Below are 139965 nucleotides of genomic sequence, written 5' to 3'. Positions count from 1 at the left end.
CATTAGTCTGAGAGCAGAGCCAGTGACAAATGGTTTTGTGGTCCTCCTCCAGCAGCAAAATGTCCTGGGCCCGCACTGGCTGTGCAAGTGTGTGTCCTGGTTGCCTGTTGTGCCAGTGTGGGTCAGTCAGTGGCTCTTTCTCGACTGTGTATGTGTGCATGACAGAGTGAGAGAGCGCTTTGATTTATATTTTCTGTAGGCCTGTGCACAGACCTAACGCTTCACTTCGGATGCTGCTTCAGACCTTCCGAAGCAGCTCCACTTCAGACCGATTCGGACCGAATAAACCGAATCACTCATTTTTGAAGTTTTCCCATTGACTTGCATTGGAAAACAGAAACGGCCATATTTTTTTTCCAGTTTTCATGATAAACTCATAACATTTGGGGACCTTCCAGCCCCAAATTTCAGACAATTTGACCCAGTAGTTTTTGCACTAGGCAGAGTTACAATTTCATTTTTTCAACAAAAACTCTCAAACCAAAGAGCTATAACTTTTCACTGTTTCCACAGAAGTGCTTGAAATCTGGGCATCTCACAGCCCCCATGGAGGGAATCCCACCTGCCAAATTTCAGACGGTTTGGCTCAGCAGTTTATGTGCTAGGCACAGGTGAAATGTGCTGTTCTCAGAAACTCAGACCAAACTCAGAAGGGATAATCAGGAAGTTAGGTGTTCAACCGGAAGAGGTCACTATCCCTAATCTCTGCTGTAGGTTTCTTTGAAGTGCAAATAACCACTCTCCCCTAGTGCTACTTTTTATTTGTTTATTAAATTAGCTCAGATAATCATTTAAAATTCATTTAAACTCATAAATCATCAGCTGAAGCCAGAACAAGGGCACAGCAAAAGCAGGTAAATCCCAGAAGGATAACCATTTAGAAACTTAAAATTGGAAGCTAAATCCCAGGGGGGAAATCCAGCACGAACTTGGCATTCTTGCAGCCATGCTCGAACAGAGGAACCTGAATGGTTGAAGAGAACCTCAGCCACATAGTTAAATTAAACTCACATTTGGAAAGGGGCAATAAAAGCAACTCATACCTCCATATTGATGAGGGCCACTGTGCAGGCCTAGCTAGGGGGAAAGTCCTTAAAAAGTGTAGGCAACCTTCAGTTTGGGCTCAGTGTAAACTCAGGTTTTAGATCTTAGAAAGCAACTCACAAACTGAAGTTCAGAAATAGAGTCATCCCAAGTTTGAGAGTTCACCTTTTCGTTTAAAGTAAACAAAAAAGGGACTCAGCCCCTTGCAAACCACATGCCTTCCTAAATCACCTACCCATTGTCTGTTGTTCCCTCCAATGACCCATTGATTATTGTCCTCTCCCCTGAATAGATGTCCACTCAAGGGGGCTCAACTGACCTAGATTCCCACTTACTGGGAGCTAGTGCAGACCAGCAGTTGAGCTACACACCGCCTTGCTTTTTGAATTAGGCCCTCTAATCTGATTGGCTGCAGCTGCAGTTGGGGAAAGTTAGCTAGAGCTATGTAAGGAGGCAGACTTGTTGGAAGGCCCAGCTCTCTGAGCGTGCGGAGGCCCAGTGACAAAGCTGCTCTGCCCTGGGGCCAAGCATCAGCATACAAGAGAGTTAAGCACCTGTGCGAGTTCAGTAACAGAGTCAGGATGCCAGATATTGGCAGTCTTATTTTGGATTCCTTTCCAAATTATGCCTAACATGGAGTTTGCTTTTTTCACAGCTGCCACACACCGGGTCAACATTTTCATCGAGCTGCCCATCATAACCAGAAGATCTGTTTCTTGATCAGTCACCTCTAGCTCAGGTCTCACCAGCATATATGAAAAGTTGGGATTTTTTGCCCTAACATACAACACTTTACACTTGGTTTTTTTTTTTCTTTTATAATTTTTTTTTTCCCTTTCTCAACACACCAACAACAGCAACAACAACAAAAAAGGAGGGGAAATCATACCATAAACATATCAATATACAGTACAGCTGTGCACGGAACCCCTCACTTTCCTTGGATGCGAATTCAGACCTTCCAAAGTGGCCCTGCTCCGCTTTGGACCAATTCAGACCCCATCTGCTTCTACTCAGATCTGAATCTGAAGTGGGATTCAGATATCTGAATCACTCGTTTTTGACATTTTCCCATTGACTTGCATGAGAAAACACAAATGGTCATAACTTTTTCAGTTTTCATGATCCATACATGAAATTTGGGGACCTTTCAGTCCCCTGGAGGGGATCCCACCTGCCAAATTTCACATAGTTTGGCCCAGTAGGTTTTCTGCTAAGCACAGGTAAAATTTGATTTCTTCAACAAAAACTCTCAAAGGAAAGAGCTATAACTTTTCACTGATTGCACAGAAGTGCATGACATCTGGAAAACTCTCAGCCCCCCTGGAGGGGATCCCACCTGCCAAATTTCAGACAGTTTGGCCCAGTAGTTTTTGTGCTAGGCATAGGGATGTTAGAGAATTCCACCACAGATCCCAGGGGGGCCGAATTCCAGTGAATTCGGCCCCCCGGAATCCGTGGCGGAACGGAGCCCCCCGCCCCACCACCCTGCGAAAGCCCTGCGAAACAGAGCCTACTTGGCTGCAGCTCCGGCTCCGTTTGCGTCCCTACACCGGCCCGTGATAGGCTACGTAAATATTTACGTAGCCTATCATGGGCTTGTGTAGGGACGCAAATGGTGTCCCCTAGGCAGGATGCCATTTGTGTCCGCACCAGCCTGGCAGTGGCTGGAGGCCCTGCTGTGGGTTGGCTCGGCTGGCAGCTCCATGGCCTGGCCACGGAGCGGAGCTGGCCGGGCAGGATTCTGGGGGGGAGGAACGGATCGCCTCCCCCCAGCTGCGGAACCCGGCAGAGCCAGGTAAGCGGGGTTTCGTACACCCCTAGCTAGGCACAGGTAAAATATGCTGTTCGCAGAAAGTCAAAACAAACTCAGAGGGGATAATATAATCAGAGAAGTTTGAAGCGGAGGAAGTCACTATCCTTAAGCGTTGCTGTAGGTTTCTCTAAAGTGCAAACAAACTCTTTACCCATATTAGTTACCTATTCAGAATCACAGTCATGACCACAGTCTCTCAGTTGTCCTGTCTGACAGAAGCAGCAAGTAGGGATGGCAGAGAATTCCGCCACGGACTCCAGTGAGGCCAGATTCCGCCGCCCCCCCGAGTCCGTGGTGGAACGGAGCACTTACCTCCGCCTCCCTGCGGAATCCTCTTTGGCCGGATACTCCGACTGCAGATTCCAGTGATATGGCCACCATGCTGTATTGCTGGTTGAAGGTAGGGATGTCAGAGAATTCCGCCACGGACTGAAATGGGATCGAATTCCCTTCAGTCCGTGCCACGGAATCCTCTGCGGAACGGCACCACGAGGTCCTGCGGAGCCAGCAGTCATGTGGCTTTTTTTTGTTCATCCGCACAGAGTTGCGAAATTTTCGTAAATAAAAATGCACGGTAGTATATTCCGATAATAAATACATAAGGTTTGCTTTTTTAAAAAATGAATTGTGCTCACCGCCTTGTTTGTGGGTGTTCTTTTTTCATTGAAATCCTCCGTCTCCATTTACTTTCAGCCAAAACACTTCCTCCTCCCCGGGGCTTCCCAAAACAAGGCTGCCCTGGGTGTGCCTGAGCGATGCACTCTTGGTTCAAAGCAACGCTGTGAAAGAAAGAAAGAAAGAAAGAAAGAAAAAGAAAGAAAGAAAGAAAGAAAGAAAGACTTTTAAAATGACCATGCCGGTCTGGAGCCCTGCACGAGGTATTATTCCCCCTGCTAGGCTTTCTATTTCCACATCCAGCCTTGTTGGTGATGCTGTGAGGCAAAAATGGAGAGGAGAACAAACTCTGTGCATGTCTACTCAGAAGTAAGTCTTACTGAGTTCGATGTGACTTACTCCTACACATGTCAGCACCCCACTTGCTCCCAGCTCAGCTTTGTATTTCCACATCCAGCTCATTAGCAAACCTGTTAGTTATCTCACTGGGTGACTTTGGGCTGGACTCTAACCACTAGATCATACTTCTGTTATGAAACTCATGAAGAAAAAGAGACAGTATAACAGAAAGTTCTTTCTGAAGCAGTCACACTTCACTTGTACAAATGCAGCCTGAAGGGAAAGATCAGCAACCTTCTCTTTGTTTGAATAAAATGCACACTCTGCACATATTCAGGGAATGGACAAAATGCAGAATAAACATACCAGGGAATATGAAGAACTATATTCTTCTATTGTGTGTGTGTGTGATCTCCCTCCATCCAGCTGTTCCCTGGAGCCCCCCCCCCCCATTCACCCAAGGGTCTTGTGAGATAACTAACAGGAGGTTTGCTAATGAGCTGGATGTGGAAATACAAAGCTGAGCTGGGGGCAAGTGGGTGCTGACATGTGTAGGAGTAAGTTGCATTGAGCTCAGTAAGACTTAAGACTTCTCTCCATTTTAGCCGCACAGCGTCACCAACAAGGCTGGATGGTAGAAAGCCTAGCAGGGGGAATAATACCGCGTGCAGGGCTCCAGACCGGCATGGTCATTTTAAAAGGTCCTTCCTTCCTTCCTTCCTTCCTTCCTTCCTTCCTTTCTCTCTTTCTCTCTTTCTCTTTTTCTTTCCAACAGCGTTGCTTTGAACCAAGAGTGCATCGCTCAGGCACACCTAGGGCAGCCTTCTTTTGGGAAGCCCCGAGGAGGAGGAAGTGTTTTGGCTGAAAGTAATTACTGCACGTCTCAGGGCAGGGGAAAAAATACGAAAATATCTACGAAAAATAGCCTTTCTTACGGAAGTTATGCAGAATTACGGCTGTCAGTACAGACTTATCTTCGTAATTTTCGGAGCGGAACAAAAAGAGGAGAATTCCGAGGGCTTGCGAACAACGGTACGGAGCACTGGCCGCAAACTGCGGAAGTCAAGCCGCACGGAAGGTACACAGTTCGTACATCCCTAGTTGAAGGGGACTGTCTGTGGACGCAAATGGCATCCAGGACGCCATTTGCAGCCGTAAAGGCCTTAGTTTAATGTAAATGCAGCCATAAATGGCTGCATTTACATTAAACTAAGGCCTTTACGGCTGCAAATGGCGTCCTGGATGCCATTTGCGTCTGTGCTTTTCATTCACGCGATAGGCTACGCAAATATTTGCGTAGTCTATCACGTAAAATTTGCAGCCTGTTTTTTCATGCATTAGGCTACGCGAATATTTGTGTAGTCTATCTAGGGATGGTGGAGAATTTCTCCCCGAAACTTCGGGGGGCCGAGCACCAACGTGTTCGGCCCCCCGAACAAGTTTCGGGGAGAAATTCTCCGCCCCCCCGGGACGGGACTTACCTTTGCCGAATGTCCCTCCCGGCGGCGGGTCTGGCCGGCGGTTCGGCGGGTGTTCGTGCGAGGCGAGAGCGGCAGCCGGTCTTTCGACCGGCTGCCGCCGCCGCCATTCCAAGAAAAGAAAAAAAAAAAAACGCCCCCGTGATAGGCTACGTGACGATTAATGTAGCCTATCACGGCTAGATTTGCAAAGTCAGCCGTGATAGGCTACGTAAATCGTCACGTAGCCTATCACGGGTGACTTTAAAAAAAAAAAGCGCGTACGGATAATGGCGGCCCCCATAGGGAGCCGCCATTCCCGTTCCTTATTTGGTCGCTGTAGTCTACGTAAAGATTTACGTAGACTACAGCGACCAAATAAGGAACGCGAATGGCGGCTCCCTATGGGGGCCGCCATTTGCGTACGCGCTTTTTTTTTTTTTAAGTCACCCATGATAGGCTACGTGACGATTTACGTAGCCTATCACAGCTGACTTTGCAGATCTAGCCGTGATAGGCTACGTTAATCGTCACGTAGCCTATCACGGGGGCGTTTTTAAAAAAAAAAAAAAAACTTTGGAGTTCGCGGCCGGGCGAGGCGAGGCGCCTCCTCCCCGGCCTGAATTTCGGCCAGGCGAGGCGGGAAGCCACCCCTGCTGGCCTGAACTTCGTGGGGGGAGCAGCGAAGTGCCTCCCCCCCACCGCAAACAAGCTTCGAGGACAGGTAAGTGACTTTCGTCCACCCCTAAGGCTATCTCATGAATGAAAAGCACAGACGCAAATGGCGTCCAGGACGCCATTTGTGGCTGTAAAGGTCTTAGTTTAAGTTAAATGCAGCCATTTATGGCTGCTTGGGGAAGACAGCAGGGCAAACAGAAGACTAGTAGTGCTGGTCACCCCCAACAGGCGTAGGCAGGCCACCATGCAGGAGATGGGGTGGGGCAAGTCTGGGTCCACAAACTGGAGGTTCTCATACTTCGACTTGATGTGCCTGGCCTGGGGCAAAGGGCCGAGGAGCCTCTAGATTACAAACAATTCCAGGTGGTTCCATCCGACGTGACAGCCTGACCCGATCTTGTGGCGGGAAGCAGGCCGCTGTCCATCGTTCTGCCCAGTCGTTCTGTGGGGAGGGCGACTGCGGCCCCCTTTTGGTGTGTTTAGTCAGTGTGGGGATGTTGGAGAATTCCGCCACAGACCCCAGTGAGGCTGGATTCCAAGAGTCCGGCCCCATCGGGGTCCATGGCAGAATGGAGCACTCACCTCCGCGCCCCTCCGGAATCCGTCCGGGCTGGTTCCTCCGCCCGGTGATCTGTAGCTGGCAATACAGCCACCCGCCATCGCCGTGCCATATCGCTGTGCTCAGTCTGGACGCAAATGGCGTAGTGGGCGCCGTTTGTGGCCATAAAGCTGTTAGATTGCCCTAAATGCAGCCATTTACAGCTGCATTTAGGTTAATCTAACAGCTTTATGGCTGCAAATGGCGCCCACTACTCCATTTGCGTCCCTGCTTTTTCACGCAATAGGCTATGCAAATATCTGCGTACGTATAATTTGCATAGCCTATCACGTGAAAACAGGGACGCAAATGGCGTAGTGGACGCCATTTGCATCCGGACTGAGCACAGCGATACGGCACAGCAATGGCAGCTGGCTGTATCGCCAGCAGTGCAGAGCCAGCGGCCAGCTCCACAGGATCACCGCGGAGCGGAGCCGGCCCGGACAGATTCCAGGGGGAGGGACGGATCGCCTCCCCTCCCGTGGACCCCCCCAACTGGAACGGGGGTAAGTGATCCGCCCATCCCTAAGTCAGTGAGTGAAGCTGCAGCTGTGATCGACATTTGGCCATAGAGAGAAGTACGAAGGCTTGTCTGCAGACGGGGATTTCCTGGATCATTTTGGCCCACCCCCCCTTTTGGGGGTCTATCCTCACGCACTTGTAACCACTAAAAAACACGCCTGCCAGTGCAAGTGAAGTCTGACTGCCGCTACCCCCGTATGGTGTGTGTGTGTGTGGGCGGGGGCTGTGGCTGACGTTGGGTTCCGTCAGCACGGCAAGGGAGTCCACGGCTGCTGCTTTACCCCTCTTGCCGGAAGGGAGAGCAGCGTATGACCGGGGGGGCGGGGGGGCGGGGACTTCTGGTGGATTTCTAGGACTCTGCAATGGTCCAGCAAGAGTTTCTGCTCCTCATTGCCTAACAGCAGCAGCAAGGAAGGGCTCCCTCGTCTCCTCATTCGAGATGAGTGGCTGAAATGGGAAGAGGGCGTGGGTCGAAAAGCAGGAGCGGAGTTCTGTGTGACAGGTCTGCGAGCTCAGTTCTGGTAGTGAAAACAGTTCCAGAACTGGGATGAGCATGCGCTGGGGCACTCTTGTCGTCAGTTCTAAGGGGGTATCCCTCACCCCCATTCCAAGCCACCCTTTTGCACCTCTCTCCAGCTGGTGGATCTGGCCCGTCAGGGTCTAGTGCCAAAACCAAGTAGATCCCGCAAGCCCGAAGGGTGCCCATCCCTGGTGCATGACAGCCTTGCAGGGTAGTCCACAGTTGTTATCTAGTCTGCTAGTGAGTCGGGTGTTGGGTGTTGGGGGGTGCAGTGGGGGGAGGGGGGCTGCGAGGAATTTAATGAAAAGAAGGGTGCTTCCCGCAATTCCCTTTGTTAAAGGATTTCTGCATGCGACTCCCTTCTGGCCTCACGGGTTACAACTTGCGCCCCACCACCATACGTAGCAGACGGCTACCAATGGCCACCGGTCCTGATGGCTACGTGCCACCCCCAGTACCAGAGGCAGTATGCCTGTGCACACCAGTTGCTGGGGAACGTGGGCGGGAGGGGGCTGACGCACTTGGGCCCTGCTTGTGGGCTTCCCGTGGGCAGCTGGCTGGCCACGTGTGAACGGAATGCTGGACTAGAGGGACCTGGGTCTGATCCAGCATCAGGGCTCTTCCCTTGTTAGTATGTTCATTTAGCTTAAACTAAGCGTTTTACGACCACAAATGGCGTAGTGGATGCCATTTGCATCTCTGGTTTTTCACGCGATGGGCTAGCCTTGGTCTGATCCAGCAGGGCTCTTCTTATGTTCTTATGTCAATACGTGGCTGGAGTGGGCTCCCCTTCCCGCTCATTGAGCTGAGCTTCCTTCGAGCCAGACTTACTTTCATGGCCCTGGCTAACTTTCCCCAAGTGTGGTGCAGACGTGTGACCCAGCCTGTCTGCCATCGAAATGCATCTGTTTCTCCCTAGCCACACTGGAGGCACGAAGTGGGAATAGCTGCAGCAGCAGTGACAGCTGGAGACTCCTGCCCAGTGCTGGAATTGATTTGCATCTAGGGATGGTGGAGAATTCCGCCGTGGACCCAAATGAGGCCAGATTCAAAAGAATTCGGCCTCCAGGTTCCGCAGCGGAACGGATCACTTACCTCTGCCTCCCCCCCGGAATCCTCTGGAGCCAACTCCTCTTTGCGGTGATTCTGCAGAGCCACACGCCAGCTCCATTTATGGCTGCATTTAGGTTAAACTAAGCACTTTACGGCCGCAAGTGGCCTCCACTATGCCATTTGAGGCTGCAGTCATTCCTCACAGTGATACGGAGTCGGCATGCGCCTCTGCGGAATTGCCGTGGAGAGGAGCTGGCTCTGGAGGATTCCGGGGGGAGGAACGGATTGCCCCCCCGAACGGATTCCCCACATACCGGAAGGTAGGGAATCTGCCCATCCCTATTTGCAGCTGCTGTTTCTATTCACTCCCTCCATCTCTGCCATTATCACTTCTCCTGCAGTGACGTACCTCCAGGACAGTATGAGACTGGACAATGAAAAGATTTATAGCAAATCGAAATTGATCTTTATTCAGAACTAAACATCATCACAAATTGGCCCTGGAAAAATACGGGAGGGCAACTCAGAAAACACGGCAATGCAATGGGCTGGCAATTCTGTCATCTAGATTTCCCATAAAACATGCATGAACAAAAATGGAAATTCCAGGGAAAAGGGTTAGCGGGGCTGCAGCCTGGGTCCTTGGATTTATGCTTGACTATTCCATGCGACTTAACCAAACCAGTGCAAGCTGAAAGCAAGAGAAACGGGCCTTAAACCCTCTGAGGTCATTATAGTTGAAAGCCCAGTTGGAATGGGAGCCAAAAACTGTGGAGGGGGGGCGGAATGTAAAAGTAAAAGGAGCCTTTCTGGGAAATGTGGTGCCTTGCTAGAAACCCTTTTGTGACAGGAGTGGCTTGCAGCCCAACACTTGCTGGCATTTGCCAGAGAGTCAAGGCCACTGGGCTTTCTTTTTTAAAGATGCTTATTTTCATATCATGTATTTATTTTTTATTGTTTTAAATTTTGTTTGCTGCTGCAATTGGAGATTGATTTCTCAAAATGATAGATTTTAATAAATCTATCTAAAATTATTTCTAAATTAACTAAATACACTAAAATCATAGAATCATAGAATAGTAGGGTTAGAAGGGGCCTACAAGGCCATCGAGTCCAACCCCCAATGCATGTTGATATCATGCATATGCCTCCAGTGTGGCTAGGGAGAAACAGATGCGTTTCGATGACAGATAGGCTGGGTCATGTCTGCACCACACTTGGGGCAGAGAGCCCTCGGAGGACCTTAAGTGGCAGACTGGGACGCAGGGGAGGAGGCGCTCCCTAAGGGACTTTGGACCTAGGCCACGTAAGGCCTTAAGGTCAGAACCAACACTTTCTATTTTGCTTGGAAACAAATTCTGGATGTACTGGATACTTTGAATACATTTCTGCCCAGAATGGAGTTTCCTGTTGAACTCTTCCCAGATCCTGGTTTGCCAGTGAGGACAATGCTCAGTTCTGTTTGGGTGGCGTGTGAGAGAGATTACGCCATGCCAGTAAAGCTCACTTGGCCACATGAAATGTTCACCTACAAAACAAATCACTGCAGTGTCTCTTAGTATTTATTTCTTTATTTAAACAATTTCTACACCTCCCTATATCACATAAAATTCCAGGCTGGGGTGCAATATAAATAATAAATTATTTTTAATACCTAATATGGTAAATATTTAATTTAAGTTTAATTTAAGTTTAATTTCTGGGGTGTTCGGTTGTGTTTTTAGGGGTGGGTAGCCTGCCTGATAGGCGGGAGCAGGGGGCATGTGTCCACCTGATGGAGGCAGTGGGGGAGTGCTGGGGGCCAGAACATACCGAGGCTGGGCGGCAGGCGCTGGCGGAGCGCTAGGGGCAGGCCGTGCCAGGTAAGGGGAACAAGAGGGAGATGTGTAGTATCTGTCCCCTGCTCCGGGCCTGTCCAGAGCCAAAGGATGGCTGGGGGAGGCATGACTCCATCTTCTGGCCTTCGTTTGCTGCTCTGCAATGCCAGGTCTGTTACCCAGAAAACCTCCCTCATCCATGACATGATCCTAGATGAGGGTGCAGACCTGGCATGTATTACGGAGACCTGGCTGGCCGAGGCTGCTGCTCCAACCCTTGCAGCCATGTGTCCAGCTGGATTTTCGTATGCACAGCAGCCGAGGGCTGGGGATCGGGGAGGGGGAGTGGCTGTTATCAACCGAGAGTCCTTGGTCTTCACCAGGCCCCCTCTCCGGGAGACCAAGGTTGCTGAGTGCATGTACTGGAGGTTGGGCCCAAAGGGCAGTCTGGGGATTCTGCTCGTGTACCGTCCACCCCGCTGCACGACTGACTCCCTGGCCGAGGTGCTTGAGGTGGTCTCTGATGTGCGTGTACAGTCCCCTAACTTATTGGTGTTGGGGGACTTCAACGTACATTCGGAGGCTGTCCTCAGAGGAGCACCTCAGGACTTCATGGAGACCATGGCTTCCTGAGAGATGCACCATATTCTAACTGGTCCCACCCATGTAGCCGGTCATACACTAGACCTTGTGTTTGTTTCTGGAGAAGCGGGGAGTGATCTGGAAGTCGGGGGTATATCCACCACCCCCTTGTCATGGTCAGATCACTATCTGGTGATGCTGGACTTCTCGGTTCCACAACCCCTCCGCAGGGGTGGAGGACCCATTAAAATGGTCCGCCCCAGGCGTCTTATGGATCCAAATGGATTCCTGAATGCACTTGGGGATTCTATGGAGCACGCCAATGGCCACTTAGTCGAGACCCTGGTGGGTGGCTGGAATGCCGCAATCACTGGGGCATTAGATCGGGTGGCTCTGAAACGCCCTCTCCCCCTGAACAGGGCTCGGACTGCACCATGGTTCAATCCGCGGTTACGAGCTCTGAAACAGGAGGTGAGACGGCTAGAGCACCGGTGGCGGAAGTCTCGCTCCAAAGACGATCAGACACGGGCTAGAGCTGTATCTTCAGCCTATCACGTGGCGGTGAAGGCAGCAAGAAAGGAATATTATGCTGCCTCCATCGCGTCTGCAGAGTGCTGTCCCAGGAAGCTGTTCCAAATGGTCCAGAGCCTGGTCGGTCCTGTGGCTCCGTAACCACTGGAGCATTCCAAGGCCTCCTGTGAGGCCTTGGCAAGGCACTTTGCAGATAAAATTGATCGGATTTGGTGTGTTACTCTGCACACTGTGGATACAGTTAGTGAGCAAGAGGCGGCCTGTGGCAAACCGGTTTTGTGGGATCGGCTCCAGCTTCTTCCTTCTGATGAAGTGGACAAGGTGCTTTCATCTGTAAGGCCGACCACCTGCTTACTCGATCCTTGCCCATCTTGGCTCATTATGGGCTGCAGACAGAGACTGGGTGAGGGGATCAGGGCGGTGGTGAACGCCTCCCTTGAGGAGGGAGTGATGCCATGAGCCCTCAAGGAGGCAATGATAAGACCGCTCTTAAAGAAACCCTCCTTGGATCCCTAAGTTCTGAACAACTTTCGCCCAGTCTCGAATCTGCCATTTTGGGGCAAGGTGATTGAGCGGGTGGTGGCGGTGCAGTTGAAGGCACACTTGGAAGAAACTAATTATCTAGACCCATTTCAGTCGGGCTTCAGGCCTGGGTATGGGACAGAAACAGCCTTGGTCACCTTGGTGGATGATATGAGGAGGGCTCTGGATAGGGGTGAATGCTCCTTCCTTGTCCTCTTCGACCTCTCAGCGGCTTTTGATACCGTTGACCACGGTATCCTCCTGGACCGCCTAGAGGGGTTGGGCATTGGAGACACCATATTGCGGTGGTTCCGATCCTTCCTCTTTGGCAGGTACCAGAGGGTAGCACTGGGAGAGGAGGTTTCGGACCCGTGGCCACTCACTTGTGGGGTGCCACAGGGTTCCATCCTCTCCCCGATGCTATTTAATATCTATGTGAAGCCGCTGGGGGCTATCATCAGGAGGTTTGGGGTGCAGTGTCATCAGTATGCGGATGACACACAGCTCTACCTCTCGTTCAAATCTTCACCAAGGTTGGCTGTAGAATCCCTGCCCAAATGTCTGGAGATGGTGAGTGGCTGGATGGGGAGGAATAAGCTGAAGCTGAACCCTGACAAGATCGAGATATTTTTGGTGGGAGACAAGAGGAGGCTGGGGGATGTTGACCTGGTGTCAAATGGGGTACGGTTACCCTTGAAAGACCAGGTCCGCAGCCTGGGGGTCATTTTGGACTCCCAGCTGTCCATGGAGGCTCAGGTGTCAGCTGTGAGCCGGACAGCGCTGTATCAACTCCATCTGATACGGCGGCTGCACCCCTTCCTTCCCGACCATCTGCTCCCATCGGTAGTACATGCCCTGGTCTCCTCTTCTTTAGACTACTGTAATGGGCTCTACGTGGGGTTACCCTTGAAGACGGTTCGGAAGCTGCAGCCGGTACAGAATGCGGCGGCTTGCCTGATTAAAGGCAGCCGCCGGTGAGATCACATCACTCCAGTGCTGAAGGAGTTGCACTGGTTACCAGGTGTTTTCCGGGCCAAATTCAAGGTGTTGGTTTTGACCTTTAAAACCCTATATGGTTCTGGCCCAGCCTATCTTAAGGAGCGCCTCCAGCAACACCAGACAGGCCGCTTAACAAGATCAGCCTCGGATGGCCTTCTCTCTGTCCCATCAGCCAGGACAGCTAGACTGGTGGGGACGAGGGAGAGGGCCTTTTCTGTGGCGGCCCCCACTCTGTGGAACTCCCTCCCTAGGGAACTCCGCTGTGCCCCCTCTTTAATGAGCTTCTGCCATGCATTAAAAACGTGGTTGTTCAGGCAGGCATTTGGGGTGGGTTAGGGTATTTTAGAAAATGTTTTTATTGTAGAATTTTATTGTTTTAAACTGTTTTATTATATGTTGTACATCGCCCAGAGTGGCTGGGTGACCAGCCAGATGGGCGATTAATAAATTTAATAAATAAATAAATAAATAAATAAATGTAATACTCAATGGACATAGCAAAAGGTAGCAATAAAACATTCAATTACACAGGCAGACAGAAGGGTTATACAGATTAAGATGTCTGGGTAAAAAGATATCTCTTTACCTGATGCTGAAAAGATTGGAAAGTAAGTGCCAGGCAAAGCTCTTTGAGAACGGGTGCACAGAGCTCAGGCCACCATCACTGAGAAGGCCCTGTTGCTTGTTATTTCACAGGGTACCTGAAGTTAGGAAGTCACTTAATGTAGGGCCTCAGCAGAAGAGGTTAAGACATGAGAAGGCTGGTATGAGAAGAGGTCCTCTTTCAGGTCTTTGGGTCCCAAGCTATTCAGAACTTTACAAGTAAGTACCAGATGTGCATAGACAACCAGTAGAGCTCTTTTAAGAATCGAGTGATGTGAACCAACCTTGCAGTGCTATTCAAAATTCTGGCAGCCAAATTCTGCACTATTTGGCGCTTCCAAGTCATCTTCAAGGGCAGCCCCACATTTCAGGCATTACAGTAATCCAACCAGGAGGTTAACAGGGTGTGAAACACTAGGGCCAGGCGGAAGCTGGTGAACGAGCCAAAGCTGATGAAAGGTACTCCATCCATAACACCTGGGCCTTTAGTGACAATGGTTGATCTAGGAGCACCCCTAAGCTGCAAACGTCTTCTTGCAAAGGGAGTGCAACTCCTTTCAAACTAGGTTGAACACCATTTCCCTGGACCCCAAAATAAACCACCTACACTGCCTCCATCTGGTCAGGATTCAGCTTCAGTATATTGGTCCTCATCCAGCCCGTTACCGAATCCAGGAACTGGGTCTGCACCTGCACAGCCTCTCCTCACTCCAACAGCAAAGAAAAATAGAGCACAGTCATCTGAGTACTGGCACCTTACTCCAGACCCTCAGAAGGCCTCATCCAACGCTTCACATAGCTACTGAAGAGTATGAGGAATACAATGGAGGGATGCAGGATGCCATGACATAAATTCCATGGGGTCGAGGTGACCTTCCCCTATGTCACTTTTTGGAAACAGTCCTTCAGGTAGGAGTGGAACCAACATGTCACTGGGCCCCCTGCACCCAACATATATTGCACAGGAACACAAAGAAAGACCTCCTCTGATGATAGGCAGTGTGGTGTAGTGTTTGGTGTGTTAGACTAGGATTGAGAAGACCCAGGTTCAAATCTCCACTCAGCCATGAGGTTCACTAGGTGAACTAGGGCCAGTCACCATCTCTCAGCCTAGCCTACCCCACAGGGTAAAATGGTGGAAGGGGAAGCACTGTGAACTCCTTGGAGGAAAAACAGATATAAATGCAAGAAATGCAATTAAATCAAGAAGATGAACCTACAGGAAGAAGCATCCCTTCTGATAATCTGGACCAAAGCTTTCTCTGTAATGGCCCCTGAGCTGTGGAGCAGTTTCTTTCCTGGCCTTTAATGGCTTGAGTAAAGGTTGATGAGAATCCAGTACCGAAAACTGATGGAATCTGGATCCGGGCTTCAGTGGCTGATCTGAAATCTTGTGTGTGTGGGGGGGGGGGGTGTAGGGGGGGGGAGTCATAAGTAAGAGGGTACACTCTTAAATACTTAGGGTCCAGAGCATGTAGAGTTGAAACCGCCATCTTGAATTACACCAGAAACAATCTGGAAGCCAATAAAGTGGTCTCAAAATGGCCATAATATGTCATATCTGTTAACGCACTTAGTATTCTGAACCCAGCTGAGGTTTCCAGGGCACCTTTGAGGGGAACCCCACACAGACCACATGTGGTTCATGTACAATATAATTGCTGAGGCTGTGATAACTATCAGGAGACTCACCTCCAGCCATGCTGTCCTCCAAGGCTGAGGAATAATCCAGCATTCAAGGTCCTCCAAAATTCCTCGATGAAGACACCAAAATCCGTTTGTAAAGGGCCTGAGAGACACAGCTTAACTTGGCCTGAACACTTTCACTTTTGTACCCTGGTTCTAGACATGCCTACCTGTCAGGCCCAGATCCTGTGCAGATCCCCTGGTTACTCAGACCAGTGAGAAGGCCCCACCTAGCCTTGATATGAGGCCACGGAGCATCACCTTAGCCATCCTGGCTTATTGGTGCAAGGAGGCATCCTTAGGTGGCATGACTCCAGCAATTCCTTTCTCTGAGCAGAGGTAAGCAGTGGTATACCCAGGTAAGGTCCCACCTGACTCAGGTCATCAGTTCAAGAACTGCTTTGGGCTCAGTTCACAGCAATGCTCAGCCTCTGACTGTGCTCAAGAGACTCCCTGCTTGCAGTGATCTTAGTTTTTTGTATTTATTTATTTGTGATATGTATATACAGCTAAATGTAATAAAATCCCTAAGTGGTTCCCATATAAATATTAAAATCACATATATCTTGGTCAGTTTAATTCGGGAATTCACAGGCTGGGCTCTGGTTCAGTTTCCTTTCCTAACATTCCTCCTCAGTTTGGACAACAGCCTGATACACACATTCAGGAGGGGAAGACCTTCTTGACATGGGTTGGATCCAGACAGTCATATTTTGAGTAGACCCGTTGAAATCAATAGGACTTGAGTTAGCCATGATGAACTGAAATCCCATTGATTTCAATGGGCCTGCTTGAACTGTGACTAAGTCTGGCTCAAACCCATGAATCCAACATCAAACGTGGCACTCAACCTCACTGCCACTGAGCCCCAGAAATTCAGGAGAAAGAGGTGCGTTACTGTACTGGTGAAAGGTTTTTAATCCCCCTTCATTTTTATTTTTGTACTTACGAATACTTTTTGCCTCCCTCTCCAGAGTATTGATTTCCTCCCGCCAAGAGGAATGTTCGGCTCGAGAACTGACCTTGCTCCCTTTTTCTTTTTTATTGCAGGAAACTTCCTGCACTCTGGCCATCCGTCCCTCCCCAACTTCTGACAGCTGCCAAGTTCTCCCCATCTGGCCCAGCCTTGAGTCTCCAACCATGTTGTTATGCACTTTAATAGCTGAACTCTCAACAACCTAAGTAAGTTTCACTTTTACTCAGAAGCTCAAACTGTAAACATGCTTCGCCCACAGAAGAACAGAGCCTCTGGTCAGAGTGTTCTTAAATGTTCTGCAAGTACCCCCATGTTGAAAGGGCCCCCCTTTGCACTTATGGCACAGATTCCCCAATGGTCAGCATTCTTGCCTTTCTAATCTCAGCTCTAGGCAACCACTATGGGCTGTGCGTGAGGCTCCCCTTGAATATTATTCACCAGCAAATGGAACTGGCTTTGCATGGGTTAGACTACGCTCAGTTTGATACAGTGAAGCCTTCAAACAAATTACACAGCTGTCAGAATCGGAGACAGTGTGCCTTCCCCATCTGAGGGCCTGTCAAAGGTGAAGTACAGGCTGAAGCGGCAGGATTGCAGCTTGAGATCGATAGGCGTATGGTCAAGGAACACCTAATGACTTGGAATGAGTTCAAATCTCCAGGGCCAGATGAACTGCATCCTAGAGTAATAAAGGAACTGGCAGAAGAACTCTCAGAACCGCTGTCTATTCTCTTTGAGAAATCATGGAAGACGGGGGAAGTGCCAGATGACTGGAGGAGGGCAAATGATGTCCCTATCTTCAAAAAGGGTAAAAAGGAGGAACCTGGGAACTGCAGACCAGTCAGGCTGACATCAATCCCTGGGAAAATTCTGGAGCAGATGATAAAGCAATCCATCTGGAAGCACCTTGAAAACAATGCAGTGATTATTAGAAGCCAACATGGGTTTGTCAAGAACAAATCCTGCCAGACGAATCTGATCTCATTTGACGGTGACTGTAGCCATGAAATTAAAAGACGCTTGCTCCTTGGGAGGAAAGCTATGGCAAACCTAGACAGCATAGTAAGAAGCAGAGACATTTTATTTATTTATTTATTCATTCATTCATTCATTCATTCATTTCATTTCTATACCGCCCAATAGCCGAAGCTCTCTTGCCAACAAAGGTCCGTCTAATCAAAGCTATGGTTTTCCCAGTAGTAACATATGGCTGTGAGAGCTGGACTATCAGGAAGGCTGAGCGCCGAAGAATCGATGCTTTCGAACTGTGGTGCTGGAGAAGACTCTTACAAGTCCCCTGGACTGCAAGGAGGTCAAATCAGTCCATCCTAAAGGAAATCAACCCTGACTGCTCATTGGAAGGACAGATACTGAAGCTGAAGCTCAAATATTTTGGCCACCTAATGCGAAGAGAAAACTCCCTGGAAAAGACCCTGATGCTGGGAAAGACTGAAGGCAAAAGGAGAAGGGGACGGCAGAGGATGAGATGGCTAGATAGCATCACGGATGCAATGAATATGAACTTTAGCACGCTCCGGGAGAGAGCGCAGGACAGGAAGGCCTGGCGTGCTATGGTCCGTGGGGTCACGAAGAGTCGGACACGACTGAACGACTGAACAACAACAACTTTGGAGCTAGGAGTCTTTCCCCTCCATCAGGTTTTTTTCATGCAATTCAGTCTGCATTTGTCTCTCATTTTTTTGTGAAATAGTCTGAGATGCTCTCCCTCACTTGTGTGCTTCTCTTCTTGTGGCGATGCCATCTTTTAAAATGACTACTGTGTATATGTGATGGATTTGCAGATTGACGGCTGTATAAAACTAACATATGATATTCTTAAAATTATTTCAGAGTAAGATGAACTGGGCCAGGTGAGGTAAGGGAGAGTTCCCCCACACACACCAAGGTGCACCCCCCCCCGAAGATGCAAATTCATCCGCCTACCCTGTTCAGGGGCCTAAATTCCCTCCCCCCACGCAAATGAGGGTCACTTGAATGCTACATTTTGGCAATCCCCATCTCAGCAGCTGTACAAAATAATGGCCAGTCACAGAGATGCAGGTATGTGAGAGCTTTTATGCACACACCTCTTCTGCAGTGAGCAGCAGCAAAGGGGCATCCGAGCGCTTCCTGTGCCATTATCAGTGGTATAGAAGAAAGAAGGGTAGCTGGGGGGGGGCATCCTCCTTTTGAATCCCCCCATACACTGCGTGGTAAGTATTATGCATAGATTGACTATAAGGGAGGTGTCTTGCATCCTGCTAGAAAGTCTGCTTTGCATCTTGTGTAACCAGAAATAGAACACTGTCAGCCACAGGAAGCTCATGTTCTGTGGCTGGAAACTCTGTTAGGTTGGGGTTGGTTTTTTTTTAACTCTCCGCAATTTGGCAAGAAGCTCTTGTTGGCTGAAAAGCCACTGGTTAGAAGATATGACAAAACAGAACCTGACTTCACCATTCTCAGAAAGGTAGAGCACTGGGTTTTTTTTTACTTCCACAGCTAAGACTTTCTCCCCCACAGCAAATGTTTCTCCCACTCCTGCACTTTTCACAAGGCTTCACTACTGGTTTTCTTATAAGCTTTTAAAACTTTGAGTATGGTCTCATTGGGCAATGGAAGGTAACCCAGAAGAGCATCTAAACAAAAGAACCACTGTAATAAATTCGTTAGTCTGAAAGCATTCCTGAAGAATGTGACTGGATTTCAGAATCATCAGTGGCTTTGAGATGGGATCCTCTCAAAAAAGTGTGAAAACAAACTTTATTAAGCATTCTTTGTGCATATGCACCTCGACTCGAATGCAAAATTGCTTTGGAAGATGTGTGGGGATGGTGCTTTCATGGCTGGAACTGAGGCACAGGATGTTCTGCATAGGGTAGGGAATCCATGTACGGTAATCCAGTAAGAAGAGAGCACTGTTGCTAGGATGAGAGTGGTCCACTCTATAGCTGGCTCGCTGCTGGAGTGGATGGGGAGCAGGGATCTGGTTGTGGTCATGATGGAGATACACTTTTAAGTCTGTCAACAGGGAGAAGCTGTGGGAGAAGCCACGGTTTGGGGACATTTCTGGGAGCATCACCTGAAAAGGCACAGTTATACTGGGGACAGTAGCTGGCCAAGGAGGAGATTCCAAGTCCAGGGAGGGCAAGATGGCATTGCTTATTCTTATCTCATGATATGCTGGTTCATAGGACTTTTGCCAAATCTTGAAGTTCCCCAGCTGGTGTAATTTGAGCACAGTTTGGGAAACGCCGGACTATCTCTTGAAAGGAGCATCTTCTGCATATAAATACCCAGGAATAAGATGCCTCCAAGAGAAATTGATCAATGAATGAGTGGATTTTTCACAAAGGCCCAGGCAATTTGCTATCTCCCTCCTGGTTCAGATGCTTTTATAATCCCCAGGTAGGGTTGGATGTATCTGTCAATTTTGGTTTTTCTGCATCATTTTGAGAGTTTTGCTTTTAAAAGTGTGTATGAAAATTGATATACAATTTTCTGGGTAACTCTCCTAATTTAGGCATATTTGTACCAATTTTGCTTAATATATGCATATTGGTTCAAAAGTGTGACATTCAGTAGGTTCACATTAAGATTCAGTGGATTTCTCATTTCTTCCTATCTACAGGACAGTGTTATTTGGCAAAGCCACTGACAAACTCAGTGATACATCATCACTTGTGGAACTGGACATTGGTATTTTGATGCACTTTCATGTATGGTCAGAGGTGTAGTCCTGGCGGGTCTCACTGGGTCGTAAACCCGGTACGTTTTCTGGAGCCAGGTCCCAGCTGGGTCCCATCCTCCTGCTGTGGGGCAGGAGGCTGTAGTGAGCCCTGGAGTGGATGTTGCTGCTGCTGCTATTGCAGGCTGCAGTAGCAGCTGCTCTCGCCACTGTTTTCGAGAAGTGCTGGGTGTGGAGCAGGAAGAGTAGCGAATTCCTCCTCCCCTCCCCTCCCCTCCCCCCCCAGAGAGCCCACCTGGGCAAGGCAGCCTCAGCCCAGCCAGCAAAGGGTTGCCTTACCGCCTTGCAGACTCCCCACCCTCCGAACTGGAGGAGGCGCCTCCCCAGCCAGCAGACTCCTTGGCCTGTTGCCACTGCGGCGCCTGTGCCTGCATCTGAGATTGTCCGGTGTCAGGGAAGCAGCCATGTGGGCTCGGTGGCTGCCTTCTTGAAGCTGCCGCTGGAGACGCTGACACTGACCCTGAGCTCGCGAGCGGCGCTCTCCTGCCTGCTGATGGGCGGCCTCTTCAGGCTCCGCCTGCCCCTGCCCCTTCAGCACGCCTAGGCAGCTCTGGAGCTGCACAGCAACCGAGGACACACTGACCACCGTCAGACTCAGATGAGTTAGCAGCCCAGTCAGCTTGGTGGTGGCAGCAGCCAAAAAAGGCAGGTGGGGGGGGGGGCTGGGGGGACAGAGAGAAGAAGGAGGGGGTCTATCAGTGAAAAACAAATTAAAAGAAAGCTTAAAATTATGTCAAAATGATAAAAATACCTAGAATGAATACCTGAGAAGACGTGTGCGTGAGGATATATTGGGAGACCTGATGCAGAAGCCACCTCACCCGCCTCTGCACAGGCCTGGGCACAGAACGTCTGCATCACGTCTCTCAGCCAGCCTTTCCCAACCTCCCTGTGTTGGACTGCAAATCCTATCATCGCCCCGCCCAAGCCTGCATGGCCAGTATGCTGCCTGGAGCCAATGGGAGTTGTCCATCAAATCTGGAGGGCACCAGGTTGGGGAAGGCTGCAGCCTGCTGCATTTCTTTTCGCTGTTCCTGCAGAGGGTGAGGGCCTAAAGTACACATTACCAGCAACTCCGATGGTCTTTAAATTATAGTGTTAAGTAAAGCAGCTTTTCTCTTGTTCTCCCCCCCCAACATACACACACACACTTCTCCCATATAAACAGCTTTACCCTTACTTGAGAGTAAGCCCCTGTACTTCAGAATAAGCCCCATGGAGCTTTCTTCTATCCATATGATATCTGACGTAGAAAAAAACTGCATCATTATTGTTGTCCATATTTGATGTATTGCTTATTTAATTAATTGATTGGATGTATAGTGTTTGTTTCCCGCCTCCCAGCTGAGCAGAGCAGAGCAGAGGAAGCTGCTCCAGCTGGTCCAGGGACTATAGAAGCAAGCAAGCTCCCAGAGAGCGAGCGAACAGGGGGAGCAAACAGGGGGAGCAAACAGGAGTTGGCCAGGGGAGGTCAAAGGGGAGGCCCCTAACATTTTTTCTCCTTTTTTAACAAACTTTTTTTTTTCATTTATTTGTCTTGTAACACACACTTCCACACCAGTGGGACTCTGCTTTTAACCTCTACTTAGCAGAGGAGCAGGCACAGGCTAGTCTAGAACAATCACAAAGCTAGACACAAAAAGGGAAAAGAGGCAATGGAAGGACAAGACTCTCCAGTGGTGGTGACCTGCAAGGTGTGTGCCATGTTTGTTTTCTTGCCTGAGAACCACATGGCCTACACCTGCAACAAGTGCAAGTTGATCACGCTGCTGGAGGAAAAAGTGAGAGGACTGGAGCAGCGACTGTCGACCCTACGGGGAATAATAGAACATGAAGAGTTCTGGGACAGAATGGGGGATCTACAGCAGCAAAGTGAAGACCAGAAGCTGGAAGAGCAAAAGCAAGATGAGGCAGTGGGAAATGCTGAGGTGAAGAAAAATAGAGTAGAGGATACTCCTTGGAAAAGGGTGACAGTGAGGAGAAGAAGAACTAGACGCCACTCTGCACCAGTGGAAGCCGTGGAGCTGTGGAACCGATTCCAGGTACTTGCGGATGAGACTGGAGGACAGCCTGCAGAGGAAGAATCACAGGGGAACCTGCATGAGAGTGAGCAAGAGGCTGAAGGTCAGTCAAACAGGCGATGAAACCCAGGCCTACAACAAGAAGAAGAGAAGAGTGGTAGTAGTGGGAGACTCCTTGTGGGTGGGATCGAGACCCAAGTATGTCGCGAAGACCCGTGGATTTGCCAGGTATGTTATCTCCCGGGAGGACGTATTACAGACGTGACTGAAAGGTTGCCCACACTCAGAAACCCACTGACAGGGATCCCTTTCTTCTCATCAATGTGGGAACAAATGATACCACCAAGCGGAGCTACGAAGAGATCCCGTCAGACTTTGAAGCTTTGGGAAGGAAACTCAAGAACTTTGGGGCCCAGATAGTTTTCTCATCCATCCTTCCAGTAGTTAGATGAGGGCTAGAAAGGGAACGAAAAATACTCCGGGTGAATGACTGGCTGCGAAGGTGGTGCCGACACGAGAGATTTGGATTCTGGGACCACGGGCTATACTTCCTGGAAGATGGGCTGTTGGCAAGGGACGGGTTGCACCTCACAAAGGCTGGGAAGAATGTGTTTGGCCACAGCATGAAGAACTTCATCAGGAGGGCTTTAAATTGAATCCTACGGGGAAGGGAGATGTAATGTTGGGGGTAACAATGGACATAGGCGCATGCACTGCAACGGAGAGAACAGCTCTGATAGCGCCCAATAATAGTCTTCAGACGCATGTAGGAAGAAAGCCAGACTATGAAGCACATGGTCTTCGATGTCTATATACTAATGCCCAGAGTATAGGAAACAAACAGAACGAACTTGAATTCTTAATACAGGAGGGAAATTATGGCTTGATAAGTATAACTGAGACTTGGTGGGCTGACTCTTATGACTGGAATACAGCAATTGAAGGATATAACTTGTTCAAAAAGAACAGGAGGAACAGAAAGGGAGGTGGGATTGCACTGTATGTGAAAAAGACATATCTCTGCACAGAAATACAAGAGGATGAGCTTGGTAGCCCCATCGAGAGCATCTGGATCAAAATAAATGGAGCAAAGAATAAAAGGAACCTGGTGGTCGGAGTCTACTACCGGCCACCCAATCAAGGAAAGGACAAGGATGAAACTTTTGAAAAGCTAATAGCCAATGTTTCAAGGAAGCATGATGTAGTAGTAATGGGGGACTTCAATTTCCCCGATATTTGTTGGGAGACAAATTCTGCAAAACATGGCCCCTCCAGGAAATTCCTGACTTGTGTGGCGGATAACTTCCTCCTACAGAAAGTAGACGAAGGAACTAGAGGATCGGCTATCCTTGACTTGATCCTAACCAACAGAGATGACTTAGTGGATAAAGTAGCAGTTACAGGAACTCTGGGGGAAAGCGACCATGTTGTACTTGAGTTCTTGGTCCTAAGGGAAGCAAAAGCCCAGTGTAGTCAAACGCGTACCCTGAATTTTAGGAAAGCTGATTTTCATAAACTCAGAACAATGATCAGGAAGGTCCCATGGCAAGCGACGCTAACGAGAAAAGGAGTCCAAGATGGGTGGGAGCTTTTAAAAAAGGAAATTCTCAAGGCACAATCACAAGCAATTCCAACAAGAAGAAAAGGTGGAAGACAACAGAAGAAGCCAATGTGGCTTCACAAAAAGCTTAGGGATGACCTGCAAAACAAAAAAGGACACATATAGGCAGTGGAAAGAAGGCCAAGTAACAAGGGAAGAGTACGGGCAGGTAGCACAGAATTGCAGGGATGGCGTCAGGAAGGCTAAAGCTGAGAACGAGCTGAGGTTAGCGAGGGATGCTAAAAGCAACAAAAAGGCTTCCTTCAGCTACGTGCAAAGTAAAAGACAGAGGAAAGAAATGGTGGCTCAGCTATTAAATAAGGATGGCAAAATGATAACAGAGGACAAAGAAAAGGCAGAGGTGCTCAATTCCTACTTCGGCTCAGTCTTCTCCCAAAAGGCGAAGTACAGGCTGAAGGGGCAGGATTGCAGCTTGAGATTGATAGGCATATGGTCAAGGAACACCTAATGACTTGGAATGAGTTCACATCTCCAGGGCCAGATGAACTGCATCCTAGAGTAATAAAGGAACTGACAGAAGAACTCTCAGAACCGCTGTCTATTCTCTTTGAGAAATCATGGAGGATGGGGGAAGTGCCAGAGGACTGGAGGAGGGCTAATGTGGTCCCTATCTTCAAAAAGGGCCAAAAGGAGGAACCTGGGAACTACAGACCAGTCAGTCTGACATCAGTCCCTAGGAAAATCCTGGAGCAGATGATAAAGCAATCCATCTGGAAGCACCTTGAAAACAATGCAGTGATTATTCAAAGCCAACATGGATTTGTCAAGAACAAATCCTGCCAGACGAATCTGATCTCATTTTTTGGTCAAGTCACCTCCCTTGTGGACCGTGGGAATGCTGTAGACATCATATACCTCAACTTCAGCAAAGCTTTCGACAAAGTGCCCCATGATATCCTGATGAGCAAACTAGCTCAAAGTGGGCTAAATGAAACAACTCTCAGGTGGCTCCACAGTTGGCTACAAAATCGGACTCAAAGAGTGCTTCTCAATGGGACCTTCTCAAACTGGGGAGAGGTAACGAGTGGGGTACCGCAGGGGTCAGTCCTGGGCCCAGTACTCAGCCACATTTTTATGAATGACTTGGACGAGGAGGTGCAGGGAATGCTGATCAAATTTGCAGATGACACAAAATTGGGCGGGATAGCTAATACTTTGGAAGACAGAAACAAAATTCAAAGTGATCTGGATAGACTGGAGCGCTGGGCAGAAAACAACAGAATGACATTGAATAGGGATAAATGCCAAGTTCTGCACCTAGGAAAAAGAAACCAAATGCACAGTTACAAGATGGGGGATACGTGGCTCAACCACACTACAAGCGAGAAGGATCTTGGAATTGTTGTCGATCACAAGCTGAATATGAGCCAACAATGTGATGTGGCTGCAAAAAAGGCAACTGCCCTTTTGGGCTGCATTAATAGAAGCATAGCTTCCAAATCCAGGGAAGTACTAGTTCCCCTCTACTCGGCACTGGTGAGGCCTCATCTGGAGTACTGTGTCCAGTTCTGGGCACTGCACATTAAGAAGGATGCAGACAAGCTGGAGAGGGTTCAGAGGAGGGCAACAAAGATGATCAGGGGACTGGAAACAAAGCCCTTTGAAGAGAGACTGAATGAGCTGGGCATGTTTGGCCTTGAGAAGAGAAGACTGAGGGGAGAGATGATAGCACTCTTCAAGTACTTGAAAGGTTGTCACAGAGAAGAAGGCCAGGATCTCTTCTTGATCATCCCAGAGTGCAGGACACGGAATAATGGGCTCAAGTAACAGGAAGCCAGATTCCGGCTGAACATCAGGAAAAGCTTCCTGACTGTTAGAGCAATACGACAATGGCACCAATTCCCTAGGGAGGTGGTGGGCTCTCCCACACTGGAGGCATCAAGAAGAGTTTGGACAGCCACCTGCCAGGGATGCTCTGACTTTGATTCCTGCACTGAGCAGGGGGTTGGGCTCGATGGCCTTGTAGGCCCCTCCGAACCCTACTATTCTATGATTCTATACTGCATCTTTCTCTCTTGCTGGCAACCAAAAGACAGTTTGGATAAAATATGTCTTCACTTGCTTCTGGAAGATGCACAGATTTGGTCTTTACAATAAATGTGGTACTTTACAGAGAATCATAAGCAAAAAAGTCAGGTCTCTGCTCCTAGAAGATTACAATCTAAATTTAAATGTAATGTGTAATCTGAAGTTACATAGCTGTTTGAAACTTAATTTTTATTATATAACTATTATTATTATGTTCTGCTTTTGCCTCACACCTTTTAGATGTAATGTACCTTTAGGAAATAAGGATGTGGAGATGTGAATGGCCTAGACCCTTATCCTCCTCTTGAAAATGTGCCCCCCATTGTTTAGAACCTTTTATGAAAAGAACACAGAAGCTGATTTAATGAGCTTCCACCACGGATTAAAAAGGTGGTTGTTCAGGCAGGCATTTGGGGGGGGGGGGTTTAGGGTAATTTTAGAAATGTGATGTTTTTAATGTTGAATTTTATTGTTTGAACTGCTTTTATTGTTGTACGTCGCCCAGAGTGGCTGGGTGACCAGCCAGATGGGCGATTAATAAATTTAATAATAATAAAAAAATAAAATAAATGATTTACATACTCTGAACTGAGGTCTGTTTGTGGCGGGGGATCTCATCACCCAAAAAACTCCTGATGCTTAAACTTGTTCTTAGTAATTCTCCAAACTATACTCCCACACCAACAGCTGGAGCCAGCTAGAGCACGCTTTGATCCCCCTCCCACAATTCCAGGGCAGGGAAGGAGAACAGGGCCACAGTAACACCCCAGCTCCCTTAGCAAGTGTGTTTAGGATTGGTGCCTTTTTGTGCTTTACAGTGCAGTGGCGGTGGCGGTGGTGGCAGGGGGGATTTTATAGCAAAGTTTCTTTCAGATCTTGATGATCATGACAAAGATGGAGGGAGATGGGTGGTGCAAAGGAGAAGCAAGACAATGTCTTGTTCTACTGAATTACTGAATTATCAATATTCATTGTAAGAGCTGGCTTGAGCCATTTTATTTTAGGATTTAGCACACAATCCTATGCATGTTTACTCAGAAGTCAATTGCCAATTGGGCTTTCTCCCAGGTAAGTGAGCATGAAGGGACCCTGCACTTCTGAATTTGCCACCACGCTACTCTGTATAGTACTTGAATTATGGTATTTTCTTTCATGCTTTTGTGATGACCTACAGCTGATGTGAAAAAGTGAACTAAACTCAATCTGCCTCACTCTCCAAGTTCGGCCAGATTCACATGGTATGTGGATGAACAGACTCTGCTTCTCATTGCTCATGTGGGGCCCACGCTCATGGATAACATGAAGGGCAGCCCATGGCCTTGTACAAATTCAGGCCTAATCAAGCCCGGAGAGACTTTTCATGTGAGCATGGCTCATGACAGAATTAATCTACAAAGGAAAGAAGAGACAAAATCTCAGGATATTGGAAAATACATGCCAAGAAGTAGATCTACACGTTTTGGCCCTGATAATGGACTTTCAGGGGCCAGTTCTAATATGTATAAATGGCTGCAGAGATCTCTGGAAAAGATTAATCCTGCAGCCGTCTCTTTATTCCATTATTCCTCTGGATCTTGTTGAATGTTCTCCAGTTTTGTTTTACCCTAATAGTAATCTACAACTTGTGGTTTGGCCTACAGCTCCCATGATCCCTCACCATTGGCTATGCTGGCCAGGGCTGATGGGAGTTGTGAGCCAAAACATCCAGAGCCCTACAAGTTGCCCACCCCGGAATTGCACAGTTCCCAGATGAGTGCATCTGTTGCTGCTGCTGCTGCTGCTGCTGGTGATCATTACATTTCTATACCGCCCACAGCCGAAGCTCTCTGGGCCATCCACAAAGATTAAAAACTATTACAATATACTGTACAGGTGTAAAACCATTTACATAAAAACATATAAACAGACAACACGCCCACAGACAACATATATCTAAAAACCATTTACCTGTTGATCCACACGTTTGTAAACATGGGCTTGTTGAGTTCACATTTACCTTTTCTAGGTGTATGTGAAAAATATGTTACGACGTGAACACCTAATCTTGCTGAGTTCCAAGTAGTCTCTTCCCCTTTCTAACTTAGTACCAGGGCAATGCTCAAAGGAAGAATGAGTGCTACTCATCCGTCCAAGTCCTGCAGTAGGGAGCTAGAGAAGATGAGGCAGAAAATGGCTGCCCTGCTCCTTCTCCCTCTTGGCGTCTGCCCGTAACCTCTCCCACCCGGTACTTCTCATCCTGCCCGCCTTTTGGGAAAACTTCCCAGATGGACTGATCTATTAAGGAACAACTCCTGGCCAGGTGTTGGACCTCAGCGTCACCCTGTGTGAACTGAGAGTGTGACCAAGAAGATGCCCAAAGCTCTCCCGCAGCTGCACATTGCAATGGAAGATGGGTAGCGGAGGCAAACCGGGCCTTCAGGGAAGCTCGTCTTCTGTCAAGGCCAGCATTCGCAGTTGGCATCTGTCATGACCCACACCCCTGCAGGGGGCAAGTTCCAGCCCCTGACCTTTCTGGGCATGTTGCTCCTCTTCTTTGCTGTCAGTGCTTGTACACTTTGCCTTGCACTCTCCTGGGTGGTTGTGTGAATTGGGCCCAGAGGGAGGGGGCAAGAGAATGGGCAACGATGGTGGTGATGAGGAAGCCCCCCCTGGCTCTGTCTCATTCAGGACCCCCCCCCATAAGCTACAAAGGAGGAACCAAGTTTGAAAACAATTGTCCCCAGCCTCTCACAAAGCAGGCGAGGCCAGGAAGAGCAGTGGAGCAGGCAACCCAGGTGAGGGAAGTGAAACCTGAATTCTCTGCTGGGTGGTTTTGTACAGTGCAGGGGAATGGAGGTTGTCTCCTTCCCACGGAAGCAGCACCAACCTAGGTCAGTCGGAGAAGCTCTCTTATGATGTAAATGCATGTCAACAAAACAACTTTCTCGTGCCAGGTGAAAGGTTATTTCTGATCGTAACAATTCTCAGAAGCGCTTCAAAGCAGAGAGATCCCCTTTTGCATGTTCTGCTTCTTTCTCTTCTGCTGTTTCTGGCAGCCCTAAAACCAGGACTCTGGCTACTCAGCCCGCCTCGTGTGGTCATCTTTCTGGTCCTTTTCAGGTAATAATAATAATAATTTCCTTCCACAGCATCATTGAATATTTCACTTCAATCCAAATATTTGTGGGTATTTTCTTCCATTTCCACTTTATGTGCTTTTTAAAACTTTCTTCTTGTATGGCCTCATGAATGCCAACATTTGCTTTAATATTCACACTGGCTTCAGCTTGTTTTTAAGAAGTATGCTTCATTTTACATATGCTGTCCTCACACTAGTCAGTTTGTTTTCCTAAACCATTACATTCCTTATTTGCCTTTTGATCTCCTTTTTTCTGTTCCTTCTTACATTTTTTTTATTGTAAGGTCTTTTCTAAGGATGGGTTTAACTTCTTCAATTTTCATTTGTTTTCTCTCTGGATAATCTGTATCCTTGAGCCTCTAATATTATTCAGCTTTGTTTAAGAAGCACACTATTGTTTTCATCCATTCTATACATTGCCTGCTTGAAATTCATTGCAGGTCTGCCCATATAAGTCACTGTTGCTCAGACTTTAACTACAATCGAAATTGAAGGAAGCCAGCCAGAGGGGTGTGTGTGTGTGTGTGTGTGTGTGTGTATAGATATGGGGGACAGTTTTGTGGGGTCCACAGCTCTGCAAACGGAAGAGCACCCCAACAGCAAAGTGTCAATAACATCCTCAGCAACAAATCCTTGAGAGAGAGAAAGGCGAGGAGCCAGGCAAGTTACGGTTCTCTGAGAGTTTAGAAAAGTGTCACCGAGGCCAGGGAAGTATCCCCCCTTCCTCTCCCACAATTAGCTTAAAAACAAACCCCACAAGATGGGACATAACGTTATAAGCCTAAAAACAGCCACGAGGGGGCAAAGCCAGCAGGGGCCTCAGGGTCCGCAACTTAGTGCTGTGTGTAGTGTATGTTTGTGCCCTGCTGCTCGACTCCTGGCTCTTAGAGAAGAAGTGTGATGCTTTGAGGCCGAGATGGCTGTCCTGGAGAAGCTGAGGGGTACGTAGATGAAACATGAAGAGATGTAGTAGGAGTCATTTATTCGTTCAGTTTTTTTACCCTGCTCTGCTTCGAATGATCTCAGAGTATCAGAGATGATTTCCTGGCCATTTTATCCTCAAAACAGCCCTGTGAGGTAGGCTAGGCTGGAAGGGAGTGACTGATGCAAGGGATTTGAACTTGGGTCTCCCAGTCCTAGTCCACCACACCGACTAAAACACCACACCATCTCTCATGCTGACAGCTTCTCTGGTGTCACGGAGAAGGAGGGTCTGTGTGCAGGAGGGGGTCATTCTGAGAAAGATGAAAATGGACCTATTCCTTGGAGGATGAACTGATAGCTTCTCATGCTAAGGATATGGCTTTGGGGACTGGGGGCTCTTGGCATGGGACATCTGATCATTAGGAATAGAGCGAGATGGCTTTGTGACAGGGGTGTTGGCTGCAAGGTGACTTGCCCGCCTGGTGCAATGGCTGGGGATATCACGTACCACATAGACAAGCTGGTAGAGCGTATGGGCACAAGGGAGTATCTGGTCATTGAGAAATATAGTCATGAGATCCAGGAAGAAGAAATAAATCGATTTCTGGGGGGAAGCTGACTGAAGTTGGAGAGGATCTACATCATAATGATGTACATGTTACAGTAATCTAAAATGGGTTGGGGTCAAATCTGGCAATAAGCACAGCAAAGGACATGACAGCTGTATTAAAAGATGCAAAAGGGTTGCATTGAAAGGCATACAGAAAGAACATTGGTAGAAGGGTCCCACATGCTGCAGTTGTCCTTAAGCAAATGCGTATAAACATCCAGGCCATAAGGCAGATGCTTGGTGCTGTATCTGGATACAGAGGAGGCACAGTGGAATCCTGGAGCCTGCGGGTGCATGGAAACACAGTGCGGACGTATTAGAAATCAAGGAGGTGGGGCACTGGTCTTTGCTTGCCAGAAAAATGCATTATGTATGAAAATATACAGAGGTGTTTACTAAAATTTTGCACAAAAGATCCAGATTATTGTCTTCTTCTTTGAAATAATTTCTAAGGAAATTAAACTGTTCAAAGCGTTTTCTTGATTGCCCCTTTTTTCTCATCCAAAAATAGTCTAACCAGTTATTTCTAAAATACATGACTAACGTTGCTACCTAGTTGTGTGCCGGTGCACACTCTCTCCTTGGGACAGTGAGACCCCGAGGCAAACTAGCTTTGGAGCACGCCCGCGAGGCAGTGCGTGCCGTGCGGCAGGGATTCCACGCCACAAGACATAGAAGCGGTCTCCTGATCCTACAGCAGCGTTGCACGGAAACACAGACCCCAGACCGGTGCCCCACAAGAGGTGGCAGCTCTAATTAATTACTCAAGTTGTTGAATTCATGGGGATTCAAACCTGGACTTTTATGAGCACTCAAAGCCCTGGAGTTAGACAGATGAAACAGTCGGTTTTGGTTTCTCCCACATGTCAGTTTTTAAAAATCCCCCCCCACCACCACCACGTGCACACACGCACACACAGAACTTGGCAAATTTTGGATTTTTTTATTTTTTAAAAAATCAAAATCAAATTGAAATGAAATGAAATGAAATTCCCATCCATCCCTGCTATGGAATTCACTACCACAAAATGTAATGATGGCCACCAATTTGGACAGTTTTAAACGGGGACAAATTAATGGAGGATCTTAAGGTTATCAGTGGCTATCGTCATGGTGGGCATACACCACATCCAGTATCAAGGGCAGCATGCCTCAAAATACTGGGAATATGAGAGCGGGATATTCTTGTGCTCATGTCCTGCTTGTGGCCTTCCCATCAGCATCCGGTTGGCCACTGCAGGATCAAATCTGAATCTGAACACCTCTGAAGATTCAGGATTTGGAAAGATGTAGAGACATAGTTAGTGTATCTCTAAAATTTGATCCAATTCCCCCCAAGCTGTCAATAAGAAAACACCAGTATGGGGAGAGGGGGAAGAGAGAGGAGGGGGTGTAGTTTTGTGACTGGCAGTACAAGCTTCTAATCACAGTGCATGCTTTTGCCAGGGCTCTCCAATCCCAGTGCGGTGGGGAAGGGATGCTGAAGTAAGGTATCACAGGACTGATCCAGTGGTGTTTAGTGCTGTTTGCTCTTTCTCTCTCCCAGGAGCAAGAACATTAACAGAGGCTTGGTGGAGCCTGTGGGGCCTGAGAGGGTGCAGCATTGGGTGTTTGCTTGGACAATGGTGGATGTTCACATCCTTCTGCCTCTGCCACTATATGCTCTGCATCCGTTATCCACCTGCATCCTCTGGCACTTTCTTTGGCTCTGGAGCCAACCAGGGAGGTTGGAAAAATCCTCAATGGAACAAAACGAGTTCAGATTCATCCGAATGGTGGATTCTGTCGCGGGGGCTCTTCCCTGTAGGGTGGATTTTGTGGACTTGCGGACTGTTTTTTCTAGCTTTCCTGATTTTGCGCAAAAAAAAAATGGCCAAAAATGCACATTTCCCCATAGGCTAAAGTGTGGAAATGCACCTTTGGGGGGGATTTTGCACCTTTTGGAGGGAATTTGCGCATTTACACACATGCAAATTTGCACACATGCGCATTTGCACAAATGTGGAAACTAAAAAAATCCGGTTCTGTTGATGGGTGGCTGACAGAATGAAAGGCTCCAGACAATCCTCAAAACACAGATGGAATGGATTCCACACAATCTGTCCACCCCTAGCACCAACTCCGCAGGCTTCTTTGCGAGTCCCATCTCTATGTTGCTCGTCACTTTTACTAACACGTGTTCCCACAAAAAACATGGGGGGGGGGTGAGCATCCCTTTTTGGAAATCCCCTAAACTGTAAAGGCTGCTCTTGAATAAAAACCTCTGCACCAATTCAACTGAACCTTGGCAGGCATAATCCCTTCAGGAGGGGCAACTATCCCTGCAAATTTCATCTGATTCTACAAAGAAATAAAAACATTATCAGCAGTACCTTTAGAAACACACCCCAAGCTTTATGCCTAGCACAAAAACCCCAGTGCTACTTTGCAGGCTTCATCCCCATAGAGTTCTACTGGATATGAAAATCACATCCAATTCTGTTAAACAGGAAAACGCTAATAGCCATTTTGTGATTTCCAGTGATAATCAATTTGAGGCATGAAGCTTTAAAGTTCTGAACTGAGATCTGGATTCAGCCCCTGTCAAACTAGGCAGGCTTCAGATCAGTCCAAGGTGAACTGGGCTGTTTTTGCAAATTACCAAATCAGGGCCCAAAACATATCTTGCCCATCCCTATTCAAAATGGACTCTTTCCTCACCTGGAACATTGACCTAGATACTTTGTCAGTAGGAAAAGCCCAGAACATTGCAGCCAGCATTAACAATCCAATTAACAAAATGTTAGTCTCATTATTTGGATCTTGGGGATTTTGTTTCTAGCTTTTGTTTTCCTTTCATGCAAGTCAAGGGGACATTTCAGCCGCAGCCCACATATTCTTCACTCCCAACAGAGAGAACCCAACAATGGACCATGTGGGCTATAAATGGAAAGACAAGGGTTTGTGCTTTGTTTGTTAGGAGTGAATAATGACGCCCCTGCTTCTCCAGATGGTCCTGGTGCTGCAGCTGATGGGACTGTTCACAGGATATCATCAGGTACGCAGGGAATGCAAAAGGTGAGGGAGGGGGCACGAGTGGGATGGAATCGCTCTCGCTCAGGGTTCCTATATATTGTGGGAAACAGCGGACGCAAGCAGGGCGGCAATGTGGCCTGGACTGCAGAGCTGGGAGCTGAAGAGCCTTGCTTTGGATCCAGGATCTACCTTGCATGAGAAGAAGGGATCTTCCACGAGAGGAAGGGCTCTGCTCATGGAAGGTCCCTCCCTCCGAATTCGGGGATTCCCCTCCCCCCCACACCACAGCTCACCCCATTCAGAAGGGTCTCCTGACCCACTGGGCCAGTTCGCACATCATGATAAGCCATGCTGGAAATGAGCCACTGTGGACTGGGTGTTCAATTGCTAACCCACGTTACACCTGACTGATGATCAGGCGTGCCGCGGCTTGCAGTAGCTTATTTCCCCCTTAGTCGTGCTGCCCATTCCCGGCATGTACCCCGTGGGCCTTTGCGGCGCCGCTTCAGCAGCCTGGTCCGCTAATGAGAGCAAATGCGCTCGTTAACGAAGCAGGGGATTTGGGGGTACTTTTTTTTTCACTGTCAGGGAAATTTCTGCATATTTAAGTTTTTTTCACCTTTGGCAAGATCTGCAGACATTTAACTTCTTGTTTTTCCACCTTCAGGGAGATTTGCGCAAATTCGCTAAAGCACAGTAGTTACTGAGAGTTCATGCAAATCTCTCCAAAAGTTTTTTTGAAAAGGAAGTTAAATGTGCACAGATCTCCTCGAAGATGAAAAACAGTAATGATAAATTTGCGCAAATCTCCCCAAAGTTTTTTTTTTTAAAACAACAACAACAACAACAACAGTGTCACTTGTGAAGGACCAAAAAATACTATATATTTTTTTAAGGTTACAAATGCATCAAGGAAATTTTCAAGTGACATTTGTTATCAGTGTATTGGAGGAGGGGAGGATGGCGAGGGAGGTGTGAGACAGCACTAGTGAGATGACACGGAGCGACTGGGTTTTTTACTGCCCTTATCCAGCGTTAGTGTAGCCGTTTCTGACAAGCGATGCATATGCCATTCCACTGGGTTCACACATCATGACAAACCACTTTGAAAACAAGCCACCTTGAACAACCTGACAACCAGCCACGGGTTCTCGGGGTGGCTTGTGCAAACCACGCTGAGGAAAGCATGCCAGGTTCGGACATTATGATAAGCCACCCAGCAACAAACAAGGACAACCGTGGGTTGTCGTGTCGTGTGAAGCAGGTCTCTGTATAACAGGGGGCTGGGGGTGTTGCTATGGGGAGGAGGGGGAGGGGAAGTCCACTTCCAAAGTGCAGGTGATCCAGCTTAAATCTGATCCTAGCACACCATATGGACCGGCGTAACTTTTCATTTGCTACTTTGCACAAGTGTGAGCACTTTTACAGACTCATTGGATGCGCTTCAGCTGCTCTTCACGGTACATGGTCGCACACTGGCAATTAGCCATGATCATCCCTAAGTGAGACCTCCATGTTCAGAGGCAGTATACACCTGAACACTAGTTCCGACAGGGGTGGGGTGGGGGGACCATGGCAGGGGGCACTGCCTTCATGACCAACTTGCAAAGTTCCCAGAAGTATCTGTCTGGCCACTGTAGGAAGCAGCAGGATGAACTAGATGGCCTCTCTAGCCACACTCAGACACACCCTGCCTGGGCGTCCCTCAGCCACACCCTGAAGCATTTGCCCACGGGAAATACACCTCCGTTTTCATCATCACATGCACGCAGGTGTCAAAGTATGGTAGTGAGAAAGCCAAATGAGAAAGCCGCCCTCTACAGAGGTCTGCTGGGTTGCCCACCTACAAAACCAGATAAGAAAAGCCCATTTCAAATTGCACGTGTCCCTGGAATCCAGATTCACTTTTTAAAAAACATCCCTCACATTACAGATGCTGATGTTTTTGTCTGGCCCTCAAAATATGAACTTTTTTAGCATTCCAAAATTCAGCACGTAACAGCAAAATTGTGAGATCCAGTCCCAGAGAAACCTCAGTTCTCAAATCACCTGGCCATCCAGGAATCCTGTTTCCTAGCCCTTCTCCCTCCTGTAATTCACCCTCCTGCTGAGGGATCCTGACATTCCACACTCTTTTGCTTGGAACATTTTTAGGGAGGAAAAAGCATGGGGGTGGGAGAAAAACATGCTGGGGATGGGCTCTATGGTTCCTGCCATAGAAGCCCCATTCCTAGAGCATCCTAGAAAGCAGGCAGGAGCCTTTGAGCCCTGCTTCTGAGGATGCTCTGGGGAAGCTTTAGGGATAGGGCTTCTATGGCAGGTACCATACAGCCCATTCCTAGAGAGTTTTCCCTTTTTCTTCTGTCCCCCCCCCGGGGGTGGGTCTGGGGGCCACCAGACATGGAGGAACCACCTGTTAGGCTACACGTTTTACACCCCTGGTTTACACAGTCATCCCATTATTGTCTCAGTTCACATGGGCTCTTTTTGGGGGGTGGGGGTGGGATAGAGCTTCAAACCCTTGGTTTGACCAGGGATGACTGTGGGACAAAATAAATCATTATGTGCATGACAGGCAGTGACACCTCTGGCATACGACTGGTTATGTCCAGCTTTGGTGGTTAAAAATTTCATATCTATATCAAACCAGTTTGGTTTTCAGTCTTCCACATGGAAGCTTAATCTCCTGCTACCAATTCTATCTGGTAACTACACAACGATGACAGAAGCCCAGACAAGTCTTTGCCCTACCAGCCTCCCTCTGCTCTAGCCTTTGTCCCATGTAGTCTTTTTTCCCATCAGGTTTTCTGTCTCAGGAATGTTCCACTCAACATGTTCCCAAACTCTTTCGATGACCAGTACAAGGGCTGTGTGTCTGCAGTGGAGACAGAGCTGGAGGACCCAGCCCAGACCGACTTTGCTTCCAAAACAGACTACGCCGAGATCTGGAAAACGGCCACCTCCAGATGGGAGGAGGAGAAGTCCTCCCTCTTAAAGTTGCCAAGCAACTTTGCACCAGAGCATGGCAGGGCAATAATGGCTTATTCTTGCAAAAGCAGCTTGTACAGCGATTTCAATGCAGCTGTAAGAGAAGGTGGAAAATCTAGCAAGGGTTACCGCAACTATTTCCATTTCAAGAGCTTCCACTTTCTCCTGACAAAAGCACTGCAGGCCTTAAGGACCCCCCAAACCTGCTGCTACAATGTGTATCGCGGGATAAGAGGCATCAACTTCACGGTGTCTGATCTCCAAAAGCCCGTCCGTTTTGGACAATTTGCTTCCTCATCACTGAATAAGACAGTTGCACAAGCGTATGGCGAGGACACTTTCTTCACCATTAAGACCTGTCTTGGAGTCAACATCACAGGCCTCTCCTTCCACCCAGAAGAGAAGGAAATTCTGATCCCACCCTATGAGACTTTCAAGGTTGTGAGTTTGAGAAAGGAGAAAAGCACAACCTGCATCAGACTCCAGTCTAATGGCAACTACAGCAACTTCAACTGCGGACATAAGAGTGGTAAGAGCCAGTGCACATGGCATCGGCACATGGTGTGCTCTCATTGGACCTGTGCGCAAACTCGTGCATGTTCCAATGAGACCCACACCCACTTCTAAGGAATCCTTGGACATTGGCAAATAGAGCGCCTATGGCTGAGAAGGCAATTCCGACCCAAAGAGATCCGCACTCGGGCACTATTCTATGATTCTAGGGTAATACTGCAATGGCATATTTATTGAGGTTTATACCGAGATGCAAACGCACCACCTGATTTTCCTGGCTCTGCACTTTCCTCTTGCACAACTGCTTTTTCTGCAATAACCTGCAATGCAGATTATCATGTCATCCAAACCTGGCAAGGTGAACGGCTGGGGTGGCTTCTGAACACACCCCACAAGCTGCACACCTCACCAGGTTTGGATGACACAATAACCTGCTCCACGTCTCGTGTATTGGGGAATGTGCAGTCATGCAAGCAGCCCATGTGGGGAGAGGAAAAGAAGCCATACTGGCTTCTTTCCCCCCATAACCATCTGAACCTGGCCAGTGAAAGAGGGCGGGGGGAGATGGGGGGGAGGCTATAATTTGTGTAAGATCTTCCAGGAGTGATATCTCTTTCCCTGGGCTGAAGCCCTTTCCTGCAGACAGGAACCAGCAAGTACTGCAACTCCTGATTTCAGGTGAAGAGGAAGGAAAGCGGGAAGCCTTGACTGTGGAAGGCACCCAGTGATGGCACCCTGCTGTGGCAAGCAAGGTGGCCAGTGATTTCAGTGGGAAGTCCTCCAGTGATTGCAGCTGGCGCCTTTCCTCTGAGCGGAGAGACTCTGAGTGATTTCAGCAGCAGCATGGCACCGTGGCCCGGGGGGGGGGGGCGAGGCACCTAGTGATTTCAGCAGCATGCATTCCCCCATGCCTCTGAGTAGAGGGGGAGGAGGGCTCTTGCTGCCCCAAACCTGGGGGCAATTGCAGTTCAGGGAAAGGCTGTGACATCACAACGTTGATGACCCAGACAACACTCAGAAGCACTGGAAATGGTGCTACTGGCTATGGCACAAAGACTGAGCTGGCCCTTCGGCCTGTATGGAAGAGGATGCTGGGGGCAATGGCTGTAATTGCTGGAAGCAAAAGTCCCACAGGGCCCTTCCTGCCACCCCCCTCCTCTTAGCAAGAGGCAACTTTCCGCGTGAGCGACTGTCTTAGCAACACGTGTCAGCACTGGAGCGCAACCATAGCGGCACAGTGCAGGTCGCTGACCTGGTACCTTGCCAGATATCACTCTTGGTATGCGGCACATTCATGTTCTGCTCTTCGGGCAGGTTCCAACGGGGCCTGGCCTGTGTGCCTGCCCTGTGTGCACATGGACCCTGCCACTGGCATCTGTGATGTGGTGCTTCTGGGGGCAAGACCCGAAGTGAGTGGAAATGCTTGTTTCTGGAAGGGGTGTGACCTGCCCCTTCCGGAAGGGAGCTTTTCTGCTCATTTCAGGGGCCCCAGAAGCACTAGACTGTGGTCACCAGGGGCAGGGGCTGTGCACACACCAGGACTGGTGGGGCTGGCTGTACAGGGGAGTCCCCCATTCAGTCCTGCCCAGCCGTTGCCTTTCAGGCACGCATTTGAGGAAGCGAATTAGAAGGTGAGTTGCTTGATCTCGTCTTATACGATCACTCTCAACTCCATTCCTGTGCCTTTTTCTCACGTTTGCTGATGAAGCCTGGCTTATTAGAGGTGTCTCAAAATGGAGTCAGTGTTGTTCACTCAAAATAGAGCTGCTTCGTAACCATGTGGCTCCTGATGCTGGAGAACAGTAGAGTGAGAAGCTTTCCTGCAGTATCTGCGCAGTCCCGTCTAACAATCGTGGGTACTTGGGGACGGACGATGGCTGTAATTGCTGGCAACAAAAGACATACTGGGTCCTTCCTGCTACCCCTTCCTGCTAACAAAAGATGACCTTTCGTGCGAAGGACTGTCTTAACCACATGTGTCAAAGCTGGAGTGCAACCATAAGAGCACGATGCAGGTCACTGACAGGGAACCTTGCCAGATATCACTCTTGGTATTTGCCACATTCATGTTCTGCTCAGTTTTTGCCCCCACCTTTGCCTTTGGGGCAAGCATTTTAAGAACCCAGTTAGAAACTGAATTGCTTGATCTGCAGTAGTCTTGCATGGTGGCTCTAGTCTCCACCCCATTCCTGTGCCTTTCCCCACCTTTGGTGAAGCTGCAGTCCCTGCTGTTCACTCAAAAGACAGCTACTTCGTACAGGGGAGGCTGGTCGCTCCAATGCCAGTGGGGTGGTGAATCTGCTCTGGGTTTCATTCAGAACCAGTCAGAACTCTCCACACCTTGGATAACTCCTTTAGAGTTCTGACTGGTTCTGACTGAAACCCGGAGCAGGTTTACCACCCCACTGACATTGGAGCCAGCAGCCTCCACTGACTTTGTAACCACGTGGCTCCCGATGTCAGAGACTAGTAGAGTCAGAAGCGCTCCTGCAGCATCTGCACAGCCTCGCTTCCTGCCTGGTGTGCTGCAGTCCAGCAGGGATGGACAAATCAGTCTATATCCAGTCTGTGCCAGTTTCACAGGGGATCAGTCTTAAGCCCATTCAATCCAATTTTTGCATGCGTCTGTGAACTTTAAAAAAAAAGATTGCATGAGAATTTGCATTTATTTTCATATGCAACTGTCTCTGATACACACATTTTGTATGCAGCTTTCCCCAATATCCTCTTTTTTGTATGCAGCTTTTCAGCTGACTGCATTGCAAAATTCAGAGCAGTGAGCGATCCACAAGAGACTTGTGTTCCAATCCACCCGTTAGACCAGGAAGTGTGACGTGGCTTGATCTGCTCAGGGGCAGGTCAAGTGACATTCTCTCCAGTCCAGACAGCGGCAGAGAAAAGCCGGGCGGTGAAGTCAGGTGCTGCTGTGGAGCAAATACGTTCCAACGAGCCAAGTCCAAGCCGCACGAAGCAAGCTGGGCAAACCCCCAGGTGCCCACTCCAGCCGCCCCCGGGTCGCTCAGCATCTGAGCGGGGGAAGAGTCCCTCCTCAGAGCTACTGCAGCTGTGGGGAAGGTCCCAAATGTGAGCCACGCCCGTCCAAGTTGTCCCAGCAAGACTGCGGAGGGGCAGCCATAACTCACTGGCCCCTGCAGGGACCCCCGCTCCGAGGCAGAGCCCCTGCTTTCTGTGCAGAAGGCCCCAGGCTCAGCCTCCGGCATCTCTGGGCAGGGCAAGGAGGGAGCCCTGCTTTGAACCGTGGAGACTTGCTGTCAGTCAGTGTCAACAATACCGGCCCAGATGGACGCAGTATAATGCAGCTTCCATCAGAACGTCAGAAGAGCCCTGCTGGATCAGACCCAGGGTCCATCTAGTCCAGCATTCTGTTCACACCGTGCCAGCCAGCTGTCGACTGGGAACCCACACGCAGGGCAGGAGCGCAACAGCACCCTCCCCCCCACGTCCCCCAGCAACTGGGGTACAGAGGTTCACCGCCTCTGGCGCTGGAGGGAGCGCCTAGCCATCCTGGCTGGTAGCCACTGACAGCCTTCCGATGTTCCTACCTACTGTGATACTGTGGAGGAATTGGATGATGAGGCAAGGCATGGATCTGTCCTCAGTCATCCATGCCTCAGCAGCCTCCCAAATGGACTACTGCCGTATGCTGCATGTGGGGGTGGACTTCGACGTGGGGGCTGCAGTTGCTGCAGAATGCTGTGCTTATCTGTGATGGGAGCAAGTTGCAGAGGGTGCATTACTCTGGTCTTGGCTCATCTAAGCCACGCCTCTGAGGTGGCTTGTAGGGATGTACGAAAGTCCCTTACCTTTCACGAAACTTGATTCGCGGTGGGGGGGGAGGCGCCCTGTCCCTCCCGCCGTGAATCCTGGCCGTCTGGAACGCAAATGGCGGCGGCCATAGCCGCCACTGTTTGCATCCCTGCAGTCAGCCATGATAGGCTACGTAAATGTTTACGTGGCCTATCACGGCTGAGTGAAGAAAAAAAAAAACCTGCGTGTACGCAAATGGCGGCGCCCATGGGTGCCACCATTTGCATTCCTTATTTTGGCACGTGTAGTCTACGTAAACATTTATGTAGCCTATCATGGTGTTTTTTAAAAATCTAGCCGTGATAGGCTACGTAAATCTTTACGTAGCCTATCACGTGTTTTTTTTTTTTTAACTTGGAAATGGCGGTGGTGGCAGCTGGTCAGAAGACCGGCCGCCGCAGCCGCCGCAGCTGCCGAACCGCCGCTGAACCGCCTCTGGAGCTGCTGCCGCCAGGGACATTCGCACAAGGTAAGTCCCATCCCGGGGGTGGGGGTGGGGGGGCAGACCGTTTCGCCACCAATTTCGGGGGGCCAAATGCGCTGGCATTCGGCCTCCCCGAGATTCGTGGCAAAATTCTCTGACATTCCTAGTGGCTTGCCTGTTCGCTTGCAAGCCCACATGGGGTGGGGATGGTCTCTCAAGCCCTGAAGGGTATATGGCTGTCATGCCTTAAGTGCCACCCCCAACATGTACCTCCCAGTCCCTTGCGTCAGGGGGGAGACTGAGCTCTGTGTCCTGCCCTTTACATGGGGCAGGGCTGTGAAGGCTTTCTCCATAGCAAGGATGAGTGAGAATTTTGTTCAATCTATTTTTGAAATTAGAACTTAACACAAGTTCCAAATTCCTTTATATACAAGATGGAAATAATTGGAAATTTTAAAAATGTGAATGTGGGAGAAAGCAAAACTGACCATTTGACCGTCTGAGTAGATGGTTTTCAGTGCTTCGCTCGTAACTGAGTTTGAAACCCTGTGTAGGCAGCCATGTCAGGGTGTCCCCCCCTCTTTTTTCAGACAGGCTCCTCATCTTTAACAGCTATATTGGCAGGCAGGCAGGCAGGCAGGCAGGCATGGCCCTCTCCATGCTGGGAATAGCTGTACCTATTGAATTTGGGTGGCAATAATTTATTTCAGCTTACTTTGTTTTACAAGTACTGACCAAAAATTGCAAACATCTTCAGAAATAGGATGGGGGAAAACTCGAGATTCATTTTTTAAAATGTTTGATAAACTGAAATGGACAGTGTTGTCCACCCCACTCCAGAGTAGCATCCATATCATGGAATGCTCTCCTGAGGGGGTGCATCAGACCGCCGCTGCTGATGAGTTTCCTCTTCATTGCTTGGTAAAAAAAAAACCTGAATGAGTGCCTGACTTTGGCCTCATTTGGAATGTGGTAAATGTACAAAAGTTACCCTGAAATGCCTCTTTTTTTGCCCTGTATCGCCTGGCCTAGATATTTTGAAAGTGGTGAAAACGTGAAATATGTCAACGAGAATTTAGAATCTAAATTAATTTAATTATATTCATGTTTGGTGGATTAGAACTTGTTTTCTAATTCTAGTTGACTTTGGTGTAGTGCCTGGATTAATTCCATTTGTACCTCATCAGTTCTTAGCTCTGAAAGCCTTTTTCAGCGACATCACTTGGTCTGTCTGTCTATCTATCTATCTATCTATCATCTATCTATCATCTATCTATCTATATCAATCATCTATCTATCTATCTATCTATCTATCTATCTATCTATCTATCTATCTATCTATCTATTTATTTATTTCATTTCTATACCACCCAATAGCTGAAGCTCTCTGGGTGGTTCACAAAAATTAAAACCACAGAGTGCAGCATAAAACAATATAAAATATGAAAGCTTAAAACCACAAGATAGCAGAACAACCAGAATAAAATCTAGCAGCAATGCACAGATTTAAATCCTGGAACATGCAGGTTGGAAATAAAGAAACTGAGTTGAGGAATGGGTTAGGTGTGGACAATGGATATGTCACTTCCTTGAATGGTCCAGGTGCTGCACCTGATGGGCATATTCCCAGGGGACTCTCAGAGAATAAGGGCACACAAAAGGTACAGGAGGGGAGAGAAGGGCCGAGCGCGCTGGAATTCAAATTACACCAGGCTTCCTTTACACGTGGCCAAGGGAAAGACCAGATGTGGGCACAACAAAAAGTAGCCTTGTGGCCAAGAGTAGCACCCCCCCCCCAACTCAGCCTCATGGACCAGAGGACCATCACCAAGCATTCGCCATGGTAACTAAGTAAAACCTCCCTGCTCAGACACAGCATGCTTTTGAGCACCAGGCCAATCTAGTGGCCAATGTCGAAGCAGTGACTGTTTCCACTACCCAGTGAGCCCACATTCTTTACCCAAGATGGAGACATTTGTGAGTGAACAGATGGATTTTATATATTTCTTAATAGTGGAGGATCAAACGTATTTGATTTCTTCCTACCAGCAACCTTAGGGGCAGCTTCAGGTGAAACCTGAAACCATCTCGTCACCTGCTAGAGCCTTGTTTGCAAGTTCCTCCTCCATTCCATCTCAAGGCTGTGTTTCTGCAGACACCATGATTTCAATGTCAAGCCAGGGTTTTCTTTCCCCACACCCTTGCTGGCCTGCATTTTGTAACATTTTGGCTGATGAAGTGGTCTAGAGATCTTGGGATTTGGGGATGTTGAAAAGGACGTCTTTACATTTAGGGATGGGCAGATTACTTATCCCGTTCTGGATGGGGGCATCCGCTGGGGGGGGAGGCAATCCGTCCCTCCCCCCGGAATCCTCCCTGGCTGGCTCTGCTCCGCAGCAAGTCTGCGGAGCCACCGGCCGGGCCTGTCTGCAGCCGGACTTCTGTCTGCTGCCAGGCTGTGGCCGCAAATGGCGTCTGGCGTAGCGGCCGCCATTTGCGTCCCTGCTCTTTGCTGTGATAGGCTATGTAAATACTTACATAGCCTATCACGGCTAAAGTAGGGAAGCAAATGGCAGCTGCAGACTGGAGCAGCCATTTGTGGCCGCAGACCGGGGCAGCTGACAGACTGGGCCGGCTGACGCCAGGTAAGGTCTGTCCTGGGAAAATTCCGCGGGGTGGCGGGGGGAGTGCTCCGTTCCACCATGGACTCCACGGGGCCGGATTCTAAAGAATCCAGCCTCATTGGAGGCCATGGAGGAATTCTCTAACATCCCTATTTAAATTAGACAATTTTCTTGAGACCTCAAGACACTGTTCTCTAAGGGCCCACACAGATATCCCCCTCCCATGCACATACAGAACTCCATTCTCAGACTTCCCTGTGGAGAGGGAAGGGCTGTCAAGCCAGTGTAGGTCTGTACTGTAGATCCGCTCTCAGAGCACCATCGACGTGTCTTAAAATGCCCACAACCCCCAGAATCCTGTCCATGACTGAGGTGAGCGTGGGCACGGCTTTCGTCGCTTTGTCAGGCAGAGGAGCCTCTTCCAGTTCTAAGGTGTCTAAGATGCCCAGGCCTAATTCTATTCTGAGCGTGGGTTGTACTCAAGCACTGCAAAGAATCCTGGGTTGCATCTTTCGGGAACCTTCTAAATATTTTCCACCCAGTGATCATGTGGGTTGCTTGGGCAGTTGTGTCTCCACTGCAGGGATGTCAGAGAATTCCGCCACGGATCTCGGTGAGGCCGAATGCCAGTGCATTCGGCTCCCCGAAATCCGTGGCGGAATGAAGCCCCCCCCCCCGTAATAGCCTTTTTTTTTTTTGCCGTAATAGCCTACATAAATATTTACGTAGGCTAAAACGGCAAAAAAAAGGGAACGCAAATGGCGGCCGCTGTAGCCACCGCCATTTGTGTCCGCTGGTTTGTTTGTTTTTTGCCGTGATAGGCTACGTAAATATTTACATAGCCTATCATGGCAAAATACAGGGACGCAAATGGCGGCAGCTACGGCTGCTGCCATTTGCGTCCCTGCAGGCTGCCCAGTCGCCAGATGTCGGGCTGCAGGCGGCCCTGGCTGGCGGCTCCGCGGAATGTCCACGGAGCAGAGCTGGCCAGGGAGAATTTCGGGGGGAGGGATGGAGCGCCTCCCCCTCACTGCGAATGTCACCCTTCGAAAAGGCAAGTGACTTTCATACATCCCTACTCCATTGCTGGATCAGTCCTTCGCAACGCTCAGCAGCTGGTCTTTAAAGAGGGAAGGTCAAAAAGAGGGAAGGCCCATTTTGACATATGCAGACAAAAAAGTCAAGACCCAGACATAGCATTTCAGTGGAGGAAAGGAAGCTCCTCATTGATGGCTCAGTTTCTTCACCATTCCCATCTTTAACCTTTCCTTTCCTTTTTATCGTAGCAGCCGCAGGTCTGACCCATTTCTCTCCTAATCTACCAACGCCTTTCCTCCTGTGGGGATTCCTTCTCACTGCTAGCATCGTTGGATCACCAGCCATCCTCTGATTTCAGCCTCAAAACAGTGTTCTCTAAATGTCTTATGGAACTTCCTAATGGGAAAGAAAAAGGCAGAAATATTGTGGAAAAATAGAGAAAAACTGCATTATTTGCTTTAGCTACAGCTCCCAGGGCCAACTGCAAATTAGCCATTTCCCAACTTAGATTGTGCAGCTGGAAGGAGCATCATTATTTCTTACTTTTTAGTAGTAGCAGCAGTAGTAATAGCAGCAGCAATAGTATCATTAGTATTCATAGTAGTATCGATGTGCTGTTTGTTGCATTTGTAATATAAATGGTGCTACTTTTGATCAGGCAATATGTGAGTGAAAACTGCATGCAGTTGATCAATTGATGGAATAATAAGTTTCATGTCCAGTAACGTTCAACAGAAATTTGTCCTTATTCCTGCACTGCTTCATATTTTTTCATACGTGAAGTGAAGAAAAGAGTGAGGCCTACCAGAATTCCTGGTGACACAACACTGGGAAGACATTTCAAATTACAGGACTGGAATTCAAAATGACATCGATAAATTGCAGAGGGGAATAGGAAGGAATAACTTTATGAAGGACAAATGTAAGGCAATAGCATTATTAAAAAATTAAACCAAAATGAAGAACTGAAATCAGGGCCAAGGAGATGGGGAATAGCTCTACTGTGAATGAGACTGAAGTCCTATTCCAGAAAAAAGAATATGACCAACTAGCGTGAGCTTCTTATTTCTTTATGCATTGCTACCTCAGAGCCCGATGGTTCCTTAGGGTGGCTTACAAGGTACCACAAGAATAACAAAATAATTAAACACAGTAATACAACTCGAGAGACACGTTTGGCTTTTCTTTTTGTTATTCTGTTCTTGTGTTTTTTCTTGTTTAAATACCTTGCCTTGTCAAATTACTCAAGGCTAATACTTATGAGAAACGTACAATAAAAGGAAAGGTTCTTTTAAAGAAATAATTATAGGAGTGAGTACCCCCCACACACACACACATTGAAGTCCCATTCACTGCTGGAAAATGGGGGCAGGGGTTCACCATTTTGGGGGGGGCACAAGGTTATTCAAACATTTATGGGGGTTGGGGTTATTATAGTGGTAGAGGCAGTAGACCTTATTTAAAACACACACTCACACACATTTTAGCTTTGCTGCCACAAATTGTGTCAGAAGACCTCTTCTTGACAGCGATAGGTGCCATCCCCCCCTCCCCCAAATGCCCTAGAGGTAGCATAATTCCTGAGAATTGTCTGTGTGTGGGGGGGATGGCAGCCACTACAAAAAAATGGCAGTCCCATCAGTGGACACCATTTTTGTGGCAGCCACAATCCCCTACCTTACCCCAGAATGTCCTGGACCATTGCACTAGCTGAAGGGTGCCACCTTCAAAGGCAGGGAGAGCAATTTAGCTAGTTTTATAAGGTGAGAACTGGCTGGAGAGGTTTCCTAGGAAGGGCATTTCGAAGTCAAGGAGCCAGTACTAAGAAGACCCTGCTTCTTATTCCTCCCAGCCAACATCAGTCAAAGAGGGATTTAGAACAGGCCCTGTCCTGAGGACCTCAGTGCTGACCATGCCTGTGATATAGATATATCCTGGTACAGAGGGTTGTGGGCTGTAAAGCACTTGCCCCCCTTTGCCTCAATTGGGCAAAGGTTTGATGGTGAGGTGCAGAAAGCCCTGGTATGGTGGGGTGTGGCAGTGGGCACAGGACCAGGCACTCTGTACTTCGGACTAGTGAGAGACTGGTGAGAGAAGAGAACTGGGAGGAGAGATTTGTTCCACCTGTTCCAGCTCCTTGCAATTACTTGCAACAGCTCCCCCCCCCCGCCACCTCCCAGTAACTTTGCCTTTTTTCAGCCTGACATGGATTGTGGAGTGAAGTCACCTGTTGAAGATCTCCAGCCCATCAGAACAGAGCGCTCTCTCAGCCCTTTTGAGAACTTCAGCATCACAAAGATTTAAGCCACCCTCCTACAAAGTGGTGAGTCACCTCAGTAGGGGTGTCCTCGAAGGGGGCGACCCCAAAGGGGGCACGCCCCTTGGGTTTGCCTCTTTGGGATGCCACGAGGGCGAGGGTGCCTCTTACTTCCTCCTTCTTCCTTAGTTTTCTTTTTATTCTCTGCTTGTCCACTACCTGTTTTGTGTGAGTGGGGTGTCCCTGAGTGAGAGCAGGGGTCCCCCGGCAACAGTTATACTTGCATCTCATTGTTTGCCCACCCTGGGGGAGAGACAGGGATCAGGGCTTCATGTGCCAGAGTTGCTTCTTCTGCCCAGGGTGGGAGCCTGGGGTAGCTAGAAGCGGGGCCTCCCCTGGGTGAGAACTGCTTGCCACACTCCAGGTGACGGATGGAATGAGCATGAACTGATGGAAGTAGGTTGAATGGCTGGGAAAGAAGCACCTTCTTGTTCTTTATATTGCTTGGTTGGTTGGCAACCTGATGTCTTAGATGTGACCAGTGGCTGCTTATAACCACAAGCTTCAAACTATGATTGTGTTGTTTGGTTGGGAGTGACTGCTGGATGATTGGACTGTAGGTGTTGAATGGTTGTGGGTGCGTTTGAAAGGTGACGGGTGCTGAGAGTGCATGGGTAGTTATGGTGTGGTAAGGATGTGCTTGGGAAACTTTGATACAGCGACCCAAGGAGGGGTACCACTATTCCAGTGACCTGGGGCAGAAGGAGATATGGCAAGAGGAGGGGACTGGGACTTCGGCCACAGGCGTTTATACACCGTTCCCCTTCTACCTCCCTCCTCTAGCTCTCATGTGCCTGGTGGCTCTTCCACTGTGCTCTCCTGTCTTGCGGTGCTGCTATTTAATGCCAGGTCGGTCCGCAATAAGCCCGCACTCATTCATGGTTTAATCATGGATGAGACGGCTGACCTGGCGTGTATCACTGAAACTTGGGTGGGTGAGCTGGGTGGGGCCAACCTGACTCAGCTCTGCCCACCTGGGTACTCGGTGCAGCACCAACATAGGTTGGAGAGCTGGGGGGGCGGAGTTGCCGTGGTTCATAGGACCTCCATCTCCATCACCAAGGCACCACTCCGCCTTGGAGCAGGGCTTGAGGGCCTGTGCCTGGTGTTGGGCCACAGAGACAGATCGGGGATGCTGCTGGCGTACCGCCCACCCTGCCACCCAGCATCCTCCCTGACTGAGCTGGCAGAGGCAGTTGCAAGTGTGGTGCTGGAGGAACCCAGGACGGTGGTTCTGGGTGACTGCAACTTCCATGCTGAGGCTGTCTCTGGAGTTCCAGCTCAGGACTTCATGGCCTCCATGACGACCCTGGGGCTGTCTCAGTTTGTCCTCGGCCCGACACATGAAGTGGGGCACACCCTTGATTTGGTTTTTGCTCCAAGTTGTGAGTTGGGTGGTCTGAATATTGGGGGGTCCATGTAAGCCCATTGTCACGGTCAGACCATCTCCTGGGGAGGTTTGAACTCACAGTGCTACTCCCCTCCTGCAGGGGTGGGGGACCCATTTGGATGGTCCGCCCCAGGAGACTGATGGAATCAAATGGATTTCTGAAGGCTCTTGGGGATTTTCCAGTGGCGAGAGCTGGTGATTCATCTGAGGCCCTAGTCTCACTGTGAATGGTGAGATGCAGAGGGCCATCGACTTGATCGCACCTGAGTGCCCTCTCCAGCACTGTAGAGCCCACTCTGCTCCTTGGTATGCTGGGGAGCTGTGGTCAATGAAACAGGCTGGATGTCAACTACAGCGCAAATGGCATAAGACTCGAAGCGAAGATGACCGAGCACGCTCCAGAGCGCATGATCGTGCCTATTGCGTGGTGGTGTGGGCAGCAAAGAAGGCTTATTTTGCTGCCGCCATTGCATCCTCAAGTAGCCATCCGGTGGAACTCTTCCAGGTGGTCCGGGGGTTGTTAATGGCCTCCCCAGCAAATTGGGCCCTGGCCCTGTCAAGGACCCGCTGTGTCCTTTTTGCATCGCAAAATCGCTTGTCTCTGCAGTGAACTTGACACTGTTGTTATCACAATTTCAGTCGAGGTGTCTGATGCCACCATATTATCTAGACCCATTCCAGTCCGGATTTCAATCTGGGTATGGGACTGAATCAGTGTTGGCCATCCTGATGGATGAACTTTATCAAGAGAGGGACGGGGGAGTGCAACCCTGTTAATTCTGCTCCACCTCTCATCAGCTTTTGTTACCATCGACTATGGTATCCTCCTGGATCGACTCAGTGGGATGGAATTGGAGGCACTGGGCTACAGAGGTTCCAGTCCTACCTACGGGGCCAATTTCAGAGAGTAACATTGGGTGACCATTCCTCGGCCCCTTGGCAATTGAGCTATGGGGTGCCGCAGGGTACCATCTTGTCCCCAATGTTGTTTTAACATCTAAATGAAGCCACTGCGAGCAGTCATCAGGGGATTTGGAGCAAAATGCCATCAGTATGCTGATGACACACAGCTCTATCTCCCTGTGACATTTGAATCAGGAGAGGCTGTGCGAGTCCTGGATCAGTGCCTAAACTCAGTAATGGGCTGGATGAGGGCCAATAAGCTGAAACTGAATCCTGGCAAGAGGGCAGCCCTGTGGGTGAGTGGTTCCCGAGTCCAGGAGATAGGTGCATTGCCTGTTCTGGATGGGGTTGCACTCCCTTTGAAAGATCAGGTTCATAGTCTGGGGGTACTCCGAGATCCATCCTTGTCTCTGGAAACCCAAGCAGCCGCTGCGGCTCAGAGTGCCTTTTACCAGCTTCGGCTAATTCACCAGCTATGGCCTCTCTTGGACAGGGACAGCTTGGCCACAGTGGTCCAGGCATTAGTAACCTCAAGACTGGATTACTGCAATGTGCTCTATGTGGGGCTGCCCTTGCGGCTGGTCCGGAAGCTGGAGCTAGTGCAGAATGCAGCAGCTCGGCCACTTTCAGCATGAAACTCCTTTGCTGAGGGACCTGCACTGGCTGCCTATTTGCTATCGGGCCGGGTTGCAGGGAATTAGTTATTGTTGTTCAGTCATTAAGCCCTAAACAACTTGGGAGCAGGATACCTGAGAGAGCACCTCCTTCTTTACCAACCTGCCCCGTCACTGAGGTCATCGGAGGGCTTGCTCCTGGCAGTTCCACATGGACCCATGGCCCGGCTAGAGTCCACCAGGAAGAGAGCCTTCAGCGTAGTGGCCCCCTTCCTGTGGAACTCCCTTCCTTTGGAGGTCGGGCAGGCGCCAACGTTGTGTTGCTTTTGACACCTCCTGAAGTTGCTGTTATTCTGAGAGGCTTTCCCTGAGTGACCAGCTGCGGTTTACTATGTTCAGTATCTCTTCTTTTACAATGTTTTAATTGTTTTAATTATGGGATTTTATTATTTTATCTTGCTGTCCTGCTCTCCAAAATCTTTGATGTGGAGTGGTATATAAACATTGTAAATAAATAAATAAAACTAAATAAACCCCACAGCTTCTCCATCATCTCTGAGAGGCCCCTCCTGGAGACAGCTGGCGGGAGGAGCAAGTGCAGGCCCCCACCTGCTAAATGTCAGCAAGAGCGGCTGAATAACTGAGCCCATGAAGTGAAGGCTTGGCAAAGAAAGCTTTACTTGCTTGCAAAAGGCTCACATAAACACTGACACAACAACTGGATTTCTTTTCTGTACAAGAAGCAGCTCTGCTTAAAGTAGCAAACGCACCTCTGGCTCTGCCTTGCTAGTAGGCAGCATTCTTGGCTTGTATCCAGGGGCGCAGAATTAGCTCTGCACCCTGGGTGGCCCCTGCTCTGACGTCTCGAGCGCCCCAAGAGCAGATCAACCCACTGGTGAAATGTTCTATTGGCGTCATCTCCTGTTGCCATCACTTTTTCAACACTAACTCCCATTAACACAGACAGTGAACACCTGTAATTTGGTAAAAGCTTTTACAGAGCATCATCAGTTATGAAGTGAGGCTGAAAAAGCATGACAAAAGAACAGGGCTGCTCCCGGGATTTCCTGAGTGTTGCCATTTTAAATGTCTGACAAAGGTACAGAGGCTCACTGCCTTTCCCTGAGCCAGTCTGGTTCGCTAGCTAAAGGCCTGGATTTGAGTCTGAGTTCAAGCCCCGACTGAGCCAGGGTTTTTCTGGCTGTCCCTGGAAAGTTTCCCATCGCTCATTAACTGAAAAGAAAGTGTTGACCCATCTCGTAAGAGTGCAGCTGCATAGGCAAAGGGGATGAAGATAATAAAATATGCTGTGTGTGAACAGTGCTATACAGAGAGCATGCAGTAATGATGTGCATAGTTAAATGATCAAAAAGTAGTTCAATGATTCTGCTGTGGTGCTGCTTTCACTTATATGGGAGTGTCTTTCTGCCCCTTGCTGAACTCCATCTTCTTCATCTTCCTTGGGAGCTCATCAGAACACTGGACCTCTAGAGAGAAAGAGAGAGAACTCAGTGTTGCAAATGCCTGTTGTAAATAAATAAGTGCCTGGTGGGAAGAAGATTAGAGATGGATGAGAATTTGTTTCACTGCGATCTCGATAAGAACTTACCAAATTCGCAAAGTTCTTCATAATCAGGACAAAAAGAACTTGGGATTTTTTAAAAAACCAAATGTGGGAGAAACCAAAACTGACAAGATTCATCCATTCAGGCCCAGGTCTGTGAGTGCCTTGCCCTTAACAGTCTGGGTCGGAATCCCTGTATATTCAACCATGTTAGTGTTGAATTAGGGTTGTCGTGTCTTTTTTCTGAGAGGCACCTTGTCTTGAACAACTATATTGGAGGCAGGTAGAACATGGTCCCCGCCCCCGCCCCACGCAAACAGGTGAGAATTTCGTTTCAGTTGGGTTTTGAGAAGAATTTAATATTCAGGAGGAAAAGAACTTGAGGTTCAAAAAATGTGAATAATGGGAGGGAGCAAAACTGACAGGTTCACCCATCCCTAAGACGGGTGCCAAGAGGGGAGGGGAAGGAGGGAGTTTTGGACTGAGCAAGGCTCTGATGGTGGAAAGCAATGGAAGACTGGAAGTGGGGACTTCTAGATTTCTTTCACAAACAACCTTCCTCTAATGACTGCACACATCTTTAAGACTGGCCGAGAAGACCTGGGTTAAACTAACAGGAATGCCAGAAGTAAGTGCATGTTTGACTTCTCCACAAAATTCGCGGCTGTGTGCGACCTATAACGCCGGAAGCACAGATTTTGGAAGATGGTGCACAATCTGGCTTCCTGGGAACCTCAACATTTAAGATGTTTTTAGAAAACTTTCTAATCTTCAAGGCTGCCAAGAAAGGCCAGAGGTGTGTGGGTGCCGATGCCTTGTGACATCTCAAGTGGCAGATCAGGTGCAAGGGGTCCAGTCTGCACTGGGACTGCAGTATGTGTGTGGGGGGGAAGGGCTAAAGCCCCCTACTAGACTCCCACACCAGGGACCTTATTTGGATTAGGCTCCCTGTGCTTACTCTAGAGTAAAAATGAAAAATGTCTGCTTTGGGTCTCAGATAGGGGAAATACTGGCCTGCTGCACGACCCAAATAATGGCCCAAAAGCTACAACTCATCAGTCAGCAACTAATAGAAGCCCAGTTCGTGAACCTTCTATAACTGCTGCTCCAGTCTGAGCAAACTGACAGAAGAAGTGGCTGCTCTAGAGACGCCCTTGCCTTTGGAACCTGGCCACCTGCCTGCCTGTACCAGATTATGTCAGCTACGCCTGGCCCTTTGGACCTCCAGTTGCTGTCTGTAGATCTGATTGCCTTGGGCTACCCTCTCTGACTTGGTGCCTCCCACTGACCACCACTGTTCCCCTTGACCCGATAACAGATTCCATGCAGGCCTGACCACACAAGGCCATGACAGACAGCAAGATGGGCAAACAGCCTGTGCATAGGAAAATAAATACTGCAGCCAAAGGAAAGCAGAAACACCTTCCTGTGACCAATGAGTGGGGGTGGGGGAAGAAGTTGTCTGTTCACCCCTTGGCACAAAAAAATGTAAATGATCAACACATTTAAAAAAAACCATGAGGCAAAGAAATCTTTTCTGTAGTTTACCTCCTTCATCTGATCTCTCCATGCCTTTGGGACCCTTCTCCCAGCATCCTCTAGGCCCTTCTTCTGAATCCATTTTATCCACCTGTGGTTTCCCTTCCACTATTTTCTCTGAAGGCTTCCCAAGAGGCAGCATGTCCCAATTCTCCTGCACCATCTCCTCAATTGTGGAGAGCAGCTCCTCAGCCTGGAAGGCCTTTTCCTCTCCCGTCACATTGTTGTTGAAAGCACAGCAGCGGTTCCCACACTTCCGGACCAGATCCTGCAGGGCTTTGTTGCCTGACTGCCGTATGTACTCCTCCAGGCTTCCTGTGTCTATGTCTTCCTTGCGGGTGAACAAGACAACCATCTTCTCGGTGGCTTCCTCACCAAAGATCTCCTCCACCCTCTTCACAGCCATGTTGTCTTCCTTGGTGAAACGACCTACCTGTGTGACAAACACAAGAGCATGGGGGCCTGTCCCAAACAGAGAGAGGCATTTCTTTGTCTCCTGAGAATCCCGGGGCTCTTTCATGCTGGAGTCAAAAATCGCTGGAGTGTCAATGACAAGAATGCGCTTCCCCTTCCACTTCGCTGCCCGGACTTCACTACAGCAAGTTTTGGTCACTGGCTTTTGGGAAAGTTTGGACTCAAACTTATTTTCACCCAGAATGGTGTTTCCTGTGGCACTTTTCCCTCCTCCAGTCTTCCCGACAAGGACAATCCGTATTTCTGGATCCTCATGGAAGCAGCTGCTGTTCCCAGGCTCTGTTGGGAAGAAATCAGATCTTTTTCGCATGGTTGGAATGGCACTGTAGTTTTGTCCACACAGTCTTTTAAAATATATCCCTGCAGCATTTCCCCCTTTTGGCTGCTCCTTCCACAAGCCCACATAATGTTATATCCAATCCTTAAGATTAAAAGCAGGCAAATGCCTTGCAGCAGGGCCTTGACCAATTTCACACACTACAAGGAGGGAGAAGGGAAGCTGACAAAGATTATTTAAATATCTATAGAAGACAACAGGGTTAGGTCTTCAGGGAAGAAGCAAAAATGTTTTGCATTTATATAAATAATAAAACAGGACAGGTCATAAATTGGTGGGGGCATTGCTGTGCAGGGGCTTCCTGGTTTGGGCTCCTTTTTTCTGTTATTTTTAAAGAGGACAGACTAGCATAAGACACTTGAGCAATACAGCTGGAGAGTACCCATTCTCCTTTTTTAAAAAAAGGCAGACAAAATTTTCCCGACATGTGGGAAGCAGCTGGGTTAATCTTCATCCACAGTGTCACAAGCACTGTCCAGTGGGTGCCCGGAACGTTTACATCAGTCTAGTCTATGTAGCTCTCATGAACGTCATGGAATAGGGTGGGCTTGTCTTCATTTCCAGAGGATTTGGCCAAGATGCCAGTGGTAAGTATAGATAAGCCAAGCTGACTGTGAGGGTGGCAGACCCAAGCTGTCGGTAATTGTAGTACTGTAGTCAGGAAGAGATGCCCGAGCCACCTCCCTGCGCACTAGCCCTTTCCCAAAGAGCAAACAGGAGGAAGTGGGGTGCACAAAGTGCTGCCCATTGGAGCGAATGTATTTGGGCCGTAGGTCGCCTCCTTCTCCCTTCCCCGTTTGTTACTGTGATGTGCACCAGGACTAGCCTGAGTGCACCACCAGCCTCCCCAATTTTTTTTCTTTCCTCCCCACTCTGTCAAGCTCACCTCAAACCTTCCTTTTTCTTTCCCAAAAAGTCTTAAGGACTCTGATTTACTAAATCCCCACCACTTGACATCTTCACATTCGCAAGCCCATCCCAGGTCAGTCCAGACTGTTTCATGAATTCCCCTGTTCTTGAAGAAGCCAGGGTCTGTGTGTAGGGCTGTCGGAGAAAATGCAGCGGATACAAATGAGTTCAGATTTCTATGAACCCACGCTGCAGATTCTACAGCAGACCAGCTTTTTCTGAGTCACGTGGATTCCATGGACTTGCAGACCGGTTTTTCACTTGGGGGGGGGGGATTTGTGCTGATTTGCATTAACTAATCCACATACGCATATTTGTACATCTGAGCAAGTGTATATTCTTACTAATGCATATTCACGCTCAGGCACACTTGCGCTAATGCACACTTGCGCTAATGCGAATTAACACGAATGCAAATTAACACTAATGTGCATTAGTGCAAGTAGAACAACATTCTGGGGTGGGGGGATCCGATTCTGTCAATGAGTGGACAACGAAACGAAAAATGTCTGACAATCCATGAAACACAGATGGAATGGATTTAACAAAATCTGTACATCCCTGTCTATGTGTGAGTCATTGGATTCTTCCATTGCTGAAGTCAAAAGGTCCCTGAACAAATACGTATCTTGAGAACATGCACAAGTTTGTACATGGGTCTAGAGGAGCACATTCACTAATATTCCTTACACTTTGCTTATTGTCATGAGGAGCAGAAACAGAAGAGAGAATGCAAAATAGGCCACTATATCCACATTTCCTTCAAGGAAGATTTCATGCATGTTTACTCAGCAGGAAGCCCCACTAAATGCAATGGGATTTACTCCCAAAAAAGTGTGGATAGGATTACAGCCTTCATTATACAATAGGGACATGCCCCAGAAAGGCTTCTTTGGGATTATCCTTCTGCGTGAAAACAAAGGGACTGGTGTAACTTGGTGGGTCTCCTTAGGTATTGGGTATATGTGAGGTTAGCAGGAGGCAGACCCAACATATCCTAGAAATCTTAATTGTATTCTATCTGGAGTGATCATCTCCTGTTCTTCTTCATTACCTTCAGTTACTTTTTTAGGATGCTTCTTTTCACATTCCCCCAGAGATTCTTCTGTGCCCATTTTATCTTCCTCTAATGCCTCTTGTGACGTCTTACTCTTACTCTCCCTGGGAAGCTCCTTGAGATGTGGCTTGTCCTGATTCTCCTGCACCATCTTCTCAATAGTGGAGAGCAGCTCTTCCACTTGGATGATCATCTCCTTTCCTGTTGCTTTGTTGTTGAAAGCACAGCAACGTTTCTGACACTTCCTGACCAAATCCTGGAGGGCTTTGTTGCCTGACTGATAGACATACTCATCCAAGCTTTCCGTGTCTATGTCTTCTTTGCGGGTGAATACGACAGTCATGTACTTCGTGGCCCCATGGCCAAAGACCTCCTCCACCCTCTTCACAGCCACACTGTCTTCTTTAGTGAAGCGACCTGCCTGCGTTACAAACACCAGAGCATGGGGACCTGGCTCACACAGAGAGAAACACTTCTGGATCTCCTGGGAATGCCACGGTTCTTGAACATGGGTGTCAAACAGTGCTGGAGTGTCAACAACAAGAATTTGCTTCCCCATCCATTTTTTGGTCCGTTCCTCTCTGCTACAAGTCTGGCTCACTGGCTTTTGGGAAAGGATTGACTCAAATCTATTTTCACCCAGAATGGTGTTCCCAGTGGCACTTTTGCCTCCCCCAGTCTTCCCAACAAGGACAATCCGTAGTTCTGGGTCCTTATTGATGTAGCTGATGCCGCTCTCCTGTGCTTTGGGGGTTTCTGGCTCTGTTGGAAATAAATTAGGAAGATCCATCACTTTTGACTGGGGCATCAAGGACATAAAATCTCTGAAATGTTTTCAGTAGCAGCTCATGTATAGCACGTTGCAATAAGAAAATGAGGAGTGTCCTGGATTTTAGAAAATAGCTAATTTTACTTTATTGGACTTTCTGGGAAGACCATTGAAAAAACGGTAACCCTCCTGTCATTAAACACTATAGGATGTCTTATTGTGAAATGCAGGTGACAAATGTTAATGATAAATAATTAAGAATTTGAAAATGTAAATAAGTAAAAAGAATAGTAATTATATTAAAGGGAAGATACATAAAGTCACAAGCAGGCCCACAATGAATTCTGGGTTACTGGCATAAAAATAATAGTCAAGGTTGACCTGGATAAGAGAATTTGCTGATTTAAAGCCCTGTCATTTGGGCCAAAAAGTTATTTGAGTAATGAACATGTGAGAGACCATATTATTCCAGGTTAAAACTGTACTTACAGTTTTTCCTTATCTATTAATGAGCAAAAAAAATATTGTGTAAGGTATACACATAAAAAAGCTTGATATAGAGTTGTCTAGAAAAATGTATAGACTTAAGTTTAACTGGCAAATTTTGAGTAGGGAGTTATCTTCTCAAAGCTATAATTCAAAATAATCTTATCTAGCCTGAAAGGTGCGTGTGTGGGCCTTTTTTGTATGTTCTAATTATTAAAGAATGTTTAAAACAATGAGATAATTAAGACTGTGAGCCCTAATTTATGGGACAGTAGATAATATTAGTTTCGATTGTCACCCTGCTTATTTAACTTATATGCAGAGTACATCATGAGAAATGCCGGGTTGGATGAATCAGAGGTCGGAATTAAGATTGCTGGGAGAATTATCAACAACTTCCGATATGCAGATGATACCACCCTAATGGCAGAAAGCGAAGAGGATCTAAAGAGCCTCTTGTTGAGGGTGAAAGAGGAGAGTGCAAAAGCTGGTTTGAAACTCAACATTAAGAAAACCAAGATCATGGCATCTGGCCCCATCACTTCCTGCCATATAGAAGGGGAAGAAATGGAAGCTGTGACAGATTGTATTTTCTTGGGCTCCAAGATCACCGCAGACGGTGACTGTAGCCATGAAATTGAAAGACGCTTGCTCCTGGGGAGGAAAGCTATGGCCAACCTAGACAGCATAGTAAGAAGCAGAGACATCACCTTGCCGACAAAGGTCCGTCTAATCAAAGCTATGGTTTTCCCAGTAGTAATGTATGGCTGTGAGAGCTGGACTATAAGGAAGGCTGAGCGCCGAAGAATTGATGCTTTTGAACTGTGGTGCTGGAGAAGACTCTTACGAGTCCCCTGGACTGCAAGGAGGTCAAATCAGTCCATCCTAAAGGAAATCAACCCTGAGTGCTCATTGGAAGGACAGATACTGAAGCTGAAGCTCAAATATTTTGGCCACCTAATGCGAAGAGAAAGCTCTGTGGAAAAGACCCTGATGCTGGGAAAGACTGAAGGCAAAAGGAGAAGGGGACGGCAGAGGATGAGATGGCTAGATAGCATCACGGATGCAATGAATATGAACTTGAGCACGCTCCGGGAGAGAGCGCAGGACGGGAAGGCCTGGTGTGCTATGGTCCATGGGGTCACGAAGAGTCGGACACGACTGAACGACTGAACAACAACAACAATTACTACACAAAAACTTATCAAGATGTGCTGATTTTAGTGGGGCTGTGCACCACTTCGGCCCGAGGCCCAAACCCCAAGTTGAAACAGGCTGCTCTGGGCCATTTTGGGCCCCTTCCGAGGCGAAGCAGAGGGGGCATGAAGCCACCCGAGTGAATCAGGGGCTCTCTGAAGTGCTTCATGCTCCTCAGAGCTGCGGCACCCTGGCCCAGCCGCGCCAGCACCTCCAACTCCATTCCTGAGGTGACTCACAGGAGTCGCTGCCGCCCCCTCCACCGCTGTCACTGCCGCCACTGTCCTCGCTGCCCGCCACCACCAGCTCCTGAGCCCTGGGGCAGGAGTCGCCATTTTAAAAATGGTGACTCCCCGCAACAAGCACTGGTGTGCGCCCAGGGCTCAGGAGCTGGCGGCGGTGGGCAGCGAGGACAGTGGCAGCGACATTGGAGGCAGCAGAGGCAGCAGAGGCAGCGACAGCGGCCCAGACGGGGAGCTGGGGGTTTGCGTGGGGGAGTCAGGGCCCCCCTGAAGCGCCCCCCTGAGTCAGCCTGAAGGAAGTTGGGCCCACCTTGGAAGCCTTGATGCGGCTTCCGAGTCGGTTCGGGGGTCCCTGCACAGCCCTAAATTTTAGGATGCAGGAGCTTCTTATTGGAAGCTCACTGGGCTTGTGTACCTGTCAGCTGAGCAGCCTATTTGGCACTGGATGGGGAACTTGGTACTTGGAATGAGATCCCTCCTTTTTAAGCTATTAAGACCAGAAGTTTAAGAACAAAAAATGTGTTAATATCATTTTATGTACATTATATTTTAATATGATGCTACAAGTATATTTCTAATAAAAAATGGATCAAAAAGCTTTCCTTTTACTGATTCTTGTTAGTACAAAACCAAAATTGGATCCACCTAAAACAGTTTTGGTGTACACTTTGAAGAGTTTTGAAGAGCTATGGGTAGTTAATTGGAAGCCAAAGGCTTCCTAGATACTGGAAGTATAGACTGAAAACTCTCAGGAAAAGGCAAATCTGTAACAAGGTTAGGCAAGCATGCAGCACAGAGTCCCGGTTCTTATTTTCCAGTAAAGGCATGGCTGGTTTATAAGCCAATTATGAAAAAATATAAACCTGGAGATTCTGAAGCAACAGTAGATACACCCACCCTCCCACAAATCCTGCTTCTGAAGTTGGAGTGTTACTCTGCCCCCTGCTCCAGAACAGAGCATGTCCTCCAGATCCAGATCCAAGCTCCCACCTATTGCCAGAGCTTAACTGAGAGCTTCATGGCAGAGGCAGGAAAAGTTTCTTTCTTGTTTCCTACCCAAACAAAGATGCTGGTCTTAAGTGGCCTTCAGTCATTATGTGGTGTTACTGCATAGGCCAAGCCTACAGAAGTGTGAGCTTCTGTGTAGAGTAGACCCCTGGTGATCTGCGCATTTTATTAGCTTTTCCCCCATGAATCCCATCTTTCTTGCCTACAGTTCCCCAGATGTCCAGGCAGGGTTGAAGCATGGGGGGCGGGGGGGAGGGTGCACTTTACCTCGGTCCAGGGCCAGATCTACGTGGAAAAAGAATGAGAAGCGCTTTCTGGTTACATCCAGGTTTTCATGAAATCACTTTGGTCCATCAGGGGCACACGAAGCAAGAAAAGCAGAGTATACACTACCTAAACCCCCACTTTCACGGGTCACAGAGCACCTGAAAAAACCCATACTTCCGGGTTGGGTGGGTAGAGCAGAACTGAATGTCATCAACCTGGTGGGTGCTGCTCAGCGAATGAGAGAAGCTTGTTCCCTGCCGCTGCCCAGGCTCACCTGCTCAGGGGAAGTTTGCTGGAAGGGCTGAATTAAGCCCCTGTAGTTCACCCCACACCTCTCCCCTCTCACCCACCAGAGGAATAGTGTAAAAGATTAAGATTAAAACTGGGTTTATATGAATGGGAAAACAGGCTCCATTCTGTGAATTGGTAAAGCTGCTACTGTGGTATTCTAACCGATCGGAACAGCCAAACTGTGTTTTTTTGCTATGTGATCTCAATGTGTAAAGCAGCTTGTGAATGCTTGTGAATGGGAAGCAGTGCTAAGGGGGGAGAAGCCTGTGCCCAAAAGCACGACTGCAAATGTAAAGGAGCTACTTCACTATTCTGAATTATGGAAACAGGGCTACTCTGATACCATGAATGGGAAAAAGAGGCTATTCTGAATGTCTGAAATTGCCAAGAGGCGTTACTGCCTTTCATAGCTCCATAACAGCAGAGCTTTGAAGCAACAAGCTTGCCTACCCCCCCACCCCTTATGCTTGAGGACCTCTCAACAATGAAGGGAGGAAACTGCCAAGAGGCAGGGAGGCGAGAGGAGGGGGAAAGAGGAGAGGGTGCAGCATTCACATCCCCACCCCTAGCCAAATTATTAGCCAACTGTTCAGGACGAGGGTCTTCCAATCCCCGCCCTCTGTCGGTGGTGTAAATGCTGGAAACAAAGGCAGCCAGGAGGTCTGAATGCTCCTAGGGGAACCCCGGCTGTGCTCCCCAAAGCAGCCGCCGCCGCCGCCACAACAACGAAACTGGCAGCGGAGGAGAGGCGGAGCTGGTGGAGACTTCTGCACACATTTGCTGATCTGGAAATTTAGATTTCCCTGCCCCCTCTCTGCTCCCGTACTCAGCAAAGCACAAGTCAAGGCAGTGAGTTACTTCAGAGCAGCCATAGCCTCGTGCCCACCCTCCCAAGATGCAAATGGGGGAAGACCTGCGTCCCTGAAGCGCAGGAAATAAGGAAATGTGGGGGATGCTCCACCCCTTGACCAAAGGTCACCGCCAGGCACAGGCACACCCTAGGCACGCCCAGCATGCAGGACTGAATTTGGGTGAATGGGGCACACTGCAGCTGAAGTGCGCAGCAGCCACATTGAAGGGAAAATACGCACTGACACGACTTTCAGAAAATGCGCATGTCCGAGGGGGAAGCTGCGGGGTGGCGATGACATCATGTGTCGCGAACGACCCTAAAGTGCTCTCCCTCCACACTAAATGACACATGTAGATGACCCCAGAGATGCTGGGGGACCCAACCCAAAGGGAAAAAATGGGGCCACACTCTAGATCTGGGTAGGCTACTTGTGGGCGTGCAAATATTTTGGCTTATAACTCCCATCAGCCTTAGCCAGCATCAATTGTGAGGGATGAAGGGAGTTGCAGCAGGTCAAAACATCTGGAGGACCAGAAGCTGCCGACACGGCTCTCTATCTGTGTACCGAGGGCCCAGATCTTGTGAAATGTATGGGGCAAAATCAGAAGCAGGGTTGCTACTGCTCAGGCTGGGCGCTGGGTCTCATCTGTTGTTCTGGCTGAGAAAAGAGGGATTACGCAGACTGCAACTCAACAAAAATAGCACATCTAGCATCAGATGCTATGTCTCTGTGTATTTTAAAATATGCGTACCGTAACTCTTAAAAATAAAATTAGAAATTACTTCCACTTAAAGACTCATTAATCACCTGTATTAGAGATGGGGGGGAAATGCCTCCCCACCCCCACCCCACCCAGTCCGAGGTCTCCTGCAACACGTAGCTCTGTTCTCTTGCTACAGCCATCTCAGAAGTGCTGTTCTCTCTGCAATAGACCTTCTGGGCTAAGGAAGGATTTTTGATCTGGAGGGTGGTGGGTCGAAAGCCCTGCCATTGGGCAATGGACTGGAGCGCCAAGGCCCTTCCGATGCTGTGCTCCTCTGCCTGGACATGTCTTGGCAATGCAGATGCTTTCACTTGGCCAAGGAACAGAGCAGAGGCGAGCAGCACCACTGTTTCACACTTCCACGCTCTTCTCTCCAACGGAAAGGGACACAAAGCAAAATGGGTTTACTCCATGTACATCAGGAGTAGGGCAAGTGGGTGTCCTCCTCATGTTGGGACTACCACTCCCACAATCCCTGACCATCAGCAATGCTGGGGCTAATGGGAGTTGTAGTCCAGAACCTCTGGAGAGCACCAAGCTACCTTGCCCTGGTGTATGTCATGTTTTGCATACAAGCCAGTGTTTACACTGAAACAATTCAAGCAGATTCATGGGGTCACCCTGCCCTTCTCACCTATGGGCCAGGCATGATACAGCCGCCTTCACCCTTGTCACGTGATTCCTTTAAGGAGAGGGTCTGGAGGAGGCGCTTACCTTTCTTTTTGGAGGAAGCCGTTTTCTCTTTCTGTTTCTTCATGACCCAGAAAAATGGCAGAACTGGAAAAGAATCAGAAAATGAAGTGAGGTGGCTCTCGTCTTACCACGTGAATGGGCAAGGCCATAGCTGGGTTAGTGTCACACCAGGAAACTGTATCTGAGGTGTTTCTACCTGCGGTGGTCCCATAAAATGAAAGATAAAGTCAGATCGGCTACTGAACTTTCAAGCTCAGCAGTCCTATGTCTGCGCTCAGGGCTCGGAGTGAGTGTGACATGGATTCTTCTCAACGGCCAGGCTGGGGGCTCCTGGAGGGGGCGGGGGGCAGAGGCGTCGACAGAGCTGGAGGCTGTCCAGCGAGTGATCTCAGACTTCAGCCGTGTTTCCTCAGTGCTGAAGAAAATGCGCCCAGAAGAACATACCCAGAGGCGCTGCGTCCATTCCAAGACTGGCTCCTGCGGGCCGGACTTTGTCACTCGAGCCAGGCGGGGCGCCGGGCCTCTTTCAGCCTGAGGGCCAAATTCCAGTTCTGGGAGGCTCCCTGGGGCACATTCTGGAGGTGGGCGGGGCCCAAACACCCAAAATGCCAGCACATTCCCGCGGAAAGCGCCCCTGCCAGCCCCCGACACTTAAAAGAGGCCTTCCAGCCCCTCTGAATGGGGGGACCACATCAAAGCCAGGCAACCATCAACTGATCAGTGGCTGGGGAAGGGCCAAGCCTTCCCTGGGAAACCCCCAAAGGCAAGGCCGGGGCCTCGGGTGTTGCACCCCTGCCCTACCGAGGCAGGAAGTCATCATGCGCGCCCCCTGCCCAGGAGGAACCAGTGGCAAGCCTCGGTGCGCAGAGCCAGAAAGTCCTTTCTTGGAAAGCAGCAGTTCCACCGCTTGCCACATGGGGCAGAAGCAGCAGCCCGTGGCCACCGGGGAGTGCGCGCCCCGCGCCCCATCCTGCTCCCTGTCCGACGGACGGCGGCTCGGCCTGCTTTTTGCCCTGAAGAGGACATGCAAGGCAGCAGCCTGTCAGGAACCCGGGCTCCCTGGCCGGCTCCTTACCCCCAGCCCCAGGTTTCATGACAGAAGGGGAGACATCTACAGGGCTGAGGGGAAGGTGGTCAGGAAGACACGCACAAAGGCGTTTCTGGCAGTAACAAGGCTCCTCTCTTGCGCAGTTTTGACAGGATTATGGTCTTTCCTGCCCCTTCAGCCTCGGGCCCTGCCTGCCTTGCCCCTCTTAGCCTCCACTCCACCCCGGGCTTGGCAATCCATCACTTCCCGCCCTCTTTCCAACCAGATAACCGTCCATGAAGACAGCTCAAGACCCCAACATTTGACAAAGTGGGAATAATCCAAATCAAACTTTTGGAAAGAGGGCAAGAGACCTTGGCCCTGAAAGGAGAGACTAGGAAGCAATGGTACCTTCTCTACGTCTTCTTGGGTGCTGGAAGGACACAGCAGCGTTTGACGATCCCCTCTGCTTCGGGTGTTTATGTATCCCCCTTATGTGGAGAGCTGGCGTCTCCACTGTGCAGATGAAAATAGACTGGGGGTGGGGGATCAGCTCCAACTCTACTCCCCCGCCACCTGCCCCTGCATCTCTCTCTTGCTGGCAAGCCACCAGAGCACCATCCGAGAGTCCAGAACGGTTCCTCGGACGTGTTTTGTATTTCTATTGGCTAGAGGGGAGCTGCCCCGTCAAAATGAAACTGTCGTATGGCTGTTAAATTCAGCCGCATTTGATCTCCCCCTGCACTTGGAGAAGCACCCGAGAGCCTCAGACAGCGCCTGGACAGGCAGACAAGGAGCCCCACGCAGCAGGTTGGTGCTTGGCTGGCGGGCTTCTTCTGCACTCGTGTGGCAGGGCAGAACGTGGCCTCATTGAAGCGACTGGGCTTCAAGGATGCCCAACCCTGAGGTGGCCTATGGCCAAGAGCCTGACCCTAATTGGCTTTCTGGGGGGGCTGGCACCTTTTTTTTTTAAAGTATGCTCAGGATGAAAAAGGCAGAGAACAAAAGATTGCAGACTGTACTTTATTTATTTGTATTTATTTACAACATTTGTATCCCACTTCCATATCTAAAACAGATTATGGTGAACATAAGAAGTAAAAAATGAAAAAGATAAAAATCAAAACACCATTTTTAAAATTGTTCTTTTAAAAACAGAATGCCAATAAAAACTGTGCCTGGTTAGTTAAGGAAGGCTTCCTGGAAAAGAGCTGTTTTCAGGAGGCGCTGAAAACAGGACAGTCTTGGTGCCCGCCTAACCTCCAGGGGCAGGGAGTTCCAAAGAAAGGGGGATGCCACGCTGAAGCCTCTTCTCCTGGTGGACTCCAATAGGGCCATGGCCCATGTGGAACCAGCAGGAGCAGGCCCTCGGATGACCTCAGCGACCAGGCAGGTTGGTAAGGGAGGAGGCGCTCTCTCAGCTCTCCTGGTCCCAAGTGGTTTAGGGCTTTGTACACTAGCACCGCAACCTTCAACCTGGCTGGTAGCAAATAGGAAGCTATTGGCAGGAACTTGGACTTTCTTCACCATCATCACAATGATACCAGCAGCAGTTTAGCAGCAACGTCTGTGGGGGTTCCAGCCAAGGAACAGGTAACCCGAGAGGTGCACACCAGGATCCCTTGCAGAGCCTCAGATCCTGAAGGGAGGGGCGTGTCTAATGAAGCGCTCCTGTCAAGGTGCACCAAAAAGGAGACCTTAAACAGAAAATTCAGCACCAGAGAATCTCAGCTTTCCTTTTCTTTTTTTCTTTAAAAAATGATAAGCAAGTAAAATTTTAATCCCTCAAAATGTAAATATAGGCTTGAAAAGTGTATGGAAAATGCCTGGTAATGCCTCATGGTCAGAATAGGGATGTACGAAAATCACTTACCTTTCGGGGATTATGCTGATGGGGGGGGAGGCGTTCCGTCCCTCCCCCCGGAATCCTCGCCGGGGGGGGAGGCGCTCCATTCCTCCCCCCCCGGAATCCTGGCCAGCTGGCTGTGCTCCGCAGTGCTTCTGCGGAGCCACCGGCTGGCTCCGCCAGCAGCCGGACATCTGGCCGCTGGCTAGCAGGGACGCAAATGGCGGCGGCCGTAGCCACCGCCGTTTGCGTCCCTGCAGTCAGCCGTGATAGGCTACGTAAATGTTTACGTAGCCTATCACAGCTGACTTAAAAAACAAACAAACACCGCCTACGCAAATGGGTGTTGTTGTTTTTTTTAAAGTCAGCCATGATAGGCTACGTAAACATTTACGTAGCCTATCACGGTGTTTTTTAAAAATCTAGCCGCGATAGGCTACGTAAATCTTTACGTAGCCTATCACGTTTTTTTGTTTTTGTTTTAACCTGGAAATGGCGGTGGCGGCAGCTGGTCGGAAGACCGGCTGCTGCCGCCGCTACCACCAAACCGCTGCCAGAGCCGCCGCCGCCAGGAAGATCCGCCCAAGGTAAGTCCCGTCCCGGGGGGGGCGGGCTGTTCTGCCACCGATTTCGGGGGGCCGAATGCCAGCGCATTCACGGATCTCCCCGAGATCCGTGGTGGAACTTTCGTACATCTCTAGGTCAGAACAGCTTGAATTGCAGTTGTGGGTGGGGGCAGCTTCTTCCTCGCCCTCCATAGATCTTTGACCCTCTATATACATAGCACAAACCAAAGACATATGCAAAATAAGCGCAGATGTAAAATGTGACCCACGTATATTTTTTGTATTTATATATAAAAATTATAACTTGCATTTTCCTCTCCAAATGTAAAACACATAACAAAAACACACAGAAACAAAATAATCAAATAAATTAAAATACAATAAATGCAATGGAATAATAAATGCACCAAAGCTAAACAGCCTGAAAGCTTACCAAGAGAGTCAGAAATATATATATATTTTAAAATCACAATCTAATCAGTAATAAAATCAAAAGCTAGTTGGCTTAGCAAATGGTGGTGGAACACAGACACAGAGAACAATAATCTAACAGGGAGTTACACACACAGGGATAACTCACACAAGTACTATGTTGTTTCTTATAACCAAATGTTAATGTCTTTATACACCGCCCTCGTCTTGCGTCTTGTTGAGCATGTGGCAATACGTTTGTGAGTGTGGGGTTCTGCATATTTTAACCATGGGTTACAACAGCTGGATGTCAAGAATGACAAACTCTGGACCAGTGTCCCTTCCCAAAAAGCCGATATTGAAGTTTGGGAAGAGAAGGCTTGACACTCTTTTCCCTTCTAAGGAAGAGAGATTTCTCAGTTACATATGTTGTGTGTTAAAATAGATCTGCATTCCATCTCCATGCCAGAACTCCTCAGTGAATGATGTGGATTTACTTTGCTGTCTGCTCCACACTGACACAGCAATTAGTATTCCACTCTGTGACGCAGCACCCTCTCCCCAAACGTCCTTCAGAGCACTGTGTGTTTAATCTGCTCTCGCATAAATCTTTCTAACTTTTTTTAGGCTAAAATATCAGCATTATATCAGCACTATTACCCAACAATACCAGATTTTCCCTGGACCGTCTTGTGATCCAAATCTCTCACTTCAATCTCCTGTAGTTTGTAAGACTCCCTTGGTTATCCTGAGATGATAACCCATATACTGGTTTCAATCTCTGGTGTTTATGTGATCAAAGAGAAGCCGAAGTTTGGGGGAGGCCTGTGGGGTAATGGCTGGGAGATGTTGACTTTTGACTGTCATCTCCGGCTGAACATCAGGAAAAACTACCTGACTGTTAGAGCAATACGACAATGGGACCAATTCCCTAGGGAGGTGGTGGGCTCTCCCACGCTGGAGGCATTCAAGACGAGGCTGGACAGCCATCTGCCAGGGATGCTCTGACTTGGATTCCTGCATTGAGCGGGGGGTTGGACTCGATGGCCTTGTAGGCCCCTCCGAACCCTACTATTCTATTCTATGATCTGCTGGGTGGTCCTTAGATCAGGATTGAAAATGCACTCTAAATGGGAATATCTTTATCTGGACTACATCCTCTGTAAATTGTAGGATGTACACTTTCAGCAGACACAGGACTCTTCTCTAAGCTAGATGTTAAGACAAAAAGAAAGGGGAAGTAAACAATTCATAATAATACTTAGTATAGTACAGTCCTATCCTCAACTTACACCAGATGGACAATATAAGGGTATCTACTAAATCATCTACAGTGGTGCAATGCCTTGTTATGATGATGTAGTGAAGTTATACGATAAGGAAAGTTCAGACAACGGCCTCCCTCCAGTAAATTCAGTGAACATGTGGGGGGGCAAGACTGTGCCTGCGACCCATATCCCCAAGACAGACTGCCTGCTGCCCACACACCCCAGCAGACATGTTCAGTGGGAGCGTGAAAGGGGGCAAGGCATGCCCAGACGTACGTGCAGACGGCTCCTCCACACGAACAGGGCCCCACTTGCACAGGGTTCTCTCTGGCACAGAGGAGCCCTGGGTAAGTGCCTCTGTATGGGCGTAGCCCCCCTTCTGCGCCAATGCCAAGTGTGAAAGCACTAGCAGCCCGTGGGCACATTGGCACCAGGGCGCACGGCTGGGCCCTCTCCCCAGCCTGGCAGTAACTGGAGGGGAGGGGTAGATGTGGCCTCTGAGAGATCAGTTCTTGTCAAAAATGAACAGAAACACATTTCTCACCCATCCTTAGCAGCAGGCCCTCCTTTTACTCCCCCCCCCGCTTCCTTCTAAAAAGGTTTTTCTCGGTGCTGACAGCTCTGGGAGCAGTAGAGTCCTTGGTCCACCATCCCCCGCCCTGCCCTGAAGGCCCCTGGAATTCTGCTGCGTTGTGACCAAGCGTCATGCTGAATCTGAAGGGGCTTCTGGGAAATAAGAAGAGGCCTCCAGCTGTGGGGAGAAGCTCCCACCCCCACCGCTGCTGCTGCTACTGGTTATTTTTTAAGGGGGAGAAGGAAATGGAAGAGCTGCTGCCGGAGGGCACAAAACTTCGGGGGTATTCTGCTGGGCTCTCCCCAAAATGGATGAAATGCCCTCCCCATCTTCCCCAATTTTGGAGGGCAGGATTTCTGCTCAGGACCAGGGAGAGGGAGAAATTGAACCAGCTCACACATTAATGCGAACACACCTAATTTTGCACTTTCAAACCAACATGCGCACTGAAATTCAGTTATACTTCAAAATTCACACGCCTCTAAAGTTTGCAGTGATGTTCTCCAATCAAAAATGTGTACAAAGGAAAGGCAAAAGTCCATACGTTCACGAAAATAATGTTACAAAAGGAAAATTGCTTCCAAAAATGTTTATATTTGGCAAAATTCCATATAAAGATGCACGTATTTTGAGACAAGTGCACAAAAAATGCTTAGGAATTTTCATGCAAGCTGTCAAAGTTTGGGACAAACTAAACCTAAGTTTGGAATACTGAAAGATGGACAGGAGGGAGAGTGCTGCCCTGGCTCATTCTTCTGGACCTCTCAGTGACCTTTGATACCATTGGCTCTGGTTTCCTTCTGGCTAGTAAGCAGAGGGCCTTTTCAGTGGTGGCACCCTGTTTGAGGAATGTTCTCCCCAGAGAGTCTCACTTGGTGCCCACGTTGTGGTCTTTCCAGCACTTGGTGGAGACCTTTTTATTTTCTCGGGCAATTTATGCACTGTTTTTAGTGTCTTTATTCTGCTGGCAGTTTTAATTTGGTTTTATGATGCTATAACGGTTTTATTCTCCACTGCTGTTTTTATCTTGGTTTTATTCTGCATTGTTTTACTGTTTGTATCTTGTTTTTAATGCATACCACCCAGAGAACTTTGGTTATTGGGTCATGTAAAAGAACAATAAATAAAGATGTTGTTGCAAGGGCTGGATGCACGCGGTCTCGTCTGATCTCGGAAGCTAAGCAGGGTCAGCCCTGGTACTTGGATGGGAGACAGCCTGGGAATCAGCCTTCCTATATGGAGCAGGGGGTTGGGCTCGATGGTCTTGTAGGCCCCTTCCAACCCTACTATTCTGATTCCTGACTGAAAAACTTCCTGACTGTCAGAGCAATACGACAATGGAACCAATTCCCCAGGGAGGTGGTGGGCTCTCCCCCACTGGAGGCGTTCAAGACGAGGCTGGACAGAGATGCTCTGACCTGGATTCCTGCACTGAGCAGGGGGTTGGACTCGATGGCCTTGTAGGCCCCTTCCAACCCTACTATTCTATGATTCTATGAATACATTCTCTGTGCAATGGGAATGGGAGTTATTGTGTTGGGGTAGTTCCATTCCTCTCAATGGAGGGAAGGAAATAGTGGGTTCCCCGAAACCTCTGTTTGGGGCTGGTTGCTTTTAACTTGTTCAGAAATGCTCTGGAGCTAGGAGTATGGACTGGATTGCCCAGGTTTGTGGTTGACCCTAACTTATCCAGGTTGGTGAAAAGTCAAGCGAACTGCAAAGAGCTTGAAAAGAACGTCTGGACTTGGTGAATGAGCAACAAAACGGGGAGCGTAATTCAGTGGGTGTAACTGGAAAGTGATGCATGCTGGGGTAACATACCCTAACTTTACATGTACATTTGCCCTACTCTGGCACTACTATAAGTGGGGAAACTCACCATGTGAGCTGGGATGGGGCCCCGCCCGCCGCCATCACATTCTCATGCAGCCCCGCCCATAGACTTCAATGTGTGCTGTGCGAAGCCTGCAGTGGGGAGGGCTTTGCGCATGCAGCTGAATGCGCAGCGGCTCCACGCAGTTTGGAACCCTGTGCAATCTGTCCCAGCTCACTTGGTGAGTTTCACCACTCATTGTGATGCCTGTATGGGCCACACCAATGGGATCTGATCTGGTGATGACTACGCAGGAAGGAGACCTGGGAGAGCTCAATGCAAGCATCAAATCAGTGTTGAAAGGGAAATTTTATTCTTGGGATAATTCGGAAAGAGATTGGAAACAGACCTGCTACTATCTTAATGCCCTTGTTGTTGCTGTTGTTGCTGTTGTTGAAAACTTGTTTTGGATCAAGCTGGTGGCTGCGTTACAGAAGGCGAGGGCTGTGGCCTTCGTGGGGACTGGCTGTGCACGGCCCGTGCTGAAGCTCAGTGGAGGGCTGAGCTGGGCTCCTAGTGATCAGGGGAGTCCTGCTGATTGCGGGCCGACTTGCATGGCTACCGCTCTCCCCCAATCTTCACACCACTTCCCCCCCCCGCCTCTTCTCTGCTACTTGCTAGTTGTCAGAGAACTTTTGGCCTGAATTTGTGGGAGAGGAGCAGAGTCGAAATGAGCCCCTGAAACTGGGGGCAATATTTTGAAGGGTCCATCGGGGGTGGGCTTATCATTGGCAGCAAGGTGCTAGCAGGGTCTTAGGGAGTGCGCCTTCCCTTCGATCGAAGAGGGATGGACGGACTCGCCTGCATCTGGGTCATGGGTCGCTGGCCGAGCTGCCGCCACCGCCCGCTTGCTGCGCCGTGCAAGGCCCTTGATGGCTCGGGGAGTGACCGGCAAGCGCAGCAGGGCACCTGATCCTTCCCTGAGCTGCAGGTTGCATAGGAATGGCGACTCTGGTCTTTCTGGAACAGCAGTGTTACACAGGTTGCAGCTGTAAAGGGGAGATCTACGCAACTTTACAGACGTGAATGGCCCAACGAGTGCTGTGGGGTCCGTGAATGGGGGCCAGGGGGCTGGGGGGGGGAGTCCATTGGAGTCCACTCCTGTAGCATGTGCCTGTGACCTTCCTATGATCAAAGCAGGAATCCAAAGCAAGTGGCCCACCTCAGAAACATCTAGAATCCAAAATGACTCGGGTCTGAGGCAGGGAGGTGCTAAAGCACTGGAACCAGTTTGGAGCTCTGAAGGGGTGTTTTTGCTTTTTCGGGCCCATTTGGAACAGTTGTGACACTTCCCTCAAGCTGTCCATAACTGGAAGACGCCCGGCACAGAGGAGGAAATGGCAGAGGAGTTTTGGTCATTCTGTGACTGACAGCAGCAGCTGAATGCCTTTCCCTGGGGGCCTCCTGTCCAGTCTCAGTCACAGTGCCTCTGGGAGGGATGTGAAGGGAGCTGATATCTGTTCTTGGTGCCTGTGTCTGCCTGGCAGCCATGCTCAGGGCTTTCAATAATGTCTGTTTAATTCAGGCGTGGGCAGCTTTAGGCATTCCCGGGACCAATTTCCACCTTCTGGGGGACACCGCTGAAATTTGGTGGCGTGGCAGCAGCAGCTACAAACCAATCAATGGTTTGCCACTGAATTTCAGCACCGTGATATGATAGAGGCTGAAAAGGGTCAAATTTAGCTTGTTTTAAAGCTACATTTGGTCCTTTTCGGCCACTGTCGTGTCATCATGCCACCCAAATTTGTCAGCAAACCACAAACTGTATTTTTGCTACCACCATCATGCCATCAGATTTTAGCAGCTGTGGCAGGGCAGTGGGGCTGCATTGAAGACTGGGCGGGGGGGACACCGCCCACATGCGGTCCATTCCTGCTTTAAGAGAACCACCACTAACTGGGATATGGCATCCCACTGTGGCATACTGCATGCTCACTAGGGGCTCCACCACATGAGGCTAAAATTCTGCACCCTTACTGGGGCTTCTGCTTCCAGATTCTTTGCGGGATTAAGCTCAACTCCTTTAGACAGGCTGACACATGCTGTTTTTTTGGGATTTTCTTTCTTGGCAAGTTCTATATGTTTCATTTTACAGCCACTAGATGGTGCTGTGGTATAGCACAATTACAGAAGTACCCAGCCAGAAAAGCACTTCCTAGCATTTCCTAGAGAAAAATCACACTTTCCCCAAGCTTTATAAAGCCAGGATAAAGGTCATAAAGCACAGGAGGGGCCCTGGAGGTTGACAATGTCATGTAAAGGACCCGCAAACTTCCATGAGTACCCAATCTTGATCGCAGGATATATGCCCTGTGTGGACAAGCCCTTTGTGGCTGGCAGTAAACTCTCCTCTGGTATGTAAAGTTCCACCGAGTCCCAACTACCTTAGTCAAGCTCCCCCAGCACTTTCTTAGTGGCTGCCCAATACAGCAGTGAGTAGGGTACCACGCGTGTGGCCTTCCTGCTAAAGCTGGCAGCTTAAAATGGGGAGGGGGGGCATGAGCAACATCAGGGCACCAGGTACTGTACCACCTCTACTGCCTCATCTGTCTCTGCTCCTTCCCAGTGCCCACAGGGCTGGACGTGACTGGGCTTCTCAGCTCTGGGTTTCTCTGCTCTCAAGCACAGAGTGAGTAGGATGCCATCCCCATCTCTGCCTGAAAAAAGAGGGGTGTTCTAAGGGCTTTACAGGCAGGAACAGTTTTTATGTTATGCACCAAGCACTACTATTCTTGAACCCTGTGTGTGTGAGTCACATAACAACACACACAACAAAGAACTCAGTAAATTGTCCACAGATTAAATATAAAAGGTTTCCTGCACATGAAATCCTGTTCCTGCGTGTCTGAAACTTGGCAGATGTCATCTCCCAAGAAGGGACTACTGTGCTTGCAGATCCAATCCAATTCTGCCAAGAAATAAAAATGTCACAGGCATTTGTTGAATTGTCCATTCTAGTCAATGGGGTCATCATGCAAAGCTTTGGGTGGAAATCCTGAAGAAAAGCTCCACTTTGGATCCAAACTGATGCACTATATCAGTCCAAAGCACACACCTATTTTTTGCTCTCTATTTCACCTTTCAAACACAGTGATGATGGAGCTCTTCTTGGTGGCCACAGTTTTCCCCCACCCCCACCCCCAGATGGCCCTGGACTTTCAAGGCATTGTAACAGAAAATGACAGTGACCACACACAAAAAGGCAGCTGTCAATGCAGACCATTACATAAGAACATAACATAAGAACATAAGAAGAGCCCTGCTGGGTCAGACCCAGGGACCAGGTTCCATCTAGTCCAGCATTCTGTTCACACAGTGGCCAACCAGCTGTCGACTGGGAACCCACAAGCAGGACACGAGTGCGACAGCACCCTCCTGCCCATGCTCCCCAGCTATTGGTGCACATAGGTGTACTGCCTCTGGCACTGGAGGTAGCCCATAGCCATCAGGACTAGGAGCCATTGATCGCCTTTGCCTCCAGGAATTTGTCCAACCCCCTTTTAAAGCCATCCAAATTGGTGGCCTCCACTATATCTTGTGGTAGGAAGTTCGATAGTTTAACTATGCACTGTGTGAAGAAGTCCTTCCTTTTACATTTTTGTGGGAGCTGCCATTTTCTCCCAGAATGCCCTGGACTTCCCTGTTGCCTCTCAGTTTTTCTGCAACCCTCACAGTAGCTGGGAGGTTACAAATTTTCCCCGTTACAGTATATTGTTCCCTGTTGTGATGCAAAGCATTTGGGGGTGGTTTGGTCTTGATCGGGCAATTAAGACCCATTTGCTTTAGAAAAGACCTGCTCGTGCTGGGGATGAAAACTGCTGGATTGGCTTGTGGATATGGATCAAGACCTTCAGCAATGTTGGACTCTCCTCAGGGGCGTGGCTATGGGGACTGTCACGAGGAACTCCTGTGCTTCGAGATTTACCACAACACCACTGTTCATTACCAAATATTCATTGGTGCAGGGCAGGGGAGGAGATCCTGAGGACAATCCCTCCATAAACCAGAACTCCTGCTTTTTCTCATCTGTGTAAAATAAATTCTGTGCGGTAAAATTTTATGGGACATATTTTCATACCTAGTCAGACAAGCTTCCCATTAGCTGATCGTCTCTTTTGTTCTGTTGTGTTTTAACTCTAGAAATCCTGACTCCTGCCTTGTGGCTTCTAGCACTTGTGTGACTATGTCTGAAAGCGGCAGAGGTAAGGCCTTTAACCAGCAGACTTTATATTGTTCTCAGTCTTAGCAAGATCTGAAGTGCTGTGAAAAATCAAATAAGTCTTCACTGCATTGCAAAAATGTTGCACTGCATATACACTGTTGTATCTTATTTACTCACTCTCCAATTCTTGTGGGATACCCATTACTATACTGGACGTATGTGGGAGGGAGGGATTCTGGGATGTTGCTGGGAAATTCTGGAGGGGTGTAACAAGGCCCTGTGCTCTCTGAGCCATGGCTTCTGCATGATGGAGATTAACAACAGGGAAAGGACACAGCCCTTTTCTCACTTCTCCCCCTGACACCTGCCTGACCATCTTCAGGAGACAGATTCCCATCACCAGATTTACCTTCCATGGCAAATACTTACATTCTTTCACTTACTTGTCACAGCAACTGAACTGAGGATCGCTCTTGTCGGTAAAACTGGAGCTGGGAAAAGTGCCACAGGAAACACCATCCTGGGGACGAACAGATTAAGGTCTACCACGTCACCCTCCTCTATCACAACGCAATGTGAAAGATGGGACACTGAAATCGATGGAAGGAAAATTGTGGTTGTTGATACTCCTGGTTTCTTCGACACGAATGTTCCAGAAGACCAGACTTGCCGAGAAATCAAAACGTGTGTGAAGTACGGCTACCCAGGACCGCATGCCATCATACAAGTCATTCAGCTGGGTCGTTTCAGCCAGGAGGAGAAGGACGTTGCCCGGTTAATCCAGCAGATTTTCAGCTTCAAAGCAAAGGCGTACATGATCATCTTGTTCACCCGGAAAGAGGATCTGGAAGGCAGGCCTCTCAGGGAGTTCTTGGCGGAGGGAGATCAAGACCTTCAGCGTCAGATTGCTCAGTGTGGCGGCCGGTGCCTCGCCTTCAACAACAGGGCTAAAGGCGAGGAAAGGGCGAATCAGGTTGCTGAGCTGCTTCGGATGATAGATGGCCTGGTGGGGAAGAACGCCAGACAGCCATATTATACTGAAGACATGCTAGAGAAGGACAAAGCGGCAATGTGTGACGAGTGCAGACATGTGCATGTACGGTTCTGTAACATACTCTAACAGATATAGCAAAGACCCTCCCATTAAAGACCAGAAAATGTGGGTAACACTGTAGCTGGGCAGTTGGGTCTGCTTTGATTTGAGACCTACAGCCGGAAGTTTAGCTGACGTAGAGCTTTTCTAGATGAAGCTTTCATTGTGAATTTGCCATTCCTTGCTCACAGTTGATTTTGGGCATTTCACAGTGTACATATTGTCATCACCGTTCAATTTTGCTTCTGCTTTTAAAAGCAATTTCACGGGGGTTTTGGAGTGCAGAAAATCCAGTATTTTTTTGCATCATGAAACAAAGCACCAGTCCCCACCAGTAGAGTTGCATTATTCAGCAGAATGGAAATGTAACAAATAAATAAATAAAGCCAGAGGGAGGGGCAATGTGGATGACACATGACACATGGGGTGGTTTTAACCCCCACCCACCCACCCACCACATCCATTGCCCAGTGCAAATCACTCCCAATCATTACCACTCCCATTACCATGAGAGCAAGAATGAGGCTAAATTGTAGATCATGCTTGAGGATGTGTTTCAAAGCTTATCCTATTGTCCATATGGTGTGAGATTTGCTGGAGCCAAATCAGAAGCAGTGTTAGAAACAGAACAAGCAACATTCTAAACAGTGAGTTGCAGTGAGTCCCTAGAGAGAGTGCGCTTCTGTAGTCAAACTGGGATTTGCAGTTTGAGAGGCGAAAAGATTTGTGCTTCCTTGTGTGATGTGTTCTCTCAAGAACTGCCATTTCCAGAGCAGGAAGGAAGAACAACTGCTGGAGGAAACATCACACCATAAAAATCAGGGATAGTGATCCGAGGGACAGTGGGAGCCAGTGCAGCTGGTAGGATTTACACATGCAACATTTTTGTTGTTGTTGTTAATCAATTTATAGATCACTTGACTAAATCTAAAGGGGTATCTTGGAGCAGTTTACAACATAAGGGTTTAAAACTGCTACAGTTAAAATGTTTAAGAAAATAAAATAAACCATCTCAGTTAAAAAAACATTTGAAACAAAGAAACCTCTCTCAATAAAAACATTTCAAATCAGGGAAGTAACAATCCACAAACCAGGCAGCACAATCAGTCAGCGAAGGCCTGGGTGAAAAGACAGGTCTTTAACTGGCAGCAAAACATGCCACAGTTGGCACCCTCCATGTATCAATGGGGGAGGGCTTTCCATAAGGTGGGTGCCACCATGGAAAAGGCCTATTTTCCAGTTGCTGTCAGATAGCAATTTGCAAGTTGTAGTACAACCATCAAGGCCTCCTTTGATGATCTTAGTGATGAAATGGGAACATATGTGAGTAATATGTCTATTACACACTCAAATATATGTGAGTAAATGTCTAGTGTATGCACCCGCACGCACCATACTGCCATGTCTGTCAATAAATACAAACCAGACAACCAGAAATGTAAAGATGTTAAACAAAGAGAACTAAAGGAAGCTAAAGGGCACCAGTCAGTAGCTTTTCAGAATCTAATCCACATTACTTAATGTGCAGGAGTATAATGTGAATTAGCACATTTGTGCAAGAGTGCAAGAGCACATTAGCACTAATGTGAATTAACACTAATAGAAATTAGCACAAGTAGAACAAAATTTTGGTTATAAAATCCAATTCTGCCAATGGACAATGAAATGAAAGACGCCTAACAATCTGCAAAACAAAGGCAAGAGAGATTTAACAAAATCCCTACATCCCTAACTGGGGCCCCTAAATGATGCTTGGGCCCTGGAAATATTCCTGTCACCTAGCTGCGTGTGGGACCCAGGGTGGGACCGCCACAGGAATTACTTTCCTGTGATTGTTCCTGTGGCTCCCTCTCCGTCATTATCACCATCCTGAGAAACACATGCAGGCTGGCATTACACTGCTGGATGAAGGGGAGACTTGCAGGAAAGCAAACGTGCTGAAAAATGAGAAGCCCACCCAGCTGGGGGAGTTTGCATACAAAACCTGGCCAGAAGAGACAGGAGTGTTGGGGGCTAAATGGAAAGGGTCTGGCTGCCCAAGAGCATTTGACTTTTTCTTCTTCTGCCTTCAGTACAAAGATCTTCAAGGCAATAAATTGGCATCTTCAGTTAACACAGACCTTCTTCAAAACAACGCACTTTCTGTGGCTACAAATGAGCCACAGGATGCTCAGGAATGGGACTACAGAGGTTCCCTCATATCTCCTGACTCCATCCAACTCTGCCACAGTAGCTGTGTTCCCCAGTAGAAAAGAGAGGACATCCTTTTGCTCTGTTACTGTTTGATTATAGCCAGAGGGAGTTTAACCAATGCTAGAACGCTTTGATTTCTGCAATGCTTCTTTTTAATGTGTGGTAATCTTATTAAATGCTCTGCTTGCTTAAGATGTAGCACTGAGTCTTTCATATATTTTTAACATGGTCTTAAGGACAGTGTGCCTCTGAGCATGGGCTGAGTGCCTTTCCCCTCTAATAAGAATCAGAGAATTGGGAGAGATGAGAAGATTGACCGTGTTCTGCCACATGATGAAACTACCTCTGTGTCTCACACTGTGCCATGCAGTGGGGGTGGCGAGACCCCTTCAGGCGGAGGGCCAAATTCCATTTCAGAGAAGTTATCTGGGGCCACTTTCTGGGATGGGCGGGACCAAAGGCAAAAGGGGTGGAGCCAGAACACCAAAAAGGCAGCGTATTGTAGCTTAAAGCTCATACTGCTGATAAAAATCACAGAACAGCAGGGCTGGAAGGGGCCTACAAGGCCATTGAGCCCAACCCCCTGCTCAACGCAGGAATCCAAGTCAGAGCAGCCCTGGCAGAAAAAGTGAATATTCTGAGTCACTCGGAAAGCAGCGAAGGGCAACAGCATCAGTAATGGTAACCAGTTTTATTCAGCTTACCAGTGATGGGACCCACTTCCCTGCTCTGCTCTCTCATGCTCCAGATGGACATTCGGTTTCATTAAACACCCCCTCCCTTGTGCTGCAGCCCCCCCCCCCCCCAATTCACAGTATCTGCATTTTAGTACATTTACAAGCAAGCAATGGGTCACGAATAAATGGGTCTCCCACATCACAGGATGTTTGGACCCAACAGAACCCACCCATTCCACTTTATGAACTTTACTATCATCTAGTGTATTGCTGGGAGTTGGTGAATGGCGTGACGTTAAAGTTTTGCAGTTGATGGCCCTTCACCAAAAAGGGTAGGTTTCCTAGGGGGTATCTACTCCTGTTCTAATGCGCCCTGAAGATGATTGTGGTAGACGATTGATGTCTGTCTCAGTAGCCAGCCCGCTTTTTCTTGCTGTAAAATCCAGGTTTTGCAAAACTGGTTTTCTGATGGATTTTCCTGTCGTGGTGGTTTCAGTGCATTTGGTAGGCTCCTGCAAGCTGAACTGCCTTCGCTATGGGCTGCTGGAGCAGAGCTGATGGCGGAAGGGAAAGCAGCGGGGGTGGGCGCGGGGAGAGCAGAAATTCCGGGTAATTTGAAGTTACCCGGAAGTAACTTCAAATTGCACTTTGCTGAATACAGGAGCAGAAGGGTCGGGAGAAGTCCTCTGCCTGTTCTCAATAACCATGGAGCATGGGAGTGGGGAGGGGCAGCGGGGAGAGCAAGCCTCATGCCTGCAGTTTTAAAACTACGCAGTTTTAAAACTTCCAAGTTACTTGGAAGTAACTTGGCCTCTTTTGCCGTTCACTGCCCACAAGGGGAGGGGAGAGTAGTGGAGAGCAAACCTCAAACTGCGCGGGTTATGGAAGTGCTAATATGTGTGCAGATGGAGAGCCGTACTGATGTTAACAGCTGATAGCCCCCACATGGCCCCTAATCATGCAGAGAAAGGCTGGGATGGAGGCGAGCGCTGTTGGCTAAGCCTGCCTACTTGGAAGCAACTCATCCTCCATTGTAGTTCACTGCTCATGGGAGAGAGGTGGGGGGTAAGCCTCAAAGAGCAGGAGAGCAAAGGAATGGAAGGAGCTGACCTTTGGCTTCTCCCTACACTGACCATGGGGGGGGGGGGGCTGGAAATGTGTAACTATCTCCCTAGCGACACACCTTCAAATATGAATGGGGGCGGTTCTCTCCTTTCTCCTTTTTAATTTCTTTGCCTCAAGGAACAACAAGGTGGCATGGATAACTGTACTGTAGTCAGGTGTGAATTTACCCAGAGATATGCAGGATTTAATGCAGTAATAATTTATTAATTAAATAAATAAGTATAGTGATTGGCTAGAGAGCTGGCAATTTTTAGAGTTCGTTCTCACGGCTGCATTCACACACAGCAAAGGCCACACTTTTTGCCACTAACAGAAGCTAAAGCAATGCACGGTAGCTGCTCTTCCCACTGTGCACCTTCCAACTGATAAGGGATGCTTCTGTCTATATTGTGAGAAACTTATTTTGCTGCCAAGAAAGAAAGGCCTAGGTACGGGGGGGGGGGGCAGCGTGTGCGCTTTCTGACAGTTCCCTAACTCAGTGAGGGATTTCTATAAAATCCTGAGCAAATTGGCCTGTTAGCTGTTCTCATCTGAGGGGGAGGGTGCGCCACCTGCTCAGATAACCAGCCCCAAGGAACAGCGCCCCATCACTCCCCGGGGAACCAAGAGTTACAGGACGTGTAAGCTTTCTTTAACTTTCTCTGCATCCAATTTTCCATCATTTTAACACAAGCAGACTTCGGTCATATTGGTATCCTCAAATCTGCTAAGTGTGTGGGCCCTGGCCAGGCCCCAGTTTAAAACAATACCCATGTCTACTCAGAAGTAAATTACCTTAAGTTGTTGTTGTTGTTCAGTCGTGTCCGACTCTTCGTGACCCCATGGACCATAGCACGCAAGGCCTTTCTGTCCTGCGCTCTCTCCCGGAGCGTGCTCAAGTTCATATTCATTGCATCCGTGATGCTATCTAGCCATCTCATCCTCTGCCGTCCCCTTCTCCTTTTGCCTTCAGTCTTTCCCAGCATCAGGGTCTTTTCCACAGAGCTTTCTCTTCGCATTAGGTGGCCAAAATATTTCAGCTTCAGCTTCAGTATCTGTCCTTCCAATGAGCACTCAGGGTTGATTTCCTTTAGGATGGACTGATTGGACCTCCTTGCAGTCCAGGGGACTCGTAAGAGTCTTCTCCAGCACCACAGTTCGAAAGCATCAATTCTTCGGTGCTCAGCCTTCCTTATAGTCCAGCTCTCACAGCCATACATTACTACTGGGAAAACCATAGCTTTGATTAGACGGACCTTTGTCGGCAAGGTGATGTCTCTGCTTCTTACTATGCTGTCTAGGTTTGCCATAGCTTTCCTCCCAAGGAGCAAGCGTCTTTTAACTTCATGGCTACAGTCACCGTCTGCGGTGACCTTGGAGCCCAAGAAAATAAAATCTGTCACTGCTTCCATTTTTTCCCCTTCTATATGCCAGGAAGTGATAGGGCCAGATGCCATGATCTTAGTTTTTTTTAATGTTGAGTTTCAAACCAGCTTTTGCACTCTCCTCTTTCACCCTCAACAAGAGGCTCTTGAGATCCTCTTCGCTTTCTGCCATTAGGGTTGTATCATCTGCGTATCTGAGGTTTTTGATAATTCTTCCAGCAATCTTAATTCCGACCTGTGATTCATCCAACCTGGCATTTCTCATGATGTAATCTGCATATAAGTTAAATAAGCAGGGCGACAATATGCAGCCTTGTCGTACTCCTTTCCCAATTTTGAACCAATCGGTTGTTCCATGTCTGGATCTGACTGTTGCTTCTTGACCCTCGTACAGGTTTCTCAGGAGAGAGGTAAGGTGGTCTGGTACCTCCATCTCTTTTAAGAATTTGCCACAGTTTGTTGTGATCCACACAATCAAAGGCTTTAGCATAGTCAATGAAGCAGAAATAGATGTTTTTCTGGAATTCTCTTGCTTTCGCTATGATCCAGTGAATGTTGGCGATTTGATCTCTAGCTCCTCTGCCTCTTCGAAACCCAGCTTGTACTTCCGGTAGTTCTCGGTTCGCATACTGCTGAAGCCTAGCTTGTAGGATTTTGAGCATAACCTTGCTGGTATGTGAAATGAGCGCAATTGTGCGGTACTTTGAACCCTCTTTGGCATTGCCCTTCTTTGGAATTGGAATGTAAACTGACCTTTTCCAGTCTTGTGGCCACTGTTGAGTGTTCCAAATTTGTTGGCATATTGAGTGCAGCACTTTAACAGCATCATCTTTTAGGATTTTAAATAGCTCAGCTGAAATACTGTCATCTCTGCTAGCTTTGTTGTTAGGAATGCCTCCTAAGGCCCACTTGACTTCACTCTCTAGGATGTCCGGCTCAAGTTCAGTGACCGTGCTATCATGGCTATCAGGGACATTCAGATCTTTCCTGTATAGTTCTTCTGTGTATTCTTGCCACCTCTTCTTAATCTCATCTGCTTCTGTTAGGTCCCTGCCTTCTTTGTCCTTTATCATGCCCGTCTTTGCACAAAACGTTCCCTTGAGATCTCCTATTTTCTTGAAAAGATCTCTAGTCTTTCCCATTCTATTGTTTTCCTCGATTTCTTTGCATTGTTCATTTAAGAAGGCCTTCTTGTCTCTCCTTGCTATTCTCTGGAACTCTGCATTCAGTTGGATAGATCTTCCCCTTTCTCCCTTGCTTTTCGCTTCCCTTCTTCCCTCAGCTACTTGTAAAGCCTCCTCAGACAGCCACTTGGCTTTCTTGCATTTCTTTTTCTTTGGGATGGATGGAGTTGCTGCCTCCTGAACAATGTTACGGACCTCTGTCCATAGTTCCTCAGGCACTCTTTCTATCAGGTCTAATCCCTGAAATCTATTCCTCACCTCCACTGTATATTCATCAGGGATATGATTTAGGTCATACCTGAATGGTTTAGTGGTTTTCCCTACATTCTTCAATTTAAGCCGAAATTTTGCAACAAGAAGCTCATGACCTGAGCCACAGTCAGCCCCAGGTCTTGTTTTTACTGACTGTATGGAGCTTCTCCATCTTTGGCTGCAAAGGACATAATCAATCTGATTTCAATATTGACCATCTGGTGATGTCTATGTGTAGAGTCGCCTCTTGTGCTGTTGGAAAAGCGTGTTTGCTATGATCAGCGTGTTCTCTTGGCAAAACTCGATTAGCCTTTGTCCTGCTTCATTTTGTACACCAAGGCCATGCTTGCCTGTTATCCCGGTGATTTCTTGACTTCCTGCTTTAGCATTCCAATCCCCTATGATGAAGAGGACATCTTTTTTTGGTGTTAGTTCTAGAAGGTGTTGTAGGTCTTCATAGAACCGATCAACCTCTGCTTCTTTGGCCTCAGTGGTTGGGGCATAGACTTGAATTACTGTGACGTTGAATGGTTTTGCCTTGGATTCGTACTGAGATCATTCTATCGTTTTTGAGATTGTACCCCAGTACTGCTTTTCCCTGGGGTACAAGACACGACTGAACGACTGAACAACAACAACTGCTTTTCCCACCCTTTTGTTGACTATGAGTGCTACTCCATTTCTTCTAAGGGATTCTTGCCCACAGTAGTAGATATGATGGTCACCTGAATTAAATTCGCCCATGCCTGTCCATTTTAGTTCACTGATTCCCAAGATGTCGATGTTCAGTCTTGCCATCTCATGTTTGACCACCTCCAGCTTACCTCGATTCATTGATCTTACATTCCAGATTCCTAAACAATATTGTTCTTTACAGCATCAGACTTTCTTTTCACCACCAGACACATCCACAGCTGAGTGTCCTTTCGGCTTTGGCCCAGCCACTTCACTCTTTCTGGCGCTACTTGGAAATTCCCTCTGCTTTTCCCCAGTAGTATATTGGACACCTTCCAACCTGAGGGGCTCATCTTCCGGCGTCATCTCTTTTAGCCTTGTGATACGTTCCATGGGGTTTTCTTGGCAAGAATACTGGAGTGGGTTGCCATTTCCTTCTCCAGTGGACCACATTTTGTCAGAACTCTCCGTCATGACCTGTCTGTCTTGGGTGGCCCTACACGGCATAGCTTATAGCTTCACTGAGTTACGCAAGCCCCTTCGCCACAACAAGGCAGTGATCCATGAAGGGGAAATTACCTTAAGTACTGGTTGCTTTTGGGATGAAAAAGACCGCCATTCTTTCTCACCAAGCAAGCCTCAAGCCTGTGGTTTTAAAACTAGGCATTCCTACTTGCAAGTAACTCGTCCTTTATTGCAGGAAGAGCCTTGCTGATTTTAACAGCTGATGACCCCCCACATGACCCTTAATCACTCAGAAAAGGGTTGGGGACAGAGGTGAGTACTGTCTGCTAAAGTTGCCTAATTGGAAGTAACTCGTCCCCTTTATTTCTCTTCAGTTTATTTTTACGTTGCAGTATATCACAGTAGTGTTATTTCACAGTAGTGCTGTTTCACTCATTCACCACTGGCACTTTCCTTTCTTTCTCCTCAGTTTATTTTTGCATTGCAGTATATCACAGTAACGCTGTTTTGCAGTAGTGCCATTTCACTCTCTCACTATTGTGTGTGCTTTGGATATAGGGCATCTGGCGCTTTCTCTTGCAGCTCCATTCTTGGCTGTTTATTTTTACTGTGTGCTACTTCGCAGTAGTGCTTTTTCACAATAGCACTGTTTCACTCCTTCACAGTGGTGTGCTTTGATATAGGGCACTTCTCCACTGTTTATTTTTACTTTGCACTATGCAGCACACAGCTTCCTATCAATGTAACCATTATAGAAGTGGAGCGCACTTATGAAGACAAATGGTGGATGAGAGGGGAGAGGTGTGGGGTAAACTACAGGGACATAATTGATCTCTTCCATTAAATTTCCCTGAGCAGAGGTGCCTGGACAAGGGTAGGGGACAAGCCTCTCCCATTTGCGGAGCAGCATCTATGTGGTTGATGATGTTCAGTTCTACTCCCTGGACTTCGCCCACCCAATCCCAAAGTTTCAGGTGGTCTGTGACCTGGGAAAGCAGGTTTTAGGTAGTGTATACTCTGCTTTTCTTGCTTTGTGTGCTGCTGACGGACCAAAGCGATTTCAAAATTCAGATACAACCCTGGAGTCCTGGGATCCAGCCCTCAGAAAATATCACCTCACAGAGACATCTCGGAGACTGAATGTGGGACCTGTTACATGCAAAGCTTTCACTGAGTGCCACTGAGCTATGGTGCCGAATCCAGATAAAACTCCAGGCCAGTGGTCACCTCTACCATCCCAGTCCCACATGATGGATGGGGAATGCTTTTCTGCAGGTGATGACCATACTTGTTGGCCTCATTATATTTTTAGAAAGTGTGTGTGTGGGGGGGAGAGACGGGTGTCATTCATCACTGGGCATAATCCAGTCTGTGCTTATTTGGTCCTGGTTGCCCTATGCAAAAAAGGCAAATGCTCTTTTGGGCTGCATTAATAGAAGCATAGCTTCCAAATCCCGGGAGGTACTAATTCCCCTCTACTCAGCACTGGTTAGGCCTCAGCTGGAGTACTGTGTTCAGTCCTGGGCACCACATTTTAAGGAGGATGCAGACAAACCGGAGAGGGTTCAGAGGAGGGCAACAAAGATGATCAGGGGACTGGAAACAAAGCCCTATGAAGAGAGATTGAAAGAACTGGGCATGTTTAGCCTTGAGAAGACTGAGGGGAGATATGATAGCGCTCTTCAAGTCCTTGAAAAGTTGTCCCAGAGAAGAAAGCCAGGATTTCTTCTCAATCATCCCAGAGTGCAGGACACAGAATCATGGGCTCAAGTGACAGGAAGCCAGATTCCATCTGAACATCAGGAAAAACATCCCACCTGGTTGGTGGGAACATGGGACATGGGCTGCACGGTGGAAGCACCTTGTCTGTGGAACTCTCTCCCAAAAGAAGTCAGGCTGGCCCCTTCCTTGCTCACTTTTAAGCAGGCTGTTAAAACATTTTGGTTCTGTGTGTCTTTTTAGTGTTTAAAGATGCAATCCTATGCACGTTTAGACATAGAAGGATCCTGCAACTTCCCCATAGAACTTTTTTCTGTTAGAGCAAGACAACAATGGAACCAATTACCCAGGGAGGTGGTGGGCTCTCCCACACTGGAGGCCTTCAAGACGGGGCTGGACAGCATCTGTCAGGGATGCTCTGACTTGGATTCCTGCACTGAGCAGGGGATTGGACTCGATGGCCTTGTAGGCCCCTTCCAACCCTACTATTCTATGATTCTATGCAGGATTTACAGTCAACAGGGATTAGCTAGCTGTTGAATGCAAAGCATTTTCTTAGATGTTGCTGTCTGAGAGCTGGGGAAAGTCAGCAGTCTTAAGGGAAGGAAATTCATGAGATCAGACTTCCTCTATTTTCTGGAATAATAAAAACTACATTCTAACTGTTGCATCAGTTACAAGCTGAGAAACCTGGCAGAGTTTTTCTGACTTGTGCATAATTTATTCCAGGGGTGGTGCGGGAGAAGCAGAAGTGAGGAGCTACGTGGGGCAATGAAGCTGCCACCCCCCCCCCCAGCCTGACTAGGAATGGGGGAGACATTCATTCAGGCTGCATTTCAATTTGGACTGACCTAATTCTGCACTTTCAAAAAACTATGTGAACTGAAACTCAGTTATCCTTTGAATTACCTTCCTCAAATTTTGTAACAGAATTCTTCAACTGTACAAAATATATGTTAGGGAAGATAACATTTAAAAATGTATTATATTAGGGAAATAACATTGAAAAATGCATTATACTAGGGAAATTGCTTCTAAAAATGTGTATATTAGGCAAAAATGCATGTATTAGGCAAAATATGCAAAAGGACACAAGAATTTTCATGAGAACTTAAAAGAAAAACAAAAGATTCTTCCAGTTTGGGACAAACCAAACTAAGACTGGAAAAAGAAGAAACAGAGAGAAACCAGAACTGACAGATTCATCCAGCCTCAAGTCCCGGACCCTGGAAACCTTATTCTGCGGCCCTCTGATATTTGAGAGTTCACCAGGCATTGCTCATATGCTTTCAAACAGGTCTTCATAGCCTTAAGCGCCTTTGCCCAGCCTCGACTGAACACCATTTACGCCTCTTCCTGGCAAAGGCAGATCTGGCCACAGTGATTCGCACCTTAATCTCCCCCCCCCCCCGCCCCCGGTTAGATTATTGCAGCATGCTCCACATGGGGCTGCCCTTGAAGTGTGCTTTGGAACTACAGCTAGTGTGAAATGCAGGGGCCAGATTGCTCCCTGGTGTACACTTCGCTGACATTACACAGTGTATCAATTCCACCAGCTACCAATCAGTTCCTGGGCTCAATGCAAGGTGCTGATGCTTATCCATAAAGCCCTAAAGGACTTGGGGCCAGGATATCTGAAAGAGGGCCTCCTCCCATATGAACCTGCCCGCAGTTTAAGATAGTCAGATGCCCTTGTGCGCTGCCCACCCACAAGAGCAGCCGGGTTGGCGGGAACATGGGACACGGCCTGTGCGGTGGAAGCACCCTGCCTGTGGAACTCTCTCCCAAGGAAGTCAGGCTGGCCCCTTCCTTGCTCACTTTTAAGCAGGCTGTTAAAACATTTTGGTTCCGTGTGGCTTTGTAGTGTTTAAAGATGCAATCCTATGCACGTTTAGACATAAAAGGGTCCTACAACTCCCAGCCTTCCCCACAGGACTTTTTTCTGTCTAAACACGTATAGGACTAGACCCTAACTGTGCGAGCTCCACACTCTTGCTTTTTAAAGATTCTCTCCTGCTCTTAATTCTGCTGTTGGTGATACGTCAAAGTTTTAAATGTCTTTGTAAAGCTTTTCAATTGTTTTACATTTTCATTATAAGCGACCTTGGGGCCCTATTTGGGCCGAGAGGTGACCCCTAAATTCATAACTAAGTAAACATCAGTAAGGGCTAGAGCCTTGCGTAGTGCGCACGGAGCTTCTCCGGAAGCGCGAGCGCCGCATCTGGCGCGCGGGGCTGCGGGCTCCGCCGCCTGCTGCCGGCCCGCGCGCGCGCGCGCATTTCTTATGGCAGAGGTTTCAACCGCAGCGTCGAAGTCCCCGTCAGCTCCGGCCGGCCGGCAGGCAGGGAAGCGCGGCGGGCCGGCGGGGCGAGACAGACGCGCGACGTCGCGGGCTCGCCCGCAGAAAACAGCCGCGGGCTGCTGCGTCTCGCGCCTCCCCGGGGCGCCGCGCGCGAACGGCCACCCAGCGCGAGCCAAGAGCCGCGCCCCCGCCGGGACCTCGCCGCCCTGCGCCGCCCGCCGGCGTGACGGGGAACGCCGGGAGGCCGGTTTGGCGCAGCCCTCGTTCGACCCGGGGGCGGCGGGCGCGACCCCCGCCTGCCCTGCCCTCGCGGGAGGGCTCTTCTCCGCGGGGGGCGCCTTTCCGAAAACGCCCCGCCCAGGCCGAGCGGCGGAGGCGGGCGCCCGGGGGCGGCAGCGCGGGGCCCCTCCGCGGGCGGGCGCCGAGCCTTCCGCGGGGCGGGCTGCGCGCTGCCGCCGCTCTCGCTCCAGCGCGGGCGAGAGGCTTCCCGCGTCCTCGGCGCGGCGGCGGGGAGAAGCGGCCCGGCGGACGCCCCCGGGCCGGGGAGGAGAGGTAGGGGCGCAGGGCAAGGAGGGGAGAAGGGGCGCTGCCCGGGAGCAGGGCTCGGCCGACGCCGTCGCGGGGAAGCGGCAGCGGCGCCCGGCCCCGCGAGGGTGCGGCCGCGCCCTTCGCGGACTGCGGCGCCGCGCGGCCCTGCGGGCGGAGGGCGGCTCGGGCGGAGCAGGGCGCGGGCGCGCCAGAAGGGCCGCTCCGCTTTCCAGGGGACGCAGGGGCGCCGCGCGGCCCGGCCGGGGGAGCGCGCGGGCGGACGCGCCGCCGGCCGCCCCTCGTGTCGCCTGCGGACCGGCGCGCGCCTGGGGCGCCTCAGCCGCTCGCGTCGCTTCCGCCGCGCCCTTCCGCCGCCAGGAGGCGCCCTGCGCGCCCTGCCCCGCGCCTGGCGCCCTGCGGGAGCGGGGCGGGGCGGGTCCGCGGGGGCGGAGGCGGCGGGCCGGGGCCGGGCGGCGCACCTGCTTCCGCTGAGCGGCAAAGGCGGGCGGAGGCGCGAGCGCCTCGCGCTGCCTCCTTCGGGCCGCTCCCCCGGCTCGGGTGCAGGCGTGAGCGGCGGGGGGCACTTCTGAGCGCACGTGGCTGATGGTCGCGCCGTGAGCACTTTCCCACCGCCCTGATCTCCCCTCCTGTCGCCTGTAGGCAGATGCTGTTCAGGCACTGACCTTCTGCTTCCTTTCCATGTCAGGGTTGTTGCTTTTCTCCCTCGGTGACAGCTGTCCGTTTCCTTAACAGAGGGAGAAGTATCGGGTTTTATGTGTTATGATTTGTTTTTGGTTTCTTATTGTGACGATCGCCATGGCTGGGCAGCAGTGCCCCCACCCGCCCCTATGTACTGGGGACTAGCAAAGACATGAGCGCCTTGCTCTGTCCACGTCAGGTCTTGTGCTCGTGGGAAATGGTTTGGGTTTTGGTTGTCGAAGAGTTTAACATTTCCCGGTCAGCGTCACTACAAATACAACCAGTTATCCTCTTATTTCGGATGGGGTGTGTGTGTGTGATAGTAACAAAGAGACAGTGGCTAAGAACAACCCTGCAGTGTAGCCTAGTGTTTATACTGCAGGTTAGAGAATATCGGAGTCTGGCTTCCCAGCAGACAGAAGAAAAACACCCCTCAGCCGTGCCTAATTTCAGGCGGTTAGCAGGGCCCTGGAGCCAAACTGTATCCCCTCCCTGACTCTCGGGCTCATCACGGATACGTGGTCAGTGGTCTCTGAAGCCACGGAGAGGCCCAAGAGAGCCAGCTGGGTTGCGCTGTCCCGTTTCCAGTGTAAGGCAGCCTCTGGGACTGCCCCAAACCAGGCTGCCATCTGTACGGGGATGGGCCCAAGTCACACTGGCATCCTCCCAGGCCACCCGGAGTCGAGAGGCCACCGCCTCCCCCAGCACCCAAGGCAGGTTACGGTCCGGCCGGCCATTGTGGCTCGGATCGTCAGAGCCAAGCTGGATTTCCTGAGCAAAGGTCACATCCTGCCTCTCGGAGGACTGGGGGACCAAGCCCTCCTCAAGGATGCATTCATTCCGCCTGAAATCCAGATCCTTTTACTAGTCACAAAGGGCATCGGCCATGGGAGGGAAACACACGGCTGGGGCCACATGCATCCCTCCCCAGACTTGAGGGTGGCTCCCGCCCATGCGGCTGCCACACCACACTGCTGAAAGTCAGCAACACGGTGGCAAAAGAACAGTGGTTGCACTCAAACGTGCCACATTCAGCTTGCTTTGGCCCCTTCTTTAATGTTGCGGGTGATGTGGAAGCAGGAGCGGGCCCCCGGCGGAGTCCAGGGGCTGGGAATTGGCCCCTGGATTGCTCGAATTAATCCACTCCTGGCATAGCTCCAGAGAAAAAGAAGTAGGCCTCAAACCTCCAAGCAGCCAGTCCACCTCTTCAGTTGCACACGAGGAAAGGTCTCCATGACAATATGACAAGATGGTGTCCTGGCCTCATCCCTCTCTGGCGCTGCCAAGCCATGGCATCTAAGTCAGTGTGCGTGGGGTGATTGTGTCCGCAAAACGGAAGGCAAAGTGGCCACAGCAGATGTGCTACACCTGCTGTCCCAGGACTCCGCACCGCAAAGGAAAGGACACCTCTGACCTCCTCCAGTAATTGTACTGGCCGACACTGTGCAGGCACAATGGGGGCAGAGAAGCCAGACTTCTTTGCTGCCATCGTTGCTACGAAGGGCACAGATGGGGTCTCGCCTGTGTTCGACCGTGCTCGCAGGCTTCCAAGATCCGCATTGTAGCAGTCGCCAGAGCGTTTCGTTACCTTCAGCTCCTTGGAACAGTAAGGTGTCGACACAGCTACATTATTTGGTCAAGGATGTTTGGGAACCATCACATCGGTGGTCCAGATCAGCTGTCCATTCCGGGGGGGATGGGGGCCTTGCGGGGCTGCCGGCTAAGACTGCAGGAAACTGTCCCAGAGACCTTGGAAGACCTTCCAGTTTCATCAGGCTCTGGAGGCAGGCCATCCAACTTGGTCTTCCATCTTTGTGGGGTTCACAGGTAGCCTGGAAGTGCAATTTGACTGGGTAATGATCCATCCATGACAATGGAGCCACCGAAAGATCATCCTCCCCCACTCTGAGCAGAACAGCAGAGCCAAATTATGTCACATGACATGGGTTGGGCCTGATGGTACTTGAGACAGGTCCACTGCTCTTATGGTGGCCATGAAATTCCATGCCGCTCCAGACGTGGCGGACTCTGCTCTGGGCTTCTCGTTGGGGGCCCTGTCTTTTTCAATTAGTATTGTGGGTGTGTTCTAGGTTTGCATATTGACGGCCGTGTATAACTAACACTCGGTATTTTCACAAATATTTCAGAGAAAGATGGACAGGACCAGACGAGGTAAGGAAGAGTTCCAGTGATAAATGTACATTACTGATTGGCTTGCAGTGTATTGGTGGGAGGGGACATTTTTGTTTGTATAACCTCTGCTTGTGTAGGTCCTATGGGGCTTAATCAGAATACAATTTCCAAAGATCTAACTGAACAAATACGTTGTTAGTAAGAATTACACGAAAACATGCCAGAAGTCCCCAATACAAATAACTGCAGCAATCTGTCCCTTTGGGTTCAAACTAAAACATGGATTTCTTGGTTGCAACCGTGCAGCAGGCCAGTCCAAAGTGTCTTGGGTCTCTCCAGATGCAGAATATTTCAGGAGTCCTTTCCTGTAGATTTCCTAAATTCAGTCCACAGGACAATCCACAATTTGCAACTCAAACATTCAAGGTATCAGCCCTGCAATAATAATAATAATAATAATTTGTAACAACTATCAAAGATACAAACACGATTTCCCTTCCCCTTGCGATTTTGCTGCACGCAAGCACGAACTCAGTTTACCACATACAAGATGACAAGAGCTCATAATCATAATCTCCAGCATTCCTCTTCCCAGCAGAACAAACTGACCTTTTGTTGTTGTCTCTTCTCTTCGCCCTCCCTCTTAGTGAGGACTCCACCCACGGGACTAAACCAGCTAGTCTGTGGGTTTACATTCTCCCCTGCTAAAATACTGTCGTCTCGACAGTACCTTACGGTCTGAAATTGATAGAATTAATACAAACTAATAAGTAACTACAATAAATGAATGCTGATTCAGGATGTGAAATGTGGGGCACAACTGAAAAGCTCAACACAGACTCCTTGAACTTAACTGGTTTGGTTCTCTCGGAGGCCCGTGAGCGCTCCATTGATACCTTCTGATTCTACTAATGATGCTGCACTGCTGGAAGGGCTTGTTATGAAGTGACTCTCAGGGCTCGCTCTCTGTGGCTTCAGCTCCTTCTCTGTCAGAGCTTTGGGTTACGCTGACCTCCGATAGAGGAGCTGGGGTGAAGTCCCCAGCTAAAGGGTTACGGTCTGATTGAAGGACAGAGTCTGGAATACATCCTTCCTTCTGTTCTGTTTGGACTGCTACGTCAGTGGTCTTTTGTCTAGTGTGATGGCTAATGGGATCCACTTGAACCTCTTTGTATCTTTTACCTATGCCTTCAGCATCATGTGGGATCTGCAGTTCCAAACTATAAATCCTAAACAAGGTACCACCTGCCCTCCAGCTCCTTCTGTTTCAAGCAGATTACAAATGGACTGTAATTCTCTACGGAGCAGATGGGATTTATAGAAGGTCTCGCGTATCCAAGTGACTTGTGAGCCAGTGTCTATCAAGCAACTACATTTTACCCCATCCAAATGCACACAATCATTACACGCAGGTCCTGTCAGTTCTTGCAAATTGTCGCTTTCACCTCTGACCACAGTTTCTTTCCAGAGGCCTGCTCACCGACTGACTGTGCTGCTCTTGGTCACTTCCCGCGGACCAGCCTGCTCCTGGTTCCCTACTGTGCTCATTAGGGCCTGATGAAATGATGATCGGGCTAAGCCTGTTAACACCCCCCCGCTTAAAATGTCCTTTCAGTCCACAATCAAAGCATCCTAACTGCCTACTATGCTCTCTGGGCACTACTGACCTTCTTTCTTCCCTATAATTTTTGGGGAAAGCCGGGCTTGAACTCCTGAGCTCTCCTGCTTGTTGAATAGTCAGCTTCAACTTTGCTATCTCTTTTGCAGATTCTAAATGTTTGGTTTTCCGATCGACATCTTTGTCGTCACAACTCTGGGAGCCCTTTCTGCCGCTTTCTCAATTTCCCTTGCAATTTTAATTGGAGACCTCCCTTTCTCAGGCACCTCTTGTTTGCGGCTTCTCTCTGGCTCATCAGATATTTCTCTCTCCAGAGTTCTTCCGTTATAAAGAAGTTCCACATATGGAACCCCCTTTGGCTTTTTGCCAGAGCCAATGCCTTTTATTCCGAGGGCAGCGAACCATGCTTGGTGCCAGCATCCTCTAAAGAACTGTTCCTGTCATACACATGCAATTCTTGCTCTCTAATCCCCTTCTGTTCTGAAATGTCCATAGCCAAAGCATGCAACGGATGCAAATATCCTGAAGACCCTCGTCTTTAGTATGCTGATGAGTCTCATACTATTTTACTTTTAACTTAGACACTGGAACAATATTACCACACGCGGCTTCTGCTACTGCACGGCACACTTCTGCAGAAGCTTCCCTCCCTGCTCCCAGAGCAACGTGTGATGCCACTGGACGCAAACTCGCTATGATTTTCTTCCTTTTTACAATTTCAGGAATATTGTCATCCAGTAACTCTCTTGCCTGCACTCTCCAAACAGCATAATCTATTTCTCCAGTTGGTTTAGGTATAGCTCCTGGAAACGTCTTGAGATTCACTTTGAAATCTGTTGCAACATTTGTAGTGGAACTCTCAGCTTGCAAAACCCTTTCTATCAATTGTTTTTTCAAACCAGGGGGAAGATTTACAGCAGGGGTAGAACCTGCAGCTGGAGTTTTTTCCCTCTGTATAACTACTACCAGTACTTTCTTGTGCTCCCTGAGCAATATTATCTGCATCCTCCCCAAGGAATGCTGTAACCTCTTCGTCTACAGGGATTACTTTCCATGCAAGCTCTGCTCCCAGCACTCCTTTCCTATTCTCAAAACAGCACTGGGAGTATGGAATTCACATAGCAACATATCTTCCCTATTTGCTTTTATCCTTTCAATTTCAGCAATTCTCCCATAACATTCCACAACATTCCTAATCGCTTCCTTTACATCCCCAGAATTTACAGCACGTAACAAAAACGTTCTGTGCAAATCAAATCCCAAATTTCTGAAAACGTCTGTTGCAGGCTTGCAGCGATCTGAGTTTGCATTTGCCAGTTTCTATAACCTCCACTTGTGTCGGCCCTGTGGGGCTTAATCACAATAAAACTTGCAAAGATCTAACTGAACAAATATGTCTTTAGTAAGAATTAAATTACACAAAAACATGCAAGAAGTTCCCAATACAAATGAATGCAGCAAACAGTTCCTTTGAGTTCAAACTTCAGTATGGATTTCTTGCTTGCAACCGTGCAGCAGGCCAGTCCAAAGTGTCTTGGGTTTCTCCAGATGCGGAATATTTCAGGAGTCCTTTCTTGTAGTTTTCCTAAATTCAGTCCACAGGGCAATCCACAGTTTACAAGTCAAACATTCAAGCTATCAGTCCTGCAATAATAATATAATTATAACAAATATCAAAGATACTAAGATGATTCCCCCTCCCCTGCAGTTCCAAGTATCAGCTCAGTTTACGCTACAAGGAGATAAGAGCCCATAATCACCATCTCCAGCATTCAGCTTCCCAGCAGAACTGACTCTTCCTTGTTGTCTCTTCTCTTCGCCATCCCTCTTGGTGAAGACTCTGCCCAGGGGAGTAAACCATCTCCTGAATAGGGGTTACATTTGCTCCAAATGTTTTTGGGAGGTTTTAGTGGCATCAACATTGACATGCCTCCTTACACTTCTTAACCGTTCCCCTGCCCTAGTCCTGATGGAAATGTGCCTCCCCCCGAAGCTGCTTTTTGCATTGGGGGGACATACCCCGTTGGCAAACAGTCATATGAATAAGTCAGGCTTGGTCCATCCAGCCCACTCTTGTCTATACTCACTGGCAGAGTCTCTGGCAGAGGCCTTTTTTGGCCCTTGCTACATGATCCCTGTAGCTGGGTGCGCCAGGGACTGAACCCAGTACCTTCTGCAGGGGAAACTTGTGCTCTTGAGTGGCGGCCCTTCCAGCCTGGCCGAGGCTGTCTGGGGTCCCAAGCAGAGGCCTCTTCCAACCCTTTCCTACGCGGAATGCTCTAACTGGAGATCCTGGGGACTGAACGTGCACCTGGGTCATGCCTGACACCTGTTCCATGACTGAGCTATGGCCCATCCTCAAAATACTGTCCATCCCAAAAATGGAGCCATGCACGTGAATATCTGGGGGGGGGGGAGTTACTGTTTTTGTTTACGTGAAATAAGTTGAATTGTAGCAATGGCATGTTGCTTTTTGGCTGACATGTTCTTCAATACCTGCAGGAGAAGGCAGACAGCTGAGGATTATCCTCGTTGGCAAGACTGGAGCCGGGAAAAGTGCCACAGGAAACACCATCCTTGGCCAGACAGTGTTTGAGTCCAGGCTTCAAGCAAAGACAACAACTGAGGTCTGCCAAGGGGCCTGCGGGACCTGGAAAGACTGGGGTGTTTTAGTGATTGACACAGCAAATATTTTTGATGCCGAAGTCTGCCGTGAAGATGTGGAAAGTGAAGGCATGCACTGTATTGCCCTCTGCAAGCCCGGCCCTCACGCCCTGGTGTTCGTGACCCAGGTGGGCCGTTTCACTGCGGAAGATGAGGCGGCAGTGAAGCAAGTCCAGGAAGTCTTTGGGGTGGAGGCCGCCAAGCGCATGGTTGTCTTGTTCACCCGCAAAGAAGATCTAGGAGGGGGCTCCTTGCAGGAGTATGTGCGGGACTCTGATAATGAGGCTCTCCAGAAGCTGATTAACAAATGTGGGGGCCGCTGCTGTGCTTTCAATAACAGGGCAGCAGGAGCGGAACGGGAGGGGCAGGTCTCTGACCTGATGGAAATGGTCGAGGGGGTGATTCAGGAGCATGGAGGAATGCATCATGGCAACAGGCCATATGTGGAGTCTTCCTTAATGGAGGCAACACTCAGCTCTTACATGGCCAGAAAAAAGGCAAAATCTTGGTTTCACAATTTCAGCTGGGTCTTTCGCAGCTTTAGCTGGAGAAAACTATGTGGGATAATTGTGTTTGCTGCATGCATTGGGGTGTATTGGGGGTATCTGGCTATCAGCGCACCAAGGGATTCGAACCAGTTGAAGCATTTTTAAAGCCAATTAACCTTCTTGTTATTAGGCGGCAAGAGGATGACAAATGACTGACATAATAAACTGATGAACATACCTAGTTGTCTTGGCTTAATGACATGATACATTTTTAAAACATCACAGGCTCTGGAAAATAATCTTCAAATGCGCAATGATTGTGTTACCAAATGCAAATACACTTGGTGACTGCAAATTATCAACCCTCATGTCCAGGGGACAGCTTGGAATACGAATCTCCTTCTTAATCTGCAGTGTATAAACCGATCGCTGTATAGATTCCATTCGAACAACACAAAGCCAGAACATCTGGGCTAATCCACTAAGAGACGCAGCATGATGCTGAACACACCATGTAGCACATCGCTTGATACCATTTGAGGTACAACTCCAGGCCTTCCAGCATGTCCTATAAGGAGCCCTTGCAGTGGAGAAGCCAGGGAAACGCTGCCTGAGTGTCCGTGCCAGCAGCAGAAGTGTCTCCAGGTAGGGCTGGAAAACCCCTGCCAGGACCCCTGGGGAGCCGGTGCTGCCAGTCAGTGTCCCCAGACCTGGCCAGGTGGGCAGAGGGTCCGGCTCTGTGGAAGGCCGCTTCCGACGTGCCTGTGTCTCACTGGCTTCCCCTTCAGGCAGGCCTAGCTGGGGCTGGGTGCGACCTCCAGGCCCAGTTGCTGCCGCTGCTCTCGAGGAGCGGCTGCGGGCGGGGGTGGTGAGCAGCCTCGGGCCACCTGCCCTGCCAGAGGGAGGCACCAGCCCTCAGGTTCCCGTTGGGCTCTTCTGCGTCCGGGGTGGCTGCTGCTGTGCCTGAGGGGAGAGATGCTGCGGCCAGGATGCCGCTCTTGGCTACCGTGCGGCTGCCTGGGGGCTACCCGGAAGCTTCTGCCTCCCAAGAACCCGTATTTATCAGTGGAAACGCTTGACCGGAGTGCTGCTGAATGCATCGTCTGAGAGCATTAAGTGACCTGCTGATGGGGTCCAGCTCTTCCCATGGTGTGCCCGTATGTCCCCTGCTTGTCTAGGCGGGGCTGTTAGACCTTTGCCAGGCCCCAGGAGGTGGCGGCGAGAAGTGCAACCCCAACAGCATTTTCAGCCCCCATTTCCCTTCTGCGCAATGTGAAACAGTTGTGCTTGCAGTGAAGGTTTCCCTAATAGTTAACCTCAGTTATCGTTTATCAAACTAGAAGTGTATCCGATTGAGCTCGTTCTCGCAGCTGCAGTGGTTGAGTGTAGTTAGTAGTGAATCTGTCAAAGTCCGCAATTGCCAGGCTGTGGATACGAATTCCTGCAGCCGCCATGCTCCCCTTCAGCCCGCGGCCTCTGCTTCCCTCCCCCCCTTCCTTCAGTGCGTAGAATGTTGCCACATCAGCAACTCAGGTGTCGAAGACCCTGGGGGATTTATTTATTTGTTCTGCTGCTTCGAAGCGATTAGTTTTGTTTTCAGCTCGGACAAGAAGCTTCATCACATCCTCCTGTTCGCTGCAAGAAGGCAGGAAAGAAAAACGGCTTGTCAGACAATCCAGGAGCAGGAAAGGTCTCGCTGGGCAGGTGAGGAGACGGGAACCTGTGATCTCCAAAAAGGTAGAGTCAGGGGAGGGGGAGAAAAGAGGAGAGAAGTATCTGCACAGGGAACATGTTTCAGGCTGACACTGCCGTTGAAGAGTGGCAGAGGACGACTGCCGCTGTTAGATTTCACGCATGCCCCTTCGAGGACTTCTGAGCCTCCCTCCCCAGCTTAGCGTGCCGGCGTGAGAGGCGGGGGGCACTTCTGAGTGCACGTGGCTGATGGTCGCGCCATGAGTACTTTCCCACCGCCCTGATCTCCCCTCCTGTTGCCTGTAGGCAGATGCTGTTCAGGCACTGACCTTCAGCTTCCTTTTCATGTCAGGGTTGTTGCTTTTCTCCCTCGGTGACAGCTGTCCGTTTCCTTAACAGAGGGAGAAGTATCGGGTTTTATGTGTTATGATTTGTTTTTGATTTCTTATTGTGACGATCGCCATGGCTGGGCAGCAGTGCCCCCACCCGCCCCTATGTACTGGGGACTAGCAAAGACATGAGCGCCTTGCTCTGTCCACGTCAGGTCTTGTGCTCGTGGGAAATGGTTTGGGTTTTGGTTGTCGAAGAGTTTAACATTTCCCGGTCAGCGTCACTACAAATACAACCAATTATCCTCTTATTTCGGATGGGGTGTGTGTGTGTGATAGTAACAAAGAGACAGTGGCTAAGAACACCCCTGCAGTGTAGTCTAGTGTTTATACTGCAGGTTAGAGAATATCGGAGTCTGGCTTCCCAGCAGACAGAAGAAAAACACCCCTCAGCCGTGCCTAATTTCAGGCGGTTAGCAGGGCCCTGGAGCCAAACTGTATCTCCTCCCTGACTCTCGGGCTCATCACGGATACGTGGTCAGTGGTCTCTGAAGCCACGGAGAGGCCCAAGAGAGCCAGCTGGGTTGCGCTGTCCTGTTTCCAGTATAAGGCAGCCTCTGCGGCTGCCCCGAACTAGGGGTGGGTGGATCACTTACCTGGTTCCGTTCAAAGGCATCTGCTGGTGGGGGAAAGGCGATCCGTCCCTCCCCCCCGGAATCCTTCCCGGCCAGCTCCGCTCTGCGGCAAGGCCACGGAGCTGCTGGCTGGGCCCGTCCGCAGCCGGACTTCCACCCGCTGTCGGGCTGCGGACGCAAATGGCATCCGGCGTAGCAGACGCCATTTGCGTTCCTGCATTAGCTGTGATAGGCTACGTAAATACGTAGCCTATCACGGCTAAAGCGGGGACGCTTCTGCTTTTGCTGCACCACCACCTTCTCCATTGTGCTGAGACAGCAGCCATTTGCGTCCGCAGATAGAGCAGCGGACGGCTGCGGGCGGACCGGACCAGCCGACAACCAGGTAGGGTCCGTCCCGGGGGGGATTCTGCGGGGTGGTGGTGGGGGTAGTCCGGTCTGCCACGGACTCCGGGGGGCTGGATTCTAAAGAAACAGAGGGACCTGGAGGGCAGGCAATACTTTATTTAGGATTTATAGTTTTGGAACTGCAGATCCCACATGATGTTGAAGGCATAGATAAAAGATACAAAGATTCAAGTGGATCCCGTTATCCATCACACTAGACAAAAGACCACTGATGTAGCAGTCCAAATAGAACAGAAGGAAGGATGTATTCCAGACTCTGTCCTTCAATCAGACCGTAACTATTTAGCTGGGGACTTCACCCCAGCTCCTCTATCGGAGGTGTAACCCAAAGCTCTGGCAGTGAAGGAGCTGAAGCTACAGAGAGCGAGCCACGAGAGTCACTTCATAACAAGCCCTTCCAGCAGTGCAGCATCATTAGTAGAATCAGAAGGTATCAGAAGCTAAGACTGCAGGAAACTGTCCCAGAGACCTTGAAAGACCTTCCAGTTTCATCAGGCTCTGGAGGCAGGCCATCCAACTTGGTCTTCCATCTTTGTGGGGTTCACAGGTAGCCTGGAAGTGCAAATTGACTGGATAATGATCCATCCATGACAATGGAGCCCCCAAAGGATCATCTTCCCCATTCCTGAGCAGAACAGCAGAGCCAAATTATGTCACGTCACATGGGTTGGGCCTGATGGTACTTGAGACTGGCCCATCGCTCTCGTGGCAGCCATGAAATTCCACACAAGGCAGATTCTGCATGGATGCTGAAATCCCTCCAGACCATCCGCTGTGGGCTTCTCATTGGGGCCCGGCTTTCTCAATTAGTACTGTGTATGTGTTCTAGGTTTGCATATTCAGCTGAGGCTGTGCATAACTAACGCTTGGAATCCTTGCAAATATTTCAGAGAAAGATGGACAGGACCAGACGAGGTAAGGAAGAGTTCCAGTGATAAATGTACATTGCTGATCATCTAGCCATGTATTGGTGGGAGGGGACTTTTTTGTTTGCTCCAAATGTTTTTGGGAGGTTTTAGTGGCATCAACATTGACATGCTTCCCTACACTTCCTAACCCTTCCCCTGCCCTAGTCCTGATGGAAATATGTCTCCCCCCGAAGCTGCTATTTGCATTGTGGGGACATACCCCCTTGGCAAACAGACATATGAACAAGCCAGGCTTGGTCCATCCAGCCCACTCTTGTCTACACTCACTGGCAGAGTCGCTGGCAGAGGCCTTTCTTGCCCTTGCTACATGACCCCTGTAGCTGGGTGCGCCAGGGACTGAACCCGGGACCTTCTGCATGGGAAACTTGTGCTCTTGAGCGGCGGCCCTTCTGGCCTGGCCGAGGCTGTCTGGGGTCCCAAGCAGAGGCCTCTTCCAAGCCTTTCCTACGCGGAATGGTCTAACCGGAGATCCTGGGGACTGAACGTGCACCTGGGTCATGCCTGACACCTGCTCCATGACTGAGCTATGGCCCATCCTCAAAATACTGTCCATCCCAAAAATGGAGCCATGCACGTGAATATCTGGGGGGGGGGAGTTACTGTTTTTGTTTACGTGACAATAAGTTGAATTATAGCAATGGGGCGTTTAGGGATGTACGAATCCATTACCTGGTTCCGGTCGGGGCATCCGCTGGGGGTGGGAGGCACTCTGTCCCTCCCCCCGGAATCCTCGACGGGGGGGAGGTGATCCGGTCCTTCCCCCCGGAATCCTGCCGGGCCAGCTCTGCTACGCGGCGGCTCCGCAGAGCAGCCGGCCACGGACTGGCTGCTGCAGACGCAAATGGCAGCCGCCGTAGCGGCCGCCATTTGCGTCCTTCCAGGCTGCTGTGATAGGCTATGTAAGTATTTACGTAGCCTATCACGGCATGCCCCCCCCAAAAAACAACAAAAGCGTACGCAAATGGCGGCGGCTATGGCGGCCGCCATTTGCGTTCCCTATATTTCCCCATTTTATCCTACGTAAATATTTACGTAGGCAATTACGGCGAAAAAAAAAAGGGAACCGCAAATAGCGTAGTGGGCGCTATTTGTGTTTCTTTTTTTTTCACTGTAAAAGCCTACATAAATATTTATGTAGGATAAAACAGTGGGGGAATAAAGAACGTAAATAGCGCCCACTACGCTATTTGTGGTTCCCTTTTTTTTCGCCGTAATTGCTTACGTAAATATTTACGTAGGATAAAACGGAAAAATAGGGAACGCAAATGGCGGTCGCCGTAGCCGCTGCCATTTGCGTACGCTGTTTTTTTTCCCCTTGGCTTGCCATGATAGGCTACGTAAATACTTACATAGCCTATGACGGCAAAGACCAGAATGTAAATGGCAGCTGCGGCAGCCGGTTGAAAGACCAGCCGCTGGAGCCGCCGCCGTCCAGAACATCCACCCCAGGTAAGCTTCGTCCCGGGGGGAATCCGCGAGGGGGCAGGGGGGCAGGCCGTTCCGCCATGGATTTTGGGGGTTCACTGAAATCCATGGTGGAATTCTCAGCCATCCCTAGGCGCGTTGATTTTTGGCTGACATGTTCTTCAATACCTGCAGGAGAAGGCAGACAGCTGAGGATTATCCTCGTTGGCAAGACTGGAGCCGGGAAAAGTGCCACAGGAAACACCATCCTTGGCTGGACAGTGTTTGATTCCAGGCTTCAAGCAAAGACAACAACTGAGGTCTGCCAAGGGGCCTGCGGGACCTGGAAAGACTGGGGTGTTTTAGTGATTGACACAGCAAATATTTTTGATGCTGAAGTCTGCCGTGAAGATGTGGAAAGTGAAGGCATGCACTGTATTGCCTTCTGCAAGCCTGGCCCTCACGCCTTGGTTTTTGTGACCCAGGTGGGCTCTTTCACTGCGGAAGACGCACAGGCAGCTGAGCAAGTCCAGGAAGTCTTTGGGGTGGAGGCCGCCAAGCGCATGGTTGTCTTGTTCACCCGCAAAGAAGATCTAGGAGGGGGCTCCTTGCAGGAGTATGTGCGGGACTCTGATAATGAGGCTCTCCAGAAGCTGATTAACAAATGTGGGGGCCGCTGCTGTGCTTTCAATAACAGGGCAGCAGGAGCGGAACGGGAGGGGCAGGTCTCTGACCTGATGGAAATGGTCGAGGGGATGGTTCAGGAGCATGGAGGAATGCATCATGGCAACAGGCCATATGTGGAGTCTTCCTTAATGGAGGCAACACTCAGCTCTTACATGGCCAGAAAAAAGGCAAAATCTTGGTTTCACAATTTCAGCTGGGTCTTTCGCAGCTTTAGCTGGAGAAAACTATGTGGGATAATTGTGTTTGCTGCATGTGCTGGGGTGTATTGGGGGCATCTGGCTTTTAACGCACCAAGGAATTCAACCCAGTTGAAGCATTTTTAAAGCCAATTAACCTTCTTGTTATTAGGCGGCAAGAGGATGACAAATGACTGACATAATAAACTGATGAACATACCTAGTTGTCTTGGCTTAATGACATGATATATTTTTAAAACATCACAGGCTCTGGAAAATAATCTTCAAATGCGCAATGATTGTGTTACCAAATGCAAATACACTTGGTGACTGCAAATTATCAACCCTCATGCCCAGGGAACAGCTTGGAATACGAATCTCCTTCTTAATCTGCAGTGTATAAACCGATCGCTGTATAGATTCCATTCGAACAACACAAAGCCAGAACATCTGGGCTAATCCACTAAGAGACGCAGCATGATGCTGAACACACCATGTAGCACATCGCTTGATACCATTTGAGGTACAACTCCAGGCCTTCCAGCATGTCCTATAAGGAGCCCTTGCAGTGGAGAAGCCAGGGAAACGCTGCCTGAGCGTCCGTGCCAGCAGCAGAAGTGTCTCCAGGTAGGGCTGGAAAACCCCTGCCAGGACCCCTGGGGAGCCGGTGCTGCCAGTCAGTGTCCCCAGACCTGGCCAGGTGGGCAGAGGGTCCGGCTCTGTGGAAGGCCGCTTCCGACGTGCCTGTGTCTCACTGGCTTCCCCTTCAGGCAGGCCTAGCCGGGGCTGGGTGCGACCTCCAGGCCCAGTTGCTGCCGCTGCTCTCGAGGAGCGGCTGTGGGCGGGGGTGGTGAGCGGCCTCGGGCCACCTGCCCTGCCAGAGGGAGGCACCAACCCTCAGGTTCCCGTTGGGCTCTTCTGCGTCCGGGGTGGCTGCTGCTGTGCCTGAGGGGAGAGATGCTGCGGCCAGGATGCCGCTCTTGGCTACCGTGCGGCTGCCTGGGGGCTACCCGGAAGCTTCTGCCTCCCAAGAACCCGTATTTATCAGTGGAAACGCTTGACCGGAGTGCTGCTGAATGCATCGTCTGAGAGCATTAAGTGACCTGCTGATGGGGTCCAGCTCTTCCCATGGTGTGCCCGTATGTCCCCTGCTTGTCTAGGCGGGGCTGTTAGACCTTTGCCAGGCCCCAGGAGGTGGCGGCGAGAAGTGCAACCCCAACAGCATTTTCAGCCCCCATTTCCCTTCTGCGCAATGGGAAACAGTTGTGCTTGCAGTGAAGGCTTTCCTAATAGTTAACCTCAGTTATTGTTTATCAAACTCTAGAAGAGGAGCCCTTCGAGCTTGTCCTAGCAAAACCAGTGGAAGGGGCTGAGTGAAGATATGAGGCAGCAGTGGCCCGCTGGGGTGGTGGAGGGGAAGACAGCAGTACCCGGGCCTCGGGAGGTCGAGGTTTTGTTCAATCCGTTCTGTCTGCTTTTCACACGCTGTCAGGCGTGTTTCATTCCATCGCCCACTCATTCACGGATTCAGGGTTTTTTTTAGGGATATACACGAATTTCATTCCTGCTTGCACTTGTGCAAATGTGCAATTGCATTAATGTGCTTTAGAAGTAATGCATGCTTATGAAAGTGTGTATTTGCATAACCCCCCCCCCAGTTGATCACTGCAGAATCTGCAGGTTGGATTCACAGAAATCCAAACTCCTTTGAATCTGTTGCAGATTTCTCCAACACCCCTCCTAGCCCCCCCCCCAACCCTTGGCCTCACGGAGGGCAAAGGGTGGCGGCAGTAGCAGAGGCAAGCTTGGCCATGTTGCCCGCTCCCCACTTGGCCTGCAGATGCTGGCTGGACAGCAGCACCCAGCGCAGGCCGTCACTGTCCCTGGCCCGTGACGGCCCTGTCGGGTCTTCGGCCCCTGCGGAGTATGACTCAGCCCCCTGGCCCAGTGAAGGCAGGGGGTCTCTTCCCCTAGTCACCCCTGTAAGTAAATCAGGCCAGTCATGCAGAGGAGGAAGTGGGCTCCAGGCCAGGAATGCCCATGCCACACCCCATGGGTCAGTCTTGGTGGTGCCACTGGTCTCTGGATTGCCTACACCAGCACTGGGCTGGACTAGATGCCCTTTGAGGTACCTTCTGCCTTTGATTCTACGATTGATTCTCCACTTTTCTGTGCCTGGTGCTTACAGATTGGACCTGGATGACTTCCACGACAAGCCTGTGAAACAAACCATTATGATCTCCATTTTATAGATGGGTAACTGCGGCTAAGAGAAGGTCGTTGGCCCAGGGCCACCCAGGAAGTGTACCCGTGGCTAGACACCTGCGTGCATGTTACCTGAAGAAAATGTGTTTTGGAGCCCTCCTGCCTTTAAAAAGAGAAAAGAAAGATGACTAATGAAATGTTCTCACACAGGCCATGCGAGGAAGCCAGCCGCCTGAGAGCTGCATGCCAGTGGCCTGCAGTTGAAGGCTTTTTATTACTCAGGAAGCATCTCCGCTTCCCAGTGGGACAGGCGGGTGCCTATTTCCCAGCTTGTGAAACCCCGCAAAGGGGAAACGTAGGGTGCGCCACCCCACCAGCCTCCTGCCCCCTCTGCTTGAGTCAGGAGTCAGGACGGGAGGACTCTAGCATCCCTTTTCAGGATCCTTTGCTTGGGCTGTCTTCTTAAGAACCGGCATCCATCCAGAGATCGCACTGTGAGCTGGCTTGGTGGCCCTGCTGAGCCAAAGCCCCAGCAGGACGCTTGATCTGAACGACCCATCAGCTCCAAAGGGGCAAAGCAGCGATCCTCTGGAAAGTCGCTCTGCTCTGAGGGAGCCACTCAGGTCTTGCACAGCCGAGAGCGTTTTTCCAAGTCGAGGCTGCCTGGGCCTGGCTGCCTTGCTGGTAACGCCGTGGGAGAGGAAATGCAGCAGAGCGTCTCGATCAGCGCAGATTTTCTGTTCTCACAAAGTAAAGGAAAGGAGAACTGCTTTAAGCCTCACAAATGCCACCTGGAGCCCTCCATGTGGGTTGGACTACAATTCCCAGCACCCCACAGCCATAGTGTACTGGTGGCTAAGGGCTTGAGTGGCCTGCCTGGCTGTGGATGCTGGGAGCTGTAGTCCAGCACATCTGAAGGGCTGCCTAAGAGTCAACCTTTAACCCCATCAAAGCCAAGAATTTTTCATACCGAAAATGAAATCACACTGGCATTTTGGAAGATGAGAGAGCACTGGAGATTTCTGGTGCGGAAAGGATGTTTGTTGTGAATGTAGTGCTTGATGCGGAATGACAGAGGCACAGCTGCGGGCACGAGGGAAGGACGGAGGGTTGGACCCAGAACAGAATCAGGGCCGGTCCCAAATTCAGCAGATGTGGAGCACTCCAGGGGGTCTTCTGCACATCTCTCCTTTTTCTGAATTTCCTCCCATCGTCTCACAAAGCCGGGATTCTGTCTGTCCCTGACACAATTGGGGAGTTCCTCTCCAGATGACTACGTCCTCCCCCCAAAAACACCCACCCAATAGAGCAGCCCCCACAAAATGGGCCCAGTGCTCTTCAATATGTTTATTAATAACTTGGATGAGGAGGTGCAGGGAATGCTGATCAAATGTGCAGATGACACAAAATTGGGCCCTGGAAGACAGAAACAAAATTCAAAGTGACCTTGATAGGCTGGAGCGCTGGGCCGAAGACAACAGAATGACATTTAATAGGGATAAATGCCAAGTTCTGCACCTAGGAAAAAGGAACCGAATGCATAGTTACAAGATGGGGGATACGTGGCTCAACAACAACACAAGCAAATGCCATTTGGGGCTGCATTCATAGAAGCATCGCTTCCAAATCCCGGGAAGTACTAGTTCCCCTCTACTCAGCACTGGTTAGGCCTCATCTGGAGTACTGTGTCCAGTTCTGGGCACCACACTTTAAGAAGGATGCAGGCAAACTGGAGAGGGTTCAGAGGAGGGCAACAAAGATGATCAGGGGACTGGAAACAAAGCCCATGAAGAGAGACTGAAAGAACTGGGCATGTTTGGCCTTGAGAAGAGAAGACTGAGGGGAGAGATGATAGCACTTGGCTCTTCAAGTCCTTGAGCGGTTGTCCCAGAGTGGAAGGCCAGGATCTCTTCTTGATCATCCCAGAGTGCAGGACACAGAATAATGGGCTCAAGTGACAGGAAGCCAGATTCCAGCTGAACATCAGGAAAAACTTCCTGACTGTTAAGAGTAATACGACAATGGAGCCCATTACCCTAGAGAGGTGGTGGGATCTCCCACACTGGAGGCCTTCAAGACGGGGGGACAGCCATCTGTCAGGGATGCTCTGACTTGGATTCCTGCATTGAGCAGGGAGTTGGACTCGATGGCCTTGTAGGCCCCTTAAATAAAAAAGGTAAAGGTGTCCCCAACCAGTTGTGTCCGACTCTAGGGTGTGGTGCTCATCTCCATTTCTAAGCCAAAGAGCCAGCGCTGTCCGAAGACGCTTCCGTGGTCATGTGGCCGGCATGACTGAACACCGAGGTGCACGGAACGCTGTTACCTTTCCCGCCGAAGCGGTACCTATTTATCTACTTGCAATTTCTTGCTTTCGAACTGCTAGGTTGGCAGGAGCTGGGACTGAAGACAGGAGCTCACTCCGTCACGCAGCACTCGGGTCTCGAACTGCTGTCCTGCCAACCTTCCGGTCTGCAGTTCAGCGTCTCAACCACTAAGCTATTCTACGATTCTGTGAAATGATAATCGCAGAAGTGGCAAGCCAGCATCAACAGGACAACAAGAGGCGGCAAAAATGGCATCACCGAGGTCACCGCATGGGCGGGGGTCAACCCACCACCTCTGACGCTCCAGAGGGGGTTGAGTCCCCAGTAAAGCCCTCCGGGGTCTCTCCCCAGCCAAAGGCCTGTGCTGCTCTGCCTAGGCTGCTCACCCCCCCTCCCCCCAGAGGGCCATCCGTGTCGCCTCTCCTGCCCTTCAGCCAACGGGGCAGGGGGCTGGTGCCCTGGCCCTCACGGCAGCGCTCTGGCTCTCTGGCCTGGCTCCTTCGGGGCCCCGCACGTGGCTCGCTTCGCCACCTCCCGCAGCTGCCTGGGGAAAATGCCCTCCCCCGCGCTGGAAGCAGGCTGCTGGGTCAAGCCATAGCTGTACCGCGGCAGCCCCGCTGAGCCCCGCCCACTCAGGTTGCTTCCGAGAGCTGCTGCTCTGCTCCAGCTGCTGGAAGTTCAGCCAGGGGAGTTTCTTCAGCAAGGGGAAACCGGAAGAAGCACGCTTGTTTCCAGCTCGGAGCAAATCCTAGTAACGTCTGGAAAACAGCGGGGGGAAGCAGCAGCCAGGCGGCCCGGGAAGCGGAGAGCGCCGTGCACAGCTGGAGAGGCTAGGCCTGGGATCTCCGAAGGGCGGGGGGATCCAAAGGTCCAGACCAGAGAGCTCGGCCATGGGCGCTCTGGAGATGAAGCAAACACATGAATAAACCGGCTTCCCCTGACCTGGTGCCTGTAGTAAAAATGTAACCTAAAAGCCATTGTATGTGTCTTAAGCAGCACGTAGTATTGTAAGAGCTGCGCATGCCTGGAATGAGCAGACAGTAACCCTCAGATAAGGTTGCTAAGCAAACCTCTGGCAACCAATCAAAAGTAACACGCTGGCTGAAGAATGCAAGCTGAGGTGATAAAACTGCAGCGCGGGGGTCGCCCAGGGTCGACTCTGCTTTTGAGCGTGAGCTCCTCTGTCGAACTGTTTGCAAACAATAAAATTGAGTTGGACCCAGCCTGAAGCTGACTCTCCTCTTTGGGGCAAATTGGACTAGCCTCCAGGGGGCGAAACTAGCATTTTGTGCAACAAACTGGCGAGCAGCCAGGAGTCCCTTGGACCACCCTGGGGTCAAACGACAGAACCGGCAAAGGTGCCTGTGGGGCGCGCCGGACCGCCTTTGAGGTCTGCCACGGCACCAGAGAACGGGGGTCGGGACACCCAGGAGGTTAAAGGCGTGGACTCCATTGATTGAGTCAACCAGGCTGAACGGGTCTGAAGAGACGGCACTAGGGTGCTGGGCAGAGTAAGTACTTGATTTCCCTTCTGTCTTTCTGTTTGAGTTGCCTTCGGAGCGTCTGAGGTTTGTCAGACTCCGTGTATGGTTTCAAACAGAGGTAGGCACAACGGGGGCGGGTAGCTCCCGTTTAGAAAGCTCTGCCACTCCCTTGGGATGCACGCTAAAGAACTTTAGCAAAGTCAAGCGTCTGAGGTTTGTCAGACTCCGTGTACTAAGATGTCGAAAGGCAAGCTGGTTACACTCTGTCAATTGGAATGGCCAGCATTTGGAATTAGTGGGCCAGACATAGGATCCTTTGGTGTAAATCTTGTAAATGCTGTATATAAAAATGTGGTGAATAATGGGCAATGGGATCAATTCGCCTATATTGATGGTTGGTTGAATTGGTGCGGAAAGAATCCCCCTTAGTTACGGAAGTGTAAATGTGTAAATGTGTTACTGGCAAAGGACCGCAGGGGCAAGAGACCCCGGGTGGTGTCTGAATCAAGTAGTGAGAGATAAATTTGCCTCAGGGAAGGTGAGGTTATCAGCATTTGGATGAGTGCCAACCAAAATCCACTGAAGGCGAGAAAAGGTTGAATATAAAGTTCAATATTGTAAAGTCATGATGGTATGCTCCGAGGTGAAGCCCAAGGCCCCTGTTCCCCCCGATTCAAGCCCCACGGAAGGAGCTTGAAGACTGGGAGACCCTGCCCAAGGTGCCCGGAGCTCCCCCCCCCCCGGTCTGATTCGGCCTGTTAGGTTGGGAGGAGAGGTTGTTGGGGGAGGGAGGGGGCCCTCCAGAAACAGTTTGTCTGCCACCGTATCCACGTTTGTTAGAAGAAGCAAAAGCAGTTAAAAAAGTTGCAACTTCTGAAGAAAGAGATTTGTTTGACGACTTAAAGACTGTGGCAAAATCAAGAAACAAAGACAGAGCAAGTTCTTAAAATATCAGGGTCTGTGTAAGCTTATCTCTGTCAGCCTGCTCAGAGCAGAGCCAAGGGGGACTTGCCTAACCCCCCTTCGCCCTGGCTGGTTTAGCCTTAGCAAGCAGAGAGGCTGGAAGGTGTCTGTGAGGACCTGACAAAAGAGTGAGATTTGCAAAAAAAAACAAGAAAAGCATCACAGCTGGAAAGCTGAGCAGCACTGCTCTGTTCTTATCTGTGGAGGAATCTAGAAGAGGTGTAAGGTTACACCTTCCCCATTCGAACTGATGAAGAGACACAGAGCTTTTGTTAAAAGCATCCCTTCTTTATGGCCCAAAGCCTTCTTTGTTAGAGGCACTCTGCACATGGACTGGAACTTTAGACAGTTAAAGACTTGCCATAAAAAGTACTGTGAGGCTTGTCATAACCTTGAACTCCCGTTGTTGTAGATTGTGTGTTTGTTTGTGATCAGCTCAGTGTACAGTTTGATTTGTGATTTCAACACTCAGATAAAAAGCTGCATTTGACTGAAAGAACTGGGTATATTTAGCCTTGAGAAGAGAAGACTGAGGGGAGATCTGATAGCGCTCTTCAAGTACTTAAAAGGTTGTCCCAGAGAGGAAGGCCAGGATCTCTTCTTGATCATCCCAGAGTGCAGGACACGGAATAATGGGCTCAAGTGACAGGAAGCTGTATTCCAGCTGAACATCAGGAGAAACGTCCTAACTGTTAGAGCAATATGACAATGGAACCAATTACCTGGGGAGGTGGTGGGCTCTCCCACCCTGGAGGCCTTCAAGACGAGGCTGGACAGCCATTTGTCAGGGATGCTCTGACTTGGATTCCTGCATTGAGCAGGGGGTTGGATTGTAGGCCCCTTCCAACCCTACTATTCTATGATTCTATGATTTCCAAGGCTTTGATTTCATTTACCCTAATGAAGCATACAGATACAAATTGCTAGAGATTCATAGACTACAAAGGAAACAGCCTTCAAAAAGTTCAAAGAGAAACTACGAAAGTTAGTTTCCCTTTAAAAAGGGGGGCAGCAAATCCTCTTAACTTAAGAGGTGAGAGAGAAAGAGTCCCCCACTCTCCAGTGATACTTCTAAGCCCAGCTGTGTTTCTGAAGCCTAAGAAAGTTCCTGCCCCATGTGTTCCAGCTCTTTCTCAAAATCTGAACTGTTCTGACGTTCCATTTGCTCAGAGGCAAACCTGACACTCTGCCAAAACTCATGCAGTGTGGAGTTGCCGATGCAAAAATGGTGGCTTGGAACTCTTTCCACATATGAGAACGCCCTTCCCTTGATTTTGATGGGCCCTGACCATGCAGTCAGAGGAGCAGTATAATGGTTAGATCTGCTCTACCATGCCCTACTATACAAAACAAATGTTTTCCAGTCATGGTGTTAGATTTTAATGATATGAAAAAGGTATAAAAGAAGGCAGAAGAAAGTAGCAGACAAAAAGGCTTAAAAAAAAAAGAAGAAAGCTTATCCCAAATGTGTGTCGTTGAGATTAGTAAGAAGATCTAAGCAAGCGAGTCTCTGTCGAAACAATGGCAAACAGCCTAACTTGCAGAGAAAACAAAGAGTTAAAACTGGTGCATGGCACAGAGAATTTGAAACATGATTTGCAGAACAGGCAAGCCAAAAGATAAGTGTGCCTGTTACAAGAGGGAGGCTATAGTAACCATAAAAAGGGGTGAAGCCCCTGTATGAAGCTTTAACAAAAATATTACCCACTAAAGTGGACAATTAAAATAAAAAAGGCTTTTCTTAAATTGAAGCAAGCCTTAATATCACCGCCTGCTTTAGCCTTATCAGACCCCAGATCATGAAGTTTTTAGAGCTATGGTGCACATGAGTGCACATAAAAAAGTGCCATTCCTGGAAAAAGGAAAAGGCAATGCTGGCAGCCACCATGGGCGGAGATATAAACAGCAGCTTGAGAGCACGGAAGCGACGGGGGGGGGGGGGGCAGAAAAGGAAAGGGCCGACCGGGGCTCAATAAATGTGGGTATTGCCGAGAGAAGAGACATTGGAAGAAAGATTGTCCAGAGCTGAAAGAAAAGAGAAAAGAGACTCACCCTGAAGGCTGCCAAATGCTGGCAGGGTCCTCCAGTGGGGGGGAGTCTAGCTGAAGGGCCACCGCCCTACGAACAAACGCTCGGGAGAATCCCAAGGTAAAAGTAAGGGTTGTTGGCGAGGACTGTAAAGCCCTAGTAGATACTGGAGCCACATTTTCTATGATCCCTGTGAAGCCCCCCAGCAAGAAAAAGTGGAAAGCATGTAACTATAAAAGAAATTAAAGGGAAAAAAAACAAACTAAATTGCCCGTGTGTAAGCCCCTCCTCATGAAGACTGGAAATAACATACTGGAACATGCCTTTGTAGTTTCATCTGCATACCTGGTTGCCCTCATGGAGCGGGACTTGTTAATAAAACTGCAAGCTAAAATCTTCTTCCGTGATAATCAGATTGTAGTACAGCTGCCAGCAATGCAGGGCTCAAATTATCAAATGGCCTTTCAAGCAATCAAGATTGTGTCAGAGGCCAAAGAGACTGAGATTTTAGAGAATGTTGATCCATGTGTATGGACAGACAGAACCCCTGCCCGACCAAATGCATAACACAAATTAAAATCTTCTTTAAAAAGGGAGAGCCCTGTGTGCGTAAGGCAGTATCCTCTGAAAAAAGCCACCTGTGCAGGCTTGAAGCCGCTCATTGAGAAGTTCAAAAATTATGGTTAGCTAATAAAGGGATCATCCCCCTTTAACACCCTGATTTTGGGTGCGCCCGAGGCAGATAGCACCTCCTTCAGGTTAGACCAAGACCTGAGAACAGTGGCTGACTGCCCTTTGTGCCTCAGAAATGATTCAAAGATGTTTGAGCCCCCAGCTCAAATGAGAAGTCGCCCATGCGCTTACTGTCCTTTTCAGAGATTTCAAATTGACTTTTCAGAGTTGCCCCAGACTCATGGCTATCGGTACCTGCTAGTAATGATAAAAGCAATTGACTGCACCGCTCAGACAGTAGCCAAGATCCTGTTAAAAAGTAATCCCTAAGCTCTTGTTACCTAAAGAGAGTGAATCAAATCAGGGGCCCCATTTTGTTGGACAAGTGACGCAAGTAGTGGCCCAGGCATAACAAACTAACTAGAAGCTACACCCCCCTTGGAAACCTCAATCTACAAGTCAAGTTGAGAAGATGAACCGCACCTTAAAGACAATGCTCATTAAAATTTGTTGAAAGATTAAGTTGAAAGGCCACAGGCCTTGCCAATCACCTTGACTCGAGTACGGTGCACCCCCAAGGGAAGTATTAAATTGACACCCTTTAAACGTTCTATAAGCGCCCACCTCGGATATTACCTATGGCTGACAGCTTAAATGTAAATTTAGAAGTAAGAGTTTTAAGATTCAAGATTGTGTTACTGCCTTGCAGTCTGTTTTGTTTTCACAGGTTTGCGACACCGCACCAATCCTGGCCTTTAGATGCTCCAGTGCATAATCTCAGTCCCAGTGATTGGGTGCTAATCCAGTCCTAGAAAGATGAACCACCTACCAAGAAGCAGAAGGGTCTGTTTCAGATCCTACTTACCACTCCCATTGCTATGAAAGTCGCCAAAGAAAAGAAGTGGATTCATCACACTGAATAAAGGCATCACCTGCACCAGAGAGGGTCACACCGGAAGCTGACCCACCTGAAGGTCACCGTTGGAATAATGAACCCCTGAAAGGACTCAAGTAGCTCTGCAGAAAGAGGGCGCTCTCGTTTCAAGGGTTCCTGATGAACGGAACAAAACTGAGTTCCAAAAGTTCAAAAAAAAAAGTGTTTTTGTTGTCAACATTCTAGTAGCTAGAACAAGGGCGTCCCAGGCCTCACTTGCTGCTTAGAGAAAACCGTCAATGCCACAGCGATAATAGTTTGCGCCTTTAAGTGCGTAGTCCACCGCGGGACCAAAGAGAGTATAAATTTGAGAAAAGCCTTTTGAGGGGGGAATTGTAGTAAAAATGTAACCTAAAAGCCATTGTATGTGTCTTAAGCAGCACGTAGTATTCTAAGAGCTGCGCATGCCTGGAATGAGCAGACAGTAACCCTAAGATAAGGTTGCCAAGCAAACTGCCAGCAACCAATCAAAGTGACACGCTGGCTGAGGAATGCAAGCTGAGGTGATAAAACTGTAGCGCGGGGGTCGCCCAGGGTCGACTCTGCTTTGAGCGTGAGCTCCTTTGTCGAACTGTTTGCAAACAATAAAATCGAGTTGGACCCAGCCTGAAGTTGACTCTCCTCTTTGGGGCAAATTGGACTAGCCTCCAGGGGGCGACACTAGCATTTTGTGCAACATGCCCTCCAGAGGTGTTGGGCCGCAACTCCCATCATGCCCAGCCAGTGGCACCCGGTTGGAGAAGGCCGGTCTAAAGAAATTAATCAGTCCACAGTGCAATACGTGTTTCCTCAGGAGTAAATTCCGCTACGTTCAGTGGGGCTTGTTCTGAGCATTGCAGCCTCGAAGTGGCACACTGACGGGAACAGTCACACTTTCCACAGTTACACTTCTGTAGATACATTTTTAAAAAGACCTTTGTGGACGCAGTCCTATGACAATAGCCACCAGCCTCTGAACTTAGCGGTGGCCGGCTCTCCAAGGCAGGGCAGGTGGAGCACGGAGGGGCTAGACGTGCCACTTTGTGCGTCTGCGGGGTGTCGGCGTGGGAGGGGCGGGGCGCTGTGCGGCATATAGGGGCCTTGTAAAGAGGCTTCCGTGGTCCCCGCCCCGGGAACGCCCCCTCTTTGCCCTCTCCGTGCTCCGTTTGCAAGCACAGAGGAGCAGCCAGTGCAGGGAGGCCGCGCCAGCGACGAGGGCTGCGGCGGGAGCACGGTTTCTGGGAACCAAGCTTGGAGCCCTGGCTCCGAGTTCGGTTACCAGAAACTGCAAAATCCTATGGCCCTCTAGGCAGTTTCTAGTGGCAACAGGATTGCTCTCCCAGAGAACATATTGATTCTGCAGACAATCAAAATGGCTTATGTTTGTGTAACCCACTGGGGTTAAATATTTTTCTTTAAGAAATCTGAGGGAGTTTTCCTGCACATGCTCAGTAAAGGAGTGAGCTAGGGAGTGGTCACCATTTTAAGGAGTTACCAAAATCGCAGTGTGGAAGAAGATTGTTTTCTCCTCCCTGTAAGACCCTGAACTCTTGAGACAGGGTAGTAGCGAGGGTTCCTTTTGAATTTTTTTTTAAAGAGTTGTGATTTTGTTTCAAACACTCTGAATTCCTTGTTTGTTTACATTCTTTTATATTGCATAACGGGCTGTTTACAAAGTTCCTGCGTTGCTGGATCCTGATCCACATATTGAGGAGATTGCTGCAGAGTGGGAGTGCACAGAGTACAGACTGTTTCCTTTCTTCTCCCAGCAGAAAAATCAAGCTTCGGGGAGAAGTTTAATGTATATTTTTGTTTGGACTCAAGCTGAAAAACACACACTGAACTTTGGGAGGGCTGTGCTCTGTTTTACTGTTTTGGAGATAAGTCTATGGTTATGCATGTAAAATTATTACATGTGCATTATTGTTGTTTTTAATTAAGATATTAAAATATGTTTTAATAGCCTATCGTGGGAAAAACCACAGATGCAACTGGTGTAATGGATGCCATTTGCGGCCATAAAGCTCTTAGTTTAAGCTAAATGCAGCCATTGACAGCTGCATTTAGGTTAGTCTAAGAGCTTTACAGCCGCAAATGATGTAGTGGATGCCATTTGTGTCCGGAGTCAGCCCTTAACCTAGTGATATGGCACGGCAATGGCGGCCAGCCGTATCGCTGGTGATACGGAGCCAGCAACCGGCTCCGCACAAACGCCTCGGAGCGGAGCCAGCCAGAGGATTCCGGGGGGAAGGACGGATCACCTCCCCCTGCGGGCAGATCCCCCCCCCCCGAGCAGCAGGTAGGGAATCCGCCCATCCCTAATTTAGACACTGATCCAGGACTTGCACAGCCTCTCCTGATTCAGATGTCACAGGGATATATTGCTGCGTGTCATCAGCATACTGATGGCATTTAGCTCCAAATCCCCTAATGACTGCTCCCAGTGGCTTCATATAGATGTTAAACAACATTGGGGACAGGATGGTACCCTGCGGCACCCCATAGCTCAGTTGCCAAGGGGCCAAGGAAAAGTCACCCAGTGTTACTCTCTGAAATTGGCCCCGTAGGTAGGACCAGAACCTCTGTAGCCCAGTGCCTCCGATACCCATCCCATGGAGTCGATCCAGGAGGATGCCAAAGTTTACTAATTAAGGGCAAAACCCTATGGAGATAAATGTCAGCCTCTGAACTCGGAAGCTGATGCCTATCCAATGCAGGGCAGCCAGAGCATGGAGGGAATCCTCTCCTACATGCTCTGGCCGCGCTGTATTTTCAGCTAGACACAGGTTTCGCCTAGCTGGTGACATTGGAGCGGGACTGGGGGAGGCTGCATGGTGCATTGCAAGCCTCATAAAGAGGCTTCTGAGGCCTCTTCCCTTCCCCACCCCCACTTTGCCCTCTCTGCGCTCCGTTCCTGAACAGGGAGAAGAAGCCAACATGGAAAGAACCACGCCAGCTACAAGGGGGCAGGGAGTGCGGTTTCTGAGAATCAAGCTTGGAGCCCTGACTCCAGGCTCACTTTCCAGAAACTGAAAAATCTCTAGACAGTGTCTAGTGTCCATAGGATTGCTCTCTAAACCTAAGTACAGAAATTTTTCTAGACATCTATATATGTGATTTAATGTCTATACCTCATACAATATTCATTGATAAGCGAAAGTTCACTCTGACCCTGAATAATACAGTTTGATGTCCCTTGATTTTTCACACAGTCCTTTTCATCTCTGGTGATGAGTTATTCTCTCTCTGGATATTATCCAAATGGCTTTGCCAGTTACATTTTGATAACAATTACCTAAAGTTCATTCTAAACTCACTTGGTACACTCCTTACTGGTACCAGTTACCTTCTTTTTTATTTAATTATCTGGATTCCTAATTACTTTCTATGCAATGGTCTTAATTGCCTGGGGCTGGCACCTCCAAGACAAGACAGCACTTGCTCTTGTGTGGGGGCAGGGGGGGGGTCGTCACTTTCTTCAGGAATCATTTTGGGCACATTGAGAACTGTGCAACCAACCTTTGGTGGCAGATCCATGATGATGGTAGCAGAAGAAACGTTGAATTAGTCAACTTTAGAACCTCCAGGGGTGGATACTCAGAGAGGAGCAAAAAGGTGGTGATTAAAAGATGCCCATCGGTGGCCTCCCACAGAAGGGCAGCTTTTCCTCCTGGCTCTTGCTTTTGGGGCAGAGCAACACTTTATACTGGAGTTTCCAGTGTAAGAAAACTGCTGTATCTACCCTGTTGTGCCTCTCAGTTTCCATACAGTTTCCTTACACAAGTCTTGTGTGTGTGTGTGAGGGGTGCAGGGAATTGCTCTCAGCCCACAATCAGTTCTGGTAGAAGTACTGAATCTGTCAAAGTCCGCAATTGCCAGGCTGTGGATACGAATTCCTGCAGCCGCCATGCTCCCCTTCAGCCCGCGGCCTCTGCTTCCCTCCCCCCCTTCCTTCAGTGCGTAGAATGTTGCCACATCAGCAACTCAGGTGTCGAAGACCCTGGGGGATATATTTATTTGTTCTGCTGCTTCGAAGCGATTAGTTTTGTTTTCAGCTCGGACAAGAAGCTTCATCACATCCTCCTGTTCGCTGCAAGAAGGCAGGAAAGAAAAACGGCTTGTCAGACAATCCAGGAGCAGGAAAGGTCTCGCTGGGCAGGTGAGGAGACGGGAACCTGTGATCTCCAAAAAGGTAGAGTCAGGGGAGGGGGAGAAAAGAGGAGAGAAGTAGCTGCACAGGGAACATGTTTCAGGCTGACACTGCCGTTGAAGAGTGGCAGAGGACGACTGCCGCTGTTAGATTTCACGCATGCCCCTTCGAGGACTTCCGAGCCTCTCTCCCCGGCTCGGGTGCAGGCGTGAGAGGCGGGGGGCACTTCTGAGCGCACGTGGCTGATGGTCGCGCCATGAGCACTTTCCCACCGCCCTGATCTCCCCTCCTGTTGCCTGTAGGCAGATGCTGTTCAGGCACTGACCTTCTGCTTCCTTTCCATGTCAGGGTTGTTGCTTTTCTCCCTCGGTGACAGCTGTCCGTTTCCTTAACAGAGGGAGAAGTATCGGGTTTTATGTGTTATGATTTGTTTTTGGTTTCTTATTGTGACGATCGCCATGGCTGGGCAGCAGTGCCCCCACCCGCCCCTATGTACTGGGGACTAGCAAAGACATGAGCGCCTTGCTCTGTCCATGTCAGGTCTTGTGCTCGTGGGAAATGGTTTGGGTTTTGGTTGTCGAAGAGTTTAACATTTCCCGGTCAGCATCAATACAAATACAACCAATTATCCTCTTATTTCGGATGGGGTGTGTGTGTGTGATAGTAACAAAGAGACAGTGGCTAAGAACAACCCTGCAGTGTAGCCTAGTGTTTATACTGCAGGTTAGAGAATATCGGAGTCTGGCTTCCCAGCAGACAGAAGAAAAACACCCCTCAGCCGTGCCTAATTTCAGGCGGTTAGCAGGGCCCTGGAGCCAAACTGTATCCCCTCCCTGACTCTCGGGCTCATCACGGATACGTGGTCAGTGGTCTCTGAAGCCACGGAGAGGCCCAAGAGAGCCAGCTGGGTTGCGCTGTCCCGTTTCCAGTGTAAGGCAGCCTCTGGGACTGCCCCAAACCAGGCTGCCATCTGTACGGGGATGGGCCCAAGTCACACTGGCATCCTCCCAGGCCACCCGGAGTCGAGAGGCCACCGCCTCCCCCAGCACCCAAGGCAGGTTACGGTCCGGCCGGCCATTGTGGCTCGGATCGTCAGAGCCAAGCTGGATTTCCTGAGCAAAGGTCACACCCTGCCTCTCGGAGGACCGGGGGACCAAGCCCTCCTCAAGGAGGCATTCACTCCGCCTGAAATCCAGATCCTTTTACTAGTCACAAAGGGCATCGGCCATGGGAGGGAAACACACGGCTGGGGCCACATGCATCCCTCCCCAGACTTGAGGGTGGCTCCCGCCCATGCGGCTGCCACACCACACTGCTGAAAGTCAGCAACACGGTGGCAAAAGAACAGTGGTTGCACTCAAACGTGCAACATTCAGCTTGCTTTGGCCCCTTCTTTAATGTTGCGGGTGATGTGGCAGCAGGAGCGGGCCCCCGGCGGAGTCCAGGGGCTGGAAATTGGCCCCTGGATTGCCCGAATTAATCCACTCCTGGCATAGCTCCAGAGAAAAAGAAGTAGGCCTCAAACCTCCAAGCAGCCAGTCCACCTCTTCAGTTGCACACGAGGAAAGGTCTCCATGACAATATGACAAGATGGTGTCCTGGCCTCATCCCTCTCTGGCGCTGCCAAGCCATGGCATCTAAGTCAGTGTGCGTGGGGTGATTGTGTCTGCGAAACGGAAGGCAAAGTGGCCACAGCAGATGTGCTACACCTGCTGTCCCAGGACTCCGCACCGCAAAGGAAAGGACACCTCTGACCTCCTCCAGTAATTGTACTGGCCGACATTGTGCAGGCACAATGGGGGCAGAGAAGCCAGACTTCTTTGCTGCCATCGTTACTACGAAGGGCACAGATGGGGTCTCGCCTGTGTTCGACCGTGCTCGCAGGCTTCCAAGATCCGCATTGTAGCAGTCGCCAGAGCGTTTCGTTACCTTCAGCTCCTTGGAACAGTAAGGTGTCGACACAGCTACATTATTTGGTCAAGGATGTTTGGGAACCATCACATCGGTGGTCCAGATCAGCTGTCCATTCCGGGGGGGATGGGGGCCTTGCGGGGCTGCCGGCTAAGACTGCAGGAAACTGTCCCAGAGACCTTGGAAGACCTTCCAGTTTCATCAGGCTCTGGAGGCAGGCCATCCAACTTGGTCTTCCATCTTTGTGGGGTTCACAGGTAGCCTGGAAGTGCAATTTGACTGCGTAATGATCCATCCATGACAATGGAGCCACCGAAAGATCATCCTCCCCCACTCCTGAGCAGAACAGCAGAGCCAAATTATGTCACATGACATGGGTTAGGCCTGATGGTACTTGAGACAGGTCCACTGCTCTTGTGGCGGCCATGAAATTCCATGCCGCTCCAGACGTGGCGGACTCTGCTCTGGGCTTCTCGTTGGGGGCCCTGTCTTTTTCAATTAGTATTGTGGGTGTGTTCTAGGTTTGCATATTGACGGCCGTGTATAACTAACACTCGGTATTTTCACAAATATTTCAGAGAAAGATGGACAGGACCAGACGAGGTAAGGAAGAGTTCCAGTGATAAATGTACATTACTGATTGGCTTGCAGTGTATTGGTGGGAGGGGACATTTTTGTTTGTATAACCTCTGCTTGTGTGGGTCCTATGGGGCTTAATCAGAATACAATTTCCAAAGATCTAACTGAACAAATACGTTGTTAGTAAGAATTACACGAAAACATGCCAGAAGTCCCCAATACAAATAACTGCAGCAATCTGTCCCTTTGGGTTCAAACTAAAACATGGATTTCTTGGTTGCAACCGTGCAGCAGGCCAGTCCAAAGTGTCTTGGGTCTCTCCAGATGCAGAATATTTCAGGAGTCCTTTCCTGTAGATTTCCTAAATTCAGTCCACAGGACAATCCACAATTTGCAACTCAAACATTCAAGGTATCAGCCCTGCAATAATAATAATAATAATAATTTGTAACAACTATCAAAGATACAAACACGATTTCCCTTCCCCTTGCGATTTTGCTGCACGCAAGCACGAACTCAGTTTACCACATACAAGATGACAAGAGCTCATAATCATAATCTCCAGCATTCCTCTTCCCAGCAGAACAAACTGACCTTTTGTTGTTGTCTCTTCTCTTCGCCCTCCCTCTTAGTGAGGACTCCACCCACGGGACTAAACCAGCTAGTCTGTGGGTTTACATTCTCCCCTGCTAAAATACTGTCGTCTCGACAGTACCTTACGGTCTGAAATTGATAGAATTAATACAAACTAATAAGTAACTACAATAAATGAATGCTGATTCAGGATGTGAAATGTGGGGCACAACTGAAAAGCTCAACACAGACTCCTTGAACTTAACTGGTTTGGTTCTCTCGGAGGCCCGTGAGCGCTCCATTGATACCTTCTGATTCTACTAATGATGCTGCACTGCTGGAAGGGCTTGTTATGAAGTGACTCTCAGGGCTCGCTCTCTGTGGCTTCAGCTCCTTCTCTGTCAGAGCTTTGGGTTACGCTGACCTCCGATAGAGGAGCTGGGGTGAAGTCCCCAGCTAAAGGGTTACGGTCTGATTGAAGGACAGAGTCTGGAATACATCCTTCCTTCTGTTCTGTTTGGACTGCTACGTCAGTGGTCTTTTGTCTAGTGTGATGGCTAATGGGATCCACTTGAACCTCTTTGTATCTTTTACCTATGCCTTCAGCATCATGTGGGATCTGCAGTTCCAAACTATAAATCCTAAACAAGGTACCACCTGCCCTCCAGCTCCTTCTGTTTCAAGCAGATTACAAATGGACTGTAATTCTCTACGGAGCAGATGGGATTTATAGAAGGTCTCGCGTATCCAAGTGACTTGTGAGCCAGTGTCTATCAAGCAACTACATTTTACCCCATCCAAATGCACACAATCATTACACGCAGGTCCTGTCAGTTCTTGCAAATTGTCGCTTTCACCTCTGACCACAGTTTCTTTCCAGAGGCCTGCTCACCAACTGACTGTGCTGCTCTTGGTCACTTCCCGCGGACCAGCCTGCTCCTGGTTCCCTACTGTGCTCATTAGGGCCTGATGAAATGATGATCGGGCTAAGCCTGTTAACACCCCCCCGCTTAAAATGTCCTTTCAGTCCACAATCAAAGCATCCTAACTGCCTACTATGCTCTCTGGGCACTACTGACCTTCTTTCTTCCCTATAATTTTTGGGGAAAGCCGGGCTTGAACTCCTGAGCTCTCCTGCTTGTTGAATAGTCAGCTTCAACTTTGCTATCTCTTTTGCAGATTCTAAATGTTTGGTTTTCCGATCGACATCTTTGTCGTCACAACTCTGGGAGCCCTTTCTGCCGCTTTCTCAATTTCCCTTGCAATTTTAATTGGAGACCTCCCTTTCTCAGGCACCTCTTGTTTGCGGCTTCTCTCTGGCTCATCAGATATTTCTCTCTCCAGAGTTCTTCCGTTATAAAGAAGTTCCACATATGGAACCCCCTTTGGCTTTTTGCCAGAGCCAATGCCTTTTATTCCGAGGGCAGCGAACCATGCTTGGTGCCAGCATCCTCTAAAGAACTGTTCCTGTCATACACATGCAATTCTTGCTCTCTAATCCCCTTCTGTTCTGAAATGTCCATAGCCAAAGCATGCAACGGATGCAAATATCCTGAAGACCCTCGTCTTTAGTATGCTGATGAGTCTCATACTATCTTACTTTTAACTTAGACACTGGAACAATATTACCACATGCGGCTTCTGCTACTGCACGGCACACTTCTGCAGAAGCTTCCCTCCCTGCTCCCAGAGCAACGTGTGATGCCACTGGACGCAAACTCGCTATGATTTTCTTCCTTTTTACAATTTCAGGAATATTGTCATCCAGTAACTCTCTTGCCTGCACTCTCCAAACAGCATAATCTATTTCTCCAGTTGGTTTAGGTATAGCTCCTGGAAACGTCTTGAGTTTCACTTTGAAATCTGTTGCAACATTTGTAGTGGAACTCTCAGCTTGCAAAACCCTTTCTATCAATTGTTTTTTCAAACCAGGGGGAAGATTTACAGCAGGGGTAGAACCTGCAGCTGGAGTTTTTTCCCTCCGTATAACTACTACCAGTACTTTCTTGTGCTCCCTGAGCAATATTATCTGCATCCTCCCCAAGGAATGCTGTAACCTCTTCGTCTACAGGGATTACTTTCCATGCAAGCTCTGCTCCCAGCACTCCTTTCCTATTCTCAAAACAGCACTGGGAGTATGGAATTCACATAGCAACATATCTTCCCTATTTGCTTTTATCCTTTCAATTTCAGCAATTCTCCCATAACATTCCACAACATTCCTAATCGCTTCCTTTACATCCCCAGAATTTACAGCACGTAACAAAAACGTTCTGTGCAAATCAAATCCCAAATTTCTGAAAACGTCTGTTGCAGGCTTGCAGCGATCTGAGTTTGCATTTGCCAGTTTCTATAACCTCCACTTGTGTCGGCCCTGTGGGGCTTAATCACAATAAAACCTGCAAAGATCTAACTGAACAAATATGTCTTTAGTAAGAATTAAATTACACAAAAACATGCAAGAAGTTCCCAGTACAAATGAATGCAGCAAACAGTTCCTTTGAGTTCAAACTTCAGTATGGATTTCTTGCTTGCAACCGTGCAGCAGGCCAGTCCAAAGTGTCTTGGGTTTCTCCAGATGCGGAATATTTCAGGAGTCCTTTCTTGTAGTTTTCCTAAATTCAGTCCACAGGGCAATCCACAGTTTACAAGTCAAACATTCAAGCTATCAGTCCTGCAATAATAATATAATTATAACAAATATCAAAGATACGAAGATGATTCCCCCTCCCCTGCAGTTCCAAGTATCAGCTCAGTTTACGCTACAAGGAGATAAGAGCCCATAATCACCATCTCCAGCATTCAGCTTCCCAGCAGAACTGACTCTTCCTTGTTGTCTCTTCTCTTCGCCATCCCTCTTGGTGAAGACTCTGCCCAGGGGAGTAAACCATCTCCTGAATAGGGGTTACATTTGCTCCAAATGTTTTTGGGAGGTTTTAGTGGCATCAACATTGACATGCCTCCTTACACTTCTTAACTGTTCCCCTGCCCTAGTCCTGATGGAAATGTGCCTCCCCCCGAAGCTGCTATTTGCATTGGGGGGACATACCCTGTTGGCAAACAGCCATATGAACAAGCCAGGCTTGGTCCATCCAGCCCACTCTTGTGTACACTGTGGTAAATAACTAAGGCAAGGCCATGTTGTCTTGGCTTTTTTATGCCAATGTAGTAGATTCCTCAAAAACCTGTTGTCTTTGTTTCTTTTGTACAAAAGAAGAAACTGTTAGGACAATAGAGGTAAGTTATCTTGTCTCCACAGCAACTCACCCCAGACCTAAGAATCATTGTCCTTGTAAAAGTTGCAGGGCTCTGAGAAGAAGCCGGGGGTGATGGTCCAGTAAAAGTTTAATTGATAATGAGCAGACATGCGCGCTAGGCTTGGCTGATGTCACTTATTTAGCCACATTATGATTATAAATGTAACTGGTGAGTGTTGATCTGGGCTGCCTCTGGGTTGACAGAGCTGCCTTTGTTGTACACAAATAGACTCGAGTTGAATCTTACCCACATGTCCAGAGCTTAATTGGAGGGCAGCTGGGCATGGACCTCCAAGTCCAGTTTGGAACTTTACCACAACACTCACTGGCAGAGGCCTTTCTTGGCCCTTGCTACATGACCCCTGTAGCTCGGTGCACCAGGGACTGAACCCGGGACCTTCTGCGGGGGAAACTTGTGCTCTTGAGCGGCGGCCCTTCTGGCCTGGCCGAGGCTCTCTGGGGTCCCAAGCAGAGGCCTCTTCCAAGCCTTTCCTACGCGGAATGCTCTAACTGGAGATCCTGGGGACTGAACGTGCACCTGGGTCATGCCTGACACCTGCTCCATGACTGAGCTATGGTCCATCCTCAAAATACTGTCCATCCCAAAAATGGAGCCATGCACGTGAATATCCGGGGGGGGGGTTACTTTTTTTGTTTACGTGACAATAAGTTGAATTGTAGCAATGGCGCGTTGCTTTTTGGCTGACATGTTCTTCAATACCTGCAGGAGAAGGCAGACAGCTGAGGATTATCCTCGTTGGTAAGACTGGAGGTGGGAAAAGTGCCACAGGAAACACCATCCTTGGCCGGACAGTGTTTGAGTCCAGGCTTCAGGCAAAGGCAACAACTGAGGTCTGCCAAGGGGCCTGCGGGACCTGGAAAGACTGGGGTGTTTTAGTGATTGACACAGCAAATATTTTTGATGCCGAAGTCTGCCGTGAAGATGTGGAAAGTGAAGGCATGCACTGTATTGCCCTCTGCAAGCCCGGCCCTCATGCGCTAGTGTTCGTGACCCAGGTGGGCCGTTTCACCGCAGAAGACGAGGCTGCAGCCAAGCAAGTCCGGGACGTGTTCGGGGTGGAGGCCACGAAGCGCATGATTGTCTTGTTCACCCGCAAAGAAGACTTAGAAGGGGGCTCCTTGCAGGATCATGTGTGGGACACTGATAACGATACTCTCCAGAAGCTGATTCAGAAATGCGAGAATCGCGTCTGTGCTTTCAATAACAGGGCAGACGAAGCTGAACGGGACAGGCAGGTCTCTGAGCTGATGGAGATGGTCCAGAAAATGGTTCGGGGGAAGGGAGGAATCCCACATGGTGGTAGGCCGTACCTGGAGTCTTCTGTAATGGAGGCAGCACTCGGCTCCTACATGGCCAGAAAAAAAGAGAAAGAAGCTTTACGCAGCTTTAACTGGAGAAAAATATGCGGGATCATAGTGGTTGCTGCATGTCTCGGGGTGTATTTTGGGTATCTGGCTTTTAACGAGCTGCGGAATTAGAACCAGTTGAAGCATTTTTAAAGCCAATTGACCTTTTTGTTATTAGTTAGCAAGAGAATGACAAATGACTGACATAATATACTAATTAACATACCTAGTTGTCTTGGCTTAATGACATGATGTATTTTTAACACATCACAGGTTGTCTGGAAAATAATCTTAAAATGCACAATGATTGTATTAGCAAATGCAAATACACTTGATTACTGCAAATTATCAATACGTACAGGGAACAGCTTCAAAATAAAAATCTCCTTTTTAATTTGCAAGGTATACATTTCATTCTAACCACACAACGCCAGAACATCTGCTGTGTTTGTTAGTGGATCTGCAGGTCAGAATCTGCAGGTTGGATTCACAGAAATCCAAACTCCTTTGAATCTGTTGCAGATTTCTCCGACATCCCTCCTAGCCCCCCTCCCAACCCTTGGCCTCACGGAGGGCAAAGGGTGGCGGCAGTAGCAGAGGCAAGCTTGGCTTTGTCGCCCGCTCCCCACTCGGCCTGCAGATGCTGGCTGGACAGCAGCACCCAGCGCAGGCCGTTGCTGTCCCTGGCCCGTGACGGCCCTGTCAGGTCTTCGGCACTGCAGAGTATGACTCGGCCGCCTGCCCCAGTGGGGGCAGGGGGTCTCCTCCCCCTTAGTCACCCCTGTAAGTAAATCAGGCCAGTCATGCAGAGGAGGAAGTGGGCTCCAGGCCAGGAACGCCCATGCCACACCCCATGGGTCAGTCTTGGTGGTGCCACTGGTCTCTGGATTTCCTACACCAGCACTGGGCTGGACTAGATGCCCTTTGTGGTCTCTCCTGACTCTGATTCTATGATTTATTCTGTACCTTTCTGTGCCTGGTGCTTAAATTTGGACCAGGATGGCTTCCACAACAAGCCTGTGAGACAGCCGTTGGCCCAGGGCCGCCCAGGGCGTGTATCGGTGGCTAAGGGCCTGAGTACATATCACCTGCAAACGTGGGCTTTGGAGCCCTACTTGGTGCCCATCAGAGCCCAGTGTAAAGGTTTTTTGTTGTGAATGTACTGCCTGATGTGGAATGACAGAGGTGCAGCTGCGGGTGTGGGGGAAGGAGGGAACGCCGGCCCCGGAACAGAATCGGGGCCGGTGCCAAGTTCAGCAGATGCGGAGCACTCCAGGGGGTCTTCTGCACATCCCCCCTTTTTCTGAATTTCCTCCCAGTGCCTCCAAAGCCAGGATTCTGTCTGTCCCAGACACAACTGGGGAGTTCCTCTCCAGACCACTACGTCCCCCACCCCTGAAACACCCAACAGAGCAGCCCCCAGCAACTGATAATCGCAGAAGTGGCAAGCCAGCATCAACAGGACAACAAGAGGCGGCAAAAATGGCATCACCGAGGTCACCGCATGGGCGGGGGTCAACCCACCACCTCTGACGCTCCAGAGGGGGTTGAGTCCCCAGTAAAGCCCTCCGGGGTCTCTCCCCAGCCAACGGCCTGTGCTGCTCTGCCTAGGCTGCTCCCCCCCCCTCCCCCCAGAGGGCCATCTGTGTCGCCTCTCCTGCCCTTCAGCCAATGGGGCAGGGGGCTGGTGCCCTGGCCCTCACGGCAGCGCTCTGGCTCTCTGGCCTGGCTCCTTCGGGGCCCCGCACGTGGCTCGCTTCGCCACCTCCCGCAGCTGCCTGGGGAAAATGCCCTCCCCCGCGCTGGAAGCAGGCTGCTGGGTCAAGCCATAGCTGTACCGCGGCAGCCCCGCTGAGCCCCGCCCACTCGGGTTGCTTCTGAGCGCTGCTGCTCTGCTCCAGCTGCTGGAAGTTCAGCCAGGGGAGTTTCTTCAGCAAGGGGAAACCGGAAGAAGCACGCTTGTTTCCAGCTCGGAGCAAATCCTAGTAATGTCTGGAAAACAGCGGGGGGAAGCAGCAGCCAGGCGGCCCGGGAAGCGGAGAGCGCCGTGCACAGCTGGAGAGGCTAGGCCTGGGATCTCCGAAGGGCGGGGGGATCCAAAGGTCCAGACCAGAGAGCTCGGCCATGGGCGCTCTGGAGATGAAGCAAACACATGAATAAACCGGCTTCCCCTGACCTGGTGCCCTCCAGAGGTGTTGGGCCGCAACTCCCATCATGCCCAGCCAGCGGCACCCGGTTGGAGAAGGCCGGTCTAAAGAAATTAATCAGTCCACAGTGCAATACGTGTTTCCTCAGGAGTAAATTCCGCTACGTTCAGTGGGGCTTGTTCTGAGCATTGCAGCCTCGAAGTGGCACACTGACGGGAACGTATTTCCGCAGTTACACGTGTGTAGATACAACATTAAAAAAAAAACCCTTTAAGACAATGTATTAATTCTGCAGACAATTGAAATACGGTGTGTGCGTTTTGCAGTTACTAGTTGAAAGACACACACAGGACTGGAACCTTCAACTACGTCCAGCTACTTAGGATGCAACCCTATGCATGTTTAGACAGAAAACAGTTCCAGACTCCCAGCATTCCCCAGGCGACCATGCTGGCTTTTTTTCCTTTCTAAACGTGGATAGGATTGCAACTTTAGTAGATTTTTAAAGGGGATTTTACTGGGATTTTGATTTTTTAAGATGTATTGTTGCCACCCTCTGCCTTTAGGAAGTGGCTATCATTTAAATGGAAATCTATCATTTGCAGAAACAAACATTTGGAGTGTGTGACTGGGTGGTGGAAGAAATGTCTCATCAGTCAATTTTGGAACCTCCAGGGGTGGATACTCAGAGAGGAGCAAAAAGGTGGTGATTAAAAGATGCCCATCGGTGGCCTCCCACAGAAGGGCAGCTTTTCCTCCTGGCTCTTGCTTTTGGGGCAGAGCAACACTTTATACTGGAGTTTCCAGCCCCATTTTGTCCTCAATGTTAATTTGGGGCAGAACGTTTGCAGGGCAGAATCAGCATCTGAGACGGGAAGCCTAGACCTCCCGCACCTGCATTTCCTACAATTGCCCCCCTCCATGACTAGTGTTATCTGCTTTTCCCCAGCCAGGCTCTGAGAGAGGAAGCCGGTCTGGCTGAGAGAAAACGGCTTCATGGGCTGGATTTAGAATCCTCTCCTCATACAACCCCACCCCACCCTGCCGCCCAGCAGCAACATACAGTCTGTGTGTGTGTGTGTGTGTGTGAAATACATGTATATTTCTTTCTCCTCTGTCATGCAGTAGGCTGAAAATGTCTTCATAAATTTATGCTGCATGTCTGTTGGGTTTATAGACTGAAGCCTTGTAATATCTAACACATATTATTGTTACAAATATTTCAAGGGCAGAATGGCAACACCAGACAGGAAAACAAAGAAGATAAAACACCATTTCCTGGTGATGATTTTTCAATAGCACTTGGTGCTCTTTTTTTTTTAAGTCCTCATTTGCTCTGAAGTTGTTTTTTGGGGGCGGGGGGTGCCTTTAAGAGTTTCTAACTCCATCAGCCCTGACGTGGCTCTCGGTTTCCACACAGTTTTCCTTACTCCAGTTTTGTGTGTGTGAGGGGTGCGGAGAATTGCTCTCAGCCCACAATCAGTTCTGGTACAAGTAGTGAATCTGTCAAAGTCCGCAATTGCCAGGCTGTGGATACGAATTCCTGCAGCCGCCATGCTCCCCTTCAGCCCGCGGCCTCTGCTTCCCTCCCTCTCTTTTACAGGGCCTGGAATGTTGCCACATCAGCAACTCAGGTGTGGAAGACCCTGGGGGATTTATTTATTTAAAGCATTTTGTTATCCTGCTATTTAGCTGAAATGGCTCCCAGGGTGGCTTACAAAGATTAATAATAAGGCTGTGCCTGCCTGCCTGCTTATCATCTAAAAGACACCATAGAAAACGGGGAGGAGGAAAAAAGCAAACTCAGGCGTCCAGTCTTAAAGTTATCATGACCAGCTGGGATGGAAACCGTTCAGGTAGCCTAACGGAACGGTTGGCACGAGGTGATGGCTGAGGGGTTGCCACAGGCTGGTGGCTTCTCAGCACAACCTAAACGTTTGTAAGGTTCTTTTTAACATTTTACCATGTTTTCATTGGTTTCTGATTTTTGTTTCTGATTTTTTGTAAACTTCCTTGGTTGGTTCCAGAAAGGCTGCATAGAAATACAATAAAAAGGAAAAAAAAGAAAAAGAAAAAAGAGCTCTTGAAATCTGGTGTGCCCGAGTCCTCCTTAAAATAGAATAAAATAAACAAAGAATTTTTAAAAATACATTATTTCAACTAATGGAAACTCACTGTTTTTAGAGTGTCTAAAATTATTAGGAAACTAAAGACCTGTGGCTAAAGGGGAATAGACAGAGGGGAAATGCACTTAAAATAGGCAGTGCGAACTCCCCCGCTGCAGCTATAGTATGGCCATGGAGATGGGCCGTGCTTGGTGGGGCCTGGCCGGCAAGGCTGCAGCTCCTCAGGTCTGGCTGAAATCTGGAGGGCCTGTCCTGGCTGGTGCTATACATGGGCCAGCTGGCGAGCAACACAAAAACGGGCCTCCCAGTTAGAAGAGGGCCTGGTGGGTCTGCCTCAAAGAATGGTTTGCTCCGTTGGCCCCCCGCCCCATTCAAAACCTGCCCCTTATAGAATCATAGAATAGTAGGGGTGGAAGGGGCCTGCAAGACCATCAAGTCCAAGCCTCTGAGAAGAGATCCTGCCTTCCTCTCTGGGACAACCTTCACAGGATTTGGAAGCTATGCTTCTATTAATGCAGCCCAAAATAGCATTGGCCTTTTTTGCAGCCACATCACATTGTTGGCTCATATTCAGCTCGTGATCTACCACAATTCCAAGATCCTTCTTGCTTGTAGTGTTGTTGAGCCAGGTATCCCCCATCTTGTAACCCCCATCTTTTTCCTAGGTGCGTAACTTGGCATTTATCCCTATTCAATGTAATTCTGTTGTTTTCTGCCCAGTGCTCCAGTCTATCAAGGTCACTTTGAATTTTGTTTCTGTCTTCCAGGGCCCAATTTTGTGTCATCTGCAAATTTGACCAGCATTCCCTGCACCTCCTCCTCCAAGTCATTAATAAAAATGACTTGAAGAGCACTGGGCCCAGGACTGAGCCTTGCGGTACCCCCGCTCATTACCTTAAAAGAAAGAATGTTGTCCTTGCTCCTAAAGACCTACATGAGCTGCTTCGGTCCTGCATATTTTGCAGGGCAGCACACCCCTTCCCAAGCCCAGGTGGCTGTGGTTCTTGCAAGCAGGCCAGTGGCGAACACAGCATTCATGCTTATGGCTGGCACAGCTGCAACCAGCCTTCTCCCTTGGCAGGATGGAGGCCCTGGCTGGAAGGCTGCAACCCAGATGCTGACAATTGAGTCTCCCCCTGGGCTGTGCTCAGCTAGTCTCTGCAGTACAAAAGTGGTATGTTGTTGAAGTTCCTGGAGAGGATGCAGCTGGGCTTATTTGGCCTAAAGGCTCCCAGGCAATGCAGAGTGTAGCAAATTCCCAGGGTCCAAATCCTGTAGCAACAAATCGCTCCAACAGAGTAGACAGGACGATTCTGGCAATATTGGGGTTGTGTGAGTGAGCAAGATAATGAATGTTTATTATTTAGACTTTGTATGCTTTTCTCATATTAGCTTTTAAAAAACCAAGTAATCTGAGTACAACAATGTGGAACCACCAGAAGCAAGCCCTCCAATGACCTCAGTGACCGGGCAGGTTGGTAAAGAAGGAGGCACGCTCTCAGGTATCCTGCTCCCAAGTTGTTTAGGGCTTTGTACACTAGTACTAATATCTTAAATATTAGTTTAAAGGGGTAACAATCGGAGTAACAATGGACCAAGGCTCATGCACCGCAAGAACAGCTCTAACAGCGCATACTGAACTGGCTACAAGACCTGGATTGGCTCCTGAGTCAGAAAAACTGAAAGCCAGATGAACTGGACTAAACCCAATCTAAAATTAAATGGCTTGTCCCCCTGAACTGCTGGATCGTAGACATGCATTATCTGTCGGTAAATATTAGAAATTTGGTAACTGTGGACATGTTCACATGGAAATAAATGTAATCCTAACAGCAGTACTCTTGTTTTCTTTCATGTGATTCAAACTTGCAGAGGGAGGCAGAGAGTCAACTGAGGATTGCCGTTGTTGGTAAGTCTAGAACTGGGAAAGGTGCCACAGGAGACGCCATCCTTGGCCAGAAGGAGTTTCATTCTGCACTTGGGGCAAAGAAAACAAGTAAGATGAGCCAAAAAGAGAGCAGGAACTGGAATGGCTGCAATTTGTCTGTGACTGGCACAGGAGATATTTTGGATCCAAAAGTCTACAATGAACTATTTCAGCATTACATTGAGCTCTCCAAGCCCAGCCCTCACACCCTGGTGTTTGTGACCAAGGTGGGTCGCTTAAGCCAAGAAGAAGAGGCAGTGGCACCGTGAGTCCAGAAGGTGTTTGGGGTGGAGGCCACAAAGCACACGATTGTCTTGTTCACCTACAAAGACCACTTAGGACGGAGCAGAATCATATGATGGACTGGGTTGATAGTGCTCTTGTGAAGCTGATTAAGAAATGCAGGGAACATTTCTGTGCTTTCAATGACTGGGTAGTTGGAGGAGAATGGGAGAAGCAGGTCTCTGAGCTGATGGAAATGGTCGAGGGGGTGCTTCAGGAGGATGGAGGGAGACCATACACAGGAAAAAGTAAACATGCAGGCCAAAAGGCTGAGGAAGTGAGGGAATTCTCAAAGATGTTATGTTGGCTATCCTGACCTGTATCAATGACACCTTTTTCTAGCTTTAGTTTCTTTCTAAATTAGCTCTCAACAGCTTCCTAAATCCCATATGTCAAGCCCCGCTGTTTTTGCATTAGTTTGACATTTGTTCAAAATGTGAGCAAAGTTATTTTGAGCAGTGCATCAGTTTTACTTCATGTTAACTGGGGCATCTTTGTTTAACACAAAATGATAAGGTGAATTTTAGTCCGTGAAAACCTATGCCGCAATCAATGTGTTTGTCCTTGAGGTGCCACAAGTCTCTTCGTTGCCTTTAATGTGTGGTGGCATTCAAAATTAGTATTTGCAAGTATTCTCTGTGATTATTTATGAAAAGCTCATCTCTAAGAGGTCACCATAGCTCATTTTGCTGGCACATGCACAGTGATGGGGCTTCATGCATGCAGATTATCATATTGCCTCCTGGGGATTATGTGGCTTCACCTGCCCTGTGCTCATCCCGTGGCGCATGACATGGCTGAGCACCACCTAGAAATTCAGCTGCCACCACCAATAGCAATGGGTACAAGAGAGAGTTTTATAGCAGCCACATAGAACGTTTGCAAGAAACAATCACTAGAACTGATAGATGCAAAGAGAAGACACTCAGTCTCACCACAGTGTACTTGGCTGGGTGGTCTGAATGCATAGTTCTATGGCAAACAGTTATGGGGGGTTTTATTTATTCGTTGGAAGCACTTCTGTCCTGCTCTTCATACAAGTCTCCCAGCACAACTTACAAGAATCAGCAATCATCCCTGCCCTCAGACTCACAAACTAAGGAAGACACAAGGGCCCAGTCTACACGGGTGATTTAGTTCAGAGCAAGAGCACATCAGGGTCATTTATGGCCTTGTAGGCCCCTTCCAACCCTTGTTGTTGTTGTTCAGTCGTTCAGTCGTGTCCGACTCTTCGTGACCCCATGGACCATAGCACGCCAGGCCTTCCTGTCCTGCGCTCTCTCCCGGAGCGTGCTCAAGTTCATATTCATTGCATCGGTGATGCTATCTAGCCATCTCATCCTCTGCCGTCCCCTTCTCCTTTTGCCTTCAGTCTTTCCCAGCATCAGGGTCTTTTCCAGGGAGTTTTCTCTTCGCATTAGGTGGCCAAAATATTGGAGCTTCACCTTCATTATCTGTCCTTCCAATGAGCACTCAGGGTTGATTTCCTTTAGGATGGACTGATTTGACCTCCTTGCAGTCCAGGGGACTCGTAGGAGTCTTCTCCAGCACCACAGTTCGAAAGCATCAATTCTTCGGTGCTCAGCCTTCCTTATAGTCCAGCTCTCACATCCATACATTACTACTGGGAAAACCATAGCTTTGATTAGACGGACCGTTGTCGGCAAGGTGATGTCTCTGCTTTTTACTATGCTGTCTAGGTTGGCCATAGCTTTCCTCCCAAGGAGCAAGCGTCTTTTAATTTCATGGCTACAGTCACCGTCTGCGGTGATCTTGGAGCCCAAGAAAGTAAAATCTGTCACTGCTTCCATTTCTTCCCCTTCCATATGCCAGGAAGTGATGGGGCCAGATGCCATGATCTTCGTTTTTTTAATGTTGAGTTTCAAACCAGCTTTTGCACTCTCCTCTTTCACCCTCAACAAGAGGCTCTTGAGATCCTCTTCGCTTTCTGCCATTAGGGTGGTATCGTCTGCATATCGGAGGTTGTTGATAATTCTCCCAGCAATCTTAATTCCGACCTCTGATTCATCCAACCCGGCATTTCTCATGATGTACTCTGCATATAAGTTAAATAAGCGGGGTGACAATATGCAGCCTTGTCGTACTCCTTTCCCAATTTTGAACCACTCGGTTGTTCCATGTCTGGTTCTTACTGTTGCTTCTTGACCCTCGTACAGGTTTCTCAGGAGACAGGTAAGGTGGTCTGGTACTCCCATCACTTTCAGAATTTGCCACAGTTTGTTGTGATCCACACAATCAAAGGCTTTAGCGTAGTCAATGAAGCAGAAATAGACGTTTTTCTGGAATTCTCTTGCTTTCTCCATGATGCAGCGAATGTTGGCGATTTGATCTCTAGTTCCTCTGCCTCTTCGAAACCCAGCTTGTACTTCCGGTAGTTCTCGGTTCGCATACTGCTGAAGCCTAGCTTGTAGGATTTTGAGCATCACCTTGCTGGCATGTGAAATGAGCGCAATTGTGCGGTAGTTTGAACCCTCTTTGGCGTTGCCCTTCTTTGGAATTGGAATGTAAACTGACCTTTTCCAGTCTTGTGGCCACTGTTGAGTGTTCCAGATTTGTTGGCATATTGAATGCAGCACTTTAACAGCATCATCTTTTAGGATTTTAAATAGCTCGGCTGGAATACTGTCATCTCCGCTAGCTTTATTGTTACTAATGCTTCCTAAGGCCCACTTGACTTCACTCTCTAGGATGTCCGGCTCAAGTTCATTGACCGCACTATCATGGCTATCAGGGACATTCAGATCTTTCCTGTATAGTTCTTCTGTGTATTCTTGCCACCTCTTCTTAATCTCATCTGCTTCTGTTAGGTCCCTGCCTTCTTTGTCCTTTATCATGCCCATCTTTGCACAAAACGTTCCCTTGAGATCTCCGATTTTCTTGAAGAGATCTCTAGTCTTTCCCATTCTGTTGTTTTCCTCGATTTCCTTGCCTTGTTCATTTAAGAAGGCCTTCTTGTCTCTCCTTGCTATTCTCTGGAACTCTGCATTCAGTTGGGTATATCTTCCCCTTTCTCCCTTGCTTTTCGCTTCCCTTCTTTCGTGAGCTACTTGTAAAGCCTCATCAGACAGCCACTTTGCTTTCTTGCATTTCTTTTTCTTTGGGATGGATTGAGTTGCTGCCTCCTGAACAATGTTACGGACCTCCGTCCATAGTTCCTCAGGCACTCTGTCTATCAGGTCTAATCCCTGAAATCTATTCCTCACCTCCACTGTATATTCATCAGGGATATCATTTAGGTCATACCTGAACGGTTTAGTGGTTTTCCCCACGTTCTTCAATTTAAGCCGAAATTTTGCAAGAAGCAGCTCATGATCTGAGCCACAGTCAGCTCCAGGTCTTGTTTTTACTGACTGTATGGAGCTTCTCCATCTTTGGCTGCAAAGGACATAATCAATCTGATTTCGATATTGACCATCTGGTGACGTCCATGTGTAGAGTCGCCTCTTGTGCTGTTGGAAAAGAGTGTTTGCTATGATCAGCATGTTCTCTTGGCAAAACTCTATTAGCTTTTGTCCTGCTTCATTTTGTACACCAAGGCCATGCCTGCCTGTTATCCCGGTGATTTCTTGACTTCCTACTTTAGCATTCCAATCCCCTATGATGAAGAGGACGTCTTTTTTTGGTGTTAGTTCTAGAAGGTGTTGTAGGTCTTCATAGAACTGATCAACCTCAGCTTCTTCGGCCTCAGTGGTTGGGGCATAGACTTGAATTACTGTGATGTGGAATGGTTTGCCTTGGACTCGTACTGAGATCATTCTATTGTTTTTAAGATTGTACCCCAGTACTGCTTTTCCCGCCCTTTTGTTGACTATGAGTGCTACTCCATTTCTTCTAAGGGATTCTTGCCCACAATAGTAGATATGATGGTCACCTGAATTAAATTCGCCCATGCCTGTCCATTTGAGTTCGCTGATTCCCAAGATGTCGATGTTCAGTCTTGCCATCTCATGTTTGACCACCTCCAGCTTACCTTGATTCATTGATCTGACATTCCAGGTTCCTAAACAATATTGTTCTTTACAGCATCGGATTTTCTTTTCACCACCAGACACATCCACAGCTGAGTGTCCTTTCGGGTTTGGCCCAGCCGCTTCACTCTTTCTGGCGCTACTTGGACATTCTATGATTCTATGATTTGCGACACATGTTGCTGCCACTCTGCAGCAATCATGCAGCTTCCCTCTCAAAATGGCACGTTTTCACAATGTCCTTTCAGTGCGTCTTTTTTTCTTAAACGGGGCTCCCGCACACTTCTGCTGCAGTGTGCCCTGTTCCCCCAAATTAAATCCTGCCTGCTGGGCATGCTTAGGAGTGTGTCTGTGGTCTGGCTGTGACCTGGACAGGGGGTGGGGACCATCCCCTTTTCCTCCATTGCCACCCATCCCCCCATTGGCAGAGCCACTTTGGATACAGGCTCCTTTTCTCACTTAGCATTATTACACAATAGTGCTATCTGGCTGCTGGCATTTCCTCTTTATTTTTACTTTGCACTATTTCTCCATTGCACTGTTTCAGTGCTGCAGGGGTGGGTTAGAACTTGACTGTCATTTCTGTGTAGAAAGAAGTCTACAAGATTGCTACTTCATAGTCCTGTAATCGTGCAATTGTGCAATGTCGCATTAGCGCGAAGGTCAGAACGGAGTTGTACTGGAGTAGTAACTCATTCTCCACCCTTACAATGGCCAGGAGTGTGGGGAGCAGAGCTTCAATATTGCTAATGCACAGTCCTGGTGGATGTGAGGGGAGAGGTGTGGGTCAAAGGGCAGGAGGCAACTCTCTCTCATTCGCTGAACAGTACCTGTGTGGTTGTTGGTGTTCAGTTCTACTCAGTGGACTCTGCCCCCCCCCCCCGCCAACCCTGAGGTATGGTGGCTTTAAGTGCTGTTTGACCCATGCAAGTGGGTTTTTAGGTAGGGTATATTATGCTTTTCTTGCTTCATGTGCCACTGATGGACCGAAGTGATTTCATTAAAATCTGGATATAACCAGAAAACACTCCTGAAACCGCTTCCATGTAGATTGGGCCAAGGAAAGGGACTGGGAGGGAGGAGGAGGGGGAAGCATAGTGGTGATGCTTGATTCAGTTGCCCAGATGGGGGGGATCTATCCACTGAGCTCAGGGTGGCACTGCGTCTGGGGTCCTTCTGGGCTGGAGATGTTTCTTCAGCCAGCCACCTTCTGGCAGGAGCTGGGGGAGGGAGGGGCCGCCGGGGGGAGCGAGCGGGTGGCAGCTCACCAGCCTCTTCCACTCCCCCCCCTCGGCACAGGCAGTTCCAAGGGTCGACATCAAAGAACTTCTGCTTGTGCACAGGACCTTGTGTAGCTGGAACTTCGAGGGGAACTCAGTTCATAAGGCAACCAAGAATTACAAGCTGGGTACAGGCATGTCCCAAACCAAATGACTAAGAATTTCTGTCATATAACCAATGTTTTTTAACCCCAGCTTAACATTTGCAACCCCCAAGCAAGGAATCCTGGGAACTGTAGGTGTGTGAAGGGGCCAGTTGTCTCTATCACAAAACGCTCAGCACCCCCATCAAATGGCAGTTCCCAGGAACAGATTTGCACTGGCTTGGATGTGTGGCTTAACAGCGCCTGCACTGTCCGGGGCCAAGGTCAACCCCAGCAGTCATGGCTACAAGCTTGTCACTCCCTCTTTAGGGATGCAAGCCAGAACTGTGCTCTCCAATGATTTTCCCTTTCAATAGTTCCTGTGCGAGGACATCATGCTTTGGTGAGCATTGGAGGGAGGGGAGAGCTGTGAGGAATGCCACAGCCAAGTAATGGTCCAAATGACCCCAGCTACAGGCACCATGGGGGCAGGGGGTTAGTGGTTCAGGCAGCAGACATCTTGCTGGCTGATGGCCCAGATCTGAAGCCACTGAGAGCAGGTGCCTGACGTGGTCGTTCTTTTCTCCAGCAGAAGTTCATTCACTGCACAGGAGACCTTCCAGCGTGCTGTGTCTCGCAGGTCAAATCTGTCTCATTCTCCGTCATCCTTAAGGGTAGCCACCACCTCCTGCCTCGTGGGAGAGCTACCTCTCTCCGTGCCATGCCTAATGCGGAGTTCTGACGGCTGTCCCCACTCAGGAGGCCAAGCAAGGCAGGAACAGCAGCAGAGGAAACAGCACAGCAACGGAGAGGCAGCAAAACCGAAAGGGATCTTCTGTGTGCCGTTTCTGGGAATTCAGATGATTAGAAATAACTCTCCACCTAGTACCGGGATGTCTGTTTACTTCCACGCTGATAAGATAGGGAGGGTTTTTTCCTCCACATAGCTCCTTTCAAAAAACCGTTTCATGCTCCACGTCTCCTGCTAGCTATGAAAAACAAGATATTAGTTTCTCTGACTGTTACACAGCAGCTCAGCAGAGGTTTCAAAGTTTCGTTTCTCCTTGTTGGGATTCCTACAAATGTGAGGGGTTAGGAGGACTACCATTTTTAAACCAGTGTGGGGTTCATGAGAAGCTTGTTGGGGATTCATTGGAGAGAAGATCAGAAAGGGCAGATGAAGTTCCCTGCAAAGCATCTCGGCCAACACTGCCAAGTATTGGGTGTATTCAGGGTGACCAAAAGCCCCAGCAGGTGCCAAAAAGAGCTCCCTTAACAGTTTTAGAGCAGGACATTTTCATCATGAACGCAGGGTTAACTGTCTCCAGCATGGCATGATCTCAATCCTGATTTCCCTCTCCCCCCATAGCTATTATTTAAGCTGAAAAATTATACACAATCTTGAGCTGTAATTTTAATGTCACCTGAAGTCTGGCCCTGAGTCTCGTTCTTCCAAATAAGGCATTTGGGTTTAACTTGAGGCAGACCTGGAAGACCTGAAGAGCTGAGAAAGAGAGGAGGAGAAGGGAGGAAGACAGAAGGAAACCGAGCTGCTTTTACACATTCTCTTTTCTTCATTATGTATAAGGAAGATACATCTGACATGTACAATGTGGATGTGTCGTGTAGGTGGAAGCGGCGCTCACCAGAAAGTTGGGATTGGCTGTGGATTCTTTCCAAGGGTATATTCCCAGCGGCAAATATGAGTCTGTTGCTGCATAATGTGTGGAAAATCCAACTGAGAAGCAGGGAGCCTCAGAGCTCAGCCTCACAATCTCCAGAGAGCTCTATGAGTGGAATTAAAGAGGAAGAGGCGGGCAACGATGCCAACACAACTCCTGGCCATCTGGCTTCAGAGGCGAAAATCAGTGCCCCCAGCCCCGCGTCTTTTTCAATAATAATAATAATAATAATAAAGTAGTAGTAGTAGTAGTATACCTCTGTATGGAACCAGAGTTGGACAAATTTAAACGAGGCTTGAAAACTCATTTGTTTGAGTCAGAGCGTGAGTCATTGCTGTATGGAGTGAGGAACAATCAGTTTGTAATTTAGTTTCAAACTAGTTGGTTGTTTTAACTGATAGGTTGTAAATAGTTAACATTTTGCTTAGTAGTTTATTCAACCTGCAATTATTGACTTTGTTTATATTATTGTGTTGTATGTTTAGGGGTTAACTGGAATGCGCTCTGGTTTAGAGCACAATATACATTTCATCATCAACATCATCACTATAGGAAATTTGTGCATTGCATACTGGGGCTAGGAAGACCGAAACCTGTGTGTAGCACTGCACACACCAGCGAGACGCAAGTCACTGGTGCCATGCCCCACACCTCCCTATTGCTCAAAGAAGATGCGGCTTGATGCTCCCTTTCCTCCCTTGCTGCAAAGTCCAGCTGTCCCAGCAGCAAGGAAGGCAGCTTGGAGAAGCTCCGCTGGATGGGGCAGATTAACCCAAGCAATCACCCAGCTCTGGCAGAAGCGTAGCCCAGTTAGCAGACGCTTCTGAGGGCAAAACCAGGAACTCGACAGTCACCGTGCTCCTCCTCCTGCCCTGTGGGACCCAGAGGCTGCAGGTCAGAACATGCCCTAGCTGGTAAAGAGTTCCTGGGCTCTGGAATGGCCCTTCCCGCCCAGGCTGGGCCCTCGCGCACCTCAACAGGGAGAAGAATGAAAGCTTCCTGCTCTGGCTGGGCCCTTGCCTGGGCAGCAGGAGTCCCTGCTGGCTTTGGCCCAGCTCAGCGATGGCTCGCAGCCCCTGCTGAACTCTCTGGAATCAAAGGGGAGGGGGAGTGTGAGAGTGTGTGTACATGAAGAGGGGAGAGTGTGCAATGGATAGGTATTTCCTAGGCGCTTTATTCCTTGGCCATTGAATAAATATTGTTAGGGCTGTGCACCGCTTTGGCATGAAACGTGAGCTCAGAGTCAAAGCGGGCTGCTTCAGGCGGCCTCCAAGGCAAGGGGGAGGGGTCCCGAAGCGGCCCGAAGGGAAGCAGGTTGCTCTACGCTGCCACCACTGCCCAGCCCCCAGCTCCTTACCTGGGTCCTGTGGATGTGCGCCAGCAGCCATCTTGTTGTTCCAGAGGGGAGGGGAGCCATTTTTAAAACAGTGACTCCTTGTATTTCCAGAAATGTATTTAAATATTTATTTAAAATATTTCTTGGCCGCCTTTCAGGGCAGAAGCCCTCTCAAGGCAGCTTACAACAATAAAATACATAAAAACAGTTAAAATATTAAAAGTCTTAAAAACATAAAACAATACAAACAACAATGAAAGCCATCAATACAAACAACAATTAAAACCAACAATAAAACCAACAATGATGTTAGCAGCAACGGCAGCAGCCATATCAATAGAAGGCCAAGGTAAAATAATATGATTTCAAGGCCTTCTTAGAAGCCTGCAATGACAGAGCATAGCGGACCTCCGATGGCAGCTTGTTCCAAAGGTGTGGGGCCACTGCAGAGAAGGCCCTCTCACATGTGGTCACCCACCTGACTGCTCTCACAGGTGGGCAAATGAGAAGGGCCTGTCTTTCTGATCTTACAAGTGCAGGCAGGCTGAGATGGGTGTAGGTGGTCCTTCAAGTAACTTGGTCCCAAACCATTTAAGGCTTTAAAGGACGTTGAATTGAGCTCGGAAACGCACGGGTAACCAGTGCAGCTGGTGCAGTAAAGGCGTTATGTGATCGAATCACTTCGTCCCCACCGATACTTGGGCGGCTGCATTCTGCACAAGCTGGAGTTTCTGAGCCATCTTCAAAGGCAGCCCCACATATAGCGCATTGCAGTAGTCCAGCCTGGACGTGACTAGTGCATGGATAACTGAGGCAAGGTCCGTCCTCTCCAGATAGGGCTGCAGTTGGCGTACCAGGCTAAGCTGGTAAAAAGCAAAGTAGTTGGTTTCCCACCCCACAGTACCTCCATCTTGTCTGCATTAAGTTCAGCTTCTTCACCCTCACCCAGCCCAAAACAGCCTCCAGACACCGGTTCAAGAGTTCCACAGCC

The 139965-nt window shown here is 49.2% G+C and overlaps 7 protein-coding genes and 2 long non-coding RNA genes across 19 annotated transcripts; 5 read left to right on the top strand and 4 right to left on the bottom strand.

The window, feature by feature from the left end:
* Positions 1-18775: 18775 nt before the first annotated feature.
* On the top strand, positions 18776-47780 carry LOC146345387 (NAD(P)(+)--arginine ADP-ribosyltransferase 2-like). Of its 3 annotated transcripts, none has more exons than XM_084860116.1 (4): positions 18776-18825; positions 33385-33462; positions 36243-36957; positions 45104-46208. In XM_084860116.1, the coding sequence occupies exons 2-4, from the start codon at positions 33394-33396 to the stop codon at positions 45205-45207; spliced, it is 888 nt and encodes a 295-aa protein (XP_084716242.1). In that variant the 5' UTR covers positions 18776-18825; positions 33385-33393; the 3' UTR covers positions 45208-46208. The 3 variants fall into 3 exon arrangements, with proteins under 3 accessions (XP_084716242.1, XP_084716243.1, XP_084716241.1); XM_084860117.1 differs by lacking the exons at positions 18776-18825; positions 45104-46208 and adding exons at positions 28440-28872; positions 47055-47780; XM_084860115.1 differs by lacking the exon at positions 18776-18825 and adding an exon at positions 28440-28872.
* Positions 47781-50734: 2954 nt separating this feature from the next.
* LOC146345386 (GTPase IMAP family member 8-like) lies at positions 50735-65651 on the bottom strand. 3 transcript variants are annotated; one of them, XM_084860078.1, is made up of 5 exons: positions 65430-65651; positions 62551-62613; positions 55957-56721; positions 53192-53935; positions 50735-51566 (listed from the first exon to the last, which is right to left on the bottom strand). In XM_084860078.1, the coding sequence occupies exons 2-5, from the start codon at positions 62591-62593 to the stop codon at positions 51487-51489; spliced, it is 1632 nt and encodes a 543-aa protein (XP_084716204.1). In that variant the 5' UTR covers positions 62594-62613; positions 65430-65651; the 3' UTR covers positions 50735-51486. The 3 variants fall into 3 exon arrangements, with proteins under 3 accessions (XP_084716204.1, XP_084716205.1, XP_084716206.1); XM_084860079.1 differs by lacking the exon at positions 65430-65651 and adding an exon at positions 63968-64153; XM_084860080.1 differs by lacking the exons at positions 62551-62613; positions 65430-65651 and adding an exon at positions 59929-60172.
* Positions 65652-72446: 6795 nt separating this feature from the next.
* LOC146345385 (uncharacterized) lies at positions 72447-89161 on the bottom strand. The gene is made up of 4 exons (XM_084859850.1): positions 89051-89161; positions 87195-88480; positions 74686-75259; positions 72447-73002 (listed from the first exon to the last, which is right to left on the bottom strand). The coding sequence occupies exons 1-3, from the start codon at positions 89159-89161 to the stop codon at positions 75226-75228; spliced, it is 1431 nt and encodes a 476-aa protein (XP_084715976.1). The 3' UTR covers positions 72447-73002; positions 74686-75225.
* On the top strand, positions 87716-95672 carry LOC146345384 (GTPase IMAP family member 1-like). 2 transcript variants are annotated; one of them, XM_084860104.1, is made up of 3 exons: positions 87716-87857; positions 90680-90704; positions 94786-95672. In XM_084860104.1, the coding sequence occupies exons 2-3, from the start codon at positions 90686-90688 to the stop codon at positions 95598-95600; spliced, it is 834 nt and encodes a 277-aa protein (XP_084716230.1). In that variant the 5' UTR covers positions 87716-87857; positions 90680-90685; the 3' UTR covers positions 95601-95672. The 2 variants fall into 2 exon arrangements, with proteins under 2 accessions (XP_084716230.1, XP_084716231.1); XM_084860105.1 differs by lacking the exon at positions 87716-87857 and adding an exon at positions 88315-88489.
* Positions 95673-95779: 107 nt separating this feature from the next.
* Positions 95780-105079, top strand: LOC146345383 (GTPase IMAP family member 1-like). 6 transcript variants are annotated; one of them, XR_014792537.1, is made up of 4 exons: positions 95780-97139; positions 99329-99414; positions 101028-102218; positions 103884-105079. XR_014792537.1 is itself a non-coding variant. In XM_084860132.1 (4 exons), the coding sequence occupies exons 3-4, from the start codon at positions 99396-99398 to the stop codon at positions 101840-101842; spliced, it is 834 nt and encodes a 277-aa protein (XP_084716258.1). In that variant the 5' UTR covers positions 95780-95976; positions 97017-97139; positions 99390-99395; the 3' UTR covers positions 101843-101914. The 6 variants fall into 6 exon arrangements, 4 of the variants coding, with proteins under 4 accessions (XP_084716258.1, XP_084716256.1, XP_084716260.1 ...); XR_014792536.1 differs by having other exon boundaries at positions 101028-102322; XM_084860132.1 differs by lacking the exon at positions 103884-105079 and having other exon boundaries at positions 95780-95976; positions 97017-97139; positions 99390-99414; positions 101028-101914.
* Positions 101487-105388, bottom strand: LOC146345382 (uncharacterized). The gene is made up of 2 exons (XR_014792548.1): positions 104871-105388; positions 101487-104637 (listed from the first exon to the last, which is right to left on the bottom strand). It is a non-coding gene; the product is annotated as an uncharacterized LOC146345382 (long non-coding RNA).
* On the top strand, positions 102252-124519 carry LOC146345380 (GTPase IMAP family member 3-like). The gene is made up of 4 exons (XM_084860142.1): positions 102252-102322; positions 116321-116443; positions 118924-118948; positions 123482-124519. Exons 3-4 carry the CDS (start codon positions 118930-118932, stop codon positions 124252-124254), a joined length of 792 nt encoding a protein of 263 aa, XP_084716268.1. The 5' UTR covers positions 102252-102322; positions 116321-116443; positions 118924-118929; the 3' UTR covers positions 124255-124519.
* Positions 120532-122555, bottom strand: LOC146345381 (uncharacterized). The gene is made up of 2 exons (XR_014792549.1): positions 122288-122555; positions 120532-122171 (listed from the first exon to the last, which is right to left on the bottom strand). It is a non-coding gene; the product is annotated as an uncharacterized LOC146345381 (long non-coding RNA).
* Positions 124520-128560: 4041 nt separating the features above from the next.
* On the top strand, positions 128561-130591 carry LOC146345379 (GTPase IMAP family member 6-like). Its single transcript, XM_084859849.1, has 2 exons — positions 128561-128620; positions 130268-130591. Exons 1-2 carry the CDS (start codon positions 128561-128563, stop codon positions 130589-130591), a joined length of 384 nt encoding a protein of 127 aa, XP_084715975.1.
* Positions 130592-139965: the final 9374 nt, after the last annotated feature.

This window comes from Heloderma suspectum, chromosome 5 (assembly GCF_057233095.1).
Source record: "Heloderma suspectum isolate Gila_16-S chromosome 5, 16-S_ref, whole genome shotgun sequence".
Lineage (NCBI taxonomy): Eukaryota > Metazoa > Chordata > Lepidosauria > Squamata > Helodermatidae > Heloderma > Heloderma suspectum.
This window is presented reverse-complemented; position numbering and strand designations above follow the sequence as displayed.

Excerpts from the sequence above, each read along its gene's own strand:
- LOC146345386 (XM_084860078.1), bottom strand. The coding sequence starts at position 62,593 with ATGAAGAAACAGAAAGAGAAAACGGCTTCCTCCAAAAAGAAAG. Across the intron at positions 53,936-55,956 it reads TCCTAAAAAAGTAACTGAAG|AGCCTGGGAACAGCAGCTGC; the intron begins GTAATGAAGAAG and ends TCTTCCCAACAG. Across the intron at positions 51,567-53,191 it reads GGAGAGATCAGATGAAGGAG|AGGTCCAGTGTTCTGATGAG; the intron begins GTAAACTACAGA and ends CTTTCTCTCTAG.
- LOC146345385 (XM_084859850.1), bottom strand. The coding sequence starts at position 89,161 with ATGGCAGCCTGGTTTGGGGCAGTCCCAGAGGCTGCCTTACACTGGAAA. Across the intron at positions 88,481-89,050 it reads CTTCAGAGACCACTGACCAC|GAGGGGAGATCAGGGCGGTG; the intron begins GTATCCGTGATG and ends TACAGGCGACAG. Across the intron at positions 75,260-87,194 it reads CGCGCTTCCGGAGAAGCTCC|GCCATCTATCATCCGAAGCA; the intron begins GTGCGCACTACG and ends CTTCCCCACCAG.
- LOC146345387 (XM_084860116.1), top strand. The coding sequence starts at position 33,394 with ATGACGCCCCTGCTTCTCCAGATGGTCCTGGTGCTGCAGCTGATGGGA. Across the intron at positions 33,463-36,242 it reads TGTTCACAGGATATCATCAG|GTTTTCTGTCTCAGGAATGT; the intron begins GTACGCAGGGAA and ends TTTTCCCATCAG. Across the intron at positions 36,958-45,103 it reads CAACTGCGGACATAAGAGTG|CAGCCGCAGGTCTGACCCAT; the intron begins GTAAGAGCCAGT and ends TTTTTATCGTAG.
- LOC146345379 (XM_084859849.1), top strand. The coding sequence starts at position 128,561 with ATGGCCATGGAGATGGGCCGTGCTTGGTGGGGCCTGGCCGGCAAGGCT. Across the intron at positions 128,621-130,267 it reads GCAAGGCTGCAGCTCCTCAG|AGGGAGGCAGAGAGTCAACT; the intron begins GTCTGGCTGAAA and ends TCAAACTTGCAG.